General features: G+C 34.1%; 11 protein-coding genes and 1 long non-coding RNA gene across 20 annotated transcripts; 3 read left to right on the forward strand and 9 right to left on the reverse strand.

The window, feature by feature from the left end:
- Positions 1 to 2441: 2441 nt before the first annotated feature.
- LOC112468258 lies at positions 2442 to 5314 on the reverse strand. 2 transcript variants are annotated; one of them, XM_025037374.1, is made up of 4 exons: positions 5223 to 5314; positions 3720 to 3849; positions 3201 to 3429; positions 2442 to 2622 (listed from the first exon to the last, which is right to left on the reverse strand). In XM_025037374.1, the coding sequence occupies exons 2-4, from the start codon at positions 3799 to 3801 to the stop codon at positions 2571 to 2573; spliced, it is 363 nt and encodes a 120-aa protein (XP_024893142.1). In that variant the 5' UTR covers positions 3802 to 3849; positions 5223 to 5314; the 3' UTR covers positions 2442 to 2570. The 2 variants fall into 2 exon arrangements, with proteins under 2 accessions (XP_024893142.1, XP_024893143.1); XM_025037375.1 differs by lacking the exon at positions 5223 to 5314 and adding an exon at positions 4200 to 4446.
- Positions 5315 to 5457: 143 nt separating this feature from the next.
- Positions 5458 to 10590, forward strand: LOC112468259. Of its 2 annotated transcripts, XR_003042369.1 has the most exons (4): positions 5458 to 6158; positions 6559 to 7270; positions 7810 to 7877; positions 10505 to 10590. It is a non-coding gene; the product is annotated as an uncharacterized LOC112468259 (long non-coding RNA). The 2 variants fall into 2 exon arrangements; XR_003042368.1 differs by having other exon boundaries at positions 5458 to 7270.
- A 788-nt stretch (positions 10591 to 11378) lies between these two features.
- Positions 11379 to 13279, reverse strand: LOC112468256. Its single transcript, XM_025037372.1, has 3 exons — positions 13042 to 13279; positions 12791 to 12960; positions 11379 to 11623 (listed from the first exon to the last, which is right to left on the reverse strand). The coding sequence occupies exons 2-3, from the start codon at positions 12924 to 12926 to the stop codon at positions 11430 to 11432; spliced, it is 330 nt and encodes a 109-aa protein (XP_024893140.1). The 5' UTR covers positions 12927 to 12960; positions 13042 to 13279; the 3' UTR covers positions 11379 to 11429.
- A 3099-nt stretch (positions 13280 to 16378) lies between these two features.
- LOC112468228 (glycine-rich cell wall structural protein 1.8-like) lies at positions 16379 to 22175 on the reverse strand. 3 transcript variants are annotated; one of them, XM_025037328.1, is made up of 5 exons: positions 21982 to 22174; positions 21172 to 21513; positions 20166 to 20744; positions 17754 to 19274; positions 16379 to 16988 (listed from the first exon to the last, which is right to left on the reverse strand). In XM_025037328.1, the coding sequence occupies exons 1-5, from the start codon at positions 22049 to 22051 to the stop codon at positions 16759 to 16761; spliced, it is 2742 nt and encodes a 913-aa protein (XP_024893096.1). In that variant the 5' UTR covers positions 22052 to 22174; the 3' UTR covers positions 16379 to 16758. The 3 variants fall into 3 exon arrangements, with proteins under 3 accessions (XP_024893096.1, XP_024893098.1, XP_024893097.1); XM_025037329.1 differs by lacking the exon at positions 16379 to 16988 and adding an exon at positions 16995 to 17080 and having other exon boundaries at positions 21982 to 22175; XM_025037330.1 differs by lacking the exon at positions 20166 to 20744 and having other exon boundaries at positions 21982 to 22173.
- Positions 22176 to 30371: 8196 nt separating this feature from the next.
- Positions 30372 to 43025, reverse strand: LOC112468230 (glutaminase kidney isoform, mitochondrial). 4 transcript variants are annotated; one of them, XM_025037331.1, is made up of 12 exons: positions 42466 to 43025; positions 40606 to 40700; positions 38351 to 38386; positions 37210 to 37309; positions 36969 to 37114; positions 36295 to 36668; positions 35817 to 36097; positions 34713 to 34889; positions 34257 to 34417; positions 33802 to 33927; positions 33476 to 33616; positions 30372 to 33103 (listed from the first exon to the last, which is right to left on the reverse strand). In XM_025037331.1, the coding sequence occupies exons 1-12, from the start codon at positions 42568 to 42570 to the stop codon at positions 32944 to 32946; spliced, it is 1902 nt and encodes a 633-aa protein (XP_024893099.1). In that variant the 5' UTR covers positions 42571 to 43025; the 3' UTR covers positions 30372 to 32943. The 4 variants fall into 4 exon arrangements, with proteins under 4 accessions (XP_024893099.1, XP_024893100.1, XP_024893104.1 ...); XM_025037332.1 differs by lacking the exon at positions 38351 to 38386; XM_025037336.1 differs by lacking the exons at positions 38351 to 38386; positions 40606 to 40700; positions 42466 to 43025 and adding an exon at positions 39941 to 40447.
- Positions 43026 to 43793: 768 nt separating this feature from the next.
- On the reverse strand, positions 43794 to 55495 carry LOC112468227. 2 transcript variants are annotated; one of them, XM_025037327.1, is made up of 7 exons: positions 55092 to 55495; positions 53873 to 54010; positions 53591 to 53671; positions 53308 to 53499; positions 53130 to 53190; positions 50695 to 51378; positions 43794 to 47796 (listed from the first exon to the last, which is right to left on the reverse strand). In XM_025037327.1, the coding sequence occupies exons 1-7, from the start codon at positions 55143 to 55145 to the stop codon at positions 46988 to 46990; spliced, it is 2019 nt and encodes a 672-aa protein (XP_024893095.1). In that variant the 5' UTR covers positions 55146 to 55495; the 3' UTR covers positions 43794 to 46987. The 2 variants fall into 2 exon arrangements, with proteins under 2 accessions (XP_024893095.1, XP_024893094.1); XM_025037326.1 differs by lacking the exon at positions 50695 to 51378 and having other exon boundaries at positions 55092 to 55494.
- Positions 55496 to 57535: 2040 nt separating this feature from the next.
- On the forward strand, positions 57536 to 59055 carry LOC112468246. Its single transcript, XM_025037364.1, has 3 exons — positions 57536 to 57788; positions 58258 to 58391; positions 58675 to 59055. Exons 1-3 carry the CDS (start codon positions 57536 to 57538, stop codon positions 59005 to 59007), a joined length of 720 nt encoding a protein of 239 aa, XP_024893132.1. The 3' UTR covers positions 59008 to 59055.
- Positions 59056 to 59664: 609 nt separating this feature from the next.
- Positions 59665 to 70727, reverse strand: LOC112468251 (estradiol 17-beta-dehydrogenase 11-like). Its single transcript, XM_025037369.1, has 7 exons — positions 70481 to 70727; positions 64107 to 64298; positions 62062 to 62421; positions 60845 to 60959; positions 60658 to 60742; positions 60458 to 60568; positions 59665 to 60044 (listed from the first exon to the last, which is right to left on the reverse strand). Exons 2-7 carry the CDS (start codon positions 64293 to 64295, stop codon positions 59972 to 59974), a joined length of 933 nt encoding a protein of 310 aa, XP_024893137.1. The 5' UTR covers positions 64296 to 64298; positions 70481 to 70727; the 3' UTR covers positions 59665 to 59971.
- A 2710-nt stretch (positions 70728 to 73437) lies between these two features.
- Positions 73438 to 76005, reverse strand: LOC112468252 (short-chain dehydrogenase/reductase family 16C member 6-like). Its single transcript, XM_025037370.1, has 7 exons — positions 75847 to 76005; positions 75604 to 75741; positions 75257 to 75451; positions 74858 to 74987; positions 74670 to 74787; positions 73751 to 73876; positions 73438 to 73577 (listed from the first exon to the last, which is right to left on the reverse strand). The coding sequence occupies exons 1-7, from the start codon at positions 76003 to 76005 to the stop codon at positions 73466 to 73468; spliced, it is 978 nt and encodes a 325-aa protein (XP_024893138.1). The 3' UTR covers positions 73438 to 73465.
- A 1740-nt stretch (positions 76006 to 77745) lies between these two features.
- Positions 77746 to 97281, forward strand: LOC112468250 (ATP-binding cassette sub-family A member 3-like). Its single transcript, XM_025037368.1, has 25 exons — positions 77746 to 77937; positions 78376 to 78505; positions 78576 to 78773; positions 85319 to 85492; positions 89675 to 89773; positions 89851 to 89984; positions 90826 to 90981; positions 91103 to 91174; positions 91248 to 91386; positions 91517 to 91763; positions 91955 to 92055; positions 92289 to 92401; positions 92473 to 92549; positions 92960 to 93161; positions 93219 to 93410; positions 93668 to 93950; positions 94697 to 94822; positions 94950 to 95162; positions 95245 to 95505; positions 95611 to 95714; positions 95800 to 95943; positions 96115 to 96262; positions 96367 to 96577; positions 96638 to 96854; positions 97018 to 97281. The coding sequence occupies exons 1-25, from the start codon at positions 77746 to 77748 to the stop codon at positions 97240 to 97242; spliced, it is 4158 nt and encodes a 1385-aa protein (XP_024893136.1). The 3' UTR covers positions 97243 to 97281.
- A 672-nt stretch (positions 97282 to 97953) lies between these two features.
- LOC112468247 lies at positions 97954 to 99860 on the reverse strand. The gene is made up of 4 exons (XM_025037365.1): positions 99442 to 99860; positions 99114 to 99135; positions 98636 to 98993; positions 97954 to 98457 (listed from the first exon to the last, which is right to left on the reverse strand). The coding sequence occupies exons 1-4, from the start codon at positions 99467 to 99469 to the stop codon at positions 97954 to 97956; spliced, it is 912 nt and encodes a 303-aa protein (XP_024893133.1). The 5' UTR covers positions 99470 to 99860.
- A 643-nt stretch (positions 99861 to 100503) lies between these two features.
- Positions 100504 to 102015, reverse strand: LOC112468248. Its single transcript, XM_025037366.1, has 3 exons — positions 101951 to 102015; positions 101150 to 101649; positions 100504 to 101004 (listed from the first exon to the last, which is right to left on the reverse strand). The coding sequence occupies exons 1-3, from the start codon at positions 101979 to 101981 to the stop codon at positions 100504 to 100506; spliced, it is 1032 nt and encodes a 343-aa protein (XP_024893134.1). The 5' UTR covers positions 101982 to 102015.
- Between the last annotated feature and the right edge of the window lie 35329 nt (positions 102016 to 137344).

Consider the following 137344-nt stretch of genomic DNA (forward strand, 5'->3'; position numbering starts at 1 on the left):
TCTCTCTCTCTCTCTCTCTCTCTCTCTCTCTCTCTCTCTCTCTTTCTCTCTCTCTCTCTCTCTCTTTCTGTCGAGATTCTTATAAATTTCTAGTTTAAAATTTGGTAAAGCGAGGATAAAGCAACCCAGACAGCACTAGATCCCAAATCGGGATATAAGTCGTCTTTTAAACTTATCATAAGACATCTTAAAAATGTCTATAAGAAGTCTTATGTCCCGATTTTCTACATGCATGCTGTCCGAGGACGTTTATCCTCTTAGTCAGCCCAATCTTCTAGCTGCGCCACTGACGTCTGCGATCAGCAGTCAGCGGATCAACATTGGATAGCCATTTGGGATTTAGTGTCCAGCTTTTCCAGGGAAGACATAAAATAGTCGCAGGTGCACCGTCAGCCGACATAAACGCCCGCGCGTATATACGCAAACGGTATATATATATATATATATATACGCACACAACGGGAGCTACGGATTTTGCATCACGATAGAGGTCTGATGCAAATGCGAGATCGGATCGAAGACGAAACGCACCTGCGCCGGTCCATTCTCCTCGTTGCCCGAGGAAATTGATCGGCTAGAATTTGTATTCACATCGTGGGACGCTACTTCCGGCCTGGATCGACGCGTGAGCTCGAGATCACTTCGATTTTAACGCAAGAATTATGCGCGCTGCAGTCTGGCGTTGCGCCTTTTACGTGTATCATTTGGTTGATTTCTTAAATTGTTAACAATTAACGTTGATAAAAATGCGAAGAATGCGTTTTTAAATCACACCTTGTTTCCTCACTTTTTTTCTCTCCAACTACACAATTAGATAAGGAAAGAGTGCCAGCAAGCATATCTCTGTCCTTTTTAGACCTTTCATACAGCTCTCCAGTGTTTAGTCTATTGTATGTGTCATTAAGAAGTATCATAGATATGACATCTTTAAGACGTCATAATGGCGTCTTTAAGACGTTTTATGTTCCGATTTGGGACATTGCATTGTGTTCACTAAGGTATTATTTTGATCAATTACAGCGTATTTTTGCTTGCGCGCAGCAACGTAAAAAGCAGAAGTATGACAAGCGAACGACGCAGCGTGCCGAAGAGAGTCCAGTCACGAAATCACCATAAAATAATATGACTCTCGTCGTACTCTCTTAACGTTCGGAATACGGGATTTTCCTGTTTTCTACGCACGAAACGAACGATCGGCTGTTCGCAACGTTACAGGTTAACTGTAAATCAAAATTCAAGGGTCTTCCGGCATCCGATTAATTCGAGGAGAAGTTGCAGTTTTTTTTTTGCGTTGCGTACGCATCAGGAAAATAACAGATGCGTAATACAATATAATTCTTTAAAGACGGAAATTTATGCGACAACTCATTTCGCATTATTATTGCTCATGCTTATTAAAGATAATGCGAAAATTGCAATGCGGCTAATGAAGACATTGCAATGCGTGTGTCTGTGACGAAAGGAGCGAAAGGTTTAACGTGACAATCGATTGTGAAGGCAAGGATTTGTATATTTCATCTACCATAAGAGAATATTACGGAAACATATAGACTCTTCATTACCAAATGAAGAAGTTACAGGATCAAAAGTTTATTATAACAAATAATGCGAGTCTCATTGTGATCTCTAACCATCGATGTTGAAACTTGAAACTGATAATTTTACTTTTAACAACTTTATGATTAATTTTAATCGAAGAAATGAAGGAGATGTTGAAACGAACGATCAAATGAGCTTGAAGATGAGAAACTGGGCAGATAAACGACGTGTTTTGGACGTGCGCGTCACGTGTCCGTGGGTGCATCGCGTGGCGAGGTGCATCGACACGATGCACGGCGGTCGCCGCATGGCGATCATGCTAGCGGCTGTCTTTTTAATGCGGTCTGCCATATTTCAACCAGCCGATCTTTTTTTTTCAACTCGCGTACAAACGCGGAATGCCTGACAATCGGTCGGGCCGTTGCGGCGATAGTATTGTAAGACCGTGACGTATGTATTCATAAAGAAACCGTATTCAAATTACGTTTGTCAGTGGCTCAAGAAAATTTACCACGTTATTTTCCTTAAGATCTCAAAGGAAAGGAATCTGTACTTTGTTAACGATAATAATGTGCAAAGATATAAATGTTAATATTTGAATTTAAAATCATTAACTTTTTGTACTCAATAACCTAATAATAGCAAAGTAATAAACGTCGATGACTTTATTAAATTATTAATATTAAAGTAAAAGGAACGTTATTTTTCAAATATTATTTGCAGATTTTTATACAATAATATTATTTAGATATTATTTATAGATTTTTACGCAATAATATTATTTAGATAAATATTATTCAGATTTGGCAACATGCCTTTTGTTTTACGTAATACCTATATGAAATTGTGAAAAGTCAAGAGAGAAGAATAATTTTGTGAGCGCGCAGTGATAAAGCTGGGAGTGTTATGACACAGAAGAATTTTATTATCCTTTTTGTTACATGAACCGTGGCCTAAAAGTTCATCGAAAAAAGTGTGATCACAGATGAGGGTGTAGAGGGTCGTGCGGTTGTCCTCGGAGTGTAGAATTTTTACCGTTTCCGAGATTTCAGCAAGTATCCCGCGACGCCCAGGTCCAAATACCTGAAATTGATAAAGTCTCATGTAAGTTTCATGATAAAGTCGCATACAATTAAACGTACAATGAAACTGAACGTAATTATAAAAGCAAAACTTTTCGATTTAAATATCGTAAATATAAATCGCGCTTTTCTCAATTCATTACTTTTAAAAGTAAATACATAAAATGTGTTTTCCCAACTTTTTTATGCAATTCATAAGCAGATTTTATCTCGAGAATTTTGCGTTTAATGTAATTAATACTTTTTCCAGTTACATTATCGAACGAGAATTGCTCACAGAATTAATCGTTTAATTTTACTTCGCAGTTCTGCTATCGGTAAACAGCAATTGAATGAATTCACTGAGGATTTATGTGAAATAGCTAAATATTATCAGCGGCTGGTATTATCTAAGATATCTTAACTTAAAAAAAAATCATACATAAGCATTTAAAATAATTTACATGGTGATTTAGCGATTATTAATATTTCAGTATTTTAACAATAGATATTAATTTTTTTACAATAGACATTAATTAATTCAAATCGAGTCTCATTGATAACTTAATAAAGAAGAAAGACAGTTTTTTGCCAATTTACCTCCTTCGCGTTGTAACAATGCCACGTTTCTCTCTTTTTTCCGGCGTTATACGGCTTCCATCGGCGAAAACGAGTCTGGACGCAATTGCAGTCGGTCTTTCCGGTGGACCAGTAGTTGCTGACGGCACATTCGATAATAATCTTTTACCCTGACGATTTTCTTTTGATTTTCTTCTGACGTTTAAATCCGACGACACGACAATTTCATCAAACGTCTGGCCGAAAAATTCTAATTAAAAAAAAAGTAAAACATAAATGGTTTAATAAATTACTGAAGAAAAAAATTTAAATAAATCTCAATGTGCATCTAAAAAATTTTTGGATAAATAAAGACATAAAAATACATAATTTTTATCAATTAATTAAATCCTGACAAAGAGGCGAACAAAAAATGTCTTATTAAATATAATTAATATTTTACTATTGTTCTACACAATTTATGTGTATGTTCGCAAAAACAAGTTTAAAAAATCTTTAAAAATTCGAAAACTAATATACTATATACTATATTTTACTTACGTTTTTCGTTAGATGCCGTCTCTTGTGCATTGATTATGACACAGACTGAAGTGAATAGCAAAAGGGCCAAAATTTTTATCATTTTGCAACGGGAATTTTTATATGTCCAAAGATCGAAATTTTTGTTACCCTGTAAAGTAAGCAAACAAAGGTAGTAAGAAATTGTATGAAAAACAAGTTCAACGAAGTTGTCGATAAAATTTGATGTAATTTGTCCCAAAGTTTACATCATCGAGTTCACCACACATTATATGGTTAATAACGGCGTGGTTAGATTATTATTATTAACTGATTATAATAATACAATTACACTGTTATTAATACTATAATTGTCTAATTAACACCTAATTATCTGATCGCGATTGCCTCACCATCGACATGTACGATACCAAAAATAACTTATACAAAGCGTCAAATCTACGAATAAAAGAAATTAACTTTTATTCTTCCACTTACAGACTATTCGCATGGTATACCTACCAGACACACTAACAGCAAAAACTGCTTCAATCGCACGAAAAAATTACGCTAGCCGATTACCATTATTCTTGCGTCATGCCTGAGTACTCGAGAATTCTGAACATCCGTTAACTTCAAGTAAAATTCATTAAAAGGCCTTCGACGATTTCGCAATCACCATTCGTAAGAGAACGCGAGTTCGAAGAATTATTAATTGAGTCACTTTCTAGAGCAGTTGGTATTGACTTGGAATCTTACGTAAAAGCAACGGATTGTGCAACTCAATGACGTTATCGCAATTGGACGATCACTCACTCTACAGTACGAATCTCTTAGATTATAATTAAATATTAGAAATGTTAGAAGTAAATATTAGAAATATTAGATTATAATTAAAGATTAGAATTATGAATGAAAATGGAATTAAAATGTATATAAAAGTGCAAATGTATTGGAAGTTATCCAAAGTCGTCAAGGCATGGATTATGAATAAACTAACTAATTAAAGATTAGAATTAAATATTAGAAATATTCCCTAAAGAACATTATAATTAATATATTGTAGAAAATCCGAGCAGTTAGAAAAATATTGTTTTAGAAAGGATTTTTTTTTATAATAACAACAAAAAACAGAAACTAATATAATGTCTCTCGAATCGAGTGTATTTATAAAGCAGTTAATCAACTTTCTCTTCAATCAAAGTTTTCTCTTAAAAAATGTAATTTCCTTTTTATTGTAGCAATTAATCGCGCTCGTATCGTTTTCAATTTAACGAACACATTTAGGCGCGATATAAACTGAGAAAAAAAGAAGACTAAGAGGAAACATATCGGAGTGTCGTATCGTTCGAAAAAATAAGTCGTACCGAGTTCAACACTACTGTTATTTAACTCTTATCACTGTTATCTTCGCGCGTCATCCTCCCCTTCGACCTTGTGAAATGACAGAACGAGCCTCTTACGAAACGATACGGCTTCACTTATATTTGTAATGGACCTCGGGGACTTAACACTTAATACCTAGCAGTACGTATCTCGACTTACCGGCGATAAGTTGAGGATATACTTTCCGAGTCGACAACCGCACGAGAAATGCGAGCACAATGACGCGGGAGCCTTCAAGAAAGCATCGCGGGTTTGCTATAGTGCGTGGAGAACAGGAACAGACCCGCGGGTACCCATCGGGAGGTGGTGCTTTAAAGACGTCATATACTGTAGTCTATTGCACCGGCCGGACCACTTTCTATTTCATTTTTTTTCCTCTCGATTCTCTCTCCCTTCGTGTCTCTCTCTCTCTCTCTCTCTCTCTCTCTCTCTCTCTCTCTCTCTCTCCCTCTCTCTCATTTGATCTTTCCTTCTGTTTATCCGGACGACTCCCATACTCTCCGTCTCTCTTCCTTTTTACTCAGACGGAGGGACTGGTTTACCGGCTGGCAGGGCCGTAGGTGCCCAGGAGCGGCTAAACAATGGTTAACGACGGGACAGGACCTTTAACGAGCCTCTTTGACGCGTCTCGGGTGTCGTGGATGTCACTTCTTCAGGGTGGATCCGCCGCTGCAAATCTAGAAATGCCAACCTCAATAACGAGGATGCAAGGACCGGCTGAGAATCCGTCCAGGGGGTCAATCATGAATCTTTTCCCCTAGGGTGGAAACGTGAAAAATGAAAAATCTCTCTTTCTATTGATGTTAAATAGAAAAAGATAGTCATATAAAACTTTTCATTTTTCACGTTCCACTTTAATACATGATTGATCCCCAGAATATAATTTTTCTCCCACGTAAATCAAGAGAATAAAAGTTCATTGACTTGAGTAAGGATTTCATGTTAACAATAAGACGACGATAAAATAAAGTTACTTAAATTCCCAGATTACGGAAGAGTTGGAACGGGACTCCAGTTTTCTGCACGAGCCTACGTGATTTCGAGGCGTAAAAGATAACACGTTTAATGGTCTTCTGTAGTTTATAAAATAACAGGGTACGTCCAATGAGCCGCGATTAATATTGCAGCGAATCTTTAACGAACGAGCGTAATTTCTCGAATGTTCTTCAGTCTCCAGACATTTTCATTATGATTACCAAGCGGGAATCAATTAACACAAGTATACAAATTTTCAATAAACGCAACTGTTTAATTGTCATTTATACAAATTGTTCCAAGAAGAGGGATTTAAAAAAAAATTCTAATTGAATATGCGAGAGAATATCAGACAGTTTCTTTTTTCTGCAAGTCTCTTTATTTTCATTTGTTCCTCCTTTAAAAATATGATAATAATTACTAGATATGCATTATTTATTATCAGTAGAGAGCATTAGAATTATAAGTCTGGTCCATTGGTATATTTTTCGCTAAATAACAAATAAACTTTTGGCCGAAGATTCACAATGTTCCTCGACGAGCGCATCTTGTACATCCGTCCTCGAGGGCGCCGCTCCTCCCGGCTGTCCGAAAAGAGAGGAGAGTGAAGAGAGAGTATCTCGAAAGAGGAGGAGGAGGAGGAGGAGGAGGATGCTGCGCTGCGCCGGCGAGGATCGCGTGTGCGGTTCGTCCGGTCATTGCACGCCGAGCTTTTCGGATCTCGATTTCAGGGGCCCTTGCTCTTAACAGGGGCCCTCCTCTCTTCGGGCTTCCTATCCCTTTGTGCCGTTTATCCAGCGACCCTCCGTCTCGCGGCGTCCTCTCCCCACTCTTCGTCCGTTCTACGGATGAATCCCTCCATCCTTGCCCTTCTCGCGTCAAGATTTACCCACCGTCTCGCTCGTTCATTCGCGAATCGCGCGGCGCTACGTCGCGATATTTTTATTCAGTTTTATTTTGGGGAACATCTGGTGGCTGGCATGCGGACAAAGGAAACTTGCTCGCTCAGAAAATCCTCACGCAGGAGGCAAGAGGGTGGCTCGCGCGCACGCGGTTAGGCTTATTTACTTGCTCCTAGTGAGTGACGTAGAATGTTTGTAAACAATGGGCCCACAATGATGGCGCAGAGAGACGATGATGGTGAAATGAATTAGGGGCGATTCGGGGTTCCGCGTAGCTGCTCGCTCCTGGGATCTGCGGAGAATAGGAAACGCTTTACATTTAAGATACATGTAATATGCTTGCTTCTGTTAATATGATTATTAAGTCAGCTGCGCAAATATAATCACTTAAGAGTACATACAGAACAATATCATTCTACAGCCAAAGAAAGCAATTACTTATTTTATTTATATTGTTTTACGTAATAGTTTTCTTCAACAAAGAATATTTTTTTAATAATAGTTTTAAGATATATTTAGCACAAGGTTTTATTATTTTGTGCTCAAAACAATAATGTGTTCTTCTTTCAAAAATATTATATAGTTATGTAAATTGAATTTTTGCATTAATTAAATATTCTTGTTTGAAGTACTTTGCTAAACTCTAGAATATGTTTTGAGTAAATGTAATTCTTGTGATGACTTTATGGTAGATTTGCGAATATCTAAATTTATCAAATACCTAGAACAAGTAATATTTACTTGCAAGTAGTATGTACTTTTCTGTGTGCAGTAAAGAGAAAGTTTCAAATAAAATTGAGAATTTCTAATGTTTTTTAAAATGATAAGACAGCAATAAAGATAATCGTGTTTTTTTCTCTTTTTTTAAGATACGTCGTGTAAAAGAAGCAGACTTTATTTTCAACATGTTCGGCTGAGTCATCTTCAATGAAAAGAAGTAAGCCTCTAGTAATCTCCTAACTACATTTAACGATTGTGTAGCGAAGGTTGCGTCGACACGGGATTACACACGTTTAAAATCGCATTACGAAAACGCAGCTAAGCCATCATTGTCTCCCGATTACAGTGCAGCGTAATAAAACGTTTTTAGTTAACGGAGTTATGCAAAAAACAATGTTGAAGTCTTGCAAGCGTAACTTTGAAAGTCGAGAAAAAAATATTAATTGCACAAAACTACGGGATTAATTTTAGAATAAATCTCCGAGGATTTGAAACAAAATAATTTTGATATACAACTCAAACGATGCATGCGAGCCGCATCGCATCGTTAAGTTTAGAGTGAAAAAATTGGCACGCAATCTTGTCATGCTTGTTTTCTGCGCTATAGCAATCCGAAGCGATCCGATTTAAACTCGCTCGCTCAATCCCCGAGCTCTCTCTGACTCCCTTCGGGAACAATGGCCATTTACTGCATGTCCGAGCGTCGTCGCAAGTGTGTGCATAATCGGCACTCCGATTCGCGTGTAGGTGCGTCTCCGGGAGACGAAAACGGACCGGTTCGTCGCACCGAAAAGGAAAGAGGGAAAGAGAGAGAGAAAGAGAGAGGAGCGTCGTACCTAAACATAGGACGGGTCCCAAAACAACAATATGGCGTCTGGCCGTCCCTTTAAAACGAGTTAATCCGTCTGTCTGGCCGTCTGCCGATCGCCTGAGAACCAAGAAGATTCATTTCCCCTTTGTTCATTCTTTTTCACACGTACCCCGAAAAGGACCGTGTGCCTCAATGGCACAATGCGCGAACGCCGCGCCAGCTCACATTCATCGGGCCTTTCCGGGCAGGTCCCACAAACATACGCACACACAAATGTATACATAAACACACATACACACTATAATCGCTGCTCTTTCGCGCATACGAACGCATACACTCCGGCAAAAGTGAAATACGCCCGTATTTCCCCGGCGAAGATTGTTGCGTCTTCGGGGTCCGCCATTGGGCCCATTGCGCCGGACAGATGTTTCAGAGGCCCGTTTCATCCGCGTTGCGGGTCAGAGCAACGCGGAGTGTCAGGGGGCACAACGAGATCGCGGTAATATAATGCGAATCGCGGATTCCCGGGCCCGACCTCCAAGCCCCTCAGGTTCGTTGACCTATGTTTGAGACGAGTCCGGCGCAATTTCGTGGGCGGCCGTGTAGCGTGTATTATGCTGCAGCATCCTAGGGGTTTAACCCTTCTTGAGATGCGAAAGATGCGATACTATATTTCTCGGTATTCTACACGATATGTGAGTTTTGCGTAATATAAAATAACATAATAAATTATATAATTCATATTCAATTACTTCGACTTTTCGTACAATATAATATAATCACAAGCAACAAAAATATTCGTAATTGAGTAGCAAGATCTTTCAAAAAATTTTTACTTTTTTTTTTTCAAAATGAAGAAGGTATAATCCGTTTACATTCGCGATGACAAAATAAAATACAAGTTAATTAATTAGTTTTATATATATATATAAAACAATATAAATGTATTTTTGCGGTAAAACGCAAATAATCAGTTACGTTATTTAACGTATTTCCGCATATTACTCTTTTCTTGTTATAACAGTGCGCAGAGATTATGATAGACGACAAAACAAAATATGTTTATATGTAGAGAAACCCGGGGCATAATGGGCTAAAGTCTAAACAAGTTTAAAACATATTAAAAATAAATTAATTAATTAATTAATTTTGCACCAAATTATTCTTTGAAATATCCACTACAAGAAAAACAAGTTATACTGCGAAAGAATAGTTTAAAAGGATGAAATTATTGTTTCATTGAAAGCATAAGTTTTCTTTGTTATGCATTTTATGCGGGGCATAATGGGATACCTCGCAAAACTTTTTATTAATGTTTAAAATTTCTTAAAAGTAAATTATTAAAACACGCAATATATGTACGAAAGTATTATTACACTTTTAATTAATAACAATTGCTTATTAATAACATTTTTCTTATTAAAATATAAATAAAATTTAAAACTTGATATAATAATCTTTAGCATCAATATTGCGCAACATATAGGTATTTACTGATAGTGTATGAAAAAAAAATTAAACATTTTAAGAACACAAGGCATTATATCTCATTAAGCCCCGAAATGTATAAGTTCACTTTACGTAATATAAATCTACAGATAATCGATATTTACACAGATACTTTACTAAATTGACAAGAAAAAGTTATTTAGTAACGTAAATGTACTTACAGGAATAAAAAGTAGAATTTTATCATTGTTTATCTTATGTTTATCGAATATCAAAGAAACTGCAACTCAGTCGCGGAGAGCACAGCGAACATATTAAACAATTTGTTAGCATCTTTCAGCTAAAAATAATATCAAAACTGATAACTACACGCGGTTTAGAGACATTTAAGAATAATAATTTCGAAACATTTTATTACGTGGCAGCATCTCTGATGTAAAAAGATATTGACCATATCCCATTATGCCCCGAGTTTCCCTATGTCAGCATAATTAGTTTAGGTAAATATTTAATTAAATGAACATATACAAATCTAGGATGTATTTGAATAGGATATCCAGCCCGCGATGCTTACCGTTTTCTAGGATTCAAAATCCATTTTGTCCCGACGCGGACTGAGCAGCGCTGAACGAGGCTGAGAAAGGCCCGATGTTAAAACTCGCGCTCTGTGCATTGGCCTGGCTGTGTCCTCCGCCATAAGGACCACCTCCACCTACAGATCCTGCTGATGCTGAGGCAAAAGACGCTCCTTGTCCGGTATGGTGATGGCCGCCGTAGTCCGGTTGCCATCTGCGTGAATCAGAAAGTAAAATGCAAACGGATTATCTTGCGCATTTCAGTTCACAGACATTCGCAAAGAACTATAGATTTTTCTTAAATCTTTTCTTAAATCATAAATTCTTATAAATCATAAATTTTTCTTAAATCATAAATTCTTATCATAAATAATAAAATAATGTAAATTGTCACGTTTACGTATAAAATAGCCGTTTTCGTTTTTTTAATTAAGTAAAATAAATTGGATAAGCTTTGTTGGAAGTCCACGAGTAGAAGAGAAGCGGGCTAAATGAAAGGCAGACGCGGTTTTAATTTTAAAAATAACGCTTAATAACATTTCTATGTATTAGTAATTAGACATATTTACCAACTTTAGTAAACTAAAGTGTCTTGCAACACAACTCAGTTGGAGTAGTAAATTCCCTCCCTCTTAATTAAATCGCTTTGATTTAAAGATGCATAAAAAAAAAGAAGTGTCAAATCAACACTGATATACTTGTACATATGCAAAAATATATAATTTTGAAATGAGATATATTGCGTTAAACAAAGAAAGTTTGCTATATAAAGTCATTTATATAGTTAAACGAAGTTTTGTATAGTTCAATCAAGAAAAAAGAGTTGAAATAAAAAGTTGAAATTCTTATAAAAATATTATATATTCTTTCGTATATACAAGTATATCAGTGTTGATTTGACACTTTTTTTCTGTGTGCTAAGTAAAATAATATTCTACACGTACCCTCCTCCACAGCCATAACCACGACATCCATGTCCTCCGATAAAACCGTGTGGCTTATGGTGGCTATAGTAATGTTTTCGCCTGTTTCCGTAACGGAAGGAACGCGCATCATCATTGTAATCATAATAATCACTGTAACCACCTAATAAACCGAATTGCGGCGATCTTTGCTCTCTTGTGGCCTCTAAAATAATACGCATTCACCTCGTACACTAATATTTAAATAATATATTCTAATTATATATTAATATTTGAATAGTTAGATTATTAATACTGCACAGCTCTCTTCAAAAGAATAAAAAAGCGCATTGTATAAACATCATAGGGGAGACCGGGGCTAAGCCGACACTATTTTTTCAAAGGCAATTTTTAATATTTAATTAAAATTTTTAGGCAAATTCAATGGTATATATTTAAAGAGTGTTTCTTCAGGTACAAAATTGATTCGGGAAATTTTGCTGTACGTCGCTTTGTTTTGCCGCCAGAAAAGGAAAAGTGACGCAAAGACAAATTTTCAAATTGAAAAATGCCGGGGTAAACTCGACATTTTGCCTGATCGACACAATTTGATCTGGAACTTATTTTTTATTGTTTGAAACTAAATATACATTTGTTTATCGTGTATTTAGAAAGTACAAAAATTTGGAATTAAGTAAAACAATCATTGGAAATAATGAGAACAAAAATTGTTAAACAGTCAATTATTTTCATCTAAACTCATGCCTGAAAAACAATTTATGCAAGTAAATTCGCGATTACACGTGCGCACAAGTTTGTCATGGGCCATATGCTGCATTACAAGCATCGTTTATTATTGGGAACTAATAAAACAGCGTGTCGACTTAGCCCCGAACGTCGTTTTTTACTTTTGTTACTCCAAAAATATAAAAATTTTGAAAATATGCAAAAATTATTATCGGATTCGTATAAAACATCGAATTTTCCATCAAAATTACTTACCGGTAGATTCGCAAGAGTAAAGCTCTATGAAAGAGTAGACATTTTCAAGAGATCAGAAAAATTACTTTTTACTATCAAAAACGCTTATGTCGCGTTAAAAATTACACTATAACTCAGAATGTTACCAAATTCCGTTGATAATACTGGCACATAAAGACGCATTTACAGTAGGAAAGGCAAGTTTCTACGATAGATTTAAATTGGCAAAAAGCCTAGTGTCAAGTTAGCCCCGTTGTCGGCTTAGCCCCGGTCTCCCCTACATTGCGTATGAAAATGCATAAATTTTTAAATTATTTTTGCAATTAAAATAACTTTCTAAATATTTTTTTCTAAAGACTCGATTGGTTATAAAAAAAAATCTTGATTAATTAATATTATTTTGATTACTAACCGATTTCGGAGGTATTGTTCACAGTCAAGGCAACGGGATCCACCACATCAGAATTCGCCACTGTTTCCGTCGGTTTACCAAATGATTCTTTCAGAAAAATCGCGCCAAGCGCCGCAATTAAAAGCAAGCGTCTCATCGTGAAACGGAAGTCACTGTTACTTGTCGAACGTCTAAAAAACGATTTGAAGCTGAACACTCGTTTCACATGCTTTTATAGGAAATCCCTTCACCTCAAAATTCAAGGAACTCACCCATAATTTCACAATGTATCTCCAAGTGTTAAGAAACGGTCATTGGTCTGCGTAAAGTGGACGACCTTCCGTTCCAGGGACGACCGGAAGTAGGCCGAAGACTAGCCGAGTATACAAACGAAGGAATTCTCACGCCGATATTGACACAGGCTTGACGTCGATCGCGCGTCCGAAAGTACTGCATATTTATTTAAACTTATTCTCATGTTATATATGTATGTACATACGTTTCTTATAATCCTGGAAAAAAAAGATGATCTTTTTTTCCCGCGCTATTTCTTAATAATTTAGATATAATTAATCATTAATATAATGCAGTATTATAAGTTTTCATATTCGGCAAATAATAACGATATATAAGTGTTGCACTTTGTTGTCAAGTGTTTGTGTAACAAGTGAGAGAAAGAGACAGAACATGTATTTTTATTTTTATATAAATTGTAATTAATATTTTAAAGAATTCTATCGAACGATTGACCTTTCGCTGTCCAGGGACAAGAGAAAGTAGACGGAAGACTAACATACGTGCACACGAATAAAATTCTTACATCAACAGGCCTTAATGTGTAATAATTTTTTGATCACACCGAAAGTATTTTTACACGCCCAAGTGAACTTATATCTTTGGTTCGTAGATATATTATGCATATATTTACAATCTTCAAGAAAGATCAAAATAATAATATTGTTTTCTTTTTATGTCAGAATTACTTCAAATAACACTTCGTAAAATATTAATAATATCAAAGTTTTTTTTACATTCCTAATTAAATATAAATTTTCTTAATGCTTTAATAAAGATTTTATAATATTATAACTAAGAAAACGCATACAGTAGAATTGTGTTTAATAATATTTATAAACTAAAAAAGACAAAATTACTCAAGGAAATTCACACTCCAATGCGAGGAAAAACGTGTTAATGATAGTTATTATACCTGATGTTTCAGCGATGATTCAAGATGCGCAAGTAATATTTAAAATCTGCTTCGGAATAAAGAATGTCAATCTTAGTTTTTCGTTTCAAACATTCTTGATAAAATCAAAATTTTTGCAGATTTATGTTAATTATATTCTACGACAAAATTATACATCTATGTTATGTTTCGTTTACTTTAAGGGTCTCTTTCAATCATCGCCTATCGAGTTACACGATAATTTAATGATTTAAGATATTAACTCTATATTATCGATGCAAGGAAAAAATCGATATGAGGTATTAATATGTTGATGACGACAATTAAAATGCTGCTTAAGTATCGACAAGATCACAAATTTTATTAAATTCTTACATGCTCACAATTCGTGCAATAATATATTACATAAGAATGCATAAAAGACACGTCCATTAAACGCATACACACACACATATTATATATATAATAACGATAACGCGTGATAATAAACGATAATTCTGGGAAATCGCTGAACAAATGACACGCGCAGCGTAAAAAATGATTATCAATAATTACGTATTAATTACGACAATCGCGTAAGAATTTGCGTATTCGAACAAACAACATATGCATCATGATTGATTCTCTCTGGTGGCAGCCCTCTCTCTATCTCTCTTTAGTTTCCTTTCTTCGCTGCTCTCTCCCTCTCTCTTTCTCTTTCTTTTTCTCTCTTTTTTTCTCTCTTCATCTTTGCGATTCTCTCTTCCGTTTTCCTCGTTCATACTCTCGCGCGGAACAAGTCCGACGAGTTTTTATCCCCGTTGTTTCCGACACTCCAGAGACGCCTGCCATCGTGAGAATAAAGACAAAAAGAGGAGATGCTGCCGGTACCAATCAAATAACAGCAAACGCTGTTATTCCCCGATTTCATAAAAATGCATGAAGGCGTAAGCACGCTCAGTTAGATCGTCGAGTATTACCCTTACGAGTAACACAGTTGAGATCGCATTTGTCTCTTGGGATCTCTAATTAACACGAGTTTTCTTGGTCCAAATCAATATTAGATAAAGCAGAAAGCAAAAAGATATTGCATAAAACAAAAAAATAAGAAATAAACGAATAAATCGCATAGAGTTATTTCGGGATTTTGAATTTAATTGATCACATTTGCAATAAAAACTTTTATAATATCTTTATTATTATATATCTCATTGGCACGTTTCATGTAAATCACAGATCCAGAGGAGGCAATCTACACGCAGTTAATTATACATAATTTAAGTACGCTTATAAATATAAAGAGAGTATTAAGTTAAGATCTTTTTTAGGTGCCTAAGTATATGTTTACGCGAGCGTTACTTCTATAGTAACTTACGATAATTCCTCCGTGTAAACGGGATTCTGTAGTAAAGCTCGCGTAAACGTAATATATGGTATTAATCGTACTATGTGTATTAAAATAATTCCGACCGTAGAATGCACTGAAAAAAAGTTTGGTTAGAATAACCAAAAGCTTGGTGAAATAGCTTCAACTAAAGGGTTTAGTGATTATGACGAAATATTTGGTTAATGTTAACCGAATTTGTTAATATTAACCAAATTTGTTAACATTAACCAAATATTTCGTCATAATCACTAAACCCTTTAGTTGAAGCTATTTCACCAAGCCTTAGGTTATTATAACCAAACCTTTTTTTCAGTGTGTCTCGGATGAGTATAAAAGTGATTTAATCTGAGGCAGATATGTCATTATTAATCAATTAAAGAAAAGTCTGTAGATTTTCATATCTAAGAATTGCCAAAGAGCCTTATTCTGTCTTAAATTCTAATGTCATAATTTCAATCTTACGCATACACACACATTTCGTCACATCGAGCGAAACAATGTTCGATCTGCCTCCAACGCAATTTGCGATACAAATACAAATAAATTCTTACACGTTTTCTAATAAATGCTCAAGACTGTTTATCCATTTTCAAATAATTTCAATTTCGAGGAAAGCTGCAATTTCTAACAATCATATACGTTCAAATTTATAACTCGTGATTATAAACTTAAACGTACTTATCGGCAGTTTTGTGATACACACACTGATTGTGAGAAAAAAATCCATGTTTAAATGATCGGACAATCGTTTGAAAATTAACGGGTAATTCGATAACTTTCAATCGAAATTATAAAAAGCCGATCAAGGCCAAAATAATGTCCGATTAATGATATCCAATTATCAATGATATCTGAATATCATATCGGACATTATCATTGATCAGACATTATTTTGGCCTCGATCGGCTTTTTATAATTCCGATTAGAAGTTATCGAATTATCCGTTTGTTAATTTTCGAACGATTGTCCGATTATTTATTTCTCTTGTCAGTGCAGTTTTATGAAAAAAAGATTTTCCTGAAGTATCTAAAAATTTAGCTAAATACAGATCTGAAAATAATTTTGTCGCATTATCAAAATAATTATAGAACACTCAAACTGATTGCTAAAATGTCAAAATTTTTTACAACATTATTATCATACTTCAGCGACTTACTCTAAATATTTTGATGGTGCAACAAAATTATTTTTGGATCTATATCTAGCCAAATTTTTAGATACTTTAGCAAAACCGTTCTTTACGTGTATACGTACTTTTAATGTTTTAATAATTAATTTTATAATCCTCGTAAAGTTAGGCAATATCATATTCGTACCGATTACGTTTTGTTTGTGAAACATCAAAAATGTAAAATCGGAGTATTACATCGCTCCTATGGCCGAGAAGACCTCTTCGAGTTCTTCTCGTCGAACGCCTTCGTCGTATCACAATGTTTAACTGAAGATCAGCATGTCCCTGATGTCGGTTGAGGCCGACGCTTGGCTCGACGCCGAACTCTTCGATCCTAATTCACCACCGTAAGATCCTGAAGACGCACTGCTGGACGCGTCAGCTTTCGCAGATCCCGATCCGTTAGTAGAAGCCGACGATTTGCTGCTTGCTGATGCCGATCCACCGCCGGACGCGATTGCGTTGGAGGACGCCTGAGCGCTGGCGTTTGAGCCTGCGGGATAGCGAATCATTTAATTACGACCAGTCCCGACGCCACAGCCTCCGCCATGGACAACGCCGACGCCTTGGCCTCGGGGCTTAGGTCTGTGGAAAAGGGAACACGAAAAAGCTCTGTTACGATCACTCGTCCGATGGACATACAAGCACATATGAATGTGGAGCTTTTGATCGGATTTCCCATCGGGATGCTGTGTGAGTTTTTTATCATTTTTCCAGCCAATGACGTTTGTGACTAATAGATGAAGGTGCTGGGAACGTGCGCGATAATGAGATACCTGATGTTCTGCGACTTGGGGATTGATTTGCGATGACGGTGAACGACTGGTTTTCGTCAGTTCGGTCATTAATTGACAGTGATATAAGACTGAATAATTTTTCATCTCTTGTATAATACGCGAGATGAATTACGCGCTGGAGATTGTTAGAGGAAAGACGCATCGTTTTGTTCGTCGACGCATTTGTTCGACGATCATCTGAACGATGAATATTTACATATAATAGAATGTTACGTGTCAAAGATAAACATCGACAATTACATAATGACGGTAACAATTAAAGGAAGTCGTGCTTATTACTAATAAAGTAGTGACTATTTTAGCTGCCAGTTTTAAATACTACGCGCTATGCAACGGCACAAATTAACAAATTTCCCGAATTTGGAGATTTACATGCGTTTGATACGTAAATTTTTTCATACAGGACATCACACACAACACATATATAAATCTTTACGTATAAACGTAAAACACATATATACCTCCTCCGACAGATCCGCCGAGTCCACCTTGACCACCATGTCCACCGGCATGTCCCGTTCCTTTAACGCCGTCTCCGTATCCACCGAGGACATTACCGGAACCTCCAGCGTTAGCATTGGCATTACTATTGGCATTGGAAGAACCTCCAGCATGTCCGCTGGGAATGTTTGCACCACCGGTTCCATACGCACCGCCACCTTGACCGTAAGAGCTACCGCCGTATCCGCCGTGACCTCCAGATCCTGCAAGAACGGGTCCATGTCCGCCGGATCCTCCCAAGTTATCGCCGGCGGCTCCAGCATTAGCGTTGGCGTTGGCGTTGGCTGCAGCATTGGCATCGGAAAAACCTCCAGCATGTCCGCTGGGAATGTTTGCACCACCGGTTTCATATCCACCACCACCTTGACCGTAAGAGACTCCGCCGTATCCCCCGTGACTTCCAGATCCTGTGACAACGGGTCCATGTCCGCCGAATCCTCCTAAACTACCACCGGCAGCTCCAGCGTTAGCGTTGGCGCCAGCGTTGGCGACGGAAGAACCTCCAGCATGTGGAGCGGGAATGACTGTACCACCGGTTCCATATCCACCGCCACCTTGACCGAAAGAGCCTCCGCCGTATTCCCCGTGACCTCCAGATCCTGCGACAACGGATCCATGTCCGCCGGATCCTCCGAAGCTACCGCCGGCGGCTCCGGCATTAGTATTGGCATTGGAATTAGCACCAGACGAACCACCGACTTGTCCACCATAACCTGCACCGGTTCCGTGACCACTAGGAACTCCCGAAGATCCGCCTATGGGTCTATATCCGTCAGAACCAACTAATATAGGAGTTTGCTTGATCGGTCCGTATCCTCCTCCAACACCACCGGCTCCAGCGCCCGCTCCAGCGCCGGCGTTGGCATTGGCGTTGGCGTTGGCAATAGCGCCAGCATTACCTCCGAGCGAACCTGGAAATCCTACTCCGACTGATTGTCCGGGGTAAGTGGTAGGAATGCCTTTTGGTTTCTCGCTCAAAATATCCGAACTTCCCAGTTGATAATTCACTTCTTCTCCTCCGCCATGGGATACGCCGCCATTGAAAAACGGATTATTCACGCCTATCGGTTTTTCTCCGATGACACCAGCTTCCGCGTTTGCGTTGGCAGCAGTATTGCCATTGGAAAACCCGACGGGATTTAAGAAGGGATTGTTAGCGCCGATCGGATGACTGTCTTGCCCTGATGATTGTACTGGATAGATTGAACCACCTTGTTGTTGATATTCTTGTTGTTGATACCCTTGTTGTTGATGCCCATGTTGTTGGTACCCTTGTTGTTGGTACCCTTGTTGTTGGTACCCTTGTTGTTGATATCCTTGTTGTTGATAACCACCGTGTCCCCCCAGGACACCTTCGCTGTTTCCGCCTGCACCAGCCTGAGCATCAGCATTGGCGTTAGCATTTGATCCCGCGCCGCCTAAGAATGGATTGCCTTTATAGGGATGAGTTCCTTGAACGCCGCCAATTCCGTAGCCATCAGCTGTAAAGAAATATTTAAAATATATTAGTTTTCTCTTATCATATTTGTATAACATTACATATGACACATGAAGATCGATACATGAAAACATGCTATATACAAGTATGAAGATTAAAATAACACGCGTCATACAAAAATCACGAGGTTTATGCTCTCAGTCTCAGTCACGCTTAACATCAGATTTTTCGTTCCGTGTATTTTCCATTTAGAGTGCGTGTCATGATGGAGGAAAACAGCGAAAGTGCATTATTAGGCGGCGTCCTTGTTTCTTGTCTCTCTCTCGTCGTTACAGAAATATTTAATTAAAGAACATCTTAAAAACTGAGATTTTTAACCTTCAACTCGAGTATAACACACAAAACACACGCACACACACACACACACACACACACACACACACACACACAACACGGAAAATGTTTTTCGTTTACACATATTCTTGAACACATATAACTTCCGTCCAACGTAAAGCATAAGATGTTTTGATCGGCGAAGCGAGGAGTACATGAAACGATGTGCACGTTAATTATGTAAATTAGCTGTACACAAAGAAACTGATTATTCACGAGTATTTTGAGTGGCTCTTAGCCAATTCGAATTTCATTACCATTTAATTACCAACATTGTACACCCATACAATAAGACATATACAAAGAGTAGCACAGAGGTAGTCAAATGACGTATTAATAACGTCTTAATGAAATCTCTTACGTCAATAATACGTCATTAAGACATCTTTAAACGTCATCCTGCTACCTAGGACGATTATGACATAGATTCTATGAAGAATTGCGTAAAGACAGTGCAGAAAAATGGAGCTGCCTTCAGTTAGTGCGTAGAAGTCGATGACGACACGATGACTTTCAAGTGCGCTCGATCATGAAGTATCACCTGGACTAGGCCCCGCCGGTTCCTCGACGATGATAATCTCGACGGGCTGTTGTTTCGCTTTGCCGTAATTCGGACGACGGTGGTGATGGTGGTAATGGGGCAGACTCGGACGATGATACGGCGGGTATTGCGGAGTTTCCTCGACAACGACAATCACATCTTCCTTACCTGCTCCATGTGGCTGGTAGGGTACCGGATGGATTACAGACGACGGGGATGGTCGAGCGAGTGGCAGCGTGTTTACGGGAATGACTTCTATTCTATCTACTTCTCCGCCAGGATACTTGTCGGGAATCACGCCGCCACTAGACAGGACGTTTGCACCAGCGTTCGCGTTAGTATTACCGATGTTCTGGGGCAGGGAAGGATAATATGAGGGACCAATCGGCTGCACTCCGCCACTGCCGATGACATTGGCATTTGCATTCGCGTTCGCGTTAGCGTTAGCGTTAGCACCGGACTGAGAGCCACCGTAACTTCCGTAATTCGTCGGTTGATGGACTGGATGAGAATCGCCAGGGTAATAACCGCTGGTCCCGCCATTATTGCCGTAATACCCCCCGGGAATTCCCGAGGAACCTACGTTAAAAGCGCATCATTTGTTAACGTGTTGATGATAATGATAAAAATGATAATAATAAAAGTAAAAATTTAAACGCATATTTGAATAAAAAATACCATTGTTAGAAATAGTTCTAGATAATTAAAAAAATGGAGTTATCAAAGTAACTTATACAGCATAAAACGAAAAGTCGGAATTTTGTCAAGATATCTCAAGATGCTAAAAAATCATAATATCTCCAAGATATCTCATATGTAATAGCATAGAATATCCGGATAATATTTTTAAGGTGTAATACTTATATTATATAAAGAACAAATATTTTAAGACTTTTATTATTGTTACTTCTCAATCGGTCTAACATCCTGTTTAAACCGCACGCTTTAAAGGAAGTTCAAAACTTTAGAAACATGTCTTTATTTGTGTACATACGCGACAGCATACCTTGTACGTTACCAGTGGCAGACGCTTGCGCGTTTGCGTTTGCATTCGAACCGCCGTATCCTCCGTATCCGCCAGCTTGAGCATCCGCTTTCGCAGAAGCGGAAGCCAAGCCGCCGCCGCCGCCGCCGCCACCGCCGCCGCCGCTGTTCGCCGTCGCCGACGACGAGGCCGAGGAGAATCCACCGCCGACCCCAACAGGCCCGAAATTCAAATTTCCTCCTAACGACTGGGCATTAGCCTGGGCATTAGCATTGCTACCGCCTTTAGGCTTCAAGAGTCCTAACGGGTCCAACAAACTGCCGACCCTGCCGACGTTGCCAGCGACCAAATCGCGTATTACGCCTTTACAAATAAATTAAGAAGATTATCCAAAGTGACGTTGTATGATAACGTTATTTACGACTTTTTTCTGCACATTCCGTGATATTTTCTCTTTTATCGATTAATTCCACTAAAAACTTATTATCTTGTCTGAATATTTAATAGAAAAACAAATAAGGTACTTTTTCTTTGCCAGTGAGTAATACAATTAAACAACTCCTTTGCTTCGACCAAACTGGCAGTATTTATTAATTTAACAAGCACTAGCGATTTGGTCGAAGCAAAGAAGTTGTTTAATTTTATAGAAAAAGTCAATAGTTATTTTAATTCTTTTTAATTTCGCAGAAAAAAGCCAGAAGTTATTTCGGTGTGACATAATCTTCTCAAATCAGACATTAGGTCATCATTATATAAATATCTAGAATCTGGCCATAACATTCCTCTTAAATCTTAAGTTGTGCAAAAGGAAAAAAAAGATTTAAAACTCACCAGGCTTTGCAGAAGAGTCCTTAATCGAAAGCAGCACCACTACCGGCACCAAACACCTAAACAACCTCATGATGAAATTTTCACTTCCGAAATGATTAAAAAAATTCCGTTATTTGTCTATCACGCACGTATCTCTCCTTGTTTTTATCTGTCTCGCCGATGGTCGGAGAGTCAAGAGCGACTGAAGCTCCCGCACGAGGACAACATCTTATATACGACACACGCGTGGATTTTACGTCGGACAATAATTGACCCCTCTCTCTCTCTTTCTCTCTCGTATCGCGTTCTCCGGCATATGATTCCATTTAGAGGATTCCCTGCAATATTTCATTTCTACGAAATTGACATTGATCCCGAGAAACATTACATTTTAGAGCAGTATACTTTTTTGTGCTATAAACTTTACGCAAACTATGCAGTTATAACATTGGATATAAACGTTACATCGAATACTGATAATTTTGAAAATGATTGATGAAAGCTGATCGAACGACAACAATTTTGCCGCTTGATTGTGATTTGTAGAGTCGGTTATCAAGGTCTACTCATTTCGGTGAAGTATTCATTTATTTTCGCTCCCGGGTCATTTTTTTCCGTTTATTGAAGGATGCAGTAAATATGAACAATCCAATAAAAAGTGATGTGTTTTTACGATTTTATGTTAGCTTTAGTTGTAAATAATAAAACTTTGGAAAAAATATAAAAGAAGGACTAGGGGAAAAAGAGAAAAAAAGGGAGAGAAAAGCAATATAGTAAAAGAAGTTGTTAGATTTATTTATCAGTTCTTTTTTTAATTTTTTAACGCGTGTGAACAAATAAATCAATTTTCTTTTGCAACCCATTTCGAAGGTTTTTATTTAGAGAAATAATTGCAAATATTTGTATTAAGCGGAAATATTATTTCCGATGATAAAATAAAGACACACTAACTACTCCCGGCTCTTGCATAAGCAATAAATTTAATACCTAAGAAAAATATTGATTTCCAAACAGTCTTAGCGATGTGACGAAGTCATTTGCAATTTAAGCAGTCAAGATGACATATCTCGCAAGCATGTGTATGGAGATTCACTAAAATCTGTCTCCTCTTTATACCGATGACTATACGACAATCAATAATCGTATAGCTAAAGAATTGAAGATATATATTTTTCACAAATTTAAGCGGAATGTAAAATGACAATAAACGGCATTCAAGTTTCTATAATTTATCTTATAAAGACATTTTAATTATTTTGTTAATTAAATAAAAAAATTAACACTTATTGTATGGTGTACTTTATTTTAAATTTAATATAATAATATCTCTTGTACAAATTATTATTTATCGTGTTGATCTTTCTAAAAGAGAAACATTTTGTAAGTGTAGCAAAATAGAACTCGAGAAAAAAATTTGGCTTATTAATACAGACAAGCAATGACTAAATGTTACAAAAAAAAAAACAATTTATCTTTTCTCTGTCTTTTATTAACATAAATAATTACAACCAACCTACGTAGATATATATCCGAGTAAGCGTTGTCCATAAATTCAAATCGTATAAGCGCGATGTGATCGTAAGTAACCGAGAAAAATTGATAGAGAATTGACAATATCAATAATTAATATTAATAACTTTTTTACATCTCATATTACTCGCTAAATATTCGTAAAAAGTCAAATTTAATAATAATTATTAGAATAACTATATGAGAAGGGGATATAAAAAGTAATATATGCAGGGAAAAACCAATGAATACACATGGAAATAACGGGCTAATATTTTGAAATAATAGAAATAAAAATTGCAGTCCTCGAAATACTCTCTTTTGCAGTGACAAATTTTATTACTATAGCAATGAAGATCTATATTAGGTCAAGGAAAGAATATAATAAGATAAAGAAAAAGATTAATTAAGTTCAAGTTTTTCTAAATTCAATATATTTGTACGTATGTAATTATATCGGTATCAGTTTATCAAAAATATGTTATCAAGATTTTTATACTTAAATTAAATTAAAGACAAATTTTATTACAGTTAAAAAAGTAATAAAGAAATATACTAAAAATCGCAAAAATATAAATAAAAATATTTATAATGAGTTTTATGTTAATTAAACTTGGCTGGTATCATTTTTCAACATTAATCTCGAAGAAATAAATTTTTGAAATTGCTTCGTAGAGATAATATTTCATTGATAATTTCGAAAAATTATTAAAGGATATTATTTTTTAGTGAGTACATTATGGTGAAGTAATTATGTCTGCGGTCAAGCAATAGTAGGTATCAAGCAATAGTCAATTTAACCAGTCACAAACACGAAGCTATTTCGTAAATTCTTCCTTAAGCTTCTTGCGAAACCTGTATCGTTCCGGTTCTTCAAGGTCAGGTTCAATGACTGGCCATCGATGAATTAACTGCTTGCAGAAATCCGGTAACGCCTAAAAAATCGTAAAACTTAATTGTAAAAAGCACGACTTGTAATATCGATAATAGTTAAGTATATCCGATTTAGTTGTATATTAGGAGATGCAAATATATTCGTTATATCTATCAAATTTTGTTGTATATACATACTTTGTTTAAACTGATTCTATAATTGCAAATTAAAATCATTAATGCTAATTTTGTGGGAAGATAAAGAGATAGAAACATACTTTCTTTTTTTATAGTGTTCAACTATCGCTTGTCTGTATTCGTGAATCAAATCTTCATATAATATGTATATGCAAATCTAAATAAAATTTGAAATAAGGAGGGAAGAGAGAGGAAGCAGAATTGGAAACGGAGAGGGAAAATGATAGAATAATAAGTTAAGACGTTTAAATAAAAGAATCTGGCCCAAGTTAAATACAGGAAAGAATTAGAAAAGCAAACATAGCAATGAGAGGTGTATAATGGAGAATTGGGAAGAAAAGATTTGGAAAAAATTGGAAAATAAGAATATGGATGTTTGACATTTAGACGATAATGAAAGATATGATATGGGAGATATGGGATTGGAACAATTGAGGGAAAATGGAAAGTATCCACAAAAATTTTTTAACTCTCCGAGAACACACCTATATATTTTTTTATTCACGGAGAACACTCTGGGTCACTCTGACCCTACCACACACCTTCATCGTCTACCATTTTAAATTGACGAGTGCGATCAGCTTGAAAAAATTTCCAGATGTACTTGGAACATTGTTAAATCAATTGATATAAATAAAAAGTGCTGTTGGAATTATTTACATATTTAAAAAAAATAAAAAAAAAAATATTTAAAAAAAATTTTTTTTAATTTTTTTAAATTTGTAAATAATTTCAACGGCACTTTTTATTTATATCAATTGATTTAACAATGTTCCAAGTACATCTGAAAAATTTTTTAAGCTGATCACACTCGTCAATTTAAAATGATGGACGATCAAAGTGTGTATATAGGATCAGATTGACCCATGAGTGTACTTTAAAAAAAAACATAATTTACGAAAAAAAAATTATTTTTTTTATTTTTAATATTTTTGGTTAAAAATTTTTCTGGCAAAAAAACAGGGTCAAATTGACTCTATGTGTTCTCGGAAGGTTAAATAGATAGTATGAGCTGATTATATATAGATAACACTTGAAAATATCATAAAGAAAGAATTTAAGGGAAAAAATTCAAGATTACAAGTTTAAAAAAAACATGGAGATACAAAGAGAAAGTAGAAAGTAAGGAAAATGGATTAGCGAGATCATACTGAGAGAAGATAGAGAAAACAGCTAGAAGAGCAAAGAACTTATCGAAATAAGAAAAAAACAGAATTACAGTAATGAGTAATGAAGGAAAAAGAAATGGATGTGATAAGGAGAAAACTACAGGAATGCATTAAGGTGAAATGGACGAAGGTAGAATAGAAAGAAAATTAAAAAAGGAAATAAAAGAAAAAAAGATAGTAGAGGCTAAGAGAATCGAAGTGCAACAAATGGTACAAAAGAAATATAGACAATGGAATTATCGAAGTATTTGACGAAAGAATGAAAAAAGGAAAGATGAGCAAAGATAGCAAGGCTGGGGAATAGAGTCAAACAGTCAAAATATTAAGAAAAGGAAGGAAACAGAAATGCGAACTGTATGGTTGGAGAGTTGAGACGTGGCAGCATGCATTGGAGGAATATATCGAGTGGACAGACATAGAAATTTAAGAGTAGATGATAGAGTTATTACGAAAGGAAGCAAAGGAGACAAAACAAAAGGGAGAAAGAAAGTAGAGCAAAAAAGAAAAAGCAACAAGACGGACAATAATAAAACAAAATAACATAAAATGTGATATGAATATGACATTGATAAGTTCATAATGTAAAAAAAATAGGTATTTATAATATGTTACTTGTATAATATTTAACATATAAAAACAGAAGTTATTGTAAAGGCCTCTGCACAATGAAAAATATAAGGAACAAGGAACAGATATTAGCGATTAGGACTAAAGAATCAGGAATAAAGTTGAATGCACGATGAAAAATACAGGCAACAGAAATAGGAAATAACACATAGATTTTTAACCTATCGAAAGCCGTGTATTAAGGCTACACCAGCTTTATTTCTTATTTCTAATCGCTAATATCTGTTCCTTGTTCCTTATATTTTTCATTGTTCGGGGGCCTCAACTCTTCGGGGAGTCAATAAAGACACCTGACTAACTAATAAAATTTAAAATATATAAATAAATATAAAATATAAATATAAATTACACTGTATAATGTAAATAATGTTAGCACTTAAAACATAGTAACTGTAGTTCCTGAAGAAAGAGAATAAACAAAACAATAAGCGTGTAAATTTTTCTTTAATGTAGTGAATCCGTTATCAAGTAACATACGTAACTCTTTTACATAATTAATTCAGATTCCCCTATTAGAAATAGGGAATCCGTTGATCGTGAATTTAAAACAGCGTTACTCAGAGTTGGTTGAATAATGAAACGGAGCTCGATTTCGTTCCACGTATATTCGTATAAGCGGCCGGAAAATAAATAATTATCTTTGATGATAATACGGTCGGTCTCGTCGCTAATCATAAATACAGATATTCGTATACATGAACGCTTGATCTTTACTTTGCAATAGTAGTTCGTTATTTCCATTTACGTCATTATAATGACGGATGATAAGCACGTGAACAAGCTACTTGATTCTCGAGTATAAATGTTTATCTTCAGATAATGACTTTCTAATCTTTAATTCAAGTTGTAATTCCATGTCAATTGGTCCACGAGGATTCACCGTGCATGTCAATAATCGGGGAATCCCCATGATGTGGCCAAGGCAAGCTTGTGTCATAAAATAAAAATGGTATCTTCATCTTAAAATTATTTATTTTATCCATAAATGTAATATAAGAAATGTTTCTACATATATTTGGTTACATTATTGTAAATTACGTATTATATCTAAAAAAAAACTCATGAAAAGTGTGTAAATTTTGCGATAAATTAGTTTTTACGACGTCTCTCAAGCCAGTTGTTAAATATAAATTTTTATAAAACATATATGTCAATTAATTTAAATCTTATTTATCAGTTTTTATATTTTATTGTAAAAATTACCTGGTAGAAATTTGTGCAGTTTGACCGAACACCCAAGCAGTTACTATAGTATTACTGACTAAGATTTCTTTTTATATACAAAAATATTGCATATAGCCACTGGGCAAAATTAGTTAAAGCAAGAGATGAAGTTATAAATGTCAAAGTTACAATTGTCAAAGATTGGAAGTGACGAATGAGAAAAATACACACGTAAATAAGAGATATGTGAGTAACAAAAAATGTTATTACTATATTTGTTTTATTTATTTTACTTATGTTATTAATAATATATTAGTTTTATTTCTTAAAATTATTCAGATTATTTTGATAATATAAATAAAAGAATTAAATAGAGAGATAAAAGAAATAAAAAAAGCTTTGATACAGAGTCTAATGAAGACTTTAATAAAATATAGAAGATACAAAAATGGATAGTGTCATATAGAATACCTCATTTACACAATGATAAATTATTAAAAATATTAAAATACCAGATATGTGTGTATATGATTACATTGTCCTTTTACTGTATGCTAAGTAACTGCTAAGTAACTGAATTCAGAATTTGTACGTCTTTTCTGTGCAGTAATTACGCGAAAAGCATTACATCTTGATTGGAATCCTATAAACAGTTTTCTGTTCAGTTACTAGAAAAAGTCAGTATAACTGCCCAATAACAAATCAAAAACTGCATTAAAATAAGCATATTATTTATTCTTGAATAATAACTTTTTTAAGAACAAACATTTCTACTAGAAATCATATAATGACAATTATTTTTATTATAGAGATCAGATAACAAAGAGAAATTTTTAGAAATTTAATTTCTTAGAAAGAAATTTCTTAATTAGTAATTTAATTAATAACTTGACACTAAGAAAGATACATGATGTAAAAAGGCAATGATTCAATCGAAGTCGTGAAAAGAATGAATCAAGATCGAATGAATCGAAATAGAGAATGCCAATATTACAGAATAAAGTCACACGGTGAATGCAAAGCCCACGGAAAGTCGTCGAGTATTTTTAATGACTCACATGTTACGGTGCAGCTCACAATCAGCCGAGCAACAAAATTTAGTCAGGAAAACCCAACCGTTTGGCTTACGTGCTGTAACTGCGGTACGATACACGACGAACAATGACGTAATTCATGTATTTCCGTGGGCAGCGGACTATTAATCATATATTGTTTAGAATGGAATTGTTACTGTCATCGGCATTTACAGAGATAATGTATGGCGTATTGTACATTACATAAATATTTCAATAAAAATACTAATTAATTTATAAAATTACTGAAATTATTATATTACATAAATTATTGTAAATACGTGAATTCTGCACGGGGGGGGGAGGGGGGGAAGAACGGTTTTGCTAAAATCTAAAAATTTAGCTAAGATACAGATCTGAAAATAATTTTGTTGCACCGTCAAAATAATTATAGTAGGCCGCTAAAGTATAATGAATCATCATTGATGATAAAGCTGTAAAAAATTTTGACATTTTAGCAATCAGTTTGAGTGTTCTACTTACATAATTATTTTGATGTTCCAAAATAATTTTTGAATCTGTATCTAGCTAAATTTTTAGATACTTCAGCAAAACCGTTCTTTCTGTGTACTATACGAAATAAGTGCACATTTTCGAGGATGTAATTCCAACAAGGTCGCACCTAATAATCGGGGACAATGTAATTTTGCTTCTGTAATTATTAATTATTGTTAACCCTCCGCATACGTTTTTTTTTCTGCATCCTCAAAATGTATACGTGGGTCTATCACGTTCGACACTATTTTTCCTACCTTTAAAATATTTTTAAAAAGCTGAAAAAAAATATGAAACATCTGTCTATATTGTAGTTGACGATTTTATAGTCATTTTGATAAACATTGTTTAATATTTTCTGGCAAATTTACAAGTTTTACAGTTAGGAGCAGATCATCATTTTGGCTCGGATGCCGTATTCTAGACATACGTATACAGACGGAGGATTAATTAACAATAAAAGAAACAAAATTACATTGTCCCCAATTATCAGGTGCGATCATTGTCTAAGCAAAATTATTTTTTAATCACTATATTAACGTAGGTTGTTGTACGTCCTGTTGAACATTTATCGTACGAATGAATGGATTTTTTCAGCGCATCTTACCGCCAGCCATCAGTATAGGTATAATAACGTTTTGTTACGGCTCGTCTAAATTGCAACGATTATCCGCGCTTGCTTCGCGCCGATTAGCGCGCGTATGACGCGTTTGACTCGTACATAAAATCGCTGATATTGCGCGCAATGTCGAGGTCAAAGTCAATCTTCATTTTTCAATATTCTTATTTATTACTTCTTCCTAGTCCTCGTTTTATATTCCTAATGATGATATTACGTCACGAAAGTACGGAGCTCGTTTAATGTTTATTTGATGATCTAGTCGTTATCAAGACGGCTCATGTATTCTGCGTATTTTACAATCGTCTGATCGATAAGTTTGTCATTAATTAATGTAAATATACAAAATATCAGAATTTATTGTCTCAAATATGAATAATAAGCAATTTGTATTTTTTCTTATTGCACTCAATTATTCGCGAAATTTTATGTTTCCGCTGTCTTTATATTGTAAAATTGAACGCACAATTATAATTAATCTTAAACAATTGTAGAGTACGTATTATAAATTATTATTAACAGTACAAATATTATAAACGACGAGACAATTAATATCTATAAATTAATATCTATAAAAATTTAACATTTATTATATTAATATTTATTATTATTAATTTAATAATATTATTAATATTAAAAAAATAAATTTAAATAAAATTATGATAAGTAAAGTAGAGACGCAAATTATTTTTTATTTAATACTTTATTTCATAGACAGAACAAGTACAGAGGTGGACGCAATACTTGGTCTGGATTGCACAAATTACACAAACAATTTACTAACTATAAATAAAATCTTTTTAGAAATAGGAAGTTTGAGATTATCGAATTTCTCAACAATTGTTTAATTAAAAACGCCACAGTCATATACATATGTTAATATAACTATCATAGAAAAATATGTGAAGGCTTTTCGTTGTTAAACTTATCTCACATCTACTAATACTGTAACTAATTCCTCACGAATAGATTAGGTAAAAAAATTATACATTTCTTAAAATGTATTATAAACAGTTTTATGCCACATAAATTCTGTTCTTTTAGTGACAAAAAATTACGAATCTATATCCACCTCTCACATGAGAATTACGTTCTCATACGATGTAACGTTATTGTCATCTTTTGCCCGTTTGAAAATATAAGATCAGGTTTCTCTCTACGCGAAGCGATCCTAGCTAATTTATTCGAAAATATAGTTGTCTAACATACATAGAATATATATATAATCGCTAGTGTAATTGTTAGCGTAATCGTAATCGTTATAGTTGACGCGTTCGCGAGAAATTGACTTTTCCAGCCTTTTTGCATCTGTCGGCACATTTATGTAGCGTAACAACAACAGTATGGCGATACTGAGTACTCGCTCATACACTGAAAAATAAGCATATAATTGTACTCAGAATTGGCGTTATCCGTTTAACTATATCTATGGAAACAACGTACATATTATTCTATACATTATAGTAGATGATATTATAGACGGAAGAAATAGAGATTACCGTAACATTCCGTCTCTCATGTAAATGCCTAATTCTTTAATTAATTATGAATGACATAAAAATTATCTGCACAGATTATTTATCTGCCTTTTTCCAAACAATAGATAAAAACAATCGAAAGGTAACTAATTTTTAATACAGACGTAAACTTTTTTAAAAAACATTAACTAACTTTAATAACATTACGTTATTAAAGAACATAATGAAGAAAAGAGGGACGTTGTTAAAATAAAATATGTCTCTCTATTAAGATATCACATTAAGTTAATACTTTTTTAAGAGTTTCTCTCACAATGGACGCTTGCGAAATAGTAAATATTCCTCTCTAAGACGGATATACATTCCATATCTTCAAAGAATCTCTAAAACATCACGGAAAGTATATTCAGAAAGATATGTTTAACGCACGATTCACGCGCGATTTGTTACGAAGAATTTCCACCGAGATAACATCTGTATTTCCCGATTGGCTAGTTATTTGCGTATTTATGCGCCATTGTATTAGAAAAATAACTTACTACTTCCAGAATTAAATAGAGGAATAATAATAAGCGCCACTGTGTTGAGACAATATGACAATTTGTCAATATCTTCAATTTTATAAAATTATTGTTTTTATATTATTTAAATGTGAGAGAAAAAAAAAGAAATTAGAAAATAAAAAACGGAAATATTTAATGTCTCTTACAACCTCAATTTATACGTATTAAATAGTCTATGCTTATTTAAAATTTTCAATTCATTAAATTGACTCTTATTTTACAACGTTAGTAATTTTTTTACATTAATGTATTTTGCTGTCGGGCGAAATACTTTATTATTGAACAAATTAATTCTAAAAATTTATTCCCGAAATAGCCACTTTTTTTGCCTCGTTTTTAAGATAGACTTGTGTCGATAAAAGACAAAAGAATTTATGCCTTATTAAATATAACAGCTCAAAAATAGCTCAAATTATTCAAAATTGTGAAGTAATTAAAGCATATTATCTCCTGTTAACTGAATATTCTGTCAAACATAAAGACAGAATATTTCAAACTTAAAAATCGGATAGCACTTGGTTTGTACTTTTATTGATCTGATATGTAAATTGGAAGTTTCTCTCGCATTTACATTCAAAAGCAGAAAAGATATCGAAGTGTATCTTAAAGAGTGAATATATGATGGTGAGGAATACGATAGTAAAGAATACGAGGTAGAAGTAACATATAAATTAATAAAGTAATGGAAACAAACTTCTCACTTTTAATAAACTAAATCATGGAAAAAAGACCCATACGTAATATTAATCACAGTTATTCTTAATCTGAGTATGTTGCTCAATGCTGAGATAACTCGAATCTGTCGCGCGTAAATAGAACGAGGTCACGCGTTCAAAAACTGATAGAATGATTGTTCCCCGTTATTGTCCGTTTAAGGCTGATGTAAAAATTTTTTTGCATTAAGGTTGATAAATAAAAAATATGTTCCAAAACGCATTTACTAATTGCGATTAGCTACTACATAAATATAGTTATGAAATAATTCTATATATCATATATGTGCTATACCATTCAAATAATATAATATTGAAAAATTCTCTGGTTACATAGAATAAAAACGTATTTTCTTGCGACCTCGTTCTGCTGTTACTACGATCGATACGTCGTCTCGTTTTTTTCTCCACTCGACAGCTTTCACGTAAGTCCTTGTTCCCACCCTCACCCTCGGTTCCTCGACTCACTCCAGTTCCGAATAAATTCGTCATCGCTTATTGCTCACGGCGACTGCACTGCCGTTTCCGGTTTAACTTCATCGATACGTTCGTTCTGTTTGTTCTCTAATTCGGTCTTACGGACGAGAGCGTAGTTGTTCAGATACTCCACCACCTGCACGTGCCCGAAAGTCTCGGCTTCGTCGACTGGTCGTTTACCCCATCTAAAAACACGATATGTTTTCAAATTTAATTGCATGGCATGCATAAAGATAAGAGCTACTGGAAACACATGAAAACGATTAATTCTAGCATAAAGAAAAAATATTAATCATTTAAAAAATTGTAAAAAAAATTATAGAAAAGAATTAAATTCTAATTTAGAAAACATTAACTTTAAATGTATTAAATAATTTACAAATAAAGATTAGAAAAAGAGAATATATTTGCTTATTCCGTATGTAAAAAGTGTGCTTTAAAAAAGAACTATAATAGATTAATTATTCGTAATAATTGCCAAAAATCCGTTGTCAGATTATACTCAATTCGTGAAATAATCATTGTAACTGGATCTTGAAGCAGTGCTCAAGTTGTACCTGTCCTTGGGATCATGTGGGACCCCGCAATGCTCGATCAGAAACTCGATGCAATCTAGATGACCTTCGCTGGCGGCCAAGTGCAACGCGGTTCTGCCATCGTAATCCGACAGTGTCATATCCATCCCACTCAATCGGTGTCTGAAATTATCGATAACAATCAAAACTAATATAACTATATGTAAACTTCTAATACTTCTTTGCCTCCGTTAAATTTCATCACCGGTGCAAAATTTCTCATGTACAGAAATATGATTAAAAAAAAACGCGCAACACAGGTTCGCGCATTTATCTTTATTAAACAGGTTTTTAAAAGAGTAACTCACCTTCTCATCGCTGTGACGTCACCACTGGCAGCGCTGAACAGAAGATTAACGATCGAGAGGCCTTTCGTTTCGTATTTGTGCCGTCTAGGATCTCTCTTATTCGTCGCGTGCTTCAGATTATCGTACCTGTAGTCATATTATGAAATAGGTTTATCTAATAACGTCACGAGAAAGGGCAAAGAAAAAAAGTTGAATTTCAGTTTCGATGAAGTTTATGATCGACTATAACGTAAATTACAAGGAATAAGGAACTCAGATAAATTTCAAAAAAAATGTTCCATAATAATAGTTGTACAACCTACACAGTGTATTCAAATTTTTTAATCATGTTGAATGTTTAAGTAAGAAAAAAGAACAATTTAAAGATTTGAAATAATATTTTTTAATCGCTCATCAACTTTTTTTGTTTTCTTTTTTAGATAAACAATTTGATTATTGATTAACTGTATCGTTACCTGTGGAAGTTAAATTCGCGCACGAGCTCCTCGCAGAACTGCACACCGCGACAGGAATTGCCGAGCGGATCCAAGGGTGGTGACCACGTGCAAATTCCCATGACGTTTGGAATTACCACGAGAAGGCTTCCCGACACGCCGGACTTGGCCGGTATGCCAACCTAGAATAAAATATAACATAGAATAAAATGTAAAGTATCGATTTTTATCAAAGCTTTACATCGATATTGGCATCATACGTACAGTAAATAAATTATTATCCAAAACCAGATTACGTATCATGTCAATTAACATATTTACGCAATAAAGCAACGCAGTAAAAGTTTTTTATAACTAAACAGTTGCCGGTTATGGTTCTGAAAAGTCTGTTGAGCCTTTTAATTTCGTGTGTTCTTTGAACCATTTATTTTGATTTCCGAAGATATTACACGGTGCATTTTTCTTTTTTTAACTCACTTTGAACGCGAATTGTCCGCTATAGTCGTACATGCCGCAGCTGTGCATAAGACTCAGGACATCGCGGACGCTGTCCGGTTTTAGGACCTTCTCCTCGGTAATCGGGCAAATGCCGCCGTTCGCTAATGTAGCTGCCATTATCGACATTGTCTCGCAATTTGCTTCCATAGCGCAGCACTTGCCAGTAAAAACAAAATTTATCGTCAGAACGTTACATACGCACAAATACCCGAAATAGAAATAGAGGCGGTTTAGTCTGGTTCCTCAGTATCGTAGTCAAAAGGGAAATTGAAAGATGTACCACGAATTAAACTAAAACAGACTCGTGTTTATTCAGTAAAAAGATATCGAAAACTATTATTTAGCGTACATTCATAAATTTTTATTTTATTTTAATTTTTGTTCCTAATAATTAAAAATGAGTCCGTACACAGTAAAAAATAAAATGTTAATCGTATAAATATTTTTATAAACATATTTATAAACATATTTTAATAAACATTTTTCAAATGCCCCAGAAAGTCTACTCTAAATTTTGAGTTAAAATAACTCATTCATCATGTGTTACTTGTTGACAAATTAGAAATGTTAATTTATTGACATTATATTTTACATTTATATTTGTTCTTTTAACTTTAAGTATAATGTAAAAATAACTTTTAAAAAATGTCGCAATAACATATTTGAATAAACGATAGTTATTTCAACTTAAGAGAAATGTTGTTTTGAACATTTGATTGTAGTAAATTTGATTATTTTGTATGTCAAAGTTTACGATTATTTGAAAATTTACTTTAACTTTTGTTTATGTTAAAATAACTTTAAGGCGTGTTGATTTTTTGAAATAATTATGTTAAAATAACTCAGAATAATATTCAGTTTCTAAATGACATACATAAAGTGTTAAGTTATCACGTTGACATTAATATAACACATGAAAATGTTACGAAAATAATAACATAGCTGTTGTATGTTAATTTTACATTAAAATAATAGCCAAATCTTGGTAACACAAGAAAATTTTAACATTTGGACGTACGATTTTTTACTGTGTAATGCTTTATTTAAATTGTTTCAATGACTACATAAGGAAGAAATATCTACCTGGAAATAGAAATCCATAACTTCCTGCAGATTCGTCTTTTCCGGATAGCATTTGTGCTCCCTCATGTAAAATCCTAAAGCGTAATTTCGATCGGCCGCCTCTCGCTCTGACAAAAAGACGGCGTTGTTAAACCCGAGATTCTCACCACCGGCCAATCTTTTGAAACAATTCATCGTGAAGTCGAATTTCTCGGCCAGGCCCATTTCCGGCTTGACTAACGTTTTCAGAAGCGAGCAAATTAATATCGCGCCGGCGTTGATCATTGGATTGTGCGGCTTCTCTAAAAAGATATCCATTTGTATTACAAATTGATCGTATAAGTCAAAATAAAAAAAATAATAATAAAGCACTTCACATTTTGTCATTTTTTTCTTAATTTTTAATTAAATTTAAAATAACTTAAATACCAAATTTATTAATTGATTTTTTACTGTTATTCAAATTGTATCATTTTTTTCGACCAAATATAGTACATACTATTATAATCTAGTACGAGCTCGTTGAAATTTCTACCGGACGGCTCTTGACCAACGTACTGATGCACCACTTCGTTACCCAGCCTCTCCAAGGCTATCGCATAGGTCAAAGGTTTACTGCAGCTTTGAAGGGTGAACGGTATTGAGGTATCTCCAATGCTGAATCGCTGACCATCAATGGTGCACACGGATACGCCCCAATATTCTGGATTCATCTTGGCTAACTGCGGTATATAGGAGGCGACCTTGCCTTCGGTGTTCGTTTTGCATTTCCAATAAAAATCTTCGATGTGTTTTGTGAAACCTGACCAGTCGGGAATTATGAACTGATGCCTGAACGCTCGCGAGATCAAGACGATATTGGGATTTATGATCCTGAAAGAGGAAACAGCGACGCATTTAAAGACGTTTTCTTATCGTAATATTTACAAACTTGGCTTTTTTCAACATTTAAATATTACATTAAATTCAAGAAGAAATATATTTAAAAGTTAAATTTAATTTTGCAAATATTTAAACATTATATACGTATAATGTTATATTAAAATAAATACGTATAAAATTATATTAAAGTTCACGTTATGAAGAATATCTAGAACTATTGAAGTAATGTAATGTTTCGCATCTACTTAAAATACATGCATATGAATTGTTTTTTTGAGATCGTAGACTCACCTTCTGAATTGTTCTCTATCTAGCTTCTGCGTTTCGTGCGATATAGCTTTAGTGCGATCGTTATTCTTGGCGTGCTCTTTTTTCAGATTGTCAGTAAGTTCTTGAAGTCGAGGATCATTTTTCCGTAAACCAGTTATCCTTAAAGCCTTAAATAAATTAATATAGATATTAATTTCTGTTATATAACTATTTGACGAATTTATCTCTCTATGAAAATAGAATGTTGTTCCGTCTTACATACAGCTAGAAATTCCGCGGCTGATACAAGACCGGTCTCCTCGTTCTTGAACATGTCAAATAAAACATCTTCGGCGTTCGTTGCTTGATCTTGATCTCGAGTGCTGTAAAACATTAAAAATATAATTATTAAATGATATAAAGCAAATAACGCGTTTGTGAACAATGTACTAATACAATCAACAGATATTTTTCTCACAACTATTTTTTTATAATTTTAATTATATAGACAATAATAACAAAATCATATACATGTATAGCTAGAATGACCACCACATTATCATTATTTAACTCATTCTACAACTGTTACTTAGTAATTATAAAATAAATGTAATATTCCATCTTCCATTTAATTAAATCACCGTACGTTTATAAACGTAAAAGTAAAACTCACCATGCATTGAAAATATAAGTAGAATAATAAAATTGATTATCTTGCTTAATAAACAATAAACAAAAAGATTAGGGTAACTGGAGGGAATATGCCAGTGTGGGGAATATGCCACACGTTATGTTTATAACAAAGCTACGGCTAGGAGCGTTGTTGTAAATACTGTGAAATTGTTAAAAATATTATATCTGACGTTTTGCCCAAGTTTTACTTACTTCCTGTCAGTATTACAATTTTTATGGGGTAAGTACAGTATGACAAGTATGACAACGTGCTTTTTAGAATTTTCTTAGTGTTTTATTGAAATTGTAATAAAAATATTCTTTTACATGTTTTTAGACAAGAATGCCCTTCTAAAGTTAAATTATTATACATGTTTGTATATGTAACAATATTACCCCCACATGGGGATATAAGCCACTTTTGCAATACTTTTGTATTTCTTTCTTTTTAATAGTAATATATAAATAACAGATAAAAGAAGGAAAAAGAAGACCAGTATGCAAAGATACCTCAAAAAGAAAGAGAAATAGGAAAAAAATCATATTTTTCTTAAGTGTGCATATTCCTCCGAGTTACCCTAGATATGAAGTTATTATGTCTGACATTTCATTAAATGATAATTTTATGTTTAATTTTTCGTTCGTTAGCTTTAATGAAATTGTTATATCGACAAAATGGCACGGAATAAATACTGTGCTATTAATAAGCTATTCATATCACGCAACGCATTAATGGCGCATAGTGTACTCACTACATATAATGGCTGTCGTGAATAAAGCTGTATTCGCTGTAACGAAAAGCAAAACAAACGATTCTGCATTAGTGATGATAATAATGGTTAATGCGACTGTTACCTAAGAAAGCGTGCCAACATCCGGGTGGATCGATCATCTTTCTTCTCTACCCAGATCGAACACGCGATTTTCGATTTAATTGCGTAATCTTCGGAAAGCTTAGTCAACTGGAGATTAGAGTTTGCTTTGGAATCACAATCGTCTGACTCGATGTACGGCATAGTGATTGTCGTAGTTCAAAACTATTTTATTTTAACTGCGTATAAACTGTTATACTTTTATTGTTAAAAATCAACAAACATTATATTTATAAATCTCGCAGGTATTAATTGCAATTTTTTACGTCGCGTTAAATTACGTTTATTTAATTCAAGTTCAATTTCGCAGATTTAGTTAGACAAACGTTTTTTTGTTAACTCAATCTAATAAAATATCGCTGTGATTATTTCGCGTTGCAGCGCACCACAAAACACGATTAGATCTTTAGTTTTCTTCACATAATACAAGTTTGCAAAACGTTAAATGTAACAGACTTTTTGTGCAAAATCTAAAGAACGTCTTATTGCTGTCTGGTTGCAAAATTACTCCGTCACAGATATCACCGAGGTTCTTATAACACTCGAAAAAGAAAAAGGAAAACATGTTTTGACGTCGACCCCCCACAATGATAAAAAATAAACCTTAAAATATCATTTACGTCAGGAGCAGGTGACATCTTGAGAGCGAGGAGCTACATGCAATTTGCATTCGATGACGAACAATTGTAACAAACAGAAACCGGTAACAAATAATTGCTTAGTATATTAGAGTTTATTAGAGCTAGAGCAGACAACTCCGGTGGATAAAGGATTGAGATGTTAAAAATCAGCTCGACAGAAAAAGAATTTATGTTCTGGAATTCTTTATAGATGCACAATCTTGATTAAGTTATATGATAAATAAAGCATTAAATAATGTATGATGTTTAATAAAAAATTATAATTAAATCGCATTAAGAACAGATGAATTTATTTAAAAAATATTTATTTTATAGTCAAGATTTAATTTTATCAAAATCAGGAATTGATTTTCTACAAAATCTGAGATTAGTTTAAAAATAAAGATAAAAATAATAACCATGCACGCTCGTATAAATATAAAAATTAAAAAGAAAAAGGCCAATGATCGAGCATTAGTAGATGTTAAACCATATAATTAATTAACATATGTACAAAGAACCGTTCTTTGTACATATGTTAATTAATTATATGGTTCTTTGTACATATGTTAATTAATTATATGGTTTAACATAATGCTCTATCATTGGCCTTTTTCTTTTTAATTAGTTTAGAAATATTTTTATTTTTATATTTCTTTGTATCGCTTTCCAATTTATCTCTTCTATAAATAACTCTCAATTCAATTCTTTTATAAAAGGACTAATGTTAAATAATTGAAATCGTTACTCAATATTTGTTAAAAATTTGTTAAAAATTTTCATTGATTCTAACAAATATCTATAGTAACGATGTTAATATTAGATACTCTTCAGAATAAGATAATCTTACCGATACGTTCTTAATGGTAATTCATTGAAATCATCAATCGTGTCGATGCAATGACCATTAAATTCAAAGTCGTCCATTGTTCTGACTTTAATAATTGCGAGTGAAAGAAACACTAATTAATATCACCACAGAAAGTACACCATTTTGAGAATATTTTACAATCTATATTATATCTCGCGTTCTCGAGAAATCCCACTGCTTCAGTTTAGTGACAGATAAAATTACGATCTGAGAGATCTTATGTTGCTGACCGCGCTTAAATAATACACAATAACAACGCTCGACCTAATCAATTGCGATGGGTTAATAGATTGCAGTGCATGATATTGCATCGATAAACTTATTGCACGACGATCACTATGCTTTTCTATATGTCGGTATCGTTTGCCAGTTATCACAATTACGCATTCGTCCAGCGCAACGTTCAAATTACGCGTTTCAGTGTTACGTTACGTTTATGTTTCTTATACAAGCCATCGTGCGATACGCGATTAAAAAGATATATCAAAAGAAATTCTTGCGTTACTTATTTGTATAAAAAAAAATATTAGGTATTATTAAAAAAATAGTTCGTAAAAATATGTATTAATTCGATAAAACTATTCCACATTTTTTTGTTTAATTCTTTCTCAGAATTAAATAAGTAATGTTAGGATTTTTTGTACCGTATTTGAGGATGTTCCAATTTCACTGCAGCTCCAGAAGCGGCATTCAAATTCGCTTTTCCGAGTCTCGTGGACGTTGGTATAGCAGCACGTTTCTGTAAAATCATGAATATTCCGTTCGTTAACAAGTAGAAAATAAAATTGTAATTGTTTTCACAATTACATAAAATAAAACACCGAATTGTTCAAATAATATTAGCCACAATTGAGATATTATTCAACAAAACGTAGAAACATGCAAGAATTCCTGGAGTTTGTAATTAATAATTAAGAAATAGGTGAAAATGTATTTGTTCAATAAAATAAAAATTATTTTAAGACATTATGATATAATATTAATAAAATATAGTATTTTATAATCTCTAAATGAAGCTCTATGCATTTTGCATTATGTATGCTCAGACTGCATTGTTTCATTCAAGAGTTAAGTGAAATTTGATTTATTGAAAAACTTTAGTTTTTACGTACATATCAAACTACTTTCTTTTATTATATTAACTAAAAAAATTATTTAATTTTAATATTGATAGAAAACACATTTTTATTTATATTTTAATGACATAAGTTATTAAACAATCAGAAATTATATTAATCTTTTACAATAAATATTAGCAATTGCTATATTAATAAGATGCTTTAGCAATTTATTAAGAAGATTAATTACACATTTCTAAATATGCCTGTAAATTAATAAATATAAAATTTATAATAAGAAAAATTGTGCATTTAATTCGATAGTTGTGTATTTTTTTATTAAATTTAAACTTTAAAATAAAACTGTTCGTATAGTAAAATATATTCATATCACAGAGAGACTATATATATAATAGTTTCTTCATTTAAAAAAATTATTTTAAGCAGTTTCTGAATTATACATTTCGAGATGGTTGCATGATAGAAGAATCGCGCTGGTTGCTAGGCAGCTCTGTATTGATCCTTCGATGAATCAACATCATAGTACTCTAAGCAGAAGCCTGTCACGTGTACTTTAATTCGGATCAGTAGGTTTGTATGTACATACACATATAAGCGTAATGAAAATTGAAAGCCCGACTAGATTGAAGAGCGAGATTACTCGTCTCTGAATGTCACTCTCACCGCTTGTTATGTAATCAATACATAACTATAAGCTTCACATACTCGTATTTTGTCCATAGTGATAAAAACGTTAATAATAAAATCCAAATATTGCTTGACAATTCTGGGTAGATAAATAAATAAATAGGTTTCTTATAATATAAGTGTCAAGACGTATTTATTAAATTTTTTCACGATAATACACTATAACATACTTTAAATCCAGACTTCATATAGTATATTGTAATATGCAGCATGCTCATTGTTAAAAATATAATCGTAAAACGATCAGTTACATAATTGTAGTACATACTAATTATATTGCTTTTAATAATTATCGGCGAGTTTTAATCATTATTAAGCACAAACTATTAAGTGTAATAGTCTAATTCGAGCGGCTTGTTGGCGCAACATAATAGACATACGCGAGCTATGTGTCAAACTATTTCTGTCACCGATATAGGCCATTGCCACCGCCCACGTGGTTGAATCGAGAATCGGTCGTTTTTCTTCCTTAATACCTTAAGGATGTATATCTAAATTACAACGTAACGAATAGATCTAATACGTCGATAAATGTGTTAACATTGAGTTGTAGGCATGTTACCATTATTGCGTAATACTTGAATCCGTAATCGCCATGTTTAATATTTCCCTTACTAAGTCGTTTGTATGAATTTCGTAATTTTGTGAATTTTCGTGAATTTCCGTCGTTTAACGACTCGCTTTTGAATCTTTCCTATTTTTTTTTTTTTTTTTTTTTTTTACATAAAATATTCTTACCTTGTTGGTAGAGTACAGTTTCCTGAGCCCGTTTGCACCGACTCTCACGAACTTCAGCATCCTCGCACCTTGCATCACCACCTCCCTTAATATCGACGCTTTCATCACTGATAACTTCGTATAATTTTATTCGACAACACTAATTCGAAACAACCGCAATTAATTCATGATAATTCGAAAAGTCGTAAACAATATAAAGAAATAATCGAACTGCTTCACATGAAAGCGAGATTTTTCAATTTGCAATCTGTATCTCGCACGTAAAATATTTAGCCAGATAAAACTTTCTTCTTGAAAGCTCGAATTTTCTGATCGATATCCCAAAAGATGTCCACCAAAATTTCGCACTTTAAAACGCAAAACGCCCGTTTCTACACTATTTGATCCATATTTCAAGGTATAATTTTCCCCGACTCGAAGATCTAGTCCCTCAATGAATTCTCGATTGATATCGTCCGCGAATTGACACAATCACCTGTCGCAATTTTACCTGCGACAACGACATCGCCGTCGAAAGACGACCCTTAGCGTCCCGACGACCAGCGTCTACTGCATCGAGAGTCGTAGAGAAGGCGGGGAAGACCGGCCGGCGGGACATGCGCGATTTAGGGATGGTACAAAATTTCGCTATATAGCTGATCCGGAATATGTCACGGCGTATATAACTGACACGAATTAACCCGCGGGAAATAAAATCGCGGAACGGCGTCGACGTTCTCTTGGGGAAAGTCTGCTTATGACTGCTTGTAACTTGTAAAATGATTTTTGCACATCGCAAACATATCACACATGCATATATACGATTATTTATATTTGTGATGCCATATACCGCATAACATAAATAAAATAAATAATATTATCATTTAACACTAAACTACCCAAAAAAGATTAACCTATACCTATTTATTTTTATTAAAGGTTAAAATTAAAAAAAAAAGAAAAATTTATAAATTAAATTAATTATCTGAATATTTCAATAAGAGTCAGAGAAAATTTCAGAAACTGTGATGTTAAAAATAAATAATATAATTATTTTTAAAAATGTCAAATTAGTTATTTTGACCCTATTAATAGTTCTAGGCCGGTATTCATAATCAGATCTTATTTCAAGACCGTTTTAAGTAATATCTTAAGATGCTAATCGGCTCTGTGATTGGTTAATGACATCTTAAGATTGTACTTAAGATGGTCTTAAATATAAGAACCGACTATGAATACCGGCCCTAGTATTAAAACACAATTGAAATAAATTTATTTTATATGTAATATATCTAAAGGGACAGGATACATGGAATAAAGGATTAATTACAAATTACTGAAATTGATAATTAGAGTAATGAACATTTATCGTTTATTGTCTTGCAATTGTTACACGGTAATATAATATATTGTATAATAACTGTAAATCTCGAGTGTAATCTCTTACACTGAATAAACTGTACGTAATTCAAACAATTATTACTAAATTTTCGTCATTTAAAACTGCATGATGCGATATGTAACGCAAACAATGCGACATCCGAGACGTCATTTTAATAAAACAAAGTGCACCGATATAATTGCACTGTATGTGCTTCGCAATCGATAAGATAGCTGCCGTGTACGTGAAGCTATTATTACATTTGTAAGTATAATAGTCCAGTTGATGTAAGTACCTATACAATTAGAAAACTACGAGATTCTTATAAGTAAGAAATTAAACGTAATTCACGTTTCATTTGATTTAACGAGTCTCAGAATTAATTCTAGATTGTACAACAATCAGAACAGGTGAGGCAGTTTTAAAGTTGATCTTACTCGTACATTGATATTTAAAACTTTGGTTTCTATCTCCTCCCTAATTCTCGACGCATTTATATAAACGAGCTAACATTTACCGCGTGAAAAATATAAGCAATGAAAAAATTGTATGTAATAATTACATACATATTAATTAATAAATGGAAAAAAACATATTTTGTAAATTTTCTTTTGATTGACGAATAATATACGAAAATTGTGATCAATTTTTGGACAATCATCATCTTTTTATGACATTGGGTAAAAATAAGTTGAAATTTTGTTACTCTGAAATGACTTTTGGCACTTTGAAAAAGTCCAAATTCCAACAAAATCCTACAAATTAAAGTATCTCGAGCATATAACACATGTATGACTTATACAGAATTAGCTTAGACGCGTCAGTTTCAATTTCTCAGCGTATACAAAGATTATAATTCTAATACTGTAAATAATTAAACATTGTAAAAAAGACAGTGCACTGATATTGTATTGCAAACGCGTAGTATTGCACGCGATATAATATTGTACGTCATTATTATTCTATAAGTTTACTATTTGTCATTAATGCATACAAAAACGAATCGCATCAAAATTTTTATCTTCTATCACTTTTGGAAGACTGTCGCATAATTGTATACGCTCAAACATACACATAAATGTTCAAATAAAAACGAGTTGTATACAAATTGTATAAAAAGTTGATCGCGAAAAGATCATAAAGTTCACAGAGGTGAACATCTTTTGATTCCGTATTACCATAAAATGTCAAAAATAGCGTAAGCCGTTGATCGTACTTAAGAAGAATTATAAATAAAATTGATTGTATAATGTTGTCGATAAAATACGCTTTCAAGCGTGATTGTGATTATAAATCTATATTTACAGATAATGCGATGAGTTTTTGATTTTATGCGTAGAACAAGAGGATCCTTAGTTCTATGATATAAATAAGATGAGGATGATAAGTGTAAAGCTCCTAAGAAACCTTTTAACAACGAAAAGAAGAATGAATGGGAGCATGTCGCGTAAAAACTCTAACGCTCTTAGGATTTCGATCTGTTTTATAACTTCTGTATCTTAAGTACACTAATTTCACACACGTCAGTCGGATAGATCAATCCTGAGAGAGTAAAGGCAATCTTCATTGTCTACCTTGAAAGTGGCGTAAGTTCTAATGTACATTGCAAGATCTGTGCGTTGAGTCAACTTAACGATTATATCTAAGAGTTAACTCTTGCGCCGTTTTCAAGATCATCTCATATCACGTCGACTATATACGGATTCACTGTCGACCGTCGTCTACTATATTAAATCGGCAAATCATAATAACGCGAATCACTTGGATACCTCTAAAATAATATTGCGAAACGACCAGAGAGAACGAATAACGGCTCTTCGAGTCTTTAAGTAAGATCGCTTACAGACGTTATTATAGTACAACGCGATGCAACACTAGTAGAGATCTGTCGCATCGATCCGCATCGAGTAAAGCTCTAAGATCGGCGAAATCGCGATGTTCGCTTCTTCTCCCATCATAAAAGTTCTAGACACTATTAAACAATCACTTTAACTGTGATACAATTATTGAGATAGTTAAAACAACTGTTTGAAATTATTACAACTTGAAATACCGACGACGGGGAAATAATACATTTTACTCTCTAAAAGTCGAAGAGTGAAATGTCACTCAAAACGAGTGAGATGCAAGTGCAACGAAAAATGAAAATTGAGCCTGTACACTTCGAGTGATTCGTTACTCCAAGAAAGAGTAAAATTGCGCTCTGTAAGTTGAAGTAAAATTGCACTCCGTGTGAGTGAAAGAGCACTCATTTCGAGTACAGTAGATTGGTGTCCATAAAAGTGAATCATGTCACTTTTATGGACTCTTAAAGTCACTTATCAGTCGACTTTTAGTGACTTGCATAATTCTATATAGCGCTTTAGAGTGAAATTGTATGGCTCCGGTGGAGTACCTGCTCTAAAAATTAGAGTGAAAAATTCACTCTCACTCTCTAAAAATCGAAGAGTGAAATATCATTCAAAACGAGTAAAAGGCAAGTGTAACAAAAAGTGAAAATTGAGCCTATACACTTTGAGTAATTTGTCACTCTAAGAAAAACTGAAATTGTGCTCTGGAGTAAAATCGTACTCCATTTGAGTGAAAAAGCACTCTTTTCGAGTGCAGTAGATTGGTGTCCATAAGAGTAAATTTTGTCTTTACAATTTTAAGTGAAAAATTTCACTCTGTTAAAGTCACTTATCAATTACTTTTAGTGATTCACTATAGCTTTAGAGTTTTAGAGTGATATTGTATCACTCCGGTGGAGTAGCTGCTCTAAAAATTTAAGTAAAAAATTTACTCTTTATGAGTGCCCGAGTGACAAATTATCTCTCTTTCGGAGTGACTATCGCAATCACTCTAATATGTTAATGGCAAAACCACTCTATGAGATTTAGAGAGTATATTGCTGCGATTTCTTTAAATCTTCATTATTTTCGCTTTTTATCGAATCAAAGGCGTCGCGTGCGCGACTAGCGCTATCAAAAATAGTGCCATTTTCATTCGCAAAAAATGAATGTTACTACTCATTTCACCTACGATCAGTTATCTCACTTACTGTATCTGATAAATGGCAGATATAATTGTATAAGGCCAATTTTATCGCTTGCAATTTATTATCCCAACATATCGTCTTCAACACAAGGCGTGTACCTGAGACTCCCCCGAGTCGCTACATCGTCAGATCACCGTGTCCTGATAAGCGGGCGGTCCACTGAGGACGAACTGTCGCTGGCTCTGCCTGACAACGTCGGTGCGATTAGGCACCTGCGGCGTCGCCCTGACGCCGTGGTAATTGCTGTAGCTGGATCTAGCGCTGGCCGGCCGATTGCTGTACAATTCCTCCATATCCTCGCCGTTCAGGCTCTGCGTGCTGGTCTGCTGGAACGTGGGGTTGCTCTGGCCCTGCCACTGCATCGGATTCACCTCGCCGGGCGACGCTTGCCAGTTGTCGGTGAGATTGCGGGTGGAACTGGTGGTCGGATGTTGCTCCCAACCAGCGGGCGGGCTCTGACCGACCGGGAAGCTGGATGAAGCGTTCGAGTCCTGGGTCCCAGCCGGTGGCCACAGGGTCGGCGACGACACCGCCATGTTCACCGCTTCCGGCTGCCAGTTCCGCTCGGCGGTGTTCCGCTCGCCGCGGTCCCAGCCGACCGCGATCCGGTCGTAGTTGAGCGTGCCCTGCGACAGCGAGCTGACGTTCTGGTTCGTCAGGTTGCTGATGCAGGGGGTGACCGTGTTCGCGTACAGGCTCTCCTGGTGGTCCATAATGCGGTTCACCGGGTTCTTGCGGCGCGACTGGCGCACCGAGCTGCGCCGCGTGCTGGACCGCCGTGTGCCGTCCCGCGAGATCACGGAACGTCGCTTCACTCGGCGCGGCGTCATCGGCTTCGGCGACACGCTGCTGTCATCCTGCATCGGCGGCTCGGGCTGCGAGTACTCAATGCTGTACAACGGCCGCGGCTGCTTCTTCTTTCGTTTAGTTCGTACTGTCGAGGAAACAAAGAGAGAAAGAGGCAATCAGATTCTGCGGTGCGGTCAACCTGACTCCTTTTTTGTCTGTTCACTCACAATGATCGAGTGATTGATGATCAAATGGTGTTAAGTATAAGAAAAACAAAATTCATTATTTCGTTAGGACGATCCATAACAATCCTGTTTATTCTAGTTTCTTTCTATTGTTAAAAGTTTCGTTCATTTTGCTTTGAATTATTTTAAATAATAATTTTAGGACTACTAACTAAATATTTTCATAAACTTATTTCCTATCTTTTCAGTAAATAAATGTATTGATAATGATAAATTCTTTAATCAAAATAATTTTCCTGCAAAAAGTAATATTTGCATTGAGGTATCTCAACAATTTCTAAAAGATGCTAAACACTTAGAAACAAAAATTTAATAACAAAGAAATGTAGAAAAAATAAACGAAAAAAGATTCCCCAGAAAACCGCACAGTAGGAAATTGTTAGAAAAAGGAAAAGAAAGAAGAATGAAGGGTTAATAAATAAAAAAGCAAGCGAATAGCGACATTGCGTATTTATTGTTCCCAATTAACTGCACCAAAGTAAATAACGTGATACAGTGGTTAAATACAAAACTCATTATAACGACCTTAAAAAAATATAAATATTCTGTACAAACTTGAAAGAGATGCTCGATAGAGACTATACTTGATTAGAAATATTAAATCTGAAGTGACACAAAAGAAAACCCTGCGTTGTATTCGAGGTTTCACTTTACTGCAACTCTCTTCAGAAATATTATTTATCTAAGCCAAATATAAAGAAATAGTAACATTTGACATTTAATAAATAAAGTCATCCAAATATAAAGGAATAGTAATATTCTGTATCTAATAAAAAAATTTTCTCATTGTCTAATTTCTTCACGTAAATACTACAAAAACAGATATGTACAATATTACATAATTAATATAATTTTCATCTTTATCATTATATCTCTATAAATAAGATATATCGTATATATATTTGAAATCATATATGTAACTAATCAAAGATAACGATCTTGTGGCATGTAACGTATTCGTACTACTCTAAACAAAAATCTATTTATGTAAATATATAATAATCATTATTCTTCTCTCGTATTAAAGTTCAAGATATAATTACATCTATTTCTCTCTTAGCAGTCTTTTCTTTGTAATTGGCATATTTAGCTACGTATTAGCTACTTTTTACATCAAAAGCTAAATTTTTCGTTTGTGATGTCACTTCAGATTTCTCATTAAATTTTAATATAACGCAAAAAAATCAGTCATTCACGTGTGAAACGTCACAAAACGAATAAGATTTTTTATGAACGTATATTGCCAAAAAGAATATCTGAAATTTTATGCGTAAAGAAATCTCAATTAAACGTACCGTACATAACAGGGAAATTTAATCTATACATTTAGATATTTTCTACAAAAACGAATATGAAGGCTTTCGGGGATTAAAAGTACTTGCAGTCTGCTAAATTGAAAATACAAAAAAAAGGAAAGAAAATCACAACTACTACATGCACTACTAAACGAAGGGAAATCGTGTCATGCGCGCTCCCTTGTTTAAAAGTTCATTTAAATATCTTACAATAAAAGAAAAACTCTTCATAGCACCGGATCATACCCATAAAACCCGAGCTATAAAATAAACTAATTAAATGCAGTCTAGTCGTTTCAGAGTACCAACTTAAAGCCTCTATCCATCCATGTAGCATACGTAGCATACGACAGAGTTCTGTAAATTTATTATATAATCTCGACATAGAGAGAATCTAGAAATAATACTACTGCAAAACACAAAATGTGTGGTTTCTGTCAAATGTCAAAAAGGTTTCTCGCATAAACTTAAAAAAAACTGATAAAGCTGTAGGTATAATTTCATACCTAAGTAATACGTTCCGGTCATGCTGTGTCTTACCAACATTTTTCTCTACGTAGCGTGCGTCAAGGTCTCCCAATGCATACAATTGTCAAGGTATCGCTAATCAAAAATCTCTCGTACACTTATAAAACGATAAATATTCCGCGTGACCTTAAATACAGTTTCTATACATATCACAGTAAATATACCAAATTTATGCGTAGAGCATGAGCAGTACGTGTAAGTGAATCATGTGCAAGATGACTCACGTTTATCGTCCACTCCTCTTAACTCTTTCTGTACAAATAAATGTATATAAATTAGAAACTCTTTTTTCTAGCTTTTCATACTCCCCATTAATGTTATCGGCATTAAGGTGGCAGCCAGAGATAACAGTTTAGTCCAAAATCATTCTTATCTTGCACCATTACAGCACATTGGTATCTTAATTGAATCATTTATTTGTTTGTATTAAGCAGTGAAGAGAGCGGAAGGTAATTCCGAATCATCCCACATGTAGATATGCAACATTTATGAATTAGTAGGTAAGTCACACTGCATTGATCGCTTGTACGAACGAGCAAACGCTTATTGAACACACACAGTTCGACGTTTCAGTCGATTCGATGCAAAGTACAAAGAACACTGTCAATAAATAAATATTATGCAGTAATGTTATTATAGAAACACACAACTCGCAATTTAGATCGATGGAAAGTGCTAAAGGGGAAGGCATCTAAGGGCTAGCTACACTAATTGCTCTATTTGGCAAGTATAGGAATTATAATGTTACACGTACCGCACGAGTGGACACCATACGCGGTGGTATAGAAGTTTTGCAGTTAAGCTAACTTTTTCATTACTCTTCTCGCTATAAGAGAGCAGAAGACAGGGACTTGCGATTTTATCTGCCAATCGTGTTCGAAGAGAGTGCCATCAATTTTAATACAAGTACCTTTAGGCTAGTAGCCTAAATACTGAATACAAAAAAAGTGGAAGGTCCTCCGTTTTAGAAGTTATTCGCGTGCAAGGACAACGGCCGGCTGTCTCGTTTCGACTGAGAAGACGACCGGTCGCGCTCGTTCGCCGCTTGATCAACGGCCAATCTCGGATCGGAGTAAAACGACCTCAGCGGCTGGTCGCGCACGTGATCAATGAAGACGCGGGGTCTGACGAGAGGATTCCTGGCCTGCTTCGCCGCCGCCGTGACCTGACGGCACTTGATACGCGCGACCGGGCTGTACTTGGCCGAGTGCGGATAGTACAGCCGGTTTTTCTGATATCGCAGCTTAGCGGCGCTGTCTAACGAGTCGTACTCGTCGTACGCGGGTGACACCGGCCGCTGCAAATGGTCCACCGGGTTTAGGTAGTCGACCGAATAGTCTAGGTTCTGGAAATCGCGGCTGGACGAGCGACTGCTGTTACTACGGACGGTGTCGCTCTTGGGACCGACGGCGTTGATCACCTTTCCACGCGCGGAGCAACCGCCGCCGCCGCCGCCCAGCAGCTTCTCGCCGCCGCGCTTTGGAAAACTCGACTCGCGATAGGCAGATTGGTGAGAGCTAGCTGTGCCGGTCGGGTAATTGTTCTGAGCGGAATTTTTGAGGGAGTAGGCGGGTGGTGGAAGAGCCGAGTAGCTAACGTACATAGGATGCAACGGCGTGTGGCCTGCCAACCCGAAGTCATCACCTCCGACAAAGTCAACTGAAATATCATTCAAGAATCCATCGCATTAGATGAGGTCCGCTGACGACGAGCCGAGGATAAGCGGTGCGTTTTAACGAATCGATCGACGAAGTGAATACGCGACAAGTGTAACGCCGAAGATATCGTTATGTTACCAAATTGTTCTTCCCATAAAGTGTTTACGAAGAAAAAGTGTCCTATCTCAAAAATTCTTGATTGTAACATTTCGTGCCTATTACATGGCATAGTCTGCTTAATTTTGTTACGCCTTTGCAATCGTATTTGTAACATTCTTGACTGAAGAAAGTGAAAATCATACCGTATACTGTTAAGACACAACACCATTCCGTTCATGCGAAGGTAAAGAAACGCTATTTGAGCAGTATCGTGTAATGATAACAATAATAATAACAACAGATACGAATTACAAACCTCAAGATGCAAAAAGTTTTACGTCGCTACATATTGAAAACTGAATTTATACGCTATAACTTCATGATTATACTATGAAAAATTATTTAATCGTGCCAAAAGATAGACAAATATGTATATATGGCGTGCAATTGATGAACGTGATTAAGCGGACTTACCAAAATGGAGGATCAAATCCACCAATGAAATCAACTGTAACCGATAACCCTCTTTTCAAGCAATATAATAAATAATCGCGTGTACTTAAACATAATTAGTGATTATTAAGAATATCAATAATCTTATCAAAGATTTATCTAATTTCTCATTACTAATTGATATTTTTAAAATGTACTTCTACTAGCGGTGATAAACTCCTGAACAGTTTAATGCAAAAAAATATATCTTACTATGCAATTATGTATTCGGAATATAATATAACGAAAACATATAATAATAAAATCTAGCGGTTGTTTAAGACTAACATAACTTTTGCGTTTTCCAGTTTACATAGAAAAAAAATGAATAATTAATTAATCTCATTTATGTTCTTTATAATTATCTAATTATCACTGTAATGTTTAAATTAACAATAATATAAAGTAGTATAAATTAAAATAATATAAATTATAAAAAATAAATAAAAATATAATGGCTTGTCACTTTTAACATTTCTCAACATAATAGAATAATATTTAGCCTCCATTTCTTCTCTTTACCGAATATGCTGCTAATAATAACCACAACCTTTTCCCCCAATTGCTTATCATAAACCGCAAGCCAGTAAAGTGTGAAAGATTATTAATTCTTACTTCAAGCAAATATTATCGTATCACTAGTATTTTTTGAAATATTAAAATGCATCCAACTTTATTGAAATCAAAAATATAATATTTTTAAATATTCTTGAATGCATTTTGATACACAAGAAAAGTTTTAAAAGTAAAATAACGTTGTCGTGCAAACTAAAGCTTATAATAATCACAATTCAACTCATATTAGTACATCTTATTTTTTTCTTCTGTAAGAGATAACTTTAAAGTTTAAACATTAAAGAAAGAAAGAAAAAAGCAGTGGTTGCTCATATATTATTACTGTGTATTTTAAGATTATATTAATTATTTTTTAAAATGATTTGTTTATTAATCCGATATTTTAATTGCAAGGCAAAATTCGTCAACGGAAATTTTTAAAAAACTAATACAAATAAAGAATAAACATAGAAATTATTTTCAATGCAATAATAAAATTATTTTCTTCAAAAAAAAAGTACTTTTCTTTTAAAATTTCCCTTGTAATTCAGAATATAAATTATAAATCATTTAAACTCTAAAAATACAAATTTGAAATATACTCACAGCTATCATCTTCCTCAAGGAACACTTTACTAAGACAAATTCCGCCGACAATTGCCATAAACTGAAACATATGAAATGGCTGAATTTTGGAACTAATACGCACGTAACAATATAACAATAGCAAAATCTACGCAGTTATTATAATAATGCATTATGTGAGAATTGACTCTTCACTTACACCTAGAATACATTGCGTCGTAGCGTGTAAAATTTCTATCACTTCGTAATCTAGCACGCAGTCTGTTACGTTAGTGGGTCGCGCGGGTCGAAAAAGCTCCGGTTCCGTCACGTCGTAAACAGCTTTGCAACCTGGCCCGTTCACGTACCACCATGAAAAACTACCAGTGCCGAGATTAAGTACATCGCTATCCTAAAAAATAATAGTGCAATGTTATGTCAGCTATACGTACGCGATAACTCACATTGTATCGTATAATATAAGTGTCTGATGTGATACTTACTTTGTCCAGTATCCCTACATTGAGGTAAAAGCATATGATAAATATGTTCCATCCTAGCCATAATGTATTCCATATACAATACTAAAACAAGAATCGCAGTTACTTTAATAAAGACAAGTAATAAATTCGACCATTAATATAAATATAAAGAAGAAATACGTCTATTTCGATGAATATTTACAAAACTTTTACATGATAGAATATATGTAGATTATTCTCACCTCAATATTTATGAAAATCTTTTTCTATTTACTTACGTGCATATCAAGAATAATTACTCACCGATATGATATATTTAGGTCTATATTGAAAGGCCCCAAAGAATCCTAGAATTACGAAGATAATGTTGAAGAAGTTGACCAGTATCGGGGCCCACATAAACCCCAAAAAGTCGAAGACTTGACGTTCTATGGTGGTAATCTGAAAGTAAAAATTAAATAAATTAACCACACAACGCACAAGCGTCCAACATAGAGCGTAATATAAAGTGATAAGTGACGAACAACTCAATTTTTACTGATTCCTTCTGAGCGTTCTTAATCTACGACAATTGCCCTATGTTCTAAATACTCGGTTAATTAGTCATTCTGAGTCATAGCATTTGATGACGCTACATAGCTACACAAAAGATTGTCCAAAACTTTTAACTTACTAAATTCTTTCAAAAGATTCGTTTTAGATTATTGTTTCATCAATAAAATTCAATAAAAATTGGCAAGCAATCTTACAATAAAATGCAAAGCATAAATGTTTGTCAATGAAAAAATGACAAGAAAAATATAAATATAAGATATTTATATATGCATTTAAAAAAATTTGTTAAACAAAAATTTATTTTCTACACGTTTTTAACTTGTTGGTTTCTATATACATACAAAATTTTCATGCATCAATCATTACATTTAGATATTGTTTGATTTTACAGCATTCCAACGGAGAAATCCTTCAAACATTCCAAAAAAGAAATCTAAGAGAACGCTCATTAATTTTGCATTACAATTACTTTCTTACACTTCTGACACAAAAAGCAAGTCACTCGTAGCATGCTAGAACACGTAAAAAAAATGCTCCAATATTATCGGAGAGTGACGTCCATGAAATGATGTAACGAAATCGCAATAAGGCTCCCTTTTTAGGGAGTTCCTCGAGATAAGCCCGCGGACCCGGGTCGATACGATAAAATAACACGATAAATAATCCGTGAATCGACGATAAGGGAAAAAAACGTAATAACGGCTCTCTTCCGCGGCTCTCCCAATGGACGCTGCGCGAGTGCGCGTCCGCTCTCACAAAAGCAGCGTGACTAACGCTAATATCACATCACAATCGCGGAGGAATCAGTAGAGAGAAACAGGAAAAGATAATATACGCGACACAATCTGTCGCAGATAAAGTCGCGCACATATACATATACGTGCAATATATGTAGGCAATTTATAGCCAGATACATTGCGGCAGAACGAAAGCTGGCTAACGCATCCGGATTAGCGTGCGCACTCACTAGCTGCAGGCTGCATATCGTCAGTAGGAAGTGCCTTCTGCTGCAAATTCCCATGTCATTTGGCCCGCGCTCCGCTCAGCGAGCGATCGCGCGCGTACGTACGATCGGAGCAAACGACGACGGCGGCACTCGCTCGCACTGCATCACTACTGCTGCACGTAATACCGATGCGCCATCGCCATCTTTCCGCTTTCCCCTTTCTGTGTTCGCCGCCTGAGCGGCCTAAGACACTTGTCCCACGTCCCACCCTCCCTACCACGCGGTGTATATCGCTATTGTGCGCGAGCGGCGAACGCCGCAAGTGGCATGCACCTACGTGCGCTCGTAGGCCAGGCGGAGCCGGGCGGACTCCGGAGCACGCACGCTCGTTTTGTCACTGTTGGCGAACGACTGGCCACCACCCGCGGCACGCGGCACGTGTAAGAAATTCACCTCCCCTCCCTCGACATCCCGTGGCAGCTGTGCGAAATAACGTGTTGCTTTGTCAAGGCTGAAATGAAACGAGAACTAGTAGTCTCTATTCCGTTCGATTCTATTCGATTAGGGATAATATAGTTGTGTAACGTTTTTGAAAAAAAAAAAAAAGATATGGATTTAGGTGCAGAGAATTAGAATCATTAACCGATAATGCGAAATATTTGTATTAAAAAAAAGAGCAAATGGCAAAAGTTATAAGTTTGTAAGTATAGGTCGATATGTATCGACACGGTATCGCGATCAGGTCTACCAAGCTATAAATACCAATTTTCCCGCCGTCGAGAAAGGAACGTGTCCTTTAAAATAAAACTAGCGATAAATCGGATAATTAACCTATTTATCTAAATATCTACTCACCGAAATGTTCTTGCACTCACCGCGAGTAATATTCAAGTACTCGGATATTTATTCAAGTCAATACTCGGAAATAAATAATATCCAAATACAATTTGGTACCCATTCGCTAATAATTAAGTATTCAAATATCTAGTTATTCAAGTAGCTACGCTTCATGATTGCCTTTTAACTGAAATATTGTTGCTTAATTAATAGAAATTTATTAATTACAGTTAGATATTCACACAATTTTTTAGGAAAAAGGAACAAAAAATAGCGCTTGTTGGTTAATAATAATTGATTTAATTAACTTTTCTATATATTATTTATTATACTATTTTTACTCAAATTTAAACATTATTAGTTATAAAATTTATTTTTAAACATATTTTTAAGTATATTAAAAATCTGTTGGTTTTTAATATTTCTGCACTTTATTTTTCTTCATCTTTTTTCTCTTCAAAACTTGCTTATACACTCATTTCGTTTTGATTGCGAAAAGTGGAAGGAAATGTATAATTAAACAAACAGATGTATTCGATAATCGATAACTATTTGTTATGTTCAAGCTACAAAATGTCCAAATAGCAAACCATGTGTATTCAGATCATACTTAATTTATAATTTACTCCAAAAGTATTTGCATATAATTATTATTTATTGTAACACAATGTAAAAATTATAGACGCAAGAATAATTGATAATAGTTATTTATGAAACTTCTTGATCTCTGAAGCCAAATTGAGCTTTCAACGTCAAGACTGTCGAAGCTGCTAAAAACTCTTTGTCTTCCTTGCTTGTGGTGGCTTTACTTCTGCACACGTATCTTCAAAGACGGTAGAAATTTGCTTAAAAAAGATTAATATTTGATTAACATTAGATATTAGAAACATTGCTATAAAAAAATAATATAATTGTCTGCATTAGGAGATATATTTCTGATAATTTTTATTTACATATTCTTACAAAAAAGATATTTGTATTTTGATTTTATACAAATCTCTCTGATTTGACAATATCAGTGCAAATTTAATTAAAGATATCGCGAAGTTTACTTTCTCGAAAAAAAGGTAATTATGAAGGAGAGGGGCTTTCTCATCGATTTGGCTAAAACTTCACAATTTTGTGTATTTTGGTGCATAAAACATGAATCTATAAGTTAAAATTGTCGCTCTCAAGGAAAGAAGTTATTAAGTACTAAAGTTGATAGTTGCGTGGTGTTAGGATGTTTTTTGTTAAAGCAGACAATAGTTGGACCAACCATATTTAAAACAACAAAACTGCATATTTTGCAAAGAAAATAATAATGCCATATACATATATTGCCATAATATATTGAATTAAATGGTTAAAAAAGATAATAGAAATAGATTTATTATTCTTTTTTAAAGCAGAAAATAATTAGTATATTAAAAGATCTATAGATACAAAGTATAATAAATAACAGACATCCTAACCACGCAACTGTCAACTTTAGTACTTAATAAATTTTTTCTTAATTAAGAGCGACAATTTTAACTTATACAGATTCATGTTTTACGCAGCAAAATACACAAAATTGTAAAATTTTAGCCAAATTGGTGAGAAAACTCCTCTCGTTCATAATTACTAAAAAAAATTATAAAGCGGATATGATTTTTTTAGAAGATTGCGATCACCACCGCACATTACTCGAGAATGAAAAAGGACACAATCTTGAAAAAAAAGAGCATTTTTTCGGTCGAGGAGATTCCAAAATCATCGGCAATTTTTCGAAAGCTCAGCCAAATAAACGTAATTCTGTATGGCAAATACGTTGGGCATCCAACGCACAAATTTCAACTCGAGTTACAAGGTGCACTTGCAGAAAACGTAGAAACAAGCATTTTCGAACATCTAAAAGAGGTAACTTTTCAAACGCCATATGAGCGTTTAAAAAATGTTTGATTCTGAGATTAATTTGTCAGAATAATATACTCGTATTTGAAGAAAATTCGATTAAAATTCGTTTAACAAAAAATGACTTTTTTCGAACACAAGAGCAAGATATTTCCCTGTTTTTCGAGTGCTAAATACAAGCTTTATCAAATTACTCTACGTCATAATATGAAAAAATTTACAGTTTAAGTTGCAAAAAGAGCTATTTTAGTGTATTTTGATAAATTATAATTACAATATGTAATGTTGAAAAAGTTTTATTTAAAAAAAATTAAGTAGTGTTAGGACTTTAGTTCTTCAACGCCCAAAGAACTACGAGAAACGATTACGTTCGTTTTTGTGCATTTTTTTTTGTTGAACAGTGTTATCATACAAGCGCATTTAACATTAATTTATATAATTAGTATATAATATGTATATTTTGGATTCCTCAAAGGTACGGCTCTATTAAGGTGTAACGAGGGCACGTTTCGCGTGCGCAAGATATACGGAGATGGCAATTGCACGTTTAGAGCGATCAGCTACATTTTGTGGCGAAACGAGGAAGAGCACCAGTCGCTCCGAACGACGGTCAGTCTCTGATAATAATTAATATGAATATCATAATTATATCATATAAACATCATAAACACAAAATTTGCTGCACGAATATCACGAATGTCAAAGATCAATTGCAACGAAGTTAAAAATAGAATCCGTTCGCGATGGCAGACATTAAATTTAATTAGTTAAATCGAATGCTATATATATCGCTGTTTCTTAAGTATTACTTTTTACCATGTCGACTCAACAGAAATTCAGGCAGTAATTGATATATGACGGTCGTGTATAAGAGCCATGGATCATTTGGCAGGTTGTGCAGCACATTAAAGACAATTGGCGCGAGTACGAGCCGTTCGTGATGGCCGAGTGGAACATTTCGGATAGCCAAGAATACTATGATTACATGAGCCTAGTGGGAACGTTTGCCAGCGAGCTGGAGTGTACCGTGGCCACAAAACTTCATCGCATGAATCTCTCGATCTATCGCGAACTTCCCGGCAGATACGAGCTCAAGCTGGTCTTCCATAACCGCGTGAACGTTGGCTACGAAACCGCGAGGCTCCTGTTCACCGGATGCTCCGAAAATGGTCATTACGACGTCCTGTTACCGGATTCAATGACGAGCTTTTTTATGGGCGAATAAATTATATTTTATGGCGATTAATAAAGATAAATGATAGTTAAAATAATTCTCAACAAGACCAAATAAACGACAAAATTATAGTATATGTATAAAAATTTACTTCATTGATTTTCTTTAACAACTTTAACATATTTTGCATTTTTGTACGAGATAGTATATTGTATAATTTGTGGGAAATACATGAAGAAGTACAGAAAAAGCATATATATTAATATTAAAATGATTAAAACTTATAAATTAATTATGTAAACAAAATTTGACGCTTGCAATGTACATGGGATTTTAATAAATAATTTAAATCTATGTATTTGTATATATATATATTTATACAAATTTTTTTTTTTATAGATTAATATTATATAAAATATTTAAAATTTAAAAGTTCTTTTTAGCAATATTTGTGTAGAAAGAACAGTTCAAACAAATATAATATTTCATGTAATATGTCTTATGCCCGTATCACACTAGCGATTGGCGATTGCATTTACGTTTGCATTTACGTCTTTTGACCAGTCAGAACGGAAATCGCGAATCGTAATCGCCAGCAGCTACTTTTTGATTGGTCGAGAAACGTAAACGCAAACGTGAACGCAATCGCCAAACGGGCATAACACATTTAATGAGATTGATGAGAAGGATAAAAGACGTAAGGGCAAATATTTTTGTTTTATTTTTATTAACAGAAAATCTATCTTTTTAAAAACTACGAAGTTCTTCTTTATGCAGTATAATAATGTACTATGACATTATGATATACAACGATTTATAATTCTAATTTGACTCTATAGCATGAATAATTAATTGGGATAATTATTCTTCGCACAACTCATGAGAAGATGCTACTCGACTTTTAAAGGTTTTTTGCTGACCATCTCGAGGAAATTCGCTGACAGAAAACGCGAATTCCCACACTCGTGTCGGTGGCCGACTGGAATGTTTCACGCTTCATGAGCAAGAACAGGATTTAAAAGGAATAATCGCATCCCTGCATGTGAAGCCATTGTGAGACCATCGTTATTGCGCTATAAATCGCACAACTGAAATACAAGATCGCATAAAGTCAATTAAAAATTACGCGCACCATATGAAGAATTACACTTAACTGCCACAAAATTATAATCTACTGTTATACGATTCAATAGTGCAAAGATAATTGACATATTCACTAGCAAAGCAAAAGAATAAACATATATGTAAATAAAATCAAAAATTATATAAAAGAATATACGATAACAGTTTTAATAATTATATAAAATAATATTTTTTGAAAATTTATTGTTAATTTTTTCAAGTTTAATTTTGACTTAAAATATTTAATCTTTATAATGTTTAATATAATATCTCGTATTTAATATAAATCTATACAATAGCTCGTTTAATATAATATCTCGTGTTTAATATAAATGTTTAATATAAATCTCGGCAATAATTATCAATTAGACCTCTTTACCTTATTTGATACATCATCTTCGAGCACCAATTAATGCTGATGCTACACTGGCCCCTTCTGACTGCCTGTACAACTTCCTTGGCCATTTGTTGTTCCTCCTGTCTCGTCGAACTGCAATATAAGTTAATGATACAAAGTTTGCGTCTCGGGGGAACAATGGACGAATATTCTTTGTTCTTTTTTTTTATAAGGGGGCTCACCCGCGTGCTACCGTCGGTGAAATCGCAAGGAAGGTGAGATGACTATTACGATTGCTCAATTCCTCACCCAAACTTTCCATCAGACCTACATGTAAATAAATCACGCGCTATTAACCGACACATGACGTTTATTGTTTACTGCGCGCGATTTGACGACTGGCTTTTATGATCAACAATACATACGCACCGGCGATCGCCGCCCTCGAACTCAAGTATACATCCTGGGTCGATGTAATCGGCGTAATTCCGACAATGTGCGCTCTGTCGCGTTGTAGCATGAATGGCAAAAATGCCAGAACCATCTGCAATTAAAAAAAAGAAAGAAAAACTGGACAGATTGTAATAAATGCATTAATTATTATGTGCCGTACATAACCCACATAGCACGTAATATTACAGAAATATTACGTGCTATGTGGGAATTTATCAAAATTGTCATTACAAAGTTCTATATTGTTTTATTAATTAATATTATTAACTTTCAAAAGCCACACTGGGGTCTCAGGGACGAAATTTTGAAACTACATTTAAAACTATTATTTATATTTCTTGATGCGTATTTTTTGGTAATAATTTTTTTTTGCAAATTCTGAGATTTCCATCATAATTATCAGAAAATTTACGATTAATTGAAAAAAAAACATTAAAATACATGAATTCTTTAGAAACTTATGAGCAAAAAGTGGCTGAGGTCCTTCAGATCCCAGTGCGGCCTACGAGGATTAATTACTGAATTTTTTATCTAATATAATTTTAATTTGTAATTTTTATTTCAATTTGCATGAATATAATTAATTGTATAATAAAGAATTTCGCATTATTCTTATGAGAAAAACATTTTTTGTCAATTTCTTTGAAATTGTAATATGTTGTAGTTCTCCTCTGTCGACTCTGCTGAATTAGCGGAGGAAAACTATGCAACATATCACAAATTCAAGAAAATTAACCGAAAACATTTTCATAAAAATCGCACGTGGCGGGTTCTTTATTGATATATTTAAATTTTATATGTATATAATTATAAAATCAAGATACTTGAAAACCGAATGTAATTACATATTTAATTATATACATTTTTGTTTTGTTTGTTTTAAATTTTTTAAATAAATATTTTTTTATCAAAAATGTTGCGGCCTCGAATATCTTTAAAAAATCATTATAATGTTGAAAATAGATCTGCAACCTACATTTCTAACACCATAAGTTGTCGTTGCATTTTATTCCAAGAGATTTGAGTTCGTTATTGAATCGTTAAAATCATACACTTCTAATATGTAATTAATATTTCAAACAAATTTTCTTCAACTTTCACAATGTTAAAACCGGCCGTTAACAACCAGTCGCGATTTAACGTTACATATGATATGATTGGCTTCAAGGACACAACTGCTGGCCGACGCTCACCCAATAATGGCTCATAAGAGTCGTGTTGACCGTATCAAAAATATCTTGATAAGGTTGTCCGGCGCAGGTCACTAGGACGTCGACGCCACCGACCTCATCCTCGACCTTCTTGGCGATTTCGCGTATGGCATTACGGTCCAGCAGGTTACATTCGTACGCTGTCATTGTCGGCCCTACATACTCCCGCTCGTGTTCCCTATGGTCAGGCCCGATTTCCTTCACTCTATTACACCGCGATTTTAACCTGGCAGTTATCTCCTCCGCAGATCTAAAGTCGTTATCCACGCAAATCACGGAGCATCCACCCCTCGCGAATTCCTCGGCGAGAGACTCGCCGAGGGTCGACGAGACGCCGGCAATCTGTTACAGAAAATATTTGTCTACTAAAAAAAAATACTTTGCATTTTCAAGACTGTTGAATTCTATAATTCGAATTTAATAATAACACTGCTTAACAAAAAATACTGATTTTTCTAAAGCACAAGAATGAAGATATTAATAAATACAACCCCGCTTATCAAATTGCTCTATCATCACAATTTGGAGAAATTTGCTATTAAAGTTGTAAAAAAGGGATTTTAATGTATTTTTTTAACATAAGTCATATATTAATCATAAATATCTTTTTAAGGCATTCCTTTCATGACACCAAAGTCTTAAGAATTAACTAATTTTTTGGTACGAGAAAGTTAAAATGCATATCTTTACGCCAGAAAAAAATTAAACCACATTACCGAACATATAAAGAAGAATTATGACTTTGAAAATTCGATATTTATATGTGACGTTATCGAAAAAGTCTATTTTCCACATTTCAATGTAATAATTTGTTTATCAAATATCTTAAGATATTAAATATTAACTGCGCTACATATTCGCTAAAGTCTATACTTTCGATAGTGCCGATAAAAATACAGAATTACTAAATATTTAAACAAAATATTTATGTTAAAAGTTGACTTGAAATGTGGTTTATAGATGAATATTTTTAATGACGACTTTCAAGGAATTATTTGGCAACGCTGCAAGCTGTCACGCGCTCATGTCACACTTCAGTTCATCACATACGGTTTATTATCAACTATTTACTTATTATGGGTATTTAAATAAGTTAGAGTTTAACGGTTTGACAGGTTATGTCGGGTTAAAGTCGAGTAAAAAGTTAATTTTTAAACTTTTAACCCAAAGGTTAATGTAATAGGTTAATGAGTCACTTATGTATTTTGCATAACCTTAAAGAGTAGCGCGCCCAAAGTTAATTAATTAACTTTTTACTCGACTTTAACCCGATATAACCTGTCAAATCGTTAAACTTTAACTTATTTAAATACCCCTATTATGTTTTAAAAAAGTAAAATTATCCAAAAATATATATCGCATAAAAAATATAAATAAAATATATAAAAATAAACAAAAATATAAATAAAAGCATATAAAAGCATATAAATGTCACAATATTCTTTGATTAATGAAATTGACACTTACATTGACACTTTTATTATCAACTTCACATTTTACAATCGGCGCCCTGAAAAGCGCAGCGTTGCTATATTGTTCTGACAGTAAAATTTACCAAAAAATGAAAAATTTCTCAATACACATCATATTTTCACTTTTTTCTTATAATTAAACATAATAATCAAATATAACTTGATTTTATATAAGTTTAATGCAATATACAAGAGTTTGCTGAGGCCCTGCTTAAGCGCCTATACAAAATATGCTCCTCCGTGAAAGGAATACCTTAACAATATATAATTAACGATTACCTTTATTCTTGTGCATCTTTTGTCGATAATGTAATTAATTCGCGATAGAAAGAAAATGCAAAATCTTAATAAGATAACTATTTGTTACATTTAATTGTACATGCAGAATTAATTCCTTCCAGTTCTTTTAATCCTAATTCAAATAATATTTATCGCACTTTTCGTATAAATTATATTTTTTTAATTACCTAATTAAATTTATTTAAATTGTTAACATTAATTATAAAAGTGTAATAATTGTACAATTTAAAGTATATGAATAGAATATGTACATACTAAAACTACATCGCCGCTCAAATCCCTTGGTGGCTTTGGCAAAAGAGACTTTATGACATCGAGAATGGCTAAGATACTAGAGATGACAGCGCCAATTACAAATTCGATACTGAGATAAAACAAAAAGTTAATCGAGAAGCCTCCTCTTGAATTTGTAATCACTGATTCGTCGGTAACTCGTAGCATCATCCACTGCAAAATAATACAAATTAATTATTTTATCGTGATGTTCCAATTCAAAAGTCTTGTCTAAAATGTAAACTATAAATTGACTAATTAATTTATTTGTTTGGTTATTTATTAACTTTTAAAAACTATAGGGGAGACCGGGGCTAAGCCGACACTATTTTTTCAAAGACAATTTTTAATATTTAATTAAAATTTTTAGGCAAATTCAATGATGTATATTTAAAGAGTGTTTCTTCAGGTACAAAATTGATTCAGGAAGTTTTGCTGTACGTTGCTTTGTTTTGCCGCCAGGAAAGGAAAAGTGACGCGAAGACAAATTTTCGAATTGAAAAATGACGGGGCGAACTCGACACCCCGCCGGGGCAAACTCAACACTTTGTTTGATCGACACAATTTGATCTAGGACTTATTTTTTTATTGTTTAAAAATAAAAATACATTGTTTATCAAATAAAAAGACATTGTGTATTAGAAACAAAAAGTCAGAATAAAGTAAACAATTATTTAAAATAATGAGAAAAAAAAAAGATTAAACTTTTAATTATCTTTTTATGAACTGTCTGAAAAACAATTTATACACGTAAACTCGCGATCAGATGTGCGCACACATTTGTCATGAGCCATACGGTTGCATAAGATGCATTGTTTGTTATTAGAAGCTAATGAAATGTTTTCCGAACACACGCAACAGATGTTCCTTAAATCGTCATCGGAATCGGACGAAACAGTGACCTTTTTTGCGATAATGTCACTTTAGGTTAGTGTCGTCTTTGCCCCGGTGGCGTCGTGTCGACTTAGCCCCGAACGTCGTTTTTTACTTTTGTTACTCCAAAAATATATAAATTTTAAAAATATGCAAAAATTATTATCGGATTTGTATAAAGCATCGAATTTCCCATCAAAATCACTTAGCGGTAGATTCGCAAGAGTAAAGCTCGATGAAAGAGTAGACATTTTCGAGAGATCAGAAAAATTACTTTTCACTATCAAAAACACTTATGTCGCGTTAAAAATTACACTATAACTCAGAATGTTACCAAATTCCGTTGATAATACTGGCACATAAAGACGCATTTACAGTAGCAAAGGCAAGTTTCTACGATAGATTTAAATTGGCAAAAAGCCTAGTGTCAAGTTCGCCCCGCTGTCGGCTTAGCCCCGGTCTCCCCTATATATAATTATTATTATTTGTTTCAATAAATAATGTAATTCTAATTCGTTAAAATACTATAACAATAATAATACAATTTTTATTATAATGATATTGTTTCAAGATAATCACTGGAGTTATCTCAATTAATACATTTCTTAATTCTCGTTCTTTACCGCACTTACAAATATCCATAAAAGTTTTTTTCATAAACAAATTGAACTCCTTCTCGTTAGGTACTAGAGAGGCATGACAAATTATACTTGCACTCTGTCGAAATTAATGCCTTTTTACACGAGAAAGTACCTAATCAATGCGGTTGTGAGCAAGTGATTATGTAACGTGTAAATTTCTGTGTGCCTACCACAAGACGTGTAATGATGAATGTAGCACTTTGTAGATAAGCAAGCACCCTAAAAGATTTACGATCATCGCATTGAGGCGTGAAAGCAAACTAATTAAATATGAAATAAAGTCTAAACAAATAAGTCATGTCAGAGATAGTTGCAGAAATTCTCTACGAAATATGTTCTAAATTGTTTATATTGTTGATTACATTATATTATTGATTAGATTATATTATATTATTACTACACCACACAGTTTGATGTATTGTATAATTGGAAGGTGTCAATTGCATATATAATTTTTAACGTACCAAAACGCGAAATATACTTTATAAGTATAACGTTTTATATTAAAATACGATATTTTTTGCAATACACAATTTTTATGATAAATTTAAATTTATATATTTTAGTAAAACTTGAAACTTACTGTTATATAATAATAAAGTTTTGCTACTCTATGATTTAATCTGTAATCGTCGCATTTCATTGAGGAAAGTATATGATTAAACTAATCGAGCAGACTCGAAAATTAATTTGCATTTCTCAACGTGGCTGTGTAATAAACGTGTTTGCTTTCATTTCTATCTTAAATTAGGCCAGTATGATGAAAACACTCCAGAATCAGTTGCAAAATGCAACAAAACCATTAAAAAAAAAGTCGGTTAGATGTTATATAACAGATTGACGTAGCATATTAACGTTTTTGCTGCACAAGAAGGAAAATAAAGTTACAAGTGCACATGTCAAATAGAGCACAATCTCCCTATTTCAGAAATATTAAGCCTGTATTATAAGTACTTAGAATTTATTGCACTCTGCTACTTTAATCATAATTAAAACATTAATTTAAAAAAAATATTCATTGTTTTTCTTCCTACATGTTATAATTTTAATTATATAAATTATATAAATAAAATAGATTTTTATGTAATTATTTATAAGTAACTTTACTATTATTCTAAAGAAATAAAATAATAGTTTAAAATGTAGGTAACTGTATACGTAATTCAATTATGTCATAATTACATCCCAATAAGCAAGAAAGATCAAAAAACATTTCAAGCACATTGCAGCAATATTGTAACTTTAATGCAACATAGTTGAAACGTTTCTTGATGTTTCTTGCTTACCTATTGGGATAATATTATTATATTTTGTAACTATAGCTACAAGATAAACAGGAAAACTATAATCAATAAATTTCTAGTAAAAAAATTCTCATAATATCTCATAATATGTTTAAGAATTCTTAAATATTTTAAATTTATAAAAATTTTTAGAAAAATACTTTGAACTTCTTTAGATTATATAAATTTCCTTTGGAAATTAAAAATAAGAAATCTTAGAATATTTTGGAATTTACATAAAAGATTGTAGAAAAGATGACGTAGATTTTCTCAACACTTCCGAAGTGTCCCAATTTGTACAAAAAAATCTGAAAAATTTTCTAAAAAGTTATCAAATTTATATAGAAGTTGCGAAAAATTATGAAGAAAGAAAAATTCTTTTTATTAGAAAGTATATGAAACTTTTTGACTCGATAAATTAACCGTTCTATATGAATGCTTGTAATACTGGATGTGTACTAAATTCAAGAAGATTCATAGTGGTGCGGTTTAACAAACCGTAAAGTTGCCATTTCGTTCTTTTTCTGTTTGAATAACATAAAACTTTGGTTGCGCCGTACTTCGGCGTAATCTTGACATCAGGAAAACATATATAATATTTTCTTTCGAAACTTTTAGCTTTATGTTTAGCCTAAAATCACAATAATTTATAATAAATTACATAGAAATTTAGTGTTTGGTCTAAAAAATTTCGTAAAACCGTTTTTCTGTATTAATATTAATCATACTCTTATACATATAACTGTTGGTATAAATAATTCATGTAATAATTTTGTAATACAGTTGAGAAAGTCGTATGGTCGTGTAAAAGAACACGTAGCTCAATGCAATGTAATTTCGATATTAAAAGTGCACCGTCGCGCAATTAAAGACCAATTTGCAGCACGCTAGGAACTTTGATGAAACAATCGGTACGACGGAAGTCATAAGGATATAAAGCGGTAATCGAATTGAGGTTTAACGTCCATAAATGTCAGCTTGTCAATTTACATTCTGCTAAAGCATCCGTTTTCACGCTCTTACGCCGTTTCGCTTGTCTATCCGCGAGTAAAGAAAAATGTGAATGACTCATTGTAAATAACGCGAAAAGTAAGGAAACGTTTGCAGGACACAATAATTGTGCACGTAAACGCAACACCAGTCATAAATGCAGCGCCATAAATCTGGCGGTGTGTTTATAAAGCGGACGCTATCTTTCCTATTATATAACGACATATAACTTATATTATCTTTGGGCGCACCACTTTCTACCAAGTAAGAGTAAGCAAAATCGGCTTCGCCTATCCAACTCACACTTGCCGCAATCAGATATCTATTACCTGTTATATAATAATCTTGCTATATACAAGAAAAATGAAAAACTATAGCTATACCGTTCGGAAAAATCTGAAATTATATTCTGTGGGCAAAATAATAAATATTGATGTAATGCACGAAGAATAAATTAAATAATCATTTTTTTTATTATTAGTTTCCTTATCGTAATTAACATTGTATTATCAGTAGCAATAATAACAATTTTTTTGTTGCTGCAAAATGCTGACAAAAATCTAAATGTATAAATGTATATGGAAGTAAATTTAGTCGATGGAACTTAATTTGCCTTAAAGGCATTAATTACGATATTATCGTTTTACTGATTGAGGCTGACAATTAGTCAGAGGAAACTTGAATTTTTTTGCGTTCTGCATAGAGATTGACAGGCGATTATAACTCATAATGCAAGTAATTATGCAGTTCAGGGCCGCATTAATTAAGTTACATCTTCATCTTCTATAATGTATGCATATAAACTCGATGTACAATCTAATTTACATTTTCAATAAGGTGCCTAAAGTACAGAAAAATAGAAAAACTTTATACTGACCGTTAATCGGCGGTCCCTGCAGTTTCCAACAAATATTAGTTATTAACTTTTTCAAGTTTCAAATTTTAAGACGTCAAATTTTCAAAACGAACTTCTACATTTTCTTACGTAACATATCTCACAAAGCAGACGAATCTCACGAAAGATTTCCTTGTACCCTTAAGACAATGGCTCAAGAGATGAAAACTGATTATCTATATAACTCTCTTTGTATTTATTTTTTCAATTGTATCCTTGATAAATAATATTAATTATATTAAAAATTATATTAAAAATTAGTTATAATTAAAATTTAATAATTATATTATTAAAATTTAATTATAATTAATTATATTATTAAATTAAATTAATATTGTCTTATTAAATATTAAATTTAACTAGTTATATTATCAAATGTTAATTATATTGCTAAATATTGCTTCATGCTTGAAAGAAACCCAGAACAAAGCTGATAGTAAGGGCAGTCATAAATCTCTGTCAATAACAAAGAAACATAGTGATAACTAATAAATACTTAATCGATCGATTGCATGTAACGCTTTAGAATCGACATCTTACGTCACATGCATTAGGTACTCTCGAGTCATGATTCGTAGGTATATTTTTATGTTCAATACTGTTCTGTATAATTAGAATACTTCTACGGCAAATCGATTGAAGTAAAAGATTAATGGTATATAGAGATATACATTCCAAATAATAACGCATATTTTTTAAAACCACTTTGTCTACCACGACGTCATCACGTTCCTGACATATTACACAGAAACCACTTTATTTGCAAAAAACAAAGTAAAGTTTTGCTGCCGTTCGTTTGAAGTACACATAGATATACAAATTGAAAAGCAAGCAATTAGGTAATTAGTCATTTCTGCAAGTTTGCCACAGCTGTTTGTACATTTACGATATAAAAATTAATATTATTATAGATTAAACTAATTTGCCATTTACTGGGTCTTGGTAGCCCAATTATTATATATTTTTTGTGTATTACACATATCTTTTCCAAACATACACAAAAAAATATATAATAATTGAGCTACCAAGATCCATCTCCGACCGCAAATGGCGCATTTAATTTGATTTATTTGATTGTATACTATGACGGTCGTATAATTCTCATATTATTAATATTATTAATTAATTTTATAAAATTACATAGGACATTCATTACATACATATTTTTCATTATTTGAAAACTATTCGAATATCTACCGTTCAATGAAAATCAGATAATCCGTTAACATGTTTTTTCTTACTTTAAACGCGGTTTTTTTACTAATTTTATTATCTTGTAACATGTTATTCTCAAGACAGACTATTTAAAGCAAAATATCTACTATCTAATAAAAATCAAATAATTTATCAAAAAGAATTTATCAAAGATTTATATACGGAAAAACAAGATGCATAACAGCACCAATCTAACTAAAAATAATCTTATTCAGTCATAGTATTAATAAAAATAAATAATATTTTATTAAAACACAAAAGCATGGCGTATTTGTTTTATTAAATTAATAAGATTATTTTCAATTAAACTGCGGTTAATACAAGATCTTTTTCTCGTGTGTGTAAAAATAAAATGCAAGGCACCTCAAATTTCCTACTTTTGTCCGCACATAAATTAAATTTTAAAACACAGAAGATTTTATTGAAATATACAGATACAAATTGTCTCTTGTTACATACCTATTTTAGCAGATTATCCAAATTTGCACTATACACAATATAAGCCCGCATGTAGCACGACGGAGCGGTCTTGCGATCACACGGAAGAAATACGCTTAAAATGAGAAGCGTTACCGCGCGGAACGCGCAGATCACTGGATCACGCGGGATCTCAAAGTCACTCGGCAGTTTGGTGAGTAGTGGGGAACGTGAAGGAGCAACAGTTCCGCGGATATGAAACGACGTCAGAACGCTAGAATCGCTTGAACTTGACTGAACACCGCAACGATATAAAACGTATCGAGAATAGTCGAGGTATAAGACCCAACCAAGGTCGTCGTCTCCTTCGCCATCGTCATTTACTTATTCATTTTCTTCTTCGCTCGAGTGCGTCATCTTCTTCGTGTGAATGGTGAATGGTGTCTGTGGCGATGCATTATCAATCGGCCATGCATGTGTAACACGATTGTCCCCATTCGATTTCAATATTAATAATGCATCTAGATTTTCTTAATTAAAACATTTTTGGTTTAATAGAAAAAGTTCTATTATTCATATTTAAATAAATTTCTATTTTACAATTATTCTCAGATAAATGGTAATGATAAAATTTTGTGTACATTATTCTATAAACGCACTTACAATATAAATTTTTAGATTTTATAATATTTCACTACTCGTTTAACAATGAAACATTATAAAGTTTTTGTTTTTGTTATGTATAAAGTTTAATTTTTAAATGATAAAAAGTTTCTAAGAGAACTATTTACGTAGAAATTGCGAGCGCATAAATACATATGAGAAAGATTTGAATGAGTTCGGAGAACATCTATTTAACATCACGTTTTCTGAAGTAACACTGTTCATTCTGATCACGCATTTTATACATTTAAAATTTCCTGAATGTTTCAATTTACATAAATATTTACGTAAAAAAAAATCATAAAAATTGCTTGTCACATTATTTATTTCAATTTGTAACACATTCTTAACACGTACAACTCTTGTTTGGTTTAATTGTTAGCCTCTTTTGTCTTCTTTGCTTATAAAAATTGCATTTTATGATCACTACGCGACTACATAGTATGTAAATGCATGTAGAAGAGATTTCTATAGAGCATTATATGTATACTTAGCAATTATATCGACCTCCTTTTTTTTAATAGATTGAAAGTTTTTTCACAATCGTAATACTATTTTTTTATTACCTCTTATATTGTAATGTAAATTCATACATAATTACCAGCGTGCTTCCATTTAGATACGGTTTATTTGATTGTGCAAAGATCTCTATAAGAAATTACACAATTCACGTTGTCGATTATACATATATAGGAACATAAAGAAAAATAAGATAAATCTATGCAATACTGTTTTTACGTAATTGATTGTAGCATTAATGTTTTCTAATATTTATAATCAATAAAACAATATTATATGTTATGTAAAATTGTATATTGTATAAGAACTCTGTTGTCAATGAAATATTTTGAAAAAACGACGTCGAAATATCTACTCGTTGCTTGCAGTGTAATAGGAAAATAACAAAGGCATATCTTTTTATTTGGTTTTACAGTTGTGCCAGTTTCGTCCGCTATGCAAAGTCAAGGCCATTTCTTGAGTTACGCATTCTAAGGTAAAATAGCTTTTATGCTTTGTATTTTCTACAAAATTTAAAAAGAAATTCAACATTGTATATTTCTAAAATTGCATTAATATTTTTCTTTTGTTAGAGTACTTATATTTTCTTTCTTATTTTAAAGAGAGTGTATATATTACATTATATTCTTATATATAATGCATCAATTGACTGATTTTTTCCCCTATAATATCATTTTATATAAAAAGCTATTGTATTCGACGAATAATGCTTTTAACGCTCTTGTTTACTATTCTTCTTGCACTTATTATCTCTGGCCTCATTTAATTATGAGTCATTCCAAGAAATATTATCTCTATAATGTATTCGTAAGAAATGTAATACAGTTAGGTATTAGCTTCCACTTATGCATATTGTCGTATACTTGAGATCACATATTCAAATCTAAAAGCGCATAAACACAGATAATAATATTAATCTTGATCTAAGAATTTAATCATCAATTTACAAATGAATAAGAACTCTGCATGTACGGGCATTCGAGTGCAAGTTAAATGGCGCGTGTTCATATCGAGCAGTGAAATTATGCCGCGAGAGGGCTTGCCATTAGGCGTAATGACGCGGAAGTAACGAAGGTGCGCTCGGGCGATGTAATTTTTATAAGCAAAGATTTTTATAAGATCGGCGCAACCCGTGTTGTAAATCGATAGAGATGTGGCAATTCGTGTACTGACCGAAACACGCTTAATTACGTAATGTAGTGAGCCGACAATAATAGCGTAATTGTGACTGTACACTTGATATTTCTATAGAGTTTACTTTCTAAAAGAACACTGTAATTTTCCATTAGATATATTCCAAGACGATCATTAAACCTCTTCTTATAGCAATATGTTTACAGAAACAAATGTCAGAGAAAAGTATAGGTATAATATACTGTACTTTTCGTTTTTCCCAATAAATATTACACATATATCTTCCATAATATTTCACACAATTGAAATTATATGTGTATTGTATGTAAATTACGTACAGATTTCTAAGAAAGTTTTGCAATATTCCAAAAATTTTCTTATTAACATTAATTTCTTTAGCAAAGTGAGAAAAAAACCAGTACTGATCACATACGTATTAAAAGTAAGATTTTAAAGAGATGACGATGCGTCAAGAGTTGCAAATTTTTCAACAATCTCAAGACTTTTTTAAAGATCTTTATAAATTCCGTACCTAACGTTAAACTTGTTAATTAATAATTAATAAGAAATGCAAATAAAATATAAAAAATGTTTATTAATTTAATAATAAATATACTACATACTAAGTATACAAATTTCCTCGTTTTATCTATTACGTAAAATTCATACCTAATAAAAAAAATATAAGTACCCCTTCACTGCGTACAGTCTCTAAGCTTTTATCAAATCCAGTTTCAAATTCATTGCGTCTCTTTCTTTCTGCTTTCGATTAACATCCGCTAAAAAGTCTAATATCAAACGCATCACGTTCTCAGGAACAATCCTGAAGAAGAAGAAATATGATAAACGTGTGTTATCGCGTTGTAAATCATCAAAAGTAAACGTTTATGCATTGGTAGATAAAGCGATTAGATTAGCGATACAAATTTGATCGTTAAACAGATGCGATCAAAACAGATGATAAACCGCGCGGCTTTTAACACTTCCGGTATGTACCTGTTGATTGCATTCAGAGAAAAGAGGCATCGCGGTATTGAATATTCCGTATAGTTTTTTCGAATTGCTCTAATTATCTCCCGAGCGGCGTATTCCGGTGTCACGACCCCAAAGATATAAGGAAATCTGCAATTAATTTTGAATTAATAGTCCACTCCTAACCGATTATTACCACGAGTAAAACAGATAAATTATAGAGCAATCGCTATATGTTGTAAAAAAAAAAGTGTATCATATAACAAGAAAAAAACTTATCATCTTATAATAACTTTCTTGTCAACATTACACTTGAAGTAATCAAATTATATTTTACGTCAAAGATGTAGTCTGTGTAATATTTTTTTTCTACTACGAGAAAAGAAAGATGTAATAAAGTTCCATTCTGAGTGTAACGCACTAAGATTCTTTTTTGATTCCACGTGACCTTAAGCATTTCCCCTCATTAATTATTATACGTTTATCATAATCTTAAATTGTACAAAAATTGAAATTTGTCGAAGATAGTGAATCATAGACACAACAATTTTCTTCTATAATCTCATTATTACTTCACGGATCAGACCGTTCCACTTACTGCGTGCTAATTACATTCCATGTAATTACGCTACGTTGCGGTGAATAAAGACGACCCGTTTCGTAATTACAATGCTCGCGTGCAAATTATCGCGACTACAGGCCGGAAGATGTCTGCGCGGAAACGCTGTGTTTCGTCATGGATACTCGTCGATGTATACTCGTTAAAAAAATACTCGTTTAATTAATAACACGATGAGTGCAATCGTATGCGATGCGCACGGTGAGTAAGATATATAATTACATTAAATGTACATTAAATTCGTACGGTTTTTTTTTTTGCTATGTTCTTGCAAAACATAGTGCTTATTATTAGCCAAATCTAATTGTAAGTATAGGTTTTTACCTGTATTTAGGATCCCTCGCTAATCCTGTGTCGACGTAGAACGGATATATCGTCGTGAAATGGATATTAGGTTTCCTCTCATCCAATCGCACTTCCTCGCGAAGGGCCTCCATAAGACCTGCAAATTGAAATTAATTACATATTAAAATCCATTACAAAGAGAAATCGATGAGATACTGATAAAATACCTCTCACAGCGAATTTCGATGAGCAGTACGCCACCTTTTGCGACACCCCGTAAATACCGCACATGCTACTTATCGCTACTATGTGACCGCTCCCTTTCATCAACATCATGGGTAGAAACGCTTCTATCGTCTATTTAAAATAAAAATTATAAATTAACCATCTCAGTAAAATTGCTATTTAATTAGTTTAGAAAAAAGCTATACCTAATAATAAATTCCTAACTTAAAAATACTTATAAGAATATTATTTAATCTAATTAAACTTGAGGAATGTAAAGAAATGCGTTATTATTGTTAAATATCATTCATGTAGGATTATCTTAAAACCATGTATTTAAAATGCGTTTAAAATTATTTAATAAATATTAAATGAGTATAATTTAGTTTATAAATGCATACCCAAAAGTTCGAAAGTACATTAACGTCAAATGTCCTCTCCACGTCGTCCGGATCGAGACTCAGATATGGCTTATGATATAACACAGCCGCATTGTTAATGAGTACCGTCACATCCGGCACGCCGACTTTTCTCATCAATCTCACCGTCTCGCGCACTTCCAATCTCTTTGAGACGTCGACTACAAAACCGTAAACCTAAAAAATTTCTATAGCTATACTCATGGCTTTTCTGATAACGCCTGTCATTGTCGTCTCTTCCGCAAAAAAAAAAAAAATTAGAAAATTGAAAACAAAATAAAATTCAACGGAAGATGAAATATATATATTATATATATATGTATACTTACCTCTCCGCCATTTTTCGACACTTCTTTCATTGTCGATCGATTGCTATCAATATCGTTATCCCAACATACAACTATACAACCCATCGAGGACAATTGGATGGCTAATTCGCGGCCGATTCCATGACCAGCACCAGTGATCTAATTTCGACGTTAATAAAATATTTACGAAAGAATATAGTAGATTTTAAGGATTTAAAGTCATTACAACATATTCTGGCCAATTTAATGAAAAGCAGAACTTACGAGAACGGTTTCTCCTAATAAACGTTTCATGGAACACGGTACAATCATTCTGAAAGTTGCAATTATCATCGCCAGACTTATCTTCGCCGACAAAAGAGACAGATCCAGAAGTAGTCGGTGTAATTGGATATCTTTGAAAATACGTTGGATAATCTTCATCTTGGAACAGTCGATAAAAATATACCTAAATATAATCAAACGTATAAACTTGACAATAAATCAGAAGAAATAAAAAATTTATTATTCATTATTACCAACGTTCATCTCGTTAATCTAAAATTTCACATTTAATTGTGCGATGAAAGAAAGAAAGGAACTTCTTCAAGGCAGTACAATTAGTCACAATAATTACTATTCCTTGGAGAAAGTTATAAGATGTAATGTTTAAATCTGATAAAAATCTCTAACGAGAAATGGAGAAAATAAATGGAAAAATCCGCTCATAAATCTCGCGAGCGCACCGCGATTTTGTGACGCAAGCCTCAACAGACCGTAATGTTCGCGCCGATCACTTTCCTTCCTACTGCATGCGCGTCGTCGGTGGGGGCGACCAGTTTATTTAAGAATCTCGGAAAAAATTATTATATGCAGTTTTGAGAACACTGTGACATTCTATAGACGAATGACAGCTCGTAACCATGACATCGATATGCGGATTGCAGAGTTACAATCTCAATCGCAGATAGATTCGGAATTTATTACTCCATTTTTTCCAAAGTGTAGAAAAATATAAAATTTAGAAAAATGGAGATTTTAATAAAGTTTAGTAACTCTAAGAGCCAGTTTTACAAACGTCGGTTAACTCTTAACCTCAGGTTAACTTATCCTTTGTTTCTTTCTAACGTCCCCCTTAGAAAGAGACGAAGAGTGAGTTAACCTAAGGTTAAGAGTTAACCGACGTTTGTGGAACTGGCCCTAATTGTTTTAAAAGAAATTATATATCTAATTTTCAGAAAATACATATTTCAAATACTTCTTTAAGAATTTTAAGACTTTACCAAAAGACATCTTCATTTTCTAAAAAAAACGTCTAATTTTTATAAAACTCTTCTTACAACTATTTACATTATCGACACTGCAATATCTATTGCATTTTGATTAAAATATATAACATGGCCAATCTAGATAAAACTTATGAAAATATGTTTGCTATTAATTAAAATCTAGCATTTTGCTATTTTTATAAGTATATAAGCTGGAACTTATAAGTATTATTCAGTGTCACAACGACATAATTAATATAAAGCTTTTTGGAAATGCGTTAACAAGAAAAATATTCAAGAATTGTATTCTTGGAAATGTAGAAAATTCTTGGAAATAAAAACCATTTTGCGAGCTTTAGAAAATTCTTAGAATTATAGATAATACAATCTCCCCCACCCCCTCCTCTCTGTCGATTATATTCTCTTTATCGATATTTGAGATTCTTAATTTTTGCAATTTAAAATCCTAAATTATCTTGCAATTTTTAAAAATTTAAAAAAAAAATTTGTAAATCGACACATAGGACATCATATAAATATAATTTTTTTGATAGTTTTATAATTTTTTCTAAATGTTAGATGATTTCAAAACGTCATAATGTTCCTTGGGTCACTAATACATTTTATTTATTTAAAAAATAAATATATGCAACTCAAAATTGTCATTGAAAATTGGTCACTGTATAAAAATGCCTACTCTTTTTTTTTTTTTCGTTTTTGATTGATATTGCTTCATTGTTTTATCTCGCAGACAATATTGTTAATCTTTGCATGAGCGCGGCTGTCAAGAAACTTGGTTCGGTTTCTCGGCTATGTGGAAAACGCACTTGCTTTCTCTCTTTCTCTTTGTGTTAAACAGACCGTAAAATAGCGGGCATTTGATCAAGTGATTTTAACTTGTGGTGAGAACCGCAAAATGCTGAGAGTGAAAGAGATCGTCAGGCATCCGAAACTGAGAAAATTCTGGGCGAGATGGCGGATTCTTATGTGGAAAGCCGTGCTTATGCGGCTGCATAGCCCGATAACTACCGCGCTGGAGATAATTATAGCTATTGTCTTTTCGTTGCAGATACGTTTGATGTTTGACCCGCACGCTATTCACACACAGGTAACTGACAATCGTAAAGTTGGGTTAAACGAATTTATCTTGAGACTAATACGCAACTTCATTATCTTATTTTCAATAATCTTTCTACCTAATATTATATTTTTTGAAGTTCGCGGGGCAGAGCGGGGCTTTTTTCTGCCAGATTCGTTCGTTTTGTGCAAAAACGCGTCGATTAAGCCTAAATTCAGCGAAATCGGTGAGGAGGGAGCTCTCCTTCAGATTTACCGTTATTTTTTGCCCTTTAATTGATATCGAAATTATACACCTATCGTGTCTTTAGAAACATTGCGTTATAATTAGAATAATGAGTATACCTACAATAATTATCTATAATAGAAATTTTATATACGATAAAGTTACACATTTTTATGTATTCAAATATTAAATTACTGTTTTAATTCTAATAATTGTACATATATCTCTATGTTTTACATAAAGGATTTAGATCGATACAGTCGAAATGATATCCTGGCAAAATTGCCAAATAATGTGCAATGTTGGTATGCACCAAAAAATGCATTTGTAGACGAGTTAATGCTGAAAGCTGCGAAAATGCTTCGTACAAATAGTAAGACAATATTCTAAATACGCTAAAGAAAGAACTTAAATAAAAACTACATATGTATATTACACATCAGTTCAACCAGCCGACAGTGAAATTAATCTCGTGCATTCACGTTACGCGAAAAATGACACTTCCAAAATGCTATGGGCGATATTCGAAATTGATAAGCTCGCATTTGAAAAACCGAAAGTCTTAGATTACAAAATACGTTCGTCTGAAATAGGCGAGAATCGAATGATCATGATGCATGAGGAAGAACCTGCTCATAAAGGTATTCTAAATATATCTTTAAAAAAGTAGACATTATAACAGCATTTAAAATTTTTAATTAGCTCATCAAGTTATTATTCTTAAAGTGAATTTTATACTGACAACATATTTTGCACTTAAAATCATTATTTACATTAAATTTAAATTTAATTTACATTGTGACGTCAGAAGTGAGAAAATATACAATAAAAATTTTTGCTAAATATATTAAAATGGAAATATGTTTTAATATTTTAGCTACTACCATAATACTTTTTTGTTTTGTTAACCATGCATATACTGGAAATAAATTATGCGTAACCAAAACAAAATAAACTATATTTACAGTTAATGATAACTGTCAAATTAATAATATATATAGAAATAAATATAATTTAATTCCTTCCCAAAACAAAAAGATTATTAGGTATATTTTACAAGTCGGTTCTATCGAGATTACAAGTGTTGTTTTATTAAAACATATAGCAAGAATTTTTATTGTATATTTTTTCCCTTCTGACGTTACAATCTGAGATAGTAATGGTGCAGTTAAGTTTAATTTTGAACGCGCTTTAAGCACAAATGATTAAGATATTTAACAAATGTTTAATGTTTATCATAAAAGATCCGTATGTATCAAGTGGTTTTATGGCTTTACAAATCGCAATTGAAGAATCCTTCATAGAAATGTGGAAAAATCCGACGCTTCCGAGGATCGCTGAAAACGTAAGTACTTTAAATAACGAAATTTCAATGGAATTGACATAAATAATTATTTTAAACACAATATAAAGAGCAGTTAACAAGAGCAGACTATTTTACAGCTGACTGTCGGCCGATTTCCATTTTACAAAGTAGATTTTTTAATCTTACCGTACGTCATTCGGCCTAACATAAGCATAATCTATTACATGATGGTCATTGCCTTTCTGTTGTTGCCAGCAGCGACGTTAAGAAAGGCGCTCCACGATAAAGAAACTGGATTTAGAGTGAGAATTTCTGTTAAACAAAATTACATTTTGTTTTTATCCAATATAATTTTTTCTCATGTCTTCTATACGATGCCTGTTGCTAAAAAAGGATCTTATTCTAGGGTCTTATGAGATTAACAAACATGTCTTTCGGAATGTTGTACATTGGATGGCTTAATTATTTTATGATCACTTTATTACCTGTGACGATCGCATGCACGATCCTTCTGTCTCCTGTGTTCTCGGCCGCAAACGCATTAGCCACCGTAATATTTATCATAATGTACAATATACTCTCAGCACTCTTCATGTTCACGGTCGGCACGTTTTTCGATCACTGTAAGTAACTTGAACATATAAGTAAAAAGAGGGCACATAATATAAATAAATGCAAACGTATAATTATGTAACAAAACAAAAATATTAGCTTTATAGTATATATTGTTATTGAAATATTAGGCTCGTGTTCGCAAATAAAATGAGGGAATTAAGAGCCAACAAAATAAGCTAAAATTAAGATATTATATTAAAAGTAAAATTTTGTTTATAAATGAATTGGTTAAACAGTTAATGTTTCGACTTTACTTAATCTTCCTCAGTACTAAAATAATAAAATTAATGATAATAATAAAAAAATTCGTTTACCATAAAGTTTCTCGCGATTGTAACGAATAATAAATAACACATAAATTAAACTTAAAATAATAACAATAAGACAAATCATATAATTTGTAAATCTAATAATTAAAAGAAAGTATATATATTCAAATTGAGAAAGTTCTAACTCTCGAAGACCAGTGAAATTGTAAAAGAATATGATGAGATGTTATGGTGTGTTGCATTGACAAAGAACCTCGCCATGCTATATCCTTACGGCAATTGGGTTTTAGTGAAATTAGCTAAAATATAGTTTATGTAATGCTAATCAAAAGTCACAATGGGCAAGATTCACAATAATCAACCGTTTAGATGTTATCTGCGTTCAAAAGTCAAAATAAGGCGTTATGTCAGTATACTATTATAGGACAGTGGATTGCAATGTATTATTCTACAGAATCACACAACTTTATCTTTTTGTTAATACAAAAATATATATTAATGTGAAAAAATATGTACATGCATGCATTATTGTGAATCTTGCCTATTGTGACTTTTGATCAGCATTATATAAACTATTTATTTCCAAAGTTTCAGCTAATTTCACCGAAACCCAATTTCCGTAAGGATATGGCGGAGTCTTTTCAAGAATAATTATATGTGTAACTCTATAAAAAGCGAAATAAAAACCTGAAAACTTAAAATTCTCAATTTAAAAAAACACTGCTATTCTTTTTTTCACATTGTCATTATAACAAAAAGTAAAAAAATTATACTTGTTATCAAATTATTTCTATACACACATATATGGAGTGAATTATTAAAAACTGTTACTTACATAATTTTCTATTTGTGTAGTATAAAAGAAAGTGCTTAGAGGCCTTGTCACATTGTTCAAAAGGAATAAAATCTTTATATAATGTTTTATTAAATATATTAGTAATATTTTATGGTTTTATAAAATAAAACCATATGATTTTTCTAACTTTCATAATTTGACAAGTAAAATTGAAATAGTAAAACGGATAAAATCATTTAAGAATGAATATTTTGCAAGTCATTCTATTATGTATCAAGCTAACTTTTACATCTTAATATTAAACTTAATAAAAATATTCTTCCCGTCATATTTACTCTTTAAACAATCCAACTATTTTTGAAGAATATTTATTTTATAACAAATAATTATTGCTTCCTCATAGAGGAAGCTTTGTGATGGTAAAAAAAAATTTTTTCTAGATTTTGATCGAAATAGGTTTAGAATGTTCTAAAATGTCGAAAAATCGTATTAGTAAAAAATGTCTGAAAGTATGTATGTATGTGGTGTGTGTGTGTGTGTGTGTGTATGTACGGATTTTTTGTACACGCATCTACTTCTACAATTTTTTAGATACCGCGTTGAAATTTTTCACACAAATAGAGTATCATAGAAAGTATGTTCTCCTCAAATTTTATTAAAATCGGTTGACCGGTATAGATTTTATTAGAATTTTTTTTTTTTTTTTAGAAAAGTGTGTTTCATCCTATAGCTTTCTCAATATTTGAGATAGCGATCTATATCTAATTCTATTAAATTTTTCAGTTTTTTTTACCCTTATTTCATATATAATTAATTAAGATTTGGTTAATTAGTTTTGGAGTTACAGATGTTTGAAATTTCGGAGATTTTGATCGCGTATAAAGCTAAGTCTAATCAACCGAATTTAAAAGAATTATATATGAAATAAGGGTAGGAAAGACTGAAAAATATAATAAAATTAAAAATAGATCAATGTCTCCAAATTTGCGAAAGTTAAAGCTTCCTCTATGAGAAAGCCAAGTGCAAATTTCTAATTTGCACAATTTTTTTTATATATAATTAAATACATTTAGAGCTCAAAATTTTTTTGATAGCAGTTATTAGTGATTCATCTTATACATAAAAATCAACGTCGCCTATTATTCTACCAAACATCGACATTCTCATTCACGTAAAGAGTTAATGCACCTTTTTTCTTTATTTTGTCCAACATCTTCCAACCTTCCCGTTTGTAATCATATTGTTCACTAGGATACGTATACATCTGACCATTCTTATATAAATTTTCAAATTTAGGATAAGTAAACTTAGGCGAACAAAATTTAATGGCAAAATTAATAGCGTCTGTAACCTTTTTTGCCCACCGACTTTTGATGCACAAGCGCAGCCAAACAAATCTAATAAGAGATACGTACACGTCACTGTACTGAAGAATAAATCATTCTAAATTTACATACGCGCGTGTATTTACCGTATTTCATCATACTCAATATTGAATAGATATATGACTGCCATAAAATGCAGCTTTCTTTCTGACAGAATCTCATGACGTAGATAGTTTAAAAAAAATATTTTCTGAAGATCACAGAATTCTACTATATCAGTGCGTTTAAAAGGATAAACGGCATATTCAGTATCATTATTCAATTCAATCCATCCTTTCGCTAAGGAGATACATAGTTCCTCTTTTAATGTAAGTTCTGCTTCAAGTATCTCCGGTGGTGAGTGGTCAGCGAACCAAAAACGCCAGTTAAAAAATTTTATTATCTGGAAATAACATAGAAGATATTATAATACGTGTCATATGTTAAAAGTAACAATACTGGAAAAACTTATTTTATTCTCATAAAATATACGTACACGAAATTTCGCATAAAAATGACAATACAAATTTAACATCCAATTACGATTTGTTATACTTTGGTACTCGAAGATAGTGAATTAAGATTTAAGATATGTTTCGAGCACTGATAGTCCACCTAAGGCATTGAATAGTTTATCCAACGTTATATTCCCCGTTTTCGTAAGGTATAATACACGTCTAGTGGCCTCATCGGGCAACATATCGGTTAGAGTGGTTGGTAATAAGCACATTAGCGGACCAAGAGCATCAGATTCTTCCATCTATATAAAGAATACAGTTTTAGAAAATAATAGAGTAGGAATACAGTAGGTGTGTATGTTTTTTTTTTTAGCGTTTGTTTGTTTGGTAAACATTATTTTACACATTATTATTTAGTAACATTTGTAACATTATGTATTTTTGCAACTCTTTCTAATCAAAATTAATAATAATTTGCCATAGCTTTCACATCGTCCAACTCCTCACGTTAATAAATGTTTTTATATTTCCTTGAAGGTGGCGGGTGGTCTGATAGATAGAGCGCCAGATTCGTAATCCGGAAAACCGGGTTCGAATCCCGCTAGGCTACTGAAAAATTTCTCAGTAAAAATGCCGCCCCCCCCCCCTCCATCTAGAGGAGAGAGGTAACCCTAGATGGAAAAACTGGGCTCCGTCTTTCGGAAGAGACGTTAAGCAGTTGGTCCACCCATAGCCGTCGACCGCTATGAGGTATCTTAGTGTTTCTTACTTCCACGCCGATTTATGTTGGCTACCTAAGTATGGCTAGCAACCAGCTTAGGGAATTAAATTGCTCACTCAGTTCTCCAAATTGGAGGTTTTGGCAATGGGCCAACGACCCATTACTTGTAAAAAATAACAAAATGCTAAGAATCTCAGTTTCCCCAAGGATAAGCTCCACAAAAATTTTGGGCATTCATTAGCATGTTGTAAGTTTCTGACGCTAGATAGTGTAAATACTGACGATCAATAAAAGGAATTGTTGACTCTCGAGCCACACACCGACTTAAACCGTTTTATATAGTTACAAACTAAAGGTATATAAAAAATTAGGAAACATTTTAACAAAAATGATTATTGGACCTTGTGATCCTTTAGGAAGTAAATTAACTATTTTGTTACCAGATAGTTTTTTTTCATCTGGTAATGAAATAGTTAATTTACTTCCTAATAAAGGATTACAAGGTCCAATTTCATGTTTTAAATCACTTTTTTTTTAAATGTTCCGTAATTTTTGATACCTTAAGTTTGTAACTATCTAAAACCTAATTTCCTCATGTTACGTATTAATCAAAACTTTTGCGTAGTACAGAACAAATATTAACTTACTACTTCTTTACTTGAAAGTTGCGCTTGTATAGCCAAAATCGCTTTTCCTTAATTCAAGAACTTTTTTTCTATCAAAATTCGCATTTAATTGTAATTCAAGATCGATATTACACGTGCAGATTTTGATGATCAGAAAGATACAAAAAATATATAAATATTCAAATAATAAGTAACGTTATTTGCCTCGGTCTACTCTATATATTTTTTAGGCAGAAACCCTTTCACCAATCTTCGCCAAATTCAAAACAACCTTCCTTTAATGATACTCTATATATAAGATTACATGTATAACTTGTACACTTTTTAGGCAAAAATTGGTATCACCTTCACTGATCATTGCCAAATTCAGCATCAACCTACCTTTAATGATACTCTATTCATAAAAAGAAATTAAGCGCGATATCTCAAAATTTGCGGAAATTAGAGTAATCATGTAAATTTTTTTAGATAGAAATTGGTAACCCCTTTATTATTAGCAACGTTTCTAATTCTATTATATTCTTCAGTTTTTTCTAACTCTATTTTATATATAATTTTTTAAGATTTGGTTAATCAGTTCTTGAGTTATAGAAATTTCGGTAAATTTGGCACACACACACACACACACACATACGGACATTTTTTTAAATTACGATTTTTCGACGTTTTAGAACATTCTGAACACATTGGCATCGAAAACTAAAAAAACAATTTTTCTTCGGTCTTTTCTACCCCTATTTCGTATATAATTCTTTAAAATTTGGTTGATCAGACATAGGTTTATATGCAATCAAAGGTCCATATACGAAGTTTATGAAACAAAGCTTTCTCTATGAGGAAGCAGAACATGGTCTTTTTATAAAAATAATTGAAACAATTTCGAATCATTAATATATTAGTCATTGGTTAAAATAAAATTGAGTTTTCTTTTCTTAGTTTTATATATTTTTATTTATTATTTTACAATTACAACGCAATTCTTACCTTTAAAAATCCGAATCCCTTTATAATTTCACGTTATTTTGTCGTAGCTACTAAAGCATTACTCACATCGGTTTTGTTTTGGCTCATTTCGGCACACTTGACTGTCGTTCTGGATCAATTTTTGGTAAGAGAATCTGTCCTGTGGAAGATCAGTTCGCTGATTCTGCCGCATAATGGTTTGCTGTATGGAATAATCGCTTTCACGACCCGCATGGATTTCGGTGAGCCTGCAGTCTCTGTTATTTGACTTTAATTTAAAAAATATTAGTAGGTTATTTAAAATAACGATTTTATTATTTTATTTATGCTTATATTTCATATTTATTCGTAATACTTAAATAAATTTTCATACAAATATGATGTTTAAACAAAATAAAGAACTAAACTTTTATTCAGGTACAATCTTTTTTAAAATTAAAAACTAAACTTCTATTTCTCATTTATTTCTCATTCTATTTTTTATTTTATTTCTTATTTATTTACAAATTTGTTCAATTTATGTGCAAAACATAAATTAATAGCAAATAAATTATATGCAAAACGAGGAAGTGTTATATAAGTTGCAAAATGTACATTCCTTATTCAAGCATATAAATTATAATATTCATATAAAGTTGTTTACTACCTGCTGATCACAGCCTGACTGTATCTTTTAACTAGTAATTTATGTTATTTTTTAAATCATGCGTGCATCACATTCCAGAGGAATATATTATTTGCACTCATAATTATAATATAAATTGTATAAAAATATAAATTATAATGTATACATTTCTGTAAGCGTACACATATAGTTTAGAAGTTTATATATAACACTAAAGAATCCTCCAAATACAAGATCAATTACATTACATAATTCATATAAATGAGGAATAATATGCATTAATGTTAAAGCGTGCATTATGTTATTATGGCTTTTACTGATAGACGACTATGAAAGCAAAGATTTAAGAAGTATCTGGCAAAAAGTAAAACCGCGCAATAACATTGGCCCTACCTCGTATTTATGGCCGCGATGGCTTTCCGAATTGATAACGCTACGAGATGCCCACAATATCATTCACGCTGCAGAGAAAATTTCTATTGGCATGATTCTGTTTGCGTGGATATTGCATATTATTTTCTGGTATCTACTAGCGGTATACTTGGATAATGTTAACCCGGGGAAATTTGGCGGCGCAAAGCCCTGGTACTATTTATGTAAAGTAAATATGAAAAGGCTATAATTTTAATTATAAAATAACAATATTGTAAAAATAGCATTGTTACTTTCTTCAATTTTTAACTTATATAAATGATGTTTGAGCGTGATAATATTTCTTTTAATATTCAAATTTATTCTTATTTTATATTTTGAAAGCATTGCATAATATAAGAGTCGTTTTATGTACTTTTATAATTCATAAATACAAATATGTTATTTAGAAACCTGTTTATGACAATGACGATATAACGTTCCGTGGATCGACTAATTGGTCGGCAGTAGAACACACACCATCGTACATAAAGGTACATGTTATGACATGTTTCTCAATTAAGTTTACATTATACAATTTAAAGCAAAATGTTAAGATATTATTAGTATCTAGCTTTTATAATTACAATTCAAAGTATAGGTTCCATTAAAAATCCACGAACATAGAAAACGGGCTAATTACGACCCAAGCAGCATTTTGACGTCCGCCCGACGTTAAGATAAACACACTTAACGTTGGTATCCAACGTTTTCGCTACGTCGTTTCAACCCTCTTTTGCACTAATTTGGGGAATCAAATTTAGGTTGTACCAACGTTGGAATCCGACTTATATAAGTTAAATTGAGGTTACATTTTTTCCACCAGTTTTAACGTTGGTATGTAAACTTTGATTTTGTACACTCTGCCAGACCTGAGGTTATTTTTTCACAACGTACATTTTAGGTGTAGTTTTCGTGCTTCCATTCAAACCATATGACGGCATTGGTGTAATAAATGTATCATAATACGTACTTATCAATTTGGCACAAATAAAATGGCTTTATAGGAAAAATATAGTTTGCGCAGTCTTTGATACTATTGTAATTTTGCCATAAATACACGAACCCAGCACTGAAAATGTATAACAAAACCCACTTTATTGATAAATGTGGAAATGATAAGTCGAAATTAGACGAATCCCTTCTAAAATATTCCAATTTACTAAATATTCTAATAAATAACTAAAATTTTCAAAGTGTAGATTTTAATTTTTTTTTCATCAAAATTACTTTTAAGATAAATATGTTGTCAAAACCTTAACAACAGATATTATATAAATGCTTTAAATTGTTAATAAAGTGCGTTAAAAAATATAAATCTAAATATACTGGAAAATGGCGGATTATTTGCCTTCCTCTTTGAGGGATAAAAATGGCGAAATCAGCGTTCCACACTATATCAAACTTTACGTAGTAAAAGGTGCAATAAATTCTACTAAGATTTGTCTTCTCGTATAAAATAATGAACTTTTTCAGACTTTTGCAAACTAAGTAGTATACCACTGTAGACAAAATTGTACCTATATTGAATAAAAGTCTTAACAAGGTCGCCAAACTGACTTAACATGTCGATAAAGTATCGATTAGTTGAAAATTCTATACTAGATTTGCGAATGAGTCGTATATCTTAACCAAATCCGACCTATGCAATACCATCTATGGTGATCTAGAGCATGGTTATGGCAGCCGTGCGGCCGAGCGAACGCGAACGTTGCTTCCCGACGACGCGACGATAACCGCGTGAGATGAGATGGACCGGTTCGGCCGTGGATCGTCAACATTCGTCGCATAGTCGTCGTAGCTCACGCACGACGCCGCGAATTGCCGTCGGCGATGCCCACTTGACGCAGCAGTAATCTGCTCTACATTCTTTTAGGCAGAATTGGTTACCATTTCTCGCGATTCCTTAACGTCAGTCAGAAATGACCACAGGCGACGTTTCACAACGTTAGCGTTTTACAACGTTTGATAACAAAACGTTGGTTTACGTTGGGAATTACGTATTGAAGTCGCTCGAAAAGTGTGGTGCAGAGTATAACGTCAGGCGAACGTTAAATATCTTAACGTCGGGTAATAGGACTTAAACTGTTTTGAATTTGACGTTAAGAAAGTGATAAAAAAAGCACGTCGTAATTTTAACGTTAAAACAACGTCCAAAAAACGTTAGTAATTATAAGTTACATTTTCTAACTTTCTTGGACCGCTTACAACGTTGCGATTAGTAAAAAAGTAGTCCTTAGTCGGAAAGTTAACCGAAAAATGCTGCTTGGGGAGCTAGGCTCTTATGTGTAGAAATGTGTAAAAATTTTTAAATAAAATTTTCGCGCATTATTTACCACGCCTGGATCTTAATTAACCCGTTTTATACATTCCTGGATTTCCAATAGAACCTATATTTCGAATTTTTAGTCACGCTGGCTGAAAGTACGCATAACATTACAATTAATAATAGGTTATTAAGATAAATATCACCACATGCCTCAGTGGACAAATAGTAATGAGGAAGGTTTACAGGTTTGAAACCTGGCTGAGGTAATATTTTTCGCAATGATTTCTTTACAGTTATTTAAGTGCATAGCATCAAAATTGAATCAAAACGATTTAATTAGGGGGAAGGGTGGGCTTTTACTACTCCAACCAATATGTAAAAATTGTAAAATAAAACTTTCGCGCATTATTTACCGCGCCTCGCTCTTAATTAGCCCGTTTTCTATATTCGTGGATTTTATAATTACATTATGCAATATTATGTACGAATTTGCATTATAAATTAACATCTTAACATTTTACTTTCCGATTACTTTGCGAATACAAAATCACATTTTTTTCATTCGGTTTTAACATAAATTTTTTTTATTAAGCGGTCTGATAGATCATGGCATACTTTCTTTGTAAACTTTTTGAATTTTTGCAATATCTTCAAAATTAAAGAAAATATAGTACACTAAAATGTGCTGTGACGTCATACCTTATATGCGAAATCTTTTGAAGTTGCCGTCATCAAAGAAACTTTAACAAGCTATAACTTTCTCAAATTTAGGTTTTTTATTTTAAATTCAAAAAGTACTAAAAATCGACTTAGATACTCTACATTAATTATGAATACCGCTTAATAAAAAAAAATGTTAAAACCGAATTATTATAACTATTTATAATTATGTTAAAATAATTACAAATCAGTAATATGTAAAGTAATAAAAATATCTAACAGCATTTAAATCTTTTTCAAGAGATTATTATTAATACAAAAATAATTACTTGTATCTCAATTAGCTATCTTAACTGACTCTTTGTATAATATAATTGACTTGCATATGTAAACAACAGTCGTCTATTCGAGTAAGATGCGTCCGAAAAGAATTCGGCAAGATTGGCGAACGTATTGCAGCTATAAATGATGTAACAATCGACTTTTATCATCAAGAATTCAGCGTCATTTTGGGTCACAATGGATCCGGCAAAAGCTGCTTGTTAAAAATGATTATCGGTATAATATATAGAAAATTATAACTTATCACCTACTTTTGCCATTCGGTTATTAACGAAAATTGTGATATATGACAGGAATGTACAAACCGACCCACGGCCACGTTTACTTGGAGAACGGAAATTCAATGTATCCGATTGGTTATTGTCCGCAGGAAAACATATTGGTGTATTACTTGACGACGATACAGCATCTCTGTATATTTGGCATGGTAAATATTCTTTGTTATTAAAACTTCAAAATAACAGCAACAATCGTTTTCTCACGTATTAAATACTGCTTTCAATCTAGAATAAATATTTTGACATTTTAATCAAAGTAGTTAATTAATATATAAAATATCAATTAATATAGATTGCTTATATGTATATCCTTCTCGCCAAAAATTAAATTTTTTATGTAAGCATTTAAAAATTGACAGCCAATAGCGTATGCACAACTCAGGCTAAATTAACTTAAAAAAGTACTAAAAATTAATACTACATTGACCTAAATAAAAACCAGTTTGCTTACTATATGTTTCAAATTACTTGACTTAATATTGGAAAGCAAGTTGTTTGTCTTCCTCTCAGGCTACTCTGTTACAATTTATTACCACAATTATTACCACATAAACAAGATCTGGAGAAAAATATAATATTTTATTTGCTTAACTAATATGAAAGGACTATGAAATGACTGTGACGTAATATATTCCTACGTAGATCACACATTCGGATTTGGACTATATATTAATATTTAAGTTATTACAAGAGTTACAATATACATAATATATCAAATTAACAGCAATTTGTTGTTATTTATATTAAGCAATGTCTTTTATTTTAAAAACTTTTAAATATTAAGTAGATGTAAATTTACAAGTATTTTTATTAAAATATTAATTATTCTTTTAATAATCCAGATAATTTTTTGATTATTAAATAAATAATTCAGTCTAAATAAGTATTATCAATAAAAGCTCAGATATCATATATACATAATCAAAACTATTGTTAGAGTTATTAAATTTTAAAAGTATTATTTATTCAATAATGCAATTCTTATTTTAGATGAGAGGAATGACTTATAAAGATGCTTATAGAGAATCACTAAAGCTATTAGAGCAGCTCGATTTAGAGTATGTAAAGGATGCAAAAGCAAAATCTTGCTCTTTTGCTATGCAAAGAAGGATTTGCTTAGCAATGGCACTTATCGGCAATTCTAAGGTGCGTAATATAATTTATCCAAGCATTAAGTTTTGTAATTAATAAAATAATTAATAACATTAATGGCGATAGATAATTATATATTATTCAATTTAAATTATTAAAATACTAATTTTGATAGATTCTCATCCTCGACGAGCCTACATATGGTATCGACCCTGAGCACAAAAGACAGATATGGGATTTACTTTTGGTAAGTAGTTTTCTTTTTAGCAAATTATACTTTAATTTAAAATAAAAAAATAATAAACAATAACATTTTGTAGGATATAAAAAGACACAAGACAATAATAATGGCAACGAATTCCATGGAAGCTGCGGATTTTCTTGCCGATAGGATCGCTATTATTGCAAATAGAAGGATCGAATGTTACGGTTCGAAAATGTATCTGAATCGCCGATATGGTAAGATCTAACGCATAACTTATTGATAAAAAAAACTTTTATAAAATAAAATTGATTCATTGATTAACACAAAGATAGAGTTTAAAAATGCAAACTAATTTTTCGGTTCCCCAAAATTAATTGTAACTAGGGATCGGCTACGTACTAAGTTTATTAGTACAAGAGGATTGCAATGTTGGACGAATTCATACGGAGATACAAGAATTTTCGGCAGATCCAATTACTCTGCGCAGCACGATGGGTTTAGTAATAAGATTCGACGTGCCGAGAAATAGTCGTTTCACTAAATTGCTCCAACATTTAGAATCCAATAAGGAAGAGTTGAAAATCGTGTCGGTCGCACTGAGCGCTGCTAGCATCGAGGGTCAATTTCTCAGGTGCAACCACATTTATATATAACGATCCAACATTTATCTTCGTAACCTAAAATTATATAATAAATTCTTGCTTGTATCTCTAAATGTTAAAATTAAATATAATATCTTTACTTATAAAATATGTATCATCATTGAGAAGATTATCTTGTTTTTAATTTTTAACGATTTTTAACTAATTATTCTGTATTTAGAATAGGTTTGGAAAGCCAATTTAAAGAACGTAGTGTGAAATTACCCAGCAACAAGTACGAGCTTATTGTGCAACAAAGGCGACGGCACTTGTTACAGACAGGTAAAAATTTAACACAATTGTTTGCCCAGTTGTAAAATATAAAATACAATAAACAACAAAAAATATACCAATAATTTAAATTTGTCCGTAATAAACTGTGTAAAATAAGCTAAAATATATAATCTAATAGTGTGTAATATTATATATGTAGATATATATGTATATATAAAAGTATACTTGACAATGAACGCTATAAACACCATTTTTAATCAAACTACGTTGATGATTATTAGCTGAATCATGGAAACGATTGACCGATCATGCTTTATGGCGGCAGCAAGTTGTTGCGATGTTCTGCAAGAAATTATTGCACATTGCTTCGGCCCGGAAGATATACGTGTTTTCGGTAAGTTTTTTGTTCTATCAAAAAAAAGGTATTGTATATTGTACTTTTACAAATAATAAAAGCCGTTTTAGATAACCTTGGCGATTGTTACTCTTACTCTGACCACTATGATCGCCGAATTAAGCAGTTTCACACTCTTCGAAACAACGTAAGTTAATCTTGCTTGTCTTATACCGCGATATATGTATAGAGAAAGAGTAATTATTTTCTTTCGCGTTAAAATATAAATCATCACGACATTTATTACATTACTTTATAATAGTTGGACTATCTTCTACGTCGCTATATTATCAAAATGCAGTAGCATTTTTAATGAACGCTACAATACACTGCTGCTATACCAAAAGAATTATGAGAAATATTCTGGCACTTTATTTTTATGCATGAAAGTCTTTTGCTTCTTTATCAAACAATCTCAACAAATAGTTTATTTCATGATGCATAAAACATATTGTAAATACGTGCAGTAACTTTGTGATATATGTATTCTATGCATGAGAAATAATTTTATAGAAGTAAATTTTAAAAAGATTAAATTAGCCTTAATTATTTTTGTAGCGAGAAAGTAATGAATCTGACGAGTTATATGGATAACAATTTTCACGTGCTATATTATTCGGCTGATGAAAAGTCTATGAAGGACTTTCTTGTCACGTTGTACATTACTGGTCAGGCGTACAGTGAGAGGCATAATTATCATATTTCGAAAAATATCCCAGCCACGGATCTTATGGTCCATCCTGATCTGCACTCGATAGAGGTATCGCAGAAAATATATATCCTAAAAATTTTGCAATCAATCAATATTTTATGACAGTTTAGGGATCGTTACGTGATGTCCATCGACATGTACGCAGATGGACGTGTACAACTCATGTATTCGTCCACTGCAGTGCACAGTGGACCAATTGCGTTAAATTTACTACATAATGCGTTACTGCGTTACCATTGCGGTTCGGACGATTGTTGGATCAAATTGACTAGTCGACCGTTAATTTATCCGGGACAGGTAATATTGCCGGGATTAATTAATGAATTAAATTATACTGATTCTAAAAATATTAAGCTATTTTTTATTATAATTATATAAAAGGATGATTTGTAAAATATTTAATAATTGAAATTGAGATAAAAGAGCATTTCTTAATGTTCGACAAAATGTTATTGCTATTATGTATAAAAATTATTTATTTAATAAGAAAATGTGTACATTTCGTATCCTCCAGAGTTTAATGCTGTAAAAATTAAAATATATGATGTTTACAGTGGCAACATTTGTTGGTCCATCCACGTAGTGTACGAAACTGGGAAAACGCCGCTATAATAATAACCATGTTCCTTCTTCTACCCTCCATCGACATGGGAATACGAGAACGAAATACACGCTCAAAGATGCTGCAGACCAATGCAATCGGTGTATCTACGCGGATCTACTGGATCCCCATGTATATTATTGATTTCCTTCTATATGCGTTCTCCATAATGCTCTTCGGAATCGCTATCTTAAGTGTCTATCGCCGCACGTTGCACTTCTCAGCTTTGGAAATCGGTAAAAATTCTAAAATACTCGAAATTTTCATCTCTCGTGTTTCAGCTTTTTTTTTAAATTTTATTTTTTGTATTTTAAAATTTATCGAAAATTAATGTTTTTTTAAATATTTCGCGAATTTTGCGATAGTAAAAGAGCATCGTCATATAAAACAAAAATATTACGTATTTATAGATGTGTGTTATATAGAAATTTAGAAGTTTAAGGGGATGCTGGAGCCGTCTGTTTTACCGGCATTTTTTGTCGGCACGTAGCGTCGTATTAATTTGACAGAATTAAAAATCCTTCTCCAGAATTGCAGTACATACATTAATGATTCGGGAAACTCCGATTTTATATAGAAAACGAGAAAAAATTACGGAAGTACAGATTTCCTTATCCTACTCTTATCCCAATATGGCGTCTTGAGTTGCGGCGAGCTGTCAGCTCGTCACAAGATGTATTTCATATAAGAGATATACCATTGGTACGAACGCGAAAACAAGTTTCCCCGAATTGCACAACAAGAAAAACATCGATAAACCCCCCAAATCAAGATTTGGAAGCGTAATATAAAAGTATAATGCCGGTGTGCATCATGCGTATGTGTGCGTGCAATGTAGCGTGCTATCCTTGTCTATATCTTTGTTTATACAAGGACAGATATAGTTCGCCGGTCTTCTTTACCGACGCCGATCGAGTTCGGCTACGGCTCCAGCATCCCCTTAAACCACTAAAAATGTCTGTGATCAATCTCGGTATTTCAGGCCAAGTGTTGCTGATATTCTTATGTTACGGAGGATGCGCCATTCCGTTAGGTTATTGCATACAACTTTTCACAAAGAAACCGGAAAATGCGTATCTAATTGTGATACTGATTAACATTGTAGCCAGTCAGTAATTTAACAACTTATTTAATTTTACACCGCTATTATATAAATTTTACTGTCAAAAAATGACATTTAATTTAATTTCGTATGTGCAAAGTGTCTTTATTTGAATATAAAATATATGTTATAGTGTTATTGGTGAACGGCTCTATTATATTTCCGTTGGTATTTCGCGTACTCAGCAATACCGGGAGATACGTGTTCGAAGCTCTTGTACATATACTTCCACCATACATTCTAGCCTGTGCTTTAAGCAATTACATCGTTTTGAATTTATATAACAGACAATGTAGCTACTTCAATACCTGCGATACAGAATTTTATATTGAAGATCCTTGTTGCCGTAAGCTCATAAAAATTGTCATTATTACAAATATTAGTATAAATTATTATTTCTGTTATACAACATTGATCTGACGTTTCAGAAAATTGTGAAGACAAAGGTTGTTACAAGCAATTGAATATAATGCTGATTAAACAATCCGGCTCTGAGTATTGTCACTCGATTATAGACGACATACTTTTAATGGTATCCCAAATGTTCGCTCTTTTTATACTGCTGGAAGTTTTCGAAGAAAAAAATCGTAGAAAGTGGTACAGTTTTTTTGTGCCTCCTATGAGAGACGACGATACTGTAGAATCGGAAGTCATGGAAGAGAAGAAGCGAGTCGACGAATACATGAAACGTAAAAAATATGAAAACAAAAATTAACTATATAAACTTTTTTATTATTAATGAATTTTTACTCTGATTAGATAATATTTTATCTCTTTTTTGCACGTCTATATAGATTATGATGAAACAAGATCGCTTCCATCGCGAGTTGCTCTAGTTGTCCAAAATTTGACAAAAGAATACTTCGGAGAGGCGGTGGTTCGAGGAATCAATTTTAGTGTAAGAATTTATCTAATCAAGAGACTTGTTTCTTCTTTTTGTTATGTATAATGCAGTATTTTAAATACACGAATTTTCCACTTAGGTCAACCACCAAGAGTGTTTCGGCTTGTTAGGATTTAACGATGCGGGAAAATCAACGATCTACAAAATGTTAATAGGTCAAACTAAAATGTCGGCTGGAAAAGCGGTGATATATGGGCACGAGTTTACAAGAAATCAAGAAATGGTAAGCATCATCTTATTATTCTTTAAAAATGCGATAAAATTCCATTAAAGCATGTAAGAAAATTAACACTAAGAAATTTTACAAAAATAAACTTTCTATTTTATTTTCTAAATAACATTATGTAGCCATTAAAAGGATGTTAATTCTTTTTATATAAAAAATATCGTCAAGTTTGTAGGTATGATAGGATATTGTCCACAAATTAACGGGCTGAGCGATTTTATGACCGGAAGACAATATCTGCAACTTCACGCGGCACTTCGCGGTGTTCCATACGAGCACATCAACGATGAAGTAAACAAATGGCTGGATGTATTAGGTAAAAATAAATTAAAAACAAATTAAAAATTGCTTTGTTTAAAGTGACGCAAAGTTATTAACGTTAAACAATTTTTAATTTGACTAATCAAATTCAATTTCTAGACATGTTGGACTTTGAGAATTTGAAAATCGCCCACTATCCCTGGGGAATTCAAAGAAAACTTTGCATACTGCAAAGTCTTATTGGCGATTTGCCGATGATATTTATGGACGAGCCTTCTGCTGGGATTGACATAATGACCAGACATGCAATCTGCGAAATTCTGCATCAGATACGAGAGATGGGGAGATCTATATTAATCACCACGCACAGGTTAGTTCACGAGCATTAATAAAGAAAATATACGTGTTAGATTCGATTTTCTGATTTTAGCATGCGAGAGGCAGAAGCGATGTGTTTGCGTGTCGGCATTATGGTTAACGGCCAGTTTACCACAATTGGATCTTGCGAGCATCTGAAGGCAAAGTATGGCCGTAACTTTATATTGAATATTAAAATAGTACCGGGATACCAACTTGCGAATCTCGAGAAGATCAAGAAAATCATTGACGAAACTTTTCCAGCAATAAAATTCAAAGACAGTTATTTGGTAAGTGGTACATAATTTTTTTTATTTGATTATTTCGATTTGATTTACTTTTCAACAATTTGGATAAATCAAACGCGTTTAGGAAATTTTGATAAAATGTAAAATGAAAACACAATTTACACAAAATACACTTATTTTATTAATTTATTTCACATCGCGGCAGGGTGTTCTTAAATACGAATTGGAGAGCGGCATTTTGTACAGTTATGTGTTTGATAAACTCGAAAAGTTAAGGCAGAGATACGTGTGGATCACAGACTATTCAGTTACTCAACCGTCAATGGACGAAGTATTCCTGACTTTAGCAAAGCAGCAAAGGAAATCTAAGAAATTGACACTTTACGAGCGTCTACGTTCGTGGATTATACGTATTATGCGTCAAATATAAATCAATTTTGTTACCACATAATTCTTTGTATATATAACTATGGGCATATGTTTTTTATTGTTGTATAAATGTTATTTTTGTATTTTGTACATTATACTGCTTTAGCAATATTAAATTTCATCTATATATCTCTCTCGGAACATATTGTTAATTCAATACAATTGACACTAGCATATGTACCGTATGTAGTCTTACTCGCCAACATTACATCAACATTTGCGACATAATTGTAGCTATTTAAATATACAAATAAAAGTGTAATAAAATTGATCGCTGTTGTTTCCTTCTATTAGCGTGCCGTTGACAATAACGTATATACACGACGGATATTTCTGAGTACCTGCGTTACTTTTTCGAGCCATACACCGTGAAAAAAATGTTCTGCGTTTTAGTAAATATTAGCACACAATTATTTGCATACAACTGTGACACCATTTACTAAAATAAAGAAAAGTTTCCTTTTTATTAATATATGTGTATTCAGTAAGAAAAAAAATATACTAATAAAAAAGAAAATTTTCTTTATTTTACTAAATGGAGTCACAATTGTATGCAAACTAATATTTACTAAAATACAGAAAACTTTTTTCTCAGTGACTGATATATATAACTTTATCATTTTTTTACACAACTATTTAATTTCTTTCATTCTTTTTCCAAGAAATCATCTCCCCGTTGTATTCCTCCTTGATATTTTATCTCATACGTTTCTCAATGCGAAGTATCAATTTCCGCTTCATCTTTATTCGAAGTAATCTCGAATGGCATTTCACCCTCGTTCGTCGTCCTCAGTCTCCTGTCTCGTCGGTAAAGAAATTGATCCACGTATCCCCCATCTTCTTCATTCTCACATATTCTTTCCTCACACTCGTATACTTCTACGTTATCTTCATTGTCCACCAAGACTTTTTGCCAAATAAATTCAACGCACGAGTTTATAACCTGCATAAATGCCGGACTCAAATCCTTCTTCAAAAAAGGCACGAAGTACATATTCAATCTTCTTTGAAAAGTTGGCGACCTTACTACATCGTTCGCAACTGTACTCGCGTACAGTTTGTAAGGTCTTGCTTCGTCAAAGTGATAATGCAAATACATTATCACGTCATGAATGTCATAAGTGTAAACATCTTTCACGTTGTGCATTGTCAATTCAATTAAAGTAACATCATTGTTGTGACACACGCAGCCGTTTCGAATCTTTGACAATAAAATCTGAAAACAAATTTTATTTTTAATTAACTTATATATATTAGTAAATAGGTGAACCATAAATATAATTATTGTAATAAAAATAACATTTTAAATAGTACATTTTTAATGTTAAGAAATAAGCAAATTACAATTAGCAAATATATTTCGTTTCTTATATCAACAGTTCTATTTTAATCACCTTCAGCTCATTGATCTGTTGCAAGCGACAAAAGTAGCAATCGATGTTGCGCTTGCAACTCTTTAAAAAGTGCTTCACATTATTCAAATTGTCAATAGGGTATTGCCATAATATGCTGTTCACATTGATGCAGTCAGGTAAGACACATTTTCCTAACTTTCCACGGCCCTTGTCGTCCACCAATATCTCTATCGTGTACAAATCACTCTTCACGATATTCTCTGAGTTAGGTATTTCGAAAATAAATCTTGAATCTCGTTTGAAATTGATGCACTGTACTTTCGCAAACTGATAAATATTGCGGCACAATTCCGTTTGTACGTCCGGCTTGTCACGAGATACCGCCGCGCCTTCGCCACTGTACAATTTTGATGATTCTTTTGTGACTTGGGATTGCTCGACTTTGGGAGTCTCAATCGTACTTTCCAGCAGAGAAATATACATTTTCAACATAGAGATCGTTTCTAACAGTTCATACCTTGTTCCCGGGCTGGACGATTCTAAATGAATAAAATATCTACGTTTAAATTTAACAATTTATATCACATATATATTATATTACAATTTATTAAGCTTACGTTATATAAAATATCAATTTATTGACACCATAAGATTCTATATCACAGAAATAGAGTATCACAAAATAAAAGATTTATTACAAAAATTAAATTCAATACTTCGTCAAATTTATTAACTAATATTATATTTGTTTAAAGTATTTTATAAAGTATTTAGTTAAATATAATTTTACGAGAGCATACGATTTATTATAAATTCTCTTTATATATAAAAATAAAAATAAATACCTGAACTGTTGGAATTATCATATTCCATCGTGTCCAACGAATATATCAGCTTTATTCTTTTCTTGCAATTATAAATATAAATACATAAAAATGTAATATTTACTTATTAACCAAGCAATCGATTTCGCATAGGTCTAACAATAAAAGCAAGTATAAGATTCTTCTTTTACAATGCTTTTATTCACTGGACATAACGCAAATACATTTTTGTAAAGAGAACACACAAAATAATAATTTATATAAGAATAAACTTGCAATATAAATTTATAATACATATATATATATGTATAATATGTGTTGAGTATCTCAAAACGAATATTACACTGTGAATTCTTAATTCGCCAAGGCGACTCGTGCTTATGTGTATGTTATTCAAGAAAGGTGAAATTCTCAAACAAATATATATACATGTATATAAACTTATTTCACGATGAGGTATTTATCATATCGAATAAGATTTCAACTTCTCTAGTTTGATTTTTCTTACAATAGAAATAGAGAGAAAAGAAAGAAAAAGAATTCAAATTAAAAAGCTTTCAATATATGCTTGGTCTCAATATATTGTATACACTATGCTTTCTATATATGTAACTTATAGCGACACTCATATAAATCTGAAACGGTTAAAATAATAATTTTAATATTAAATAGCAAAAATATATCATATGTATAGAAACTGATACTCTCTTTAATATAAAAAATGAAAACTAGTATAGATAAATAAACGGAGTAAAAGAATGAGAAAGAAAAACCAAATAATTATGAAAATTGATTGCAATAAACTCCGCTCTCCAGCAGAAAAAAATCTAATGTGCGCCAATTAACATATTAAATGTGAAAAGATAAGAAATAATTAAAAGAATGAGGAAATTTTTACACAGAGATGTCCGTAACACTTTTTACGTTTGTCTATTTTTTAAATTATTTTAATATTATTCTATGACTTTTTTCAGCAACATAACTTTTGCTTGTCTTTAACGACTAGTTATATTTGTACAACTTATGTCCTCTATGACACAATTTTCTCTTATGTCTTCTAAAAATATCTTTGCTTCTTTGACATTATGTTTCCATTTCCTTTTCATCCGAAGCTAGCTCCTCATTTCCATTTTCCATGCTATCGTTTTGAGCCTCATTTCCATTACTCCTCGTCAAATTATCGCCTCGATAAAGATATTGTATCATAATTCCCGTATTCTCGTTAACCGAATCATCATCGTAGATTTCTATGTCATCTTCGTCATCCTGCTCCACAAATATGTCCCATGCAAATTCGTTTTGGAATTCACTAAGCTGCAGCAACGCCGAAGTCAAATCCATCTTCAGGAAAGGTTCGAAATACTTATTAAATCTTCTAATTAAAGTCGGCGACGCTATTTCGCTTTCATCTACAGTCGTGGACAATTTGTAAGGCCTCGTTTCATCAAGATTATAGTGCAAATAAAGTATAATGTCATACAATTTTGTGATGTTTATATCTCTTATTCCCAACATTGTTAACTCGATTAAACTAACATCAGAATTGTAACATATATAAGCATGTTCAGCTTCTAAAAATAATTTCTAAAAAATAAAAAAGTACTAATTAACTTATTATATATATTAATAAGTAAATCTTTCCCATCCTATTAACAGTGCATTTTACTGAAGCGTTAAGTCATAAATATTTGACAGATATTTTATTTTATTCTAATAATTATTTAATTACCTTCACTTCGTCGGCCTGTTTTAGACGGGAAAAGTAGCAATCGATATGGTGCTTACAGCTCTTCAAAAAGTGCTTTACATTATTCAAATTGTCAATACGATATTGCGATAACATGTTACGTACATCGATAAAGTTAGGCAGTACACATTTTCCTAATTTTCCGTGGCCATCGTCGTCTATCAATATCTCTATCGCGTACAGACCTTTTTTTGCAATATCCTTGGAGTTAGACATTTCAAAGACAAATTTCGAATTCTGCTCGATTTTTATACACGGCATTCCCGTGAACTGGGAAATATCGCGGCACAATTCCGTGCTCCAATTCCGGCGCGATTGCACATCTGACATCATGGCTCCGTTACTCGACAGTTTTGATTGTATATTTGCTAATTGCGATCGTCCGAATTTCAAAGCTTTAATCGTGGTTTCCAGCATAGAAACATATATCTTCAATATAGCAATCTTTTCCAATATATCTCCATTCTTCTGATTAGACAACTCTAAATAACAAAAAATTTCTCATTTGAATAAGAAATCGTATCGTATATTTCAATTTATTATAAAGCGTACATTACAGAAACAAAAATTTTGAAATCTTAAAATTCTTTAGCAATAACAATAAATAAAAGGAAAAAAACATTCTCTTATAAAAATTAAATCTAAAACTTTGTCATACATTTATTGATCATTGTTATACTCGTATGAAAATTTTACGAAATATTTAGTTAAATAAAATTGTATATAAACAAAACATTTATTTTAAACTTGAACTTTATTTTGAGAGTAAAAGAGAAATTATACCTGCATTGGTAGAATTATTATCTATTTCCATGTCCAACGAAGATACAATCCTTATTCTTCTTACAATTAAATAAAGATATTATATAACAAATGATATGTACTTTCTACCTAATTTTAATTAAATTTTGCTTTTATGTCTAAGAGTAAATACAAGTTGCTTTTATCCACTTATTTGTTCAACGCACCGAGTATAACAAACATAGAATTGCCAACGTACATTCGACAAAATATCCAGAGTTCGTGTTTATATGTGTATTATTCAAGAAAGATGATGTTTACAAACAAAAATAAATTCGTTACACGATACTATAACCCTATTATTAGACAGTCTATTTTATTTACATTTAATATTTTATTCTTCTCACAAAAACTTGAAAATATAAGAATTAAAGTACAAATACTAAATAGTGAAAAACACAAAAACTTGTTAATAAAACAAAAATAAAAAAGTTAGTTATAAGACCTGCCTGTGTGATATGAGAGAGAGTTATCAAAAAAGTGTCTTGAGCAACGCTCTGCTCTTGTCTGGTCTTTTTGATCAGCCTGTTGTGAGCTAGACAAGGCGAAGAGAGGAACTTGGGACTTCTGTCTCATATCGCTCGCCTACCGTGGATTTCTATAGCTCTCCGTTCCCGTTCCAGTTTGCATATATTTCAGTAGGTTTCAACCAAAAATGTAGTATATCTATTGGTTGAACCACGGAAGACCGTGGGTTGAACCAACAGTCATGATGCATAAATAACTAGACGCGATGTGTTTCGCTATTATCTGACATCAAACGTGACTAACTTCAGGTAGGAATCCTCTAGGGATCCCTCATTCCAGGTAGGGATCCCTAACTTCAGGTAGAAGGCATTAGTTTGTTTTAGCTGAACTTCTTGCACAATTCATCTTTTCTCTTTTTCTCTCCAACATGAAAAGAAAAAAAAGAAAGATGAACCGTGCAAGAAATTCAGCTAAAACGAACAGGCCTATTATTGACGCCGAGTGTATGTACCATACATCTTATCACTTTCAGGGAGTCAATCATGCATCTTGAAAAAAGGTGAAAATTACTAGATTTCGACCAATAAAATCGTAGATATTCTAGTGAATTTCCTCACTTTTGTAATTTCTACCTCTTTTCAAGATACACGATAGATCCCCAGGTCCATGTATTTCGTGGTAGTTGGCAGTCGAGTATATGTAAAATATACATATATAAACGTGGACGTTGACTCACACAGAAGTGTGCACTCACCGACCACACGTTCCAACATTCTTTCTCTCTCGTGATTTTTTCATTTTGGACGGAAAAATCAAGTCTACTTCGCTGATAAACAGTAAGTAATAAATTGGCACAAATTATAAGTTTTTTAAATTAATATTTTAGTCAATTTTGGGTCAAATTTCCAGTAATATTTTCTAGTCTCTGTATTCCTTTGTTTGACTTCGTTTGACTACAATTAATGCTATAATCTGCATCAAAAACTGAAATAAAAGATACATTAAATAAAGTAAAAAATACATTTTAAAAAATCTGACAATGAGTCATTTTCAATCAAATTAAGCGTAAATTTAGCAAACGTGAGCAATATAAATCTTACAATTTTTTGCTTTTTTTTGGTGCTCGCGATATATCTCAGATTTACAAAGAAACACACACATTTCTCTATTTAACAAAATTTTTAAAAACTGTTTTTTCTTTAAAATATTAATTTATTTCTTAATAATATATACCATATATAACAATTTACATACTATATATTTTTTTAAAATTATTATTATTTTTTTTAAGAACACAAAACACGTGCTTGAGTTATTTTATATTTGCGAAGAACTATTTCATTATTGGAAAAAAAATTTTTTAATTATTTTTTAAATTATATTAATAATAATACATATTTTTTAATTATTTATAACCCTTCGTCCCACTAGGTGGGTCGTTTTCGTCCGGGCGAAAATCAAATGTAGTTGTAACTTTTGCAAACGCGTAGAAATGGCGCCACTGCGCATCCGTAAAAAAAGTTATGCTCCCCGAGAACCCGCCTACCGAGTTTCAAAGCGCCAGACCCCCTCCAGCCGTCACAGGAGACACGTAATTCTTGAAAAAACGAGGTTGGCGGCGAACACTTAAGCACTTTATTTCAAAATAATTGCATGCAATATTTTTTTTATGAAAGGTACGTTTTTCCCCTTCAATTTCTTTTTTTATTTATTTCGATATCTTTATTTGTCTTAAAGTTATGATTTTTTGAGTAAAAGATGATTTTACAAGTTGTAGTTGTAGTTGCTCCATTTCTTAAATAAAAAATATGTGAAAAAATTAAATTGCTTATAATTTTATGATTGATACTTCAAATTGAAGGTTTGAATTACCTCCATGAATTTTTTCAGATTTTTTGTAACACTTTAACACTTAAAAAAAAACGTCAAGACGAAAACGACCCACCTATGCGGCGTAAAGGTGCCAAAAAAACGTATGCGGACGAAGGGATAATAATATACATATATGTTGTTAAAATTTGATTTTTTTGCAAACGCAAGCACACTAACTATTACCTAACCTAAATACTCAGGTAGCACATACACGTTTCCGAAACGTTTTATAACCGATTTCTAGAAACGTTTCTCATGAGTAAAAATGTCCATTCAAAAAGCGTTTGATGGAACGTTTCTTTTCCGATAAAAGAACGTTTAAACTATTATAGAAACGTTTTGTTTTAATGATAAAGACATTATTTTATATAAAGACATTTAAAATTCCTACTTTTTACGTCTTTTGAACGTGTTTATGACGTCTTTGAGACATGCGTGGGAATGTTCTAAAAGCTTTATTTATGCATATACCATCTATGATATGTCTATTTTTTTTCGAAGAAATTCCTGAACTGGTGCACATTCGTGCAATATAAGTTAAAGTGAAATAAAATAACTTGTCTCTAACTTAATAGCATTACTGATGTGCATCAGTTCAGGAAGGATTCTTCAAAACGGAACACACGCATAAATGTTCTTTTAATGGCCACGTTCAGCAGAACGTTTATTTTGCAATTGTTGAAAGTTTTTTAAGCTCAGATTTGTCCGATGACAAATAGATTAAGACCGGTAGGACAAAATTAATTTAAGTAAATAAGTAGATATATGTGTATGGATAAAATGATTTATTTTGTGCAATAATAATTACTGCAATATAAATTTAAATGTTTCAAAAAAGACCATTAAAGCTATTATATAGATAAAACAAATTATAATTTTGAAAAAAAAATTTAACAAATAGATTTTTGTTAACTGCAGAAACGTAAAAAATACGTTTCTTAAATCATGGTTTTAAAAACATTTCTGTTCAAACGTTTCTTAATGGTTCTTTACGGTCATAAAACTATGTATACGTTCATAAAACGTATATAAAACTAATATGTGCTACCTGGGTACGTAATATTTTATAATGGAAATACAATTTGTAATAAAAAAAGTTGTATCAGCGAAAATTAATCTTTTTAAAAATAAATACCTTATACACTATTCTCTGTAGAACAAAACGTGTATTGTTAATTGAAATATTTTTCTACAAGGGCTACAATTAATATTTACACTCTTTTTTCAGAGAAAAAAATGACATCCAATTATCAACCGATATATTGTGAGAGCTGTAATCGATATCCCTTTATCAGCAAAGTATCCGTAGGAGAAGAGGATAGTATTGACTTTATCTATCAATTTGCAAAAAAAAGATTTGTTGCTAAGGACCACATGAGTCACAGTATATATTATACTGCTCCTGACATAATTGGGCCACCCAAATTTCCACACTATGACTATGGAAAACAATTTCGTCCATGTTTTTTTAATAGAACATATACCTTTGTACGTATATTTCCTGATATTGTCTGTTATCGTTTTGTACAAAGAAATCGTAATCTAAATGTATGTTACAAAATTTTCTATTATCTGATATACATGGTTACTTTTCAAAACAGCGGCCTGACCCTTTAATATCAAATTCTCCGTGGCAAGATGAAATGAGAACATGCAATTTTATACATTGCCCGCATCATGATACGATCGAAAATAAGTATATTGGTACGTAATGCTTTAATTGATAAATAAGGTATTGTTAAAGAAGATAGGTTTTTTTTTAGAAAGGAGCATAATTATATTTTCTATTTTGAAGATATCGAGTTTCATGAAGCTGTATATCCAATCAGAGTTTCTATATACGAAATATACAATCCTGGAAGCTTAATTCAAATTTTGGCTCGAGATCCTAATAACGAGTGGATTAAGTTGTGGAATGAATCGTCTCAGATTGTACCCCCGACATCAAAATTATTTTCCCCACCCTTATCACACCCGTGTAACTTTAAAACCAAAATGGTCAGGCTAACATTTAAAAAGAGTACATGTGTCTCTTACACAAAGCTAGATGCTATCATGCTTATTGGTACATCAAATTTGATTCTTTCTAGAAATCCTTACGAGGATTTAACTGATATGTTAAGGAAAATTAACTGCATGTACTCTCAAAACCATGAGGATATTTATAATTTAACAGCAGATATAAAAAATGCACATATGGATATAATTCATCTGCAAAAGAATTTTCCTGAATATTGCATTATTGGTAAAAGGTATTGTCGTCAACATTAAGTAACATTCAAATCCTTTTATGCTGTTAATAATAAATATGAATGTATTCCAATATTATTTGCAGCGACATAAAAAGAACTTCTTATAACAATAATTTGAGGCCCCAAGATGTATCTCAGGAAGTGATCCCCGATTATGTACGACCTTATGGAGAGAAAAACTCGCGTCATATTTTATTAAAAAGTCATTCAAATGATGCAAAGTGTACGAAACTTTCTTCGGATGAATCCAAGGAGCTATCACGTTGCAATATATCTGAGCTTCCTGTAAAGTATTCTAAAAAGTCTACGTACTTCTCGTAATAATATTTATTGCAATGTCATCTCGTGTATTAAAGTTTTACATTTTATTTTTGCAGGATGAGATAATGTTAAAAATATTTAAAAACTTAGATTTGATGACGTTATGCCGCATGAATAAAGTAAATAGGCGCTTCAACGATTTAATACGGGACTCTAGCCTCTATACACGTTTAAACATTAAACAGGGATTTCCCAGGGAGATGCGCAATTTATTTTGTTACCTTACATCTAGATGTAAATATTTGCAACAGTTGGATCTTAAAGCAATAAGCACCTTTGATGTTACGAATTTTGTAAACTTTCTTGATAATTGCGGCAGAAGTCTAACGCACTTAAGATTACGTTACTGCCGTACTGTTGACAATCGGGCCTTACTTAAAATTTCAGAGATATGCAAAAATTTGAAAGGTATGTGTAAACAGGATGTATTATTTTAAATGACCAACCTTTAAATATCTCTTGAACAATACATTTTAAAGAAAAATGTTATAGAAAAAAGTTGTTGTTCAAAAGAAACCTATAGACAATTTTATTAGATTTTAGGTCCAAATCCCATGTTGAGCCCGGTACGGCCCAAACAAATTTTTTAAATAGAGACTCTTATTTTTATTGTATCATTTTTTTCTACTAATTAAATTGAATAACTTTTGTTTGAAGGTATTCAAGGAAAACTTGGTTATTTTTTCAATACTTAGCTTGCAATATCTCGATAATTGTTTGTCGGAAAGAAAAGTGGTACAGGACTTTTGACTCGATTTAGTCTCAAAAATATGCTGTTGCAATAGTATCTCAATTTTTTTAAATATTTGTATGTACCTACATAAAAGCACCAAGAAGATGTATACACAAATATTTAAAAGAATTAAGACACTATTGCAACAGCATATTCTTGAGACCAAATCAAGTCAAATAGTCCTGTATATCACTTTTTTTCTCTGACAATCAATTATCGAAATATCGTAAGCTAAATATTAAAAAAGTCACCAAGTTTTCCTTGAATATCTCAAAAAGTATTAGGCAAATAAAAGATGTTTCAGATAAAATTTGTTCAAATTAATTAGTAGAAAGAATAGAAATAAAAGTTTTTATTTGACTTAGGCTCTACTGGGCTTAACACGAACCCCAGATCAAAAATTTGATAAGATCGATTATTGGCCCCCTTTAATCCCTCCTTTTGTTTAAAACATTTTTCTGTAAAATGTATTGTTCATGAGATAGTTGAGGTCGTCATTTTTTTTAAATGGAATATCCTGTATATAAATATATATAATATATAATTGTGGGACATATTGTGTTATATTATTGCATATAAACAACGCATATTTTTTTTTTAGAATTTACTCTATATAATTGTTATGACGTAAACGACGAAGGATTTTCGTATCTCGAAAAGCTAAATGGTTTAGAACATTTAAACATTTGTTCTAGTGATATAAAAGGTCAACGTCTTTACAAAATACTGCAAAAAAATCAACAAATTCGTGATTTAAATTTTGTAGCTGGATGCCTTACAAATCCAGACACAGCAACAGTGTTATATAATTTGTGTTCTAACTTGGAAGTAATACGTATACAGGACATAGCTGAACTTACATCGCGAGATATTAACGCCCTCGCTGACTGTAAGAATTTACGAAAAGTGTACTTTTGGGGGTAAGTGTGTTTTTTAATTTTTTTTTAATACATGTTACTATATTTCTTAGTGAAATTCATGTTTGGTTCTCTTAAATTTCGTACAGCTTGAAAAAGTTACATTAATTTTCTTTTGTTAATTAAAAAACTATAATAATTATATGATTTGCGTTACAGATTGATGGTAAGATGTACCATCTTTGATTGTGACTTGCGCAAATTACTTTCATCCTGGCAACACCTGGAAGTAGTTTTGTTCAGCAATATTAACTTCACTGAAGGCAATTTGAATTTATTAGCCCAGTGCAAAAACTTGAAACAGTTACATCTTGGTTATGTGCAACTTGATACACCTGATAAATATTCCATTATTTTGGAACAATGTCCAAAACTACAAGAGTTTTATCTCATATGCTGTAATCGTTATCACAGTATTAACGATTGTTTAATTAATGAATGGAAGGAAAGATTTCCACATGTGTCCGTCTATAAATATCCGTAATAATTTGAATACATATTATATATATACATCCCTATTACTTTTCAAAAAGTATATGGTGAATTAGGTAGTAAAAAAAGTCAAAACTAATAAAAACGCAACATTCACATTTATTTATAATTTATTTCTGAACAGTTTTTCTTTCTTTTCTTTTTCATAATTTGATTCTTTTGGGCAATGGTGTCATTTTCTTGCATGGAATGGTTGTTCGACGAAATATTGCGAGTTATATCAGAGAATTCTTGGTATTTTTTTTCCTCAACCGCATGTCTCTTCCAAAAATTCGTTTAGAAATTGATTTTCTGTGGTACTTCTTTTAGCCAGATTTTTAAACAGTTTTCTGTGAAGTTTGTTACAAAAATGTATTTTTATATTTTTCTGAAACTACCCTATTAAAAAAGATATAAAATTTACAACACATTTACGATACCACGGTAAATGAAATTTACAAATTAGGTATCTGAAAGAAGTAAAAATTCTTGCACTTGTATAGCTAAATTCATACACAAACATGAATTTTAATCACTGATATGAAATTTAATACACACAACATTGAATATTAAAAACTCATTTAAGGTTTTTTGGAATACGAAAGTTAAGAATATATATTTTCGATTAAAAATGAGAATATTTGTATATGAATTCATTTGTTGTAAACAGAGCATTGAAAATACAATATGTGCAGCTGTATTTGTGAATAAAATAGTAATGGGTACATATAAAAAAATATTGTAAGAATACACCTTATATAGAACTAAGAGAATTAGTTTTTTTAGATCTCCAAACATGTGCAAAGATAAAATTTATTGATATAATTATTATATATAGTATAACAATATTAAGTTAGAGAACATCAAAAAAGAAAGAAATTACAAAGAACTTTATAATTTCACTTACAAGGGAATCTCGTACATCTCAGAATATTTAATGAATATTGATGTTTTAAGATAGAAAATACGATTAAGAGACATTAGATTTGGCGTGGCGTCTCCCGACTGCTTTTTTAAAATGTAGAATTAAAAACTTATTTTAAAGTTTTTGTTCTTTTTATTATAAGTTCATATATATGTTTTAAATTTTTTAATAATTATTCTTTATTATATTATTTTAAATTTTTTAAACATGTCTTTTTTACCAATTAATTTTTAAGTTTTTTGTTTTTTTGTTTTTCTATTATTATTTTTTTATTTAAATTTTCAACCTATTATATCATTTAGTAATTATTCTAAATTTGTATTCTACTTTTATTATTGTTTATGTATTGTTCGCGATCAAACTTAAAACCGGAATAATACAGAGAATTAAAATAATGTTAAATAATTTCTGTTAAATTCTGCCTTTCAGTGTCCAAATTCAAAGTTATAAAACTAAGAATAGATTCGTTCGCTGAAATAATAATATATTTCCCGGAACACGAGAAGGGCAGAAACAGAGAGCTTAAGGGGATGCTGTAGTGGCAGTAATGAGGTTCTTCACTAATTTTTGCTCCCGCACAGAAGAGCCACTGTGCCTGGTAGCTAACGGCGCAAATTTCAAAGCAGCGAAAAAATAAAAAAGAATTGTGATAATAATGAGTGGCGAAAAATACGCAAAGTGGTCTGTGGAAAAATTAAAAAAAAAAGCTCCGTTCTCGGGAAGCAAAAGTAACGGGGAAAAAAGAAGGATTTACAAGATCGGTAAAATAATTATCGTCAATATAGGTTATTATGTCTAATATACTCTTTACCCGGCGAACCAAATTATAACAGAGTTATTTCAGTTAATGAATGCGAACAAACATTATTGATTGACATACAGTCATAATATTTTTATTACAATACTGATTTTTCCCATATGTTAACAATTGGTGTTTGAAACTTGCGCGGAATACTACCAATTTTGATATGGTGCTGCACTCTATGCTAGCTTTCACTGAAGAACCTCATTACCAACATTTTTTTGAACACACTAAACTTTGGAATTGGCTTTACGGAATTTAAAAAACTTTTTCACAGAATTAAAGTACGCACAAAAACGGAGTGCGCTGCAGTCGATTTTACATCAAAAACGAAAAAAAATGGAAAAATTATAGTTTTGTTATCGATTTCTGCGGTCTACTTTGTGACAACATTTGCTGCACATAAAAATTTAGACTTTGTACGTATAAAATAAACATACAGCGCACTCAGGATTACAAAAAAGAATAATGTTGTGCTTTCAGAAATGAGCTTAGAAGCTTTAGTATAAAAGAAAAATTTGTCTGAAAATCTCATCCCTAAGAGCAAAAAGTCGACTTGAAGTCGACTTCTACCGAAACTGACTGGCAGAGAAGTCGACTTTTTTAAGGACGAAAGTCGATTTCAAGTCGACTTGAAATCGGCGAATGTCGCAAAAACCACCGATTTAAAGTCGACTTTCCGTCATGATGAAAAGTCGACTTCCCGTCATGACGATAATGATAAAAAGTCGTCTTCCCGCCAACTTTTAAAGTCGATAAAATAAACCGGCGTACGTCTAGAGGTCGGTTGTGTATCTTGAAACGAAGTGAAAATGACAAAAGTTAAAATATTTTACTAGATTTTGATAAATAAAATCGTAGATACGCTAATGAATTTTCTCACTTTTGTAATTTTTACCTCATTATTTCAAGATACACAATCGACCCCATGCTGGAGGGCTAAAACTGATGCATTTCGATTTTTTTTCATATATAAAATAATTTAATTATCTAAAAAACTGTATAATTACAATCCTAATGTTTTGTTTTTAATTACAAAGGCGGCCATATCTGTGCCACTTCTGCGTGCGCGGATTCCGGTAGCCACTTCTGGTAAGCTAACAACAGAACTAAAATTAAAACATTCCAGCGTTAATCGCTAAACAATATGCAAAAATTAGCTATATAAATATATATAATATATATATATATATATATATATATATATATATATCATATTATTATCATCATAATGTTGTAAATATATAATAATATTAATGCATTTTAAAAAATTTATATTTTACTTGCAATGTAAATAAATTGTGTATTTTTTACTTACAATGTAAAAAATGTGTATTATTTACTTAAAATATGAATAAAATATGTCGGGACATTTTTGCTTTAAATATTTAATTAATAGAGGAAAGTCCCCTATTATGAGATATAGGCTTCTAATATGCGACAGCGAGGTTTCTGCTAAACTAATAGGCCCTATCTGTTGGTTCCACCATGAACTTACTGCCTTTGAGGTAAAACCTATTTAGTGAAAAATTCATTGTTTGATCGTGCGTGTAGACGTTGCAGAAAAAGAAATTGTGAAATTGGATGTTGTCAAGTGTCATGGATATGAGTCTTTAAACCCTGTTTATTATATAATTAATAAATATTTGGCAATAAATTCTGCATGCAGCGATAGAGTAAAGCGGGGAGTACACACTTCTGCATAACGCATAATGTGTAAGCATAAGAAAATTGATTAGTCCATACACATGTGCATAAGGAAATAGACCAATCAATTTTCTTATGCTTACGCATTATGCGTTGTGCAAAAGTGTGTGCTCCCCGCTTTACGATTGTTGCAAATATGCTTCTCCATTACATTTGTCTTTCAAAAACTTTAAATAAAGTTTTTTAATTGCAATATCATGTATTTTGCACTTTATTAGCGATTTCCCGGGGTCTCTCATATTAGGAGCACACTTTTGCGATTTTTCCGAAAGCTCATTTTTCACATTTTTCTAATTTTCAGCAAAATTAATATTTAAATTAAATTTTACATTTCAGCATCTTAAAGCTTATTAAATTCCCTTCAAAATGACCTACTATATTTTTCAATTCTGCCCATAGACTTCCGGCAATCACACAAAATAGATATGGTATCTCATAATCGGGTACTTTCCTCTATAATATTTCTTATATTTTTTTCATTTTTTATATAATTATCACAAGCGGTTTCTATTATTCAAATAAAGCGCGCATGTATTTTTTACTTATGTGCGTGTTTTATGACACATTTTTGCTTCGAATATTTAATTAATATATTTCTTATATTTTTTTTACTTCTTATATTTATATAATTATCAAGCGGTTTCTAGTAAGCGGTTCAAATAAAACACGATCAGGCAATCAACATCATGGCAAACGTTTGCCACGAAGAACAATGGATCCGACACGGAGTGAACCTACTGTTCTTACTTATACTATGCCTACAGTAATCAGGACCTAACAACTGAATATCTTCATCATAAAATTTGTCATCATTTAGTCCGCTCGTGCCTCCATCTTCTTTTTCTGTCTTGGTATTTTCTTTTTTTTTGTCATTAAATTCTTCAACTTTTTCAATAGATTGTTTATGAGCATCTCTATAACAGCTCATTATTTTGACTTGAAATTTCTTGAAAAATGTTATTGGTTATAACTTCTCCATCGTTATCTTCCCCAGTTATTTCCTTTAACTTTTTGTTATCTTCTGCGGCAGTTTGCGGTTGGGGTTTAATAATTTTGTCAACAACAGGTCGGACATCATTTTCGCTGTCTGCATCGGATTGGTCAGTATCTTCAGGGCACGTATTATGGACTTGTTCGGAATGGATTCCGATCGGAATTATTCCGTTTTCCCTAGAAAAGACAATAGAAATCTAGGAAATAACTGAACAATTCCGATCGGAATCCATTCCGAACAAGTCCATAATAGGTCCCCAGGTAAGAATTGTCATTGGGTTTCGTTTCTTGTTGTTTTTTTGATGTAGATTGACGATTTTCTACAGAATACAATGATTCAATTTTGCTTCCTCATAGAGGAAGCTTTGTGATGATAAAAAAAATTTTTGTCAAGATTTTGATGGAAATAGGTTTAAAATGTCCTAAAATGTCGAAAAATCGTATTAGTAAAAAATGTCCGGAAGTATGTGTGTGTATATTTTTCAATATAATTCTTCTAATTATTCTACATATAAAATTATTAGATAAGGTATAGAGTTATAAAAAAATTCGGTAATTATGCAGTTTAGGGGAAGCACCTCCGATGACCTTGACCTTGACATATGTTGTCAAAGTCACCCTCCTGAGTGACCTTCAGAAGGTTTTAGCCGTCGCTCGTTTTTTATTAAAAAGTTATAAACAAAAAAAGTTTCGAAAATATAGCAGTTATTTTAAGTACTGAGAGGCATAAACGATAGCATAAGTACTGAGAGCATAAATAATATTACGTTTTTCTTTAAAGCAGAGAATACTTTATTTCGCGAAAAAGTCGCTGCTTTACCAAAACACAACATTTAAAGCAGTAAATCGTTGTTTGCTAACCTACATAGGTTAGTTGACGTGCTTTAAAAGTATTTAAATGTTTAAAGCGCGTTAACTAACCTATATATGCACCATATGCTATATTTTCCAAACTTTTTTTGTTAATAACTTTTTAACGAATAGCGAGCGACGGCTAAAACCTTCTGAAGGTCACTCGGGGTCATGACCTTGACAACATATATCAAGGTCATTGAAATCGGTGAGGTCGCCAAACTTTTTTTTGTTAATAACTTTTTAATAAAATACGAGCGACGGCTAAAACCTTCTGAAGGTCACTCAGGAGAGTGACCTTGACAACATATGTCAAGGTCAAGGTCATCGGAGGTGCTTCCCCTAAACTGCATAATTACCAAAAATTCATAGTTTAAGAGATATTTCATGTTTTATTCTGGCACATTTTGACATAAAATGTAAAATATCTCATAAACTATTCATTTTTGGGGTAACTGTACTTTAACACTTTTATGTAAGGCGCCAAAATAATAAGGCGAATATCAATTGATGTAAAGAAAGCACATTGTTACTTTGCAAAGAAGACATGTAGTTGCATATTGCACACAAGTTGCATCTTTTTTAACTGCTTTATTCAGTAAAGTACAGATCGGTTTGTTCAGCTCAAAGTCTCTGCTTGCAATCTCCATAGCGTTGTTATTCAACCAACTCAGGGAAACGACTCGCGACTTCTTCTCTTCTCCGACAGTCCGGCTCGCATCTACCGGGCATCTTAGTGCAACCTTCGGTTGATAACAGTCAGAAGTGAAAATATAAAAATTTATATTTAACGACAAATTTGGATACTTTAAATTAAAGTTAGAATTATTTATATAAAAGTTAAAATTATTTATATAGAATTATTTAAATTAAAAGTAAAATTATTTATATAAAACTAAAATTAAAGTCTTAGACACAATAGTTTGATTTGAGATTCTTTGTAATAATTGAATATTTTGTCTTAAAAAAATCCGCCACTATTTTCTATCAAGTTTACGATATTGTAAACTAATTCATCGACGATCGTTCATGTCGTGTTCTGCCATTATCTTCGAGACCCAGGCCGGACCCTGCTCTTACCAAGCATGAATATTTACCCACAATTACAGTATTCTGCAGTATTTCGTTGATATTAAATTTATTCTATATATTTATATATAGATAATGGAGAATATTTTGCATTTTTCTCCTGGATAAAAACTATATTTAAAGAAAAAATATTAGGGAAATGTACTTCGCTTTTTCTCTACATATCTATATTATATGATATATATTGATGCATGTATATATACATATTACATATATAGTAAAAACTAAAAAATGTACCCAATTACTTACCAGTTATTGATAAATTACCAATTGTAACTTAAATATATTTCTTCAATATTTACAATATATATTTACAAGTATATATCTATACTAGATTATATATTGCGTGCAATAAAGCACATCAAAAAAAGAATGTTATATTTATAATTCAAATTTATAATTCAAATAATAAATAAAATGTTATGTCACATTAATGAATTGTTTAGATAAAGTTTACTTATAATAAAATATATATTTAACCTAACAAGTAATAGTTCCTATTTCATGTATCTACGCCAAGTATGATGCAAATTATATTTGTGTTAGAACCGCGCTCACGTTTCCATAGATATTCGATAAATTATTTAAAACGTCATTGTATCGTGACTTTTCCAACGAATGATTAATTGAAGCGCAAAGAGCGCAGCGTGGCAATGCACTTCTATCGCAAACATTGTTAGCAAATATTAAGTATATAAAACGCGACTATCGATCACGCGTGCGTCTCGTACGACCGACGACGTCGAGTCGTCCTCTTCCTCTTTCGCACGAAGAAAAGTACGATAACGTGCGGAAAGTATATATATATATATAATATATCCCAGTGCCGAGACACGCGCCCATTTACGCCAACGTAAATAAACGATCGGCGCATTGTTATCTCTCGACAGTGAACTGTCAGTCAAAACGAGTAAGTATTATCGGGTCCGACCTTTGAACTGCAAGAGAGAGAAAGAGAGAGAGAGAGAGAGAGAGAGAGAGAGAGAGAGAAGCTCCCCGGCGAAAAATCCGTTTTCCCTTCACCTCCCTCTCCACGGCGCGATAAAACCAACCCGCCATCCCTTCCCGTCGTTCCGACCACTTAGACACCCGTGCGTGCACCGTGACGACGATTATACCGGTCATTAAATCCCGATGCGACTAGGAACCGCATCGAGAGGCCGGCAACACCTGACACGGCGGCCTTTAATCGAAGGAAGACAATCGCGGCCGAGTCGAGTCACGGAAAAAGGCACGGCGACGCAATTACGACGCTATAATGACACGAAATCTGGATATTAACGCGGCACCGACGGGAGAGTCAGGTCCCTACGTGTCAAAAAGCGAAATTTCATTCGCTTAAATGTCACGTCTTCTTCGAGACGCGCGTTGCGCGAGGAAATAAATCTCTAGGTACGAAATTCACAACATAATCATAGAACGACGTCGCGAGTCAGTCATTTGCGTCATTATAATAGTCTGCATGATCGGCGTAATTTTTTTTCGCTGTTGTCGCTCCGATAATATTTTTTCCTCTCTCTCTCAATCTCCGTCTATTCTTGTAATGTGCGACATTCTCGGTAACAACTTATTGTATACGAGAAATTAAACGAAAGAAACGTGCGGGAATCGATCCAAAAATACTGCTCGAGGAAAAGTTTATCATCGTCATCGTGTCGCGCGAGCGTCGCTTATTTTTTTTCCCGCCGACAGTATCTATCGCGGCGCTCGCTAATTAACGGTGCCGCGCATTATTAGACATTAAATATGCCGACGCGAGATATGCCATTTTGCTCACAGCTGCGCGCGCGTTTGTGTGTCGCGCACACACTTCGTCTCTTACTTCCTCGCGGACGGAGGAAGAAGAGGAGACGAGTTGACCCGACTGTCTACGCCCGATATCAGCGGGAACGATAAAGAGCCGAATTGTAAACACAGAGTGTGCAATTCCCGCCAAGATGAGAGCGCGTAAATCAGAGATGTAACTTCCATACAGTCCTAAGAAATCCAAAGATATATCGATAGTATCAAAAGATACAAGATTAGATATTTATAAAACATTTTGTTTAAACTACAGATAATCTATTAATAGTCGATAGTCGATCTTGTTAGATCGACGAAAAAAAAGTGTGCAGAAGAGCGATGGAGGAGCACCGCCCCCCTCGAGGAGCGCCCCCCCCCCCCCCCGGAGTATCTTTCGGGAGCAACGAGCTAATCTCTTCTCGTGCAACAAAAACGAAGCAGTGCCTGCGGCGAGGTTAATTAGCAAACATCATGGGGGAGCAGATAAGACAGATTTCTCCTTCTCTTTCTCTCCCTCTTCGCTTCGAATCCCTATCTTCCTCTTTCCCTTTCGCTGGAGAAGACCCCTCGTCGCTCCTCTTTCCGCTCTAAGTCATCCCGCTTTCTTCTTCTCCCGCCGCCGGCTTTCGTTAAATCGAAGGCAGGAGGGGGACTCCTATCGAACGAATAAAAGGCTTTTCGTCCGCGGCCGACGACGAGGCCGGCTGCAATAAAAGCTTAATTTATAAGGCGACCCTCGACCTCGCCTTGGTAAACGAGGGGGGTGAGCCGCGATATCTTTACACAAACGCAGACAAGTACGATGTTAAAAACAGGCGTCTGCAAAAAGAAAAAAAGACGCGGGACGCGGATAAAATAACGAAAATAAAGAAAAATTGCGCGCTTATCGCAGACAATTGTTAAATAACTAATATAGACGCGCCCGCGCCGTAAAAATTAGTCGTCGACGGCCGCGATATTGCGTGCCCGAAGACTCGCGTTGTTTAATCAAAAGCGAAACGAGCACGGCGGGAAATCATTAAAGAAGGATCCCCCGTTCGCGGGGATGACGCACATAACGCGACCGTAATTTCGGATTTTTGTTTCCGAGTGAAAAGCCGGCGTAACCCTTTAATTTCGATGCTCTCGGAGTCATCGGCCGCGCCCACTGCGGCGAATCCCGGGGGGAATGTGTGTGAATGCCGTGGATTGTGCATGGCGGGAACGGGCTTCCGGCTCCGCCGTCGTCGCCGAAGCCGCGGCCGAAACTCAAACGGCCATGTAATCCCTCGTTATATCCCCGGGTCGCAGGAATTATCTTGCTTAATGTACGCGCAATTGCGCGTACCGTCGATAATAAAATGGACAGCGCCGTCGTTAGTTCCCCTCTCGCGGTCGTTCGATTACATTGCCGATTACCAGCAAATTACGTACTAATATTGCCTTTAATATTGCGTACCGCAACTTTTTCGTACAGTTCGCCGACTTTTGCCTGGTCCATGAAAATGCTAAAATGTTGCATTTAGTGTACAATTTCTGCTGCTTTTTATTGAAAAAAGATATCTATATAAAAAAGTAAAGAAATAACTGTTTATTCCGCCAATATGTATTAAACACGAAACATTTATTGTTATCGACTAATGACTGGCAATGTATACAAAACGCTGCGACGTTTGGACCCTTGGATCGGGCCCTTTTCAAGCATGTAACTGTTAATTCATGTCACAAAACCACACGTCCGTATTTTTGAAAAATTTTTTGAAAATTTTATTTATTTATGTCGGTGCTCCTTCGATGATGTATTGCTCCGTATATCTGAGCAACAGCGTTGCATCGCGGGACGCACAATCGTCACACCGTACTCATTCTCGTTTGTCACCAACTTACACACTGACTTGTCTCCATGACTATTTCGGGTAAAATTTTCAAAGATACGGACGTGTGGTTTTGTGACATGAATTAACAGTTACATGTTTGAAAAGGGCCCGATCCAAGGGTCGAAACGTCGCAGCGTTTTGTATACATTGCCAATCATTAGTCGATAACAATAAATGTTTCGTATATAAAAAAGTATTTCATACTTACTTGACTCCCTTGTGTTTTTAATATATTTATATCGTTTTTGGAAATAAAATCAATGTGTATGTAACGTATAAATATATTTTATAAATATATTTTACTATAACTAGGCAAAAGTGCCAGCGCAAAAACGATTGATTATGAAATTATGACGGTCACAGGGCGGTATAACCCGGCACTTCCGGTCCACGGGGACCGGAACTGCACGCATAGTCAGCTTGCTGTCGCGTCGCGGATGCGCCATTGCGCCCCCCGGTTGCAGTGAGAAACTCGCCCAAAGTCATTTCACGCCCGGCAGAGCGCGGAAACGAGCATTTACTCGAGATTTCGTTCATAAATCAGGACTTGCCCGAGAGAGTGTCCTGCCCTCGCTGCTACCCGTTACACCCCCGCGGTCCGCCGCAATCACCGAGGGGTTCCACCGGCGGTCAACAATGGAATCTGAAAGCGATTAAGCGAAATCGCTGCGGAAATCAGGGTTCTCAATGGAGAGTCGACGTGTTGCGAATCAAATTATCGCGGAAACAACATTAATACAATTGCACGTGATTTTTACGAGCACGAGAAATGTAGAAATTGATAGTAAAAAATTCTATTTGGAATGAAGATTATTATCCATGATTTTTTACGATAAAACTTTTTTTTAGACACAAAAAGTTATATTTAAAAATTATCACCTATGATTTTCTATGAATTAACTTTTTTTTAGACAAAAAAGATATTTAAAAATGACCACCGTAACGAAAACAACGAGTAATTAACATTATCATCATAAATATGAACCACCTATGCTCTAGAGGCATCACGGAAGAACCTGGCGTATCTGTGAAAAGGAAAAGAAGTAAGGAAGTATCTTTCTATATCGATATGATAATGACGGACATGAAATTTTATCTCGCAAACGCGTTACAGCCTCACCCACTTCCGGCGCCGCGATATTTACGTTTCCCTCGGGAAACTCGAGGAAGAAAGGCGACTATCGAGAAAATGTGGCAACCGTGATATTATTTTGATTTGGAAATCAACAGGTGGATTACTGACAGCCGGGTAGCGAGTGCCAGGATCTTATAGAGAGAGAGCCTGTTTTGTTCTCTCTCTTCATCTCTCATACCAGTTTTGGATCATTTTCGATGTTATCCCTATAGCATATGCCCGATACCGGGCAGATGGTTGAAAGTGTTAAGTTAGCTTACATTGTGCGGCGCGACACCGGGCGATTTAAAAAAGGGACCTTGCATTTTTACTTTGAATTATCGACTGCATCGGCTGAATTTATTCGCGTCGCTAAAACCTCGAGCAATAAAAAAACCTGTCGCATTTTGCAAATTACAGTTTCGGCAAGAATTATGAAACGCGAGGCTTGTTGCCATTAATGTTTAATTAATAGGTACTCGAGAGACGCGCAATTGGAGCAGTTATAGATGCGCCCGTGTCGCTAAGGAGCGGATAAAAAATCGCAACAAAGGCAGACAGCCCGCAAAAGGAGAGAAGAGAAAGAGGAGGAAGGAGAGGAGCAGGAGGAGCCTCATGATCATGCCTTCCACCTGTACGTACACGCATATGTACCATCACCAACACTGGGGGGATACGTTGGTCCCTTGTGTACAGCTACAGCTGCCGGAATGTCTCGACGATGTTCCGGTAGAGAGAAAGGGACGTACAGGTGCGATCATTAAACCCAATTGAATTTCGATAAGTAGAAATGCGCGCGCAACATTGTCTTCCAGATAAAACACGCCTCTATCATTTTTACGGTCGATCGTCACGGCACGCACGTGCGAATGAAGCCGACGACCTCACAGTTCGCGGCTTCTGATCTTTTCGCGCGTTCATACAACAAAAGATTAAAGATCACTTTTCAGTGGTTGTACTTTTGTACAGCTCGCAGCACGTTCTATCTAACGACGCATTCGACGTATTCGACGCATTCGTCGACTTCCGAGGCGTTTCCTACATTTTTTTTTCTTTTTTTTCTTTTTCTCCTTAGGAGAATTAGAAGTGCCACGTACGGCCCGGTGGCACGGCCAACGGAAACTCGGAAGGACCTCAAGGAAGGCGAAAGGTGCTCGCGTGTATGCGTTGGCCGGCCGCGCGCTCGTGTGGGAGAACGTGTCATTAAATCGAAAAGGCACTTGTGCCGCCTGCACTTGCCGTCCAGGAAGAAGCACCTGACGGTTTCCTCCACGACAGGGTGAGTTTTTAACGGTCGAAAACACAACGCGCGCCGCGCCGCGCCACGCCGCCGTCGTATAGTGATTCCGAAGGGTAGGCTGCGAGCACAGGGAGCAGCGGATCGATAGATGATCGATAATAAGACGCAGGTGCTTCCACCGCGCCGTATTGTTCACCGCTCGTTTCCTCTACCTCTCTATACCACGAGAGAGGTAGTTTCGTTTCGACTCTCTTTCGTTCGATCTTATCTTCCTTTTCTCCATTTCTATTTCGTCGTTCTTTTCTTCCTCTTGTTCCGCTTCTCTTGCTTCTCGCCGTTTTTCCGCTTCGCCTCCCTCGTTTCGATCCAGACCGTTTTCGCCTCATTGCATTATAGCCTTCTTCTACCGGTGATCTCTTTAAGCTTCTCCCTCCACCTCACTCCGTTTCTTCTCTTCTTTTTCTCTTACTAACCCATTCGCATTTTCATTACTACTATCCCCCCGCTCTTCGTTCGTCATCGCGGTCTATCGTCGATTGTTTTTCTTTTCTTCCTTCACCGCTCCATTCAGCGTGATGTTTATTACGTTGCGTGCCTCTCAGCGTACGAACGTCGTTTCGTTTAATGTAACGTTATGATTCTGTTATGTCAAGCTTTACATTTCGAGAGAGCTTCGATGAAGACAGTTTTATTAGCGCCGTAACAGTTCCGTTGCATACAACCGTTACTGACAAAAAATGGTAATGCTTTTCCGCCTTATTCATCGTGTGACACATTCTGTACAATAAGCAATTACAATGTTAATTGTAAATCATGATATACCCCAGACAGCACCATGTTCAAAATCGGGACGTAAGACGTGTTAAAGATCTCTTACAGAAATTTAATACTGTAAGTGATTATTTGGTTAGTGATTAATTATTTATTTCGAGTATTAAAAGTACTGTTTTTAATGATTTTAATACTCAAAATAAGTAATTAAAATTACTAGCCAAATAATCACTTACAGTATTAAATTTCTATAAGGGATGTCTTTTAAGACGTATCATGTTTTTTCTGTCAAAGACCACAGAGATCAGAAAACAGTTTGCCCGAAATGTCGTCGTTGTCCCTTACAAAAAAGTATTACTGACTAAATACTTAAAATCTCAGTGATTTAATACTGTCAATATTTATTTGGGAAATACTGGGAAAATACTGGTAGTGATAAATATTATAGGTAGTGATTAATACTACACAGAACTACTGGTGCTTAGTATTGAATTACTCACCAATATTTCGATTTCCGATATTTACCCGGCATAAAAAAAAAATTATTTTTTTTTCGAAATTTTATTACTATTTTATAACTAAATTTGTTTCTTAAGATGCAGTTTATAATTATAAATATTTTCTCGTATTTAAAAAACACTTACCTTGGTGGGATCGAACTCGGGACCTCTGGATCGTGAGCCAACTGCCTTACGTGGTAGACTACTTCTTAATTTGATGTAAGTGTTATATATAGTCTACATGTGTCATAACCAGCGCAAATATATAATTTTTCAAAAATCATCTTAAGAAACAAATTCAGTTTAAAAAGAGTAATAAAATTTTGAATTGAATATTAAAATGATATCCTCAGTACTATTTCAAAACTTGTACACTTTTATCACGACGAATTAGTACAGACCTTCATATAAAATGTATTTGTGCCTTACTTTTATCTCTTTTCCTTAATATTAGAAATTACCCATTATAATGTTTCTATACAAATTGTAGTACTGGTCAGTGATTAATTTCACATGGAATATTCAGTTCAGTACTTGAGTATTAATATTAAAATACTGGCCAGTGATTTATTACACATGGAATCCTTGGTTCAGTACTTCAGTACTAACATTAAAATACTCATCAGTAATTCAACAAGTATTTATTACACAAGTATTTTTCACCTAGTATTAAATGCTTTCTCATTAGAAATTTAATACTAAGTATTCAATACTCGTCCTGTATTAAATACTACTTTCATAAATTACTGACCAGTAATAAAATACTATGCAATATTTGGATCACAGTGATTCAAGTACTAATAAATACTTAATTTTAGTATTATTAATACACAAAATAAGTATTTATTACTAACCAGCTAGTAATACTTTTTTGTAAGGGGTTTCGTAAGCGCGACACCTTCGTGGGGTGGGAATGTCGAAAGGGTGATGTCGTTTCACCGAAAACGACGGTTGAAAGTCGCGTCGTCTTCTCGCGCGTGGGACCTTCAGGTAGACGTGAAACTTTTTAGCTCTGCGCAGTGCGCTCTTCAAGGCGCATGGGGTGTGCACCTGCTATACACCTGTTGGCCGTTGGTCGCTAACTCCTGCTGTCCGTCGCGAGCGAGTGCGGCCGCGCGGTATACGTGTGCGGGAAACGTATCTCTTCGAGAAGACCGTTAGAAAAAAAAGCAAATTGATGCGATCTCTTTAGGAGACGGTCGCAACAGAAAGTGGTAAAGGGCAGGATAGAAGGAGGAATATATAATAATAAAAATAAGGGAAAAGTCGAATATCGAGAGATAACCATCAGACTTTTGAAGCTATGCAGCTTTTATAAACGCGTTTAGAAACGTATATATTTGAAGGTTTTTATATGAAAAGCACTCTTGTCGAACGGAAAGGAATTTTTCAAAGAGGACTCTTGCGAGCTCTTTTTCTTCCTTTGAAGACATTCTTTTACTTCTTGAGCGCAAATTTCAATTGACGAATTCTGCATAAATGCAAAATCAGGCTTTTGTGAGGAAATGTTTTGCCAAACGAGAATGTTATGCCGTCAGAGTCAATTCAAAAGGCAAAACGCGGCAAAATTGTTTCTTTCAGCAGGGCAAAAGCTTGGCAATCATACGCTATTAGCCTCCTCCACAGCCCGATATCCAGCACGCGCTCAGGCAACGTCGGTTGCGAGGGCAATTTTCAAACGGGCCAATGGCCATCTCACATCGGTAGTAGCAGAGGCATTGAAGCGAACGAAGAAAAGGGTGATCGAAGAAGCACGCATTACCTTACATACTACGTGTCCATCGATAGTCCTTAAACCCTTCATCTTTCACGTTTTCAAAGATAATTCTTGGCTGTTGCGCTCCGTTGTTGCAGAATTCTTTCTAATTTGCTCAAAAAGTATATGAAAATATTTTATTAGACATATATATAAAAAAAGCTCATTAATACTCTCTAAATTTGATAGAGTGGTTTCGCCACTAATATGTTAGAGTGATTGTCACTTCAAGAGAGAGAGTTGTTACTCTAATTTTGAATAAATGCGGGCACTCACAAGGTAGGAGTGAATTTTCCACCCAAATTTTTAGAGTGGTTCTATTGAAATGATATTCTAAAACTACAGTGAATCACGATTCACTAAACATCGACTGATAAATGACTGTAACAGAGTGAAATTTTTCATTCAAAAAATTGTAGAGTGAATCTTAATTCACTCTCCTACTGCATTCCAGACACTGATATACTACATTCGAAATAAGTGCAATTTCACTTATAGAGCGCAATTTTACTCTTTCTCAGAGTGACAAGTCACTTGAAGTGCACAGGCTCAATTTTCACTTTTCCTTACACTCATTTTGAGTGATAGTTCACCCTTCGACTTTTAGAGAGTATCATTTCAACGCATAAAAGATGTAATTTATGTAATAATTAAATTGTTATTTATTTTTTTTTATAGAATTACACGCTTCGCGCTTTAAAAATGTTTCGCGGATCAGCAGGACGATCGCTAACGGTGCGCAATTTGCAGAAACGGGCCCGATTGTGCGCACACGCGCAACCGGATCGTTTCCACCAAAGGCGAAAGACGAAAGACGAAAGATGGTTGAAGGGCAATTATCGTGCGAAGGGCCATCAGGTATTCCGTAGCGTGTGGAGGAGTACATAGGCGGAGGAGGACGCGGAGGAGCAACACAGAGGCGAGCGGAGGGGACGCAGAGGGAACCGGAGAGCGTCTGATACACTTTTAATACGGGACCGAAGGAGCCCCCTGCACAGCAGGTGCACCGCAGGTGATTCTCCTCGTCCTTCTCGCACATCGCGCACAGGTTTCCTCTCGCACGACTCTCCTCACGACTCCGGCCTGCACCCTGCGTACGCGATCTCCCACAGTGGTGGACTCCTCTTTTTTTTCTACGCGGAGGAGAACAGAAGAAGAGCTTTTTCGCTGATCGGGACTCGGCGCTGGGAAGAAAGGATCGATCGGTAATGGCTATGCCAAATGCGCCCGCCTGCCTAATGATTATCTAATCATTATCGATTCATCTCGCTCTCCGAATTTCTAATCGGGCCACAACCGGTCTGTTTTATTTCGTTAAAATACAGACGCAAGTAAAGATAAAAAAAAAACCCCTGTAAATCGCGGATTGAGAGAAATTGAACATTCTACCGAGATGTAATTTGTTACGTCAAAGTCGAATGTGTCGTAAATTTATCGTAAATTCAATATTGAGTCTTCTACTTCTCCATGCATTTGTCTTATTTCTATTCTGTGGATTTCTTTTACCCTCACAAATCCACAAAAGCGCTCTTGGTCTTGAAACGGTGTGCCAGCTTGCCAGCCGCCCGTAGCCGAGATCCTCGTTGACGCGTGGGAAAGAAACAGGGCGCCAACCCTTTTTTTCGAGACGCCGTCGCAAGACGCTGGGGGTGGAAACGTAACCGATACGCTCGGCAGGACCCCGTTTGAATTTCATCAAGCGACCCCGACGCGACGCCATGCCGGGATTCGTCCTGCTCGACTGCCGTGTCCGTCGATGCGACCGGGAATGCCGCAAACTGGATTTCTTGCGTGCATTCCACGAATGCGTGATTTTAAATGCCGCGAATAAGAATAAACGCGTATTAAAAATACACGGCATTAAAAATCTCAAGTCAATTCGCGAGGAATATATATGCACCGTTCCAATTGATTTATCGCTTTTACAGCATCGTAGAATTTATGTTCTTACGCATTGTAACTTTTTAACATAACGCACGCATTGATTACATCATCGACGTGGATATCTCTATATACGGCATCTATTCGAGTGGTGTGCACGCTGAGTTTCGATGCAAAAGAAATAAAAAGAATATTCAAAAATTATTCAAATTTCGCTCTGCATTAACATTTCCTGTAATAAAAAATATATATACAGAGACATGGTTGTATATCATCCGTGTTGCTAATTTATTTATCAATTCAAATCAATTCCAAGTCGATAAAAATCATTTCCGTTTACGAACATTTTACAAACTGATTGTAGAGGAGTTGCCTATTCCGCGCTGCGGAATTGAGCGACGGTTATGCGCGCAAAGCGATTCAAGCGCACAATTCCCCCCTTATCGCCGATGGGCGCGCGTGTTACAAAGTGTAACTCGCGGCACGAAGAGAGTAACACATATCTCCGTACCCGAGCGTATTATCTAAATTACGCGAAACACGCATATTCGCGCGCGCCGAACGCTCGTGGCGCCGCAGATGAATAATTCCTCGTGGGTCTCTCATCGGTGTTCCCGATCGGCTCTCCTCCGATCACCTGCCGAATAACGAATAAATTTTGTCAAAACATATTCGTATATATTACTGTGCCGTGTCGCGCCAACGACACGTCGTTGACATTACACGCCGCTGCGTTTACGTAACTTAATTTGCACTGTGCGCTCGATGCCTATAAAAAAAAGAAAAGCCAGAGGTATGCACGACGAGGCGCTAACACTCGCGAATTGACACTTACTTTCTCCCGATAATCGTCTACTCGCGAGGCTAAAGTCGCAGCGCGTGAAGCGTAGAACAAACAACGGAGGATGAATAGAAAGCGCGGTTGGCGTATAACGCCAGCCGAATATGAGCGCCTGATTGGAGAGCGCGGTGATAATAAATTAACGATAATCGAGTAACCGATTACGCCGCGCGCATAACATGAAACCTCGTTACCTAGAGTATACTGCTGCGATTAATTACCAGCAAGGCCATCCGACCAGCAGCGTCTCCTCGCCTCGAAAATGGAATATGCGTGTCACAAGTGTGCAAGCTGCAGCAACCGCGCGCACTCGGGAATAGCAAGTGGCCGGACCCCCATAAAAGATCGGCGCAGCTGGATTTTTTGGAAAAAATCTCGAGCGAGCGCGGGCATGCGGTTGCCCCGGGGAGACAGCCACGAAGAAGAAGAAGAAGAAGAAGAAGTCGAAGGTGGCGGTATAAAGGCCGCGAAGACGGGGAGTAGAACGAAACAAATGAGAAGACGAAGGAAAACGGCCTCGGTGAAGAAGAACGAAGGCAAGGCGCGAATGGAGGAAGAAGAAAAGGGAAAGGATGGAGGAAGGATCAGCAGAGGCAGCGGAAGAAGGATAAGAAAACTCGAAGGAAGAGTCCGTCTGTGGCGGTGGAGTTGAAGGAGGACAGTGAGGTGGGCAAGGTGCTGCCAAGGTGGCGGTTAGGGCAGCTGATCTTCGAATAGCAGCAGGTGAATGTGAAGAAGCTCACGTGGATGAAACGAGACGGGCGAGGATGGCGGTTGTGGTAGCGGCCCGGCCGCGGAGGAGGAAGAGGTGGAATCCACGCGTGCATAAAAGGTGTTTCGTTATTGTTACCAGGCAGAGCGGCAGCCCCTTGGATTTATTAATCTTGTTCTGCCGACAACATGGTCCCGTGCCGTACGCTGTACGACTGATAGACCGCAAAAGGACGCGGTGCCTTCCTTCCGTTCGCCGCGATCAACTCCTCCGCGCCGTACAGTCAAATTTCAGGATATGCTCGATTTTGAAAATTATCAGGCATGCGGATAAGTGCGTTCCTACGACATCTCTAATTACAATCATCTGCGCGCGACATATCGATATCTTATGATCTCCAGACTATTTGATCGCAACAGATGGAGCTTTACTGTGTACATAATTATATTGTAAATCTCGTGATTTCAAAGAATACAAATTGTTTCTAGGACGGGGAACATAAATGACCCCCTGATCGATGTCTGCTCACAAGCCTTGATACGCGATTATGGCAAATGATATCTTTTAATCAATATTTTTACAGCTGAGGAGACAAGTAAAAATTTTTAGAAAAAGGTTCACGACTGTAATAAAAATCAGCAGTATCGGAATTTTATCACACTCGGGATTTAAAAATAAGAAACGCACTGAGTGTTCTGCAAATATTATATTTACCTGCAACACCACTTGAATAAATTGGAACAGATTATCGCGTGCGTATCTCGGCCATCTATATCGATCTATTCTCAACGACATTATCCAACGTTCGAAACCTGAGAAAAAGGAAAACTGTTCGCGATGCGCCGCGACGATGGTGGCCGTCGTAGAAATTTACGGTTAATTTCTCGCCAACAAAGTATCTCTGTCCGTTCATCATCGCGTGTGTATATACCCGATCGACGACATTCTTTCCCGTATCGAATACTCCGTGGAGGGTACCGAGGATCAAGAAACCACGCAGTGAGATCAGAAGACACAAACAAGCTCTGTGCTTCGTTGCGGTTTGCGCGCACACGTAAACGCGCACGAATTTGCCTTCATTATGCCGAACCGTCGTTTCTTACCGAAGTCATATCCCGCAGAAAGAAAAAAAAAATTTGCAAAGAGAAAAATATTCCTGCAAATGTTCTACAGAAAGAATAACAAGTTGGAAAGGAGAAAAAGATATTCCAAACTACTTTTATTTTGTACTGCCCAGGCAAAGAGGTACAAGATGTCAATTTGTTTTTGCATCGGCAGAATTTAATTTCATACTGAGAACAAATATTTAAATCCAAAAAATATTTATTAAGTATGGCTCCTAACGATTTATTTACTTAAGGCTCCTGGTCCCTGAGCTGAGAACTCTGCGTTGACGGTGGCGACGTACCGTCGCGGCAGAAATCAGAACTCTCTCCAATGGAGAATTCTGTCCTTTGTGACATGTTGACAACCTATTTTGTTGTGCATGCTATTTCTTTATTATTTGCTCTAAGAAAAGTAAGATTTGCATGCGGAAGGAACGTTTTCACCTCTTTTCGATAGTCGTTAAACGGCTGTTTTTCCCGTATGTTTAGGCTTCGTTTTATGGCTGTTTGTTTATTGTCGAGGGAAAAGAGTAGTTTTCGGCCAATTTCGGAAGTGTTCTGAAACGATCTATAGTGATGTTTTATTGAAATGTCTTTTTATTTAAAAATGGCATGCACAACAAAATTGGGTGTTTTCCTCGCCTCGATAGTAAGAATCCAATATGGTCGCGGTGACTACCCAAGAGCCTAAATATAATATACACATATTTATTTAGAATTAGATATTTTTATTTTAATTAAGTGAAAAGCAAATAAGCTATTAGGAGCCACCTAAATAAATATTTCTTTTTTATCTAAATTTTTTTTCTCAGTGTATCAGTGAGGTTGAAATTAATTAGCGAGCTGATATCGGTAATTTACGAATTATAAAATACTATCTCATGCGTAGAATTCGGTTGTATCGTTTTAAGATTTGCATAATGCGCAGTGTTCTTGGCATGTAAATATCATTATTATGCAATTCAGCCGCGATCGTTCGAGCACGTCGACAACAAGGACGAGCTCACACACGCACACCCCCGCGTCCACTTTTGCGGACGAAGAAGACGAAGGGGGACACCGTGTAGGACCGTTCGACTTCCTTGCGAGGGTCCGTTCCCATGTCCTCTCCTGGTTCTTTGGCTTTATGGGGCTTTCCGTTGTCGCCACTTCCCATGGACTTCCTAAACATTGACTTCCTTAAAGGAGGCACAGGGAAGAGCAGATGGCCTATTAATTCGACGGCCGCGAAGGAACCACCGCCGTCGCCACCACCACCATCATCACCACCACCACCGTCATTACCACTACCAACGCGGACACCTTGCAACATGCATGACGAGGAGAAACCTCGCGAGACCCCCTTCCCCGCGCTTTCCCAGACGCGGTGCACGCACTTGTCACGCCCGTTTTCAGCCGTTAAATTTGTCGAATTCCCCAATGACCTCGTGGTAACAATACAGCAGGAAAGCGGATCGAACTTTGTGCGTTCTCTCTCAGTTAATTCTGTATACATGGAACGTATAAGGATACAATTAATATGCGTAAAATAATTGAAATTCAATGGCTATTACGTTGATCATTTGCGAGTGTCACATTCGTCTCTCATTGTCATTGTTATCTCTCGATCTGTTCCGCAAGATCGACGTCATGCAATGCGCAACAACTATAACGATGTAAAAGACACGTAATGGAGGTCTTATCGGAGATGAGCAATTTGCATGCTGTTAATAACGAAATGTTCTGCCGAGGGAGGAAGAGGGATGGGAGGAGGGGTAAAATTTTTAAATATCTCTTAACAATCCGATCAGCCACAGATAATTATTACTGAGTCATCCGGTCTTTTTTCGAAAGTCAGAATAAACGATAAGCATACGTTGGAGAATCGAGAGTCTGTTTTATCTCGTATCGGCTGGCCGATCGACAATAATAACAGATCTGACGGTGCACTTTGCACCGTAAGCCCGTCTGTATATACGAAATATAACGTTAATAATAAAACCGGCTGGAATGACACTTTCTGACAAACGATAACGCGAGTATCGCTCGTGAGAATCTAAATTAAAAGTCGATAAAGACGATTTTCTATACCCGCTTAAAAGTGAAATATTAAAGATTTTATCGCGAGAAATATTCGCAGATATAGTTATCTATCGACTACTATCGATCAAAGTATGATATCATTGTTTATAATTAATTACATTAATAAAATGTTCAATGATAAAGTTACATTTACAATTAAAGATTTTGATATATATTTTTAATTCAAGACTCGTGCCATTGTTAGCGATATTCTCGCATTATTTCGTCGAGCAACTCAATGAACAAGTTTGGAAAATTGCAAGAAAAAACTGTGAGTAATCCATGCGGAATTCGCGTCGAATATAACGTGAGAAGAAACATATGTGTGCCTTCGTATCAAGCGGAGAAATCGGCGATGTCAGGCTCACTTATACAAGGGGGTTCCATCCGATCGAATATTATGCAATTAATTTCCACACACAGATCTATATGCAAATAAGTCTACGCAATAAGATGCGATAATGAACGTTAAACTCCGCGATTCCTTCGGCGCTTCCACTTGAGTCCACGCATTCATCTCCGTTTAAGTGTGCTTCTCGAATCGTTGCACTTTGAACTTCCTCTCGTTCTTATATTATTCGCCGATTGCTTTTATCAGCGTACACATACACGTGTAACTGGTCACGTATATTTTTAGACACAGTCAATTTTTTAACAAATTATGCAAACAAAATAAAATAAGCGTGTTCGATGTGTGCTATAAGCTGAGTGTAGCACGACGGAAAATATTTTAGTATTTTAATATTCAATTTCAGGAATGTTAAATATTCGCTGTACAAAGACCTCAAATCGTCTTAGTTATCGAGATACAATCTACAAGCTATCTTCGTTTATGTTTTACAATTGTCAATAACTTCCCGCATTTGTTATCTTTTGTGTACTCTATCTTCGCGCGGTCATCATCCCGGAACAAATAAGATAAGCAAATTAACAAATTGATTTACATTAAGACTTGGTATGCACCAATAAGTAAGGCCGTTTAAAGTTTTGTTTAAACTTCTTGAACAGTGTACTGAGTGTACATTTGCAATCTGTCATATCAGACGTTTACCAATATGAAAAATAACAAATAAATAATTCTTTCAATCATTTATTCCCATTGTTAAGCGGGACAATGCGTGATAAACTTAGCAACATCTGGGACTTCTGTCACGGATGAAAGGACTCTTCTCGCAGATCTAACGATCTAAAAACAAGATAAATTCGTGCACGGAGATAATTTTTTGTTATGTTTTACCCTTAAATTCACTACAAACTTGAGACAACTTGGCAACCAAGATATTTACAAATATACAAAAGGCATTTTACAAACAACGCAATAAGAATTACCAAGCAGATTGGTAAATTTTGAAAAATTATTGAAATTTCCTAGATATATTTTAGTAAAATTAATCAAACATTATTTATATTTTAATGTAATAGATATTAATATTTTTTATTATGGTAGATATTAATCAAAATAGCTTACATAAAATTCTTGGTGGTACATGTTGTCCCACAACTACCATGATTCAGGGTAAATTTTAAGAGAAAATTCTTTCCATGTAGAATGAAATAACGCAGTGGAAAAAAAGGAAAAAAACAAAGACACAAGGGCTGTGGAAAGAGGATGACGAACGAACGGGGTAGGAACCGCCGAGATAAACGTAGAGAACGGAGAAAAGGGAGAGATAAAGAGGAGGGACGCGCGCGATACGATCTACGATGGCTCCTGTCTTCAGCGTGACTCGTAAAGAGCTCTGGGTCTTCAGGATACCCTTTGATAATTGCCGACCGCGCGAGCAGGCCGTATTTCAAAGTATACTCCCAGACTCCCAGGTACTTCCAGGTATTGTTTTGACGTTCAATTACGTTTCTCTCGGATTGTTAAAATCGGGACCGTTTTGCGCCCGTTCGGAGCAGCGATGATCTTACGGAGGGATTTCAGCAAGTTGTAAAAGACAACGAATAAATAAACCTTTCTTAATCCTCTTCTAACGAGCGGTATAATCTCTCTTCGGGTGGGTTTAAAGGACTTTCTGTGTACGTATTGAAGTTGATTTGAAAACAGAGAATTACTTGTACTTGTTAACAAGATTGATACCCCGAACATGAAAACTATACGAACGTTCTAGATCGCGGCTCGAAAAAAGCGAGATACGCTGCGATGATATCGCAGCGGATGAAGTAAACTACTGAGAAATCAGAGCAGTCGAATTGTGATGACCCAGGGTGCGATACTGGAATTTCAGGCTATCATTTTTTCGACCAACAGTGATAATCGCACTTTAATGGGTTAAACCGTAAATTAAAATAGAGTCGCGGATTAAAAATTTAATCCGCAAGAACTTCTGTTGAAAAAAATAACATTTCTTTACAAGTTACTTACAAAAAGCAGAAAAAACTCTCTCTCTCTCTTTCTCTCCCACTCTCTTTCGTGCTAAGCTTGAGCTCGGAAAACTGCAATTCTTTTCAATCTCGCGTATCCCCACGAGAGGGAGGTACAAATCGGAAATCGGGGAGAAAATGGAAAGAAGACCGGGGTGGAGGGAGGGAAGTGGTACGGGCCTTCGTACGAACGACAATGGTTGCATACGAGTGCATACGCGCCCGTTGCGTATATATACGCACTGTGGGTCCTCCTGGGCTCCTCGCATTTTGTGCCAGCTCGGTGGAAAGAGCGTGAAAAAGAGCCTCGGGAAGAAAACTGGTTGGCGTCCTCACAATAGCGGGTGGGATTACGTAGGCGCCCTTGGGATCCCCTATTCAGGATCGGCTTCCTTGAATAGAATCTCGGAAAGGATAAGTGCCTAGCCTGCGCGCGCGATCGTGCGTTGGCTATACGCGGCGCGTATTCACATTCTCTACGTGGTACATACAGCGACACGGGATTGCGGGGAGAGGGAAAGTATATAAAAAAAATTAAAGAAAAAAAGAAAATAACGGCAACGAGAGGAGAGGAGAAGAAAAGATCGTGGATCCCGTAATAACAGCCGAGTATATTTCCCCTTTATTCGTATCATTTGCGCGAACGTATTGATGCCTGGCGATCCAGACGCATTCGCATGCAAGATCGGACTGGCGCGCGGGATCGTACATTAGCGACGAATTAACGACACGCAGATTAGAGGATCCCGCGTGGGTAACGATAATTACGATAAAACGGCCGAGGTCTTTATCTTGCACGGAAAACTTCTACGGGACGGACGGACGCGGACGACGTATATACGCGTACACGCGCGTGCACATACGTACATAATATTATACATATACCCGTATTATTCGAGACACGTATGCACGCATCCACCTGTTGCCCCTCCTTGCCTTCCACCGCACGCAGTAAAGGCCCACGCATATATGCGTGCGCACGACGCACACGCCTGCATGTATGTACGTAGGACAGCCGTTTTCTGAAGGCACGACGAGTCCTACCTCCGGAGGATGACGAGGGGGGAGAATGGAAGGAAGAGCGCAGGGAAGGACGGAGATGAGAGGTACACACTGCGTGCAAGAAGAAAGAAACGAGAGAGAGAGAAAGAGAGAAAGAGAGAGAGAGAGAGAGAGAGAGAGAGAGGAGAGAGAGAGACGAGAGAAGAGTGAGAGAAGGACGGAGAAGGACGAGGCGGACAAAAAGAAGATTGCCGAAGAGATAGATGGAGAGAAGAGTGAGGGAAGAGAGAGAGAGAGAAAAAAGAATAGCGTCGAGCCGCCCCCAGCAGAGAACGCAGCATCCGTGGCTCGGCTCGTCCTGTCCCACGCCACAATACGGTTCGCTCCGTCGAAGTTCCAAGGAAGGCGCTCTCAAAAGCCCCTTTTCCGAAGTGTTTGCGAATAAAGAAATAGAACGTTTCGTATCTAAACATTGTACTTTAATTTCTTTATGTAAAACTGAAAATTATTCGTCGCCAGTACTGGATTGAAAAAGTTTCAGAAAGGACTTTATCGGAGCAAAGAAAGATAAATAAATCTTAAAAGCATCTATAAAGAAAATAAGTAACTAGCAATTTTAGTTTTTTAATTTTATTGCAATGTCATTAATTATAAATTCCTCTATTTGTAACTGAAGAAATAGAAGCTCCACCCCCAGCAAAGCCTGCAGCACATGTGTCCATTCTTCTCCCACGCTAAAATATAGTGTATTTAATGAGAGTTCTAGTTCTATGATATAACCCTTTTTTGGATAAAATTGATACGCCTTGAAAAAGTTTGTAATATTGTGAATAAACAAATATTTTTTATTTTGATATGTAATTTTTAATAAATATAATTGATAAAATTTTATAAATAAAATAGAATATATAATACTTCTTCTATAATTTTGAGAATTTTTCGAATCATACTTTTCCAACTCTGTTAAATTTATAGTTATTTGTGTAATAAGTGAGGTAAGATGAAAATTCCCGGGTGCGGAGTTTACGCACGAGCCGAAGGCGAGTGCGGTAACCGCACCCGGGAATTTTCATCTTTACACACGACTTACACTCCCTATATGTGGCAAGTGCCTGGAAAGTGGTCTATCACGCACGCGTAACGTGCGTAATGGGGCACTTTCCATGCACGTGTTGCATAAAAAAAATTAAGGCTCCTGGTCCCTGAGCCGAGAACTCTGCGTTAACGGTGGCGACGTACCGTCGCGGCAGAAATAAGAACTCTCTCCAATGGAGAATTCTGTCCTTTGTGACATGTTGACAACCTATTTTGCGTTGCGTTATATTTCTTTATTATTCGCTCTGTACTTGTGCTATAACGTTTAACGTATTCGTGAAACTCGTAAAATTGACCGTATGGTAAGATTTGCAAGAAATACATATGCGGAAGAAACATTCTCCACTCCTTTCGATAGTCGAAAACGGATTGTTTTTCCGTATGTTTAGGCTTCGTTTTATGGCTGTTTGTTTATTGTCGAGGGGAAAGGATAGTATCCGGTCAATTTTAGAAGTGTGCTGAAACGATCTCTAGTGATTTTTTATTGAAATGTCTTTTTATTTCGGAAAATACCGCAACATAAAATAGGGTAATTTCTCGCCTCGATAGCAAGAAATTCAATATAGCCGCGGTGACTACCCAGGAGCCTTAAAGAAACAATAGTTAAAGAACAGTCAGCATTTGTATGAAGATATAGACAAGTGTGTGAGATTTAAGCTCAAGCGATATCAACATTTGTTCCGATTATCAAAACTATAGCATTTATTAAAGTAGGAAAGTTTTGAAATCTGAAATATGTGCCACGAGTATGAACATTGATGTTATCAAAAATTCAAAGATAACAAAGTTGAAGTCTATAGAGTCACAAGAGTCAGATTCTTATCACTCCCAGAAAAGATTACAAAAACGATTTAAATAATAGATAACGTTTAAGTTCTGATTTAAATCGTACAATTAATTACAAATAGCTGATTATTTTTTAAAAAAGATTTTAAAGAGGTACCCTTTTTTGTAACGAGCGATCGTACCGTAACTTCTTCGTATGACCAGCGAGAAATCTGATTGCCCGAGATTGTCACCGAACGTCAGCTGGTTCATCACAGTTTCGAAGGACGGTAACACGAGCTCTTTTTCGGCATCCCGGGTGACCTAATTGGGACCACCATGCTCGTGGCCCCTCATTGACCAATCGCAGCATGCCACCGCCCGCGTAATTAACCCGATTTACTGCGGTAGGTCCTCTAATATTTGGCAAACACATTCATTCGAGGTATCATTCAATTTCGGAGTTTATTGAAAGAAAGGAGAATCCAATTTCGATTTTCATCGATAATTCTCATCGATAATCACATTTCTGTATCACGAGTTTTTTCAGAAATCACTATGAACGTATACGTTAACGAGAGGTAATTTCCCAGATATATAACAAACCTTGAAGACGTCTTAATGACATCTTTAAGACGTCATGTTACAAAATGTCTTAAAGAGATTTTGTTACGTCCCGATTTTGGATATTGTGTGTTATCCGGGTTAGATGTTTTGAAACAATTCCAGTACATTTTCCGCGAGATGCAATCAATCCGCGTGGTCGCGCGCACAAAGGGCGCTCTCTCGCGTGGCGATTTAATTTTAAACCGCGCAGCAAATCTTTTCGGGCTACCTTAAATCTCCGCCGGCCTGACTCACGGATCTCACGGCGAGCGCATCGTGAATGCACGCGCCCAGCAGCGGGCGCATTACACGCACCGCGAGTGAAACGCATTCGAAGCGGGGGGGCAGGCAGGGTCCGCATACGTCTTCTCGGGGTATATTAGGATGATTCTTCTCCTTGCTCGCGCGCGGTGTGCGCGCGTGTATGCACGCCGGGAGCCTGAGCGCGGGAAGCCGATGTCCCTTTGAGAACGTGTGTGTGTGTGTGTGTGTGTGTGTGTGTGTGTGTGTGTGTGTGTG

This window comes from Temnothorax curvispinosus, unplaced genomic scaffold (assembly GCF_003070985.1).
Source record: "Temnothorax curvispinosus isolate PA1 unplaced genomic scaffold, ASM307098v1 QBEX01018237.1, whole genome shotgun sequence".
In the NCBI taxonomy this organism is placed as follows: domain Eukaryota; kingdom Metazoa; phylum Arthropoda; class Insecta; order Hymenoptera; family Formicidae; genus Temnothorax; species Temnothorax curvispinosus.

Coding starts and splice junctions, on each gene's coding strand:
- LOC112468258 (XM_025037374.1), bottom strand. CDS start 3,801: ATGATAAAAATTTTGGCCCTTTTGCTATTCACTTCAGTCTGTGTCATA. Junction 3,430..3,719: donor GACGGCATCTAACGAAAAAC/GTAAGTAAAATA, acceptor TTTTTTAATTAG/AATTTTTCGGCCAGACGTTT. Junction 2,623..3,200: donor ATTGTTACAACGCGAAGGAG/GTAAATTGGCAA, acceptor TATCAATTTCAG/GTATTTGGACCTGGGCGTCG.
- LOC112468256 (XM_025037372.1), bottom strand. CDS start 12,926: ATGAGACGCTTGCTTTTAATTGCGGCGCTTGGCGCGATTTTTCTGAAA. Junction 11,624..12,790: donor GAACAATACCTCCGAAATCG/GTTAGTAATCAA, acceptor GTATTATTTTAG/AGGCCACAAGAGAGCAAAGA.
- LOC112468228 (XM_025037328.1), bottom strand. CDS start 22,051: ATGAGGTTGTTTAGGTGTTTGGTGCCGGTAGTGGTGCTGCTTTCGATT. Junction 21,514..21,981: donor GGACTCTTCTGCAAAGCCTG/GTGAGTTTTAAA, acceptor TTATTTGTAAAG/GCGTAATACGCGATTTGGTC. Junction 19,275..20,165: donor ACCGGCGGGGCCTAGTCCAG/GTGATACTTCAT, acceptor ATTTCTTTACAG/CTGATGGCTACGGAATTGGC.
- LOC112468230 (XM_025037331.1), bottom strand. CDS start 42,570: ATGAAAGCGTCGATATTAAGGGAGGTGGTGATGCAAGGTGCGAGGATG. Junction 37,310..38,350: donor CACGACAGCCATTATATGTA/GTGAGTACACTA, acceptor AATGTTTTACAG/CACTCGAGATCAAGATCAAG. Junction 36,098..36,294: donor GCTCGTACTAGATTATAATA/GTATGTACTATA, acceptor ATATCTTTTTAG/AGAAGCCGCACAATCCAATG.
- LOC112468227 (XM_025037327.1), bottom strand. CDS start 55,145: ATGGGAATTTGCAGCAGAAGGCACTTCCTACTGACGATATGCAGCCTG. Junction 53,672..53,872: donor GACCTAAATATATCATATCG/GTGAGTAATTAT, acceptor TTCTTGTTTTAG/TATTGTATATGGAATACATT. Junction 51,379..53,129: donor CCTTGAGGAAGATGATAGCT/GTGAGTATATTT, acceptor ATGATATTTCAG/TTGACTTTGTCGGAGGTGAT.
- LOC112468246 (XM_025037364.1), top strand. CDS start 57,536: ATGATTTTTTTAGAAGATTGCGATCACCACCGCACATTACTCGAGAAT. Junction 57,789..58,257: donor TTTTCGAACATCTAAAAGAG/GTAACTTTTCAA, acceptor GATTCCTCAAAG/GTACGGCTCTATTAAGGTGT. Junction 58,392..58,674: donor ACCAGTCGCTCCGAACGACG/GTCAGTCTCTGA, acceptor ATCATTTGGCAG/GTTGTGCAGCACATTAAAGA.
- LOC112468251 (XM_025037369.1), bottom strand. CDS start 64,295: ATGATGCTACGAGTTACCGACGAATCAGTGATTACAAATTCAAGAGGA. Junction 60,960..62,061: donor CTCTTATGAGCCATTATTGG/GTGAGCGTCGGC, acceptor TTTTAATTGCAG/ATGGTTCTGGCATTTTTGCC. Junction 60,569..60,657: donor TCACCGACGGTAGCACGCGG/GTGAGCCCCCTT, acceptor CTTATATTGCAG/TTCGACGAGACAGGAGGAAC.
- LOC112468252 (XM_025037370.1), bottom strand. CDS start 76,005: ATGAAGATTATCCAACGTATTTTCAAAGATATCCAATTACACCGACTA. Junction 75,452..75,603: donor TGTCGAAAAATGGCGGAGAG/GTAAGTATACAT, acceptor GAAATTTTTTAG/GTTTACGGTTTTGTAGTCGA. Junction 74,788..74,857: donor ATCGAAATTCGCTGTGAGAG/GTATTTTATCAG, acceptor TTCAATTTGCAG/GTCTTATGGAGGCCCTTCGC.
- LOC112468250 (XM_025037368.1), top strand. CDS start 77,746: ATGCTGAGAGTGAAAGAGATCGTCAGGCATCCGAAACTGAGAAAATTC. Junction 77,938..78,375: donor CGCACGCTATTCACACACAG/GTAACTGACAAT, acceptor TTTTACATAAAG/GATTTAGATCGATACAGTCG. Junction 91,175..91,247: donor AGATATGGGATTTACTTTTG/GTAAGTAGTTTT, acceptor AACATTTTGTAG/GATATAAAAAGACACAAGAC.
- LOC112468247 (XM_025037365.1), bottom strand. CDS start 99,469: ATGGAATATGATAATTCCAACAGTTCAG. Junction 99,136..99,441: donor TGATAATTCCAACAGTTCAG/GTATTTATTTTT, acceptor TTATTCATTTAG/AATCGTCCAGCCCGGGAACA. Junction 98,994..99,113: donor TCGTCCAGCCCGGGAACAAG/GTATGAACTGTT, acceptor AAAATTGTACAG/TGGCGAAGGCGCGGCGGTAT.
- LOC112468248 (XM_025037366.1), bottom strand. CDS start 101,981: ATGGAAATAGATAATAATTCTACCAATGCAG. Junction 101,650..101,950: donor TAATAATTCTACCAATGCAG/GTATAATTTCTC, acceptor TTTGTTATTTAG/AGTTGTCTAATCAGAAGAAT. Junction 101,005..101,149: donor AACAGGCCGACGAAGTGAAG/GTAATTAAATAA, acceptor TTTATTTTTTAG/AAATTATTTTTAGAAGCTGA.